The sequence below is a fragment of the Euphorbia lathyris genome, chromosome 3 (genome assembly GCF_963576675.1).
Source record: "Euphorbia lathyris chromosome 3, ddEupLath1.1, whole genome shotgun sequence".
In the NCBI taxonomy this organism is placed as follows: Eukaryota; Viridiplantae; Streptophyta; class Magnoliopsida; order Malpighiales; family Euphorbiaceae; genus Euphorbia; species Euphorbia lathyris.
Window position 1 is genome coordinate 27,630,639 of NC_088912.1, and position 144,179 is coordinate 27,774,817.

Here is a 144,179-nt window from a genome sequence, read left to right on the forward strand (position 1 = left end):
ATTTTATCCAATGTGCTAGTTCAATGAACTGAATCTGCTATTGCCATATATTGGATGCATTTTAGGCTACGTATGTGATGCTCTATCGGTGAATCCTCAATCTCGATGCTGTCCTCAGAAAGGAGAGAAATACTCTTGTCAGTGAGTTTTTCCTAAGCAGATCTCTGAGGTTCTGACTTTTTACCAATGAGAAAACTGATGAGGATTTTATTCTTGTTCGCAGTGGATGCAACCTTCTTTCGCAGTGTTGCAATTCCTATGAATTTTGTGTTTCATGCTGCCTCAATCCTGCAAGGGTATTTTTTGATTGCCTGTCTTTCCGCTTTTGTTGGATTTTTACTCATGCAGTCTGCAAAATGGAACTCATTGCTTAGATTTATTTTGCAGATAAAAAAGGAAGAAATAACTAAACTGAGGATAGCCAAGCCAGCAACTGCAGGTTTTCACCTTCTCTTTTTACTGTTTCCGCTGGGTCATATGCTAGAAAAGATTTAAAACTAACAAATTCCAATGTACAAGAAGATGCATAACAAGCTATTTTAGTTTTTATGTTTTTTTGGGGTGGGTAGGAGGAGGTGCAGTCTGGGCCTTCTGTGACTTGTGAGATCTTATGCAGCAAACTTTTAAATTAAATTTCAACTAAAATCAGACGATTTGTATGTAACTGATAACTGAACATTTGAGGGCTGATTGAGCCTGAATATTTAAATGCTGATTCTGACATGTTGCTGCATAAGTGTTCTGATTGTTTTCGTGCCATTTCAAGGGGACGAAATAAAGGAATTCTGAATTCCTCTTCAATTATGTTATTATCACATAATGCCATTTCTAGGAGATAACTGACATCCATATTTCTTTTCTCCCAGGGACATATGCAAGTACGTTTGATTTCTGTGCTGGGAGGTGCCGCCATAATTCTGAGAGTGTGGTATTTTCTTTCCTTATTTAGATGTATTGAGAATTGTATTAGTCTTCTATGTAGATGTTTGATCAGAGGTGACTGGAGCATTTTTATCTGCAACTTAGATCAGAGTTAATAGTTTATTTATGGGCATGAACCCTTATTATCACAAGTTTTTTTCTTTAGTTTTGGATGAATATGAAAGTGAAGGCCATCAAGGTGTTCCTGTGACCTTCCTAGATTTAGTCAGAGGATCATTTACAGAGGCTTTACCTTTGCATCGTTTCTGTGGATATAATCTAATAGGAAACAGCAGCAAATAGTTAAATGTTAAATGTGAATTATTTTAAAATACATTATGACTCTTAGGGAATTATTTACTTCATTCTTGGATTCATAGGAACCTTGGACTAAGGATCTAAATTTTGTTATAAATCTTGGATTGTGATCATGTTATGGTCCTTGTACCCTAAAATCGCTTGCTTCTTACTTCTTAGGGTATTCGTTCCTCTACCTATTTTGCCAGGAACTAATCAGAACTCAACTGAATTCCCTTCTTTGCTTATCCATGAACTGTTACGAACAAAATAACAATGATGAATATGATTTCAGAGAATATCAGTAAGGACAATAATGATGGGAGTCATGATAATTGAAACCTTGTGATGTTAGTTTTTTGAATAATTAGAGTCTTACGTGTTAAGAACATTTTTTTTTTTGCTCCGATTTATTCACATATAAATCTTACATGAAAAGGAATTATTTATTGATTTATTTAAGTTTGTTAAGATTTGATAGAGGTGATATTCCATCTGAAACAAGTACTAATATTGCAGGTTCATGAAAATGCTTATCTTAGTGATTTTCATCATTGCTTTACTCCGCCTTCAAATTCTTCAGGTGCTTGTAGCTGGCTTTTTCTCTTTTCTTCTGCTCTCTCTTCCTTCTGTTGCCTTGCTTTTCAGCCTCAAACCTTTTGTCATATTTTAGGAACAGGATATATAAGTTAATTTTGGCCAAATATGTCATTTTGCACTAAATTGCCGCCAACTACAAGTTTAGAGGCTTTGGACCTTTAGCCGTTTAAGCTCTGAAAAGTGGAAGCTAATTGTTATTATAAATTATATTGACATCGTTTCTTAATCCATTGAATTTTAATTACAGCAAGTGCCAATTCCACTCAGCTAGAAGCAAGACTTGTTGGCATCAATGTTGTAATTGGAAGGTAGGTTTGTGGTGGAAGTTGCCTTTGTTTTTCCTTACAAATTGAAACTTCTTTTAATGTACATTCTCTTGTTGATAGGGAAGGTGAGTCTTGTGACTTAGCATGCCAGTCAAATGGACAATCATGTGTCTTAAATAAGCTTCTGGTGCTTAATCAATGTGACATGTAAGTAATATTATATTTAATTTTTCAATTTAGTTTTGTATGATTCATTCATTTTATTCATTTTTCTATTTATTTTTGTACGATCAAATTCTATCGAGTTCCACTCATAGTGATTATTTGTCAAAGAATTGCTGGTTATTTTCTAACCGTAAATTTAATATTGTGGTCTAAATCATCATACTTAACAGCATGCAGAAATATATGGGTTGCAAAGGAGGATGTTTAGCAAGCACCGGGGCCGATCAGCCTGCTGAAGTTGTTGATAATGCTTCTCAAGACTTGGTATTTTAATTTTCTGCTTTAAGTATCTGGAAATTTTGGACCAATGCTTCTAAATATCTCACATTTAATCTTAAAACCCATCTTAGCATCAGTTAAAGGCATCATTATAAAGTTCTGTTTAAGTAGTCTGTTATTAGTTTGTAATTTGTTTATGATGCTAAAACTAATTGTTTGTGGCCTGTTACTCGGTCATGGTATTGATAGATTCAACCTTAGATTGGACATATGCTTGCACATTAGGTGAAAAAGTATGTTCCACGGAAACTTTGATTTTAAAGCATTTCACGTTTCAGATACTGAAACTCTTGGAAACTTGTTTGAAACATTTTGGTTCATGTTTCCGTAATTTCCTCTATTATACGAGTATGTTTTTTTTCTTCTTTTTTGAGAATTTGAGGCCTTTGAATTTCAGACTCACGATAGAAGTTATTTGGAACTTGTTTTAATTAATCTTTGAGCTCCTAAATTCCTTGGAACTCTTGGTCGCATATATAATAATGTATATCTTCTTGATTTACAGCACCCAGGAGCATGCTTGTATACTGAAACACAAGCGATGCTTTCCTGCGATGGTTCACATCAGCATACAAGGAGACTTTGTCCGTGTGCATAGTGTCTTCTGCTTGGTAAGTTTTGATTCCATCAGTGTTGCAGCTGCTGTTAATAGAGTTTCATTTTCATGTCTGATAAAAAAGAAAAATCTGTGGGCATAATCATTAAATTTCGTATATTGAATCAGACAGAGTACTTTGCATTCATCACTGGACACATTGTTGTATTTGTCATAATATGCTACAAATATTTGATTATTAGTTGTTAAAGGCACGCCTAAGGCTCACAAGGCACTAGACAGAGCGCCTTAGCACCACCAAAGACGTGCTCTGTCACCAAGCAACAGCAAGGCACGTCTTTGTGCGCCTCGCTGTGGTTATAAGAGGCACTCCTATATCTCACATATCTAGCAGATACACAACGGGAAACTGAGTTTGTCGATGAATATGATGAGGATGAAGAAAATCAGATCTTTGAAGAAGAATTTGATGATGATTGATGATTTAGTATTTATTGCATATATATATTTTTATTCTTTTATTGTGCCTTGTTTTGCTCAGTCACGTGCCTTGCGAGCCTATTTTCTTCTGCTTTTGAAAAAGAAGAATAAATTGATATCTTCACAATCTTTAATCTGCTTGTTAATCTTTTGATTTATTTGCAGGAAATTTTAATGACAGCACTTAATATGAAGCTTGGTGTTCAGAATGTTACTACTACTTATAAGGTAGTGGTATTTAAGTTCATAAAAAGAAAGTTTTTGTAGAGAAATAGAAATAGGAAATGTTTTGGGGTTATAAATAGATTAGATGAAAGAGAAGAAAAAAAACTTAAATCATATTTACTGCTAACTTTGTTGATTAGATATGTTGCTTATTGTAATTATGTTACATTACCACTGATTATAATTTTGTAACAACTTCCAGACTTTGAATATTTTATTACTGTTAACTTTAGCCAAATCAGTACTGAGATATAACTAAAATGTTGTTTTGAAAAGAATTCTTTTAATTCTTTTTAGGTAGATTTTTTTAATCAACTTTTTGAAATTAATAGAAATTTGTTATTTCATTTCGGCTTAAAGCACTATTTGTTCTCTTACCTATCCAAAATTGTGTCATTTGGTCCCTTACCTATTATTTGGTCACATTTGGCCCTTGACCTATCCCATTTAGTGAAATTTCACTCAATTTGTAGGACTATTTAACGGAATCGTTATTTCATTGATAAGTAACGATATTTTGACACTTAAACTTGAAACATGATATTTCTTAAAGTTTTTTTTCCACATTATGTGGAAATAATTAATTAGACTAAAAAAAACAAAAAAACAAAAAGCAAATCCTAAACTAAAATCTATTAAGTTCCAATGAGATAATGATTCGGTTATTTTTGAATTTAAATTGGGTGAAAGTTTACCAATTTGGGATAGATCAGGGGTCAAATGTGACCAAATAATAGGTCATGAGCCAAATTTTGGATAGATTAAGGGCCAAATAGTGCTTTAAGCCTTTCATTTTCTCCTCACGTTAACATTTTCATATTAAAAAAAAGCAGATAATTCTTGTTTTTCCAACAGCAAACTGTGATATCAAACAATATGTAAACCAAACGGGTATCGGGAAAGAAGTGACTAACAATTAATTATAGAATTAAACTTAGTGTCACTTGTGGAAGCCAAACAACTGTGTATCATTCAAGGAAATTAGGGGGGCTTAAGCCAAACATTGCTGAACCCTGCAACAATTAAGGCCCTAGCTTTAACTTTGTCATGTAACACGTCCATAGAAACATAAATTGTTTGCCGAGAGGAGATAACACCATCCTTCCACAATTTGTCATTCTTTTGACGCCAAAGGCTCCAAAGGAACATTAGAACTTCGCTCGAGATGGCCTTGGTTGTGCTTGATAGCTATGTTGCACGGAAATGAAAACGGAAAATAAAACGGCAACAGATATCAGGAAACGTTATTTTTAAGAAAAATCAGTTAGGAAACGGTAATGGAAATGGAAAAGAAACGAAAACAGAAACGGATACGAAACGCGAAAAGTGCAAACATAGCTTGACAGTAGTCTCCATGCGAAATAACGGGATTCATAGGGAATATCAGCTTTCCAAATTCTATTCCAATCCCTAAATTTCTTGTATTTGGGTTACAATCCAATTTATTAAAAAAAATCTTTGGTTGTTAAAATCAATCCACCCATTAAATATTGAACTTGAATAGATTGAGTTGGGTTGGATTGATTATTAATTCAAATTATTTCCAATATAAATTTATAGCTATTCAACATTGGACTAAATTAATGAACTTACAAATATTTGAGTTAATTTAAAAAAAAACTCCTGTGCTTTTACGTTTTCGTAGATGGGTACATGTGGGTTTTTTTTGAGGATATATAATTTAATTTTTCATGGAATTAGATAATATTATTTTTTGTTTTAGATATTTTATATGAAAAATAAAAATATGGATTAGGCTATGCTTACTTTGTTTTTTACAAAGTAAGCCTTACTTTGTTTTTACCACCATTAAATAAGTGTCCGGTATAGTTATTTTATTAAAGTCCACCATCATCCGATGGTGAAAAGAAAAACAAAATAAGCTTTATGTCCCGACATTTCCAGCTCAAAACCCTCATTTTTCGAGGTAGGCTCGAGATCCAGTCCTTTATTTACTCCAGTTTTTGGATCGGACTCCATTAAAGAAGAACTAGACTAGTCGCTAGATATCGTACCTCTTTCACTAATAAGGCTGGAATTTTGGGTCAGCCCACTATAATCCACAATTACCGGACTATCAATTTCCATGTTATATTAATGAGGCCTAAGTTGATATCTCAACCACACTACAATGGTCCACAATTTTTGCACCTCGCGTTCTTTTACCCCCCTCATTTATTTCCAAACTAGTGTCCTAAAAAATTAACATCCTACATCTACATTTGTAGTAGGTGTTGAACCAGTTTTGATCGCATGCATCTTAATGAACATATAGAATTTGCTCATTTACCATTAGATCTAGACTTATTAGGATCTTAAAGTGGAGATTCAAAATATCCTGAAGCTTAGATTTAATAAGTCTATATCTAACGATGAATGAGCAAATTTACTTGTTCATTAAGGTGCATGTAAACATTTTTGGGTGTTGAACACAATTTATCTTCTAAAAACTCATACTCTACATCAAGAGTATATTTAAGGTAATAAAGAAAAATTCATTCTTTAGTCCTCAAAATTTCAAAACTTAACATAAACTTTTAATTTTCCCCAGATCCTTTATACTGAAGCAAATTCAAGAGATAATCAAATTTTTAGACAAATTTACAAAACTATGTATTAAGGGGTAAATTACACCCATGGTCACTGAACTTTGCCCATTTTATTATTGTAGCCACTGAATTTCAATTCTTAACGGTATGGCCACTAAACTTTACACTTTTTAACACCGGTAGCCACTCAACTTTAACCAAGTACTCAAAATGACCGTTAACGATCTCAAAATGAAAATATTCAAGAATTAAAGTTGTTCAGAATGACATTTATCATGAAACCACGTTTTTTATTTTCCAAAATCATCTTTTTTTTAGCTTTCTTTCTCTAAAAATTCACTCTCTCATAACCAAACAACACCTAAATGACGTCAAAACAAAAATTTACAAGAATTAAAGTTCCTTAGAGTATCATTAACTCTTCGATCTTTTATTTTCAGACCATCAGCGGTTGTTTTGAGGCGTTGAGTGACCACCGGTGTTAAAAAGTATAAAGTTCAGTGGTCATATTGTTAAAAATTAAAGTTCAGTGGCTACAATATTAAATGAGTAAAGTTCAGTGGCCATGGGTGTAATTTACCCATGTATTAAGCCTATGTAATATTAGAAGAACCAGTGTTACAAGTGTATCCTTATTTTATTTTTTATTTTATTTTTGTAAGAATATTTTTTTGTCCTTGTTAATTCCACCTAATAAAACAGTCAAGCAGGCTTATTAATACATCATTTTCATCCTGAACTTTGAACTTATTAAAAGAAGTTGATTGGTTTATTCAACTTTTAAAATATTTCGATAGAATTGGGTATTGCTATATACCGTAATTTTTTTCCACCCACCGCACTCTTTTGACATTTATGCCATTGTCATAATTTTTTATCAAAAACAAAAACTTTTTTTTCCTCTCTTTCTCTTCCAAACCTAAAAACTCTAATTGGACGAAAATGGACCCGAGCATTCCCGAAGACCATGATTTCGTACACGAGGTAATCCTACGATATAAATTTAAATTAAAATTTCGTTTATTAAATTTTGAATTTTTTTTTAAATGGATTTGGCCTAAACGGCCAGCACGCACGGTGGAACGGATGCGCCGCTCGTTCCACCGTACGGTGGAACGAACGGCGCGTGCCGTTTCCACCACGGGTGGAACGGGCAGTTTGTCCGTTCCACCCGTGGTGGAAACGGCACGGCCCGTCCATTTAGGCTAAATTCATACGGGTTCCGCCTCCGATTCGGAGGTGGAACCCGTGATTTCGGAGTAATTTTTTTAAAAAAATACCTTACCGGAGCATTCATGACCCGCTCCTGCCTTTGACGGCATGTCGTTTTAGGTCGGGTTTTTTGAAAATCCAAAAAGCTAGAGAAGATTTGAGAGTTTTGAGTTTTTGAGTTTGAATTATGAGGAAGGCAAAATTGTCAAAAAAAAGTGCGGTAGAAAGTATAACCATGGCGGTATATAGCAGCCCACATATTGTACAAAATATACACTTAATTTTCTGAATTTATGTTAATCAATTAATAAGTTAGATGTAGAATATATGTTGTATATATTTTAAAAAAGTAAAACCACGTGCGATTCTAATATTAGAAAAAAAAATGTTTTAGGATTGACTAGTAAGAACTTCTTTTTCTTTTTAATATGTTTTAATCTATTTTATAAATTATGTAATAACATTATAAAGTAAATGCAATATATCTTCCTTATTTAATTTATTTTTTTACAACCGAATAATTAATTGATTATATTTTACGTAAATTCAGAAAACTAACTGAACATTTTATACAAGTTCAGACGTCGGAATATTTAAAAAGTTCAGAAGGTCAATCAAGCTTTTTAGACAAATTCAGGTGCAAAACGAGGATAAGCCAATTTTCTCCCTAAGCATGATTAATTAAATATTAATTTTTACTCAAATGTACATTCCACAAAGGCCAAAGAAACAAACAAAAAAGATAAAAAGTAAGAATATATCATATTAAAAAAACAAAAAAAAAATTACAATAATCAACAACTTCCACTACATATAATAGTAATCTTTTTTTAATTAATTAACCTGTTGTTGTGTACTGAAAATATCAATTCATGAAAAATCTTACAACTTAAATCAAAACCCATAATCTGTATTAAAAACTTTCTTGCTTAATAGCCTTGAACTAGCCCTCAATCCTCCATCACCATCTCCACCTCCAGCTCCTTCATCTTCATCTTCTTCTTCAATTTCATCCTCAAAAGCAGGATGATTAAAGATACATTTAAGAAGTTGTGTACCTCTAAGAGCATTCGTCAATGGCAGATGACCTTCTGGTGTATCATCATTAAGTTCCCAAATAAACTCATTAGGAAAAGCTCTGTAATTGAATTGCTCAATTTCAGTATCAAGTTTCTTCATCCACCCAACTTTAATGAAGAAATTACTGAAATCTTTCTTAGCTTTACTCATCCAAATCCTCTTCTGAACACTGTAACCAAACTTATTCTCACTGTACTTCCTCCAAAGTTCATCAATGGCTTTCAGGTCTTCTTCTGAGATAAATTTCACTTCAGAGAAGAAAACATACCCACGTTTCACCGCAGCTTCACCGGCAAGAACTATGAGAAGACGCCGGGTTTCTTCGTCGGCTTGCCGGAAGTTTTGGGCGGAGAGATGTTGCTGGAGGAGGCCAAGGGTGAAGGTTGTGGAAGTGGAAGGAGTGGTGGATGTGGTGGAAGAAGAGGAGGAGGAAATGGAGAGGGAGAGGGAAGAGAGGGAAGAAGTTGGGGGTGGTTTGAGGAAGATAGAGGAGGAAATTGAGTTAGAAGAGTCTAAAGGTTGAAACTTTATGAGGTGGTGGTGGCGGAGGCGGCGGTGGTGGTGGAGGGAGTGGAGGTGGTGGTGGTGGGTGGCCATTTTTGGGGAGGAGAGTGAGAGATGGGGAGAGGGTAATGTAGTAGAGAGAAAATGGTGGAAGGTTTTGATAATGAAGGAGGGACATAAGGAATCTGTGAAGTGGGAGGTGAAGAGATAATATAATGCTGGATTTTGATTGGATAGAAGTGGGTGAGGTTAGATCCTCTCTCTCTTTACTTTAAATCATAAAGATAAAACCATTCACAAACACAAACAATCAAAATTAAGGATTAAAATGTTTTCATTTATAGTTGATTAACGACCGTTTGTTTTATCTACTGTTTACTGGTGATTATGGTTTGTTGTTATAATTTGTTGTTTGATATTGGAAAAAACTATTTTTCTAAAAAGCAATGATTTCTTCTTTTTGTAAAATGCTACTTTTCAGATGTAAAGTCAAATATGAAATTACTAATCAATAGTTTGATTGAAAAAAAACAACTGCTTTTATATGTATAAAAGATGAACAATAGTTTTATAATCAAAAATTTAAAACTCTTCGTGTTAATATGAAAATGCAATAATAGTGAAAAATAGAGTAAATAAACATTCACTGAAGTCCGTTTAGTTTATCTCTTGTTTGCAGTTGGAAAATAGGGATTTCATGCTTTTGGAAAAAAAACTAATTTTCATATATAAATGCATAACAATAGTTTTTGTTTTTTTTTTTTGGTAAATTGGAGGGGCCATACCTCGAGAACAGAAAGCCAAATAACTAGTTTCGAGTCGTCCAGGGAAGACACGAACCACTAATATCATAAAACATAATATCCATGATGCCTATAGGAGGCTTATCACATTTATGAAGATCCAAAGGACAATCGGTATACATAGTTTTCCATCCAATCTGTCAAATCCGACCCTAGCTAGCATCGGGTACGACGATTAAACAAAACAACAAACGTTAATGGGTCTAATTACGATTCTAATTTCTAATAAAATGGCTTCTAACTTATATCATAAGAATGTATCAACTTAATCACCATTAATTTAACATAATTACTGATTCGGCTTGGACTTGATAATATTATAATATCAAGCTTCCTACGTATCTCAATAATTCTAAATTGATCAAAGCCACATAGTTCTAAATACATATTCTCATTTCTCCTTATCGCTTATTAATTGAACAATATAGATGGTTTGTTTTACCTTTAAACCTTTCATATATACACTATACATTTATCAAATAATTTATATGCATAATCATAATCATAATCATGCACGGAATAAGTTTTGTATAATATGATTAGCATGTATTTTATTATTTATTTATTTATTTAATTATAGTGGTTACTAATTTCAAACAATTAACCGAACTCCTATTATAAATCCAACATCAAATTATCAAAATTTAAAAATTTTGGACACGGACGTGACACAATCCGCTACACGGTTCCTATATTTTTCTAACCAAACATTTAAAGCTCTCATTTTTAATATAAAAACGCAAACAAAAATAGAAAATGGAATAAACAAAAACCCTTAATATTTTAGGGTTAAGTTTTTGACTTAGGGCCCGTTTGTTTTACCTACTGTTTGCTGTTACGATTTGTTGTTGCTGTTACGGTTTGCTGTTGGAAAATGCTGCTTTTTCAAAAAGTAGAGATTCTCTGCTTTTGTAAAAGGATGCTTTTCGGGTGTAAAGGGCGAACAGAAGATCACTAACCAAACATCTAATGCTGCTTTTCATATGTAAAAGGCAAACAGGAGACCACTAACCAAACACCTAAAACTCTCCCTTTTAAAGTGAAATGAAAAAAGAGCATGAAAATGAGCAACCAAATAAATTTCTGACAAATTAGTTGAAATACAATCCTTTTTTTTTGTATTTGATAATTTGAATTAAGTTGGATTAAATTGATTTTGGGAATTATTTTAACTTTGAATTCAAAACAATAAGCTTTTTTCTTTTTTCTTTTTTTTTTTTTTTTTGATAAAAAAAACAATAAGCTTTTGTTTCTTCTTCTTCAAAAAAAAAGGACAATGTATGACATGTGATTGACATTAAATAGTATGTACTATCATTTCTATGGCATTGGTATGTGGTAGTATTTACCAAAATTTGATAATGTATGGCATTGGGTAAGCACACGACTCTTTTTTTATGTCAAATATATATTTGAGTACTACAATATATAGACTAATTTGTTACTTAATTAAAATGTCTGAAGATTTTCTAAAAAAATAATGTTTGAAGATTATTTTGTTAATTTTTACAAATTATGTTTTTGGTTGAAAAAAAGTTAAGGAATAGGGGTAGAGTTGTTCATAGTCTAAGTCGGGTTGGGTTTGGGTTTAATGCTTAACTATCGTGTTATAATCTTGTCCAATCTGTATTATATTCAAATTGGGATTGTATCAAACTGAACCAGATAAAAGGGATCAATTTCCAAACCCGTTCCATCCAGACTTCCAAATAATGTGTATTTGTATTGAAAAGGTAAATTAAAATTCAACTACAATTATAATGACAAATTCAACTAATATAAATTTAAATAAGAAAAAAAACATTTAACAAAATAATTACTAAAAATCGCATCTAGGTAAGAATATATATATATAATTATAAGGATAGGTCGAGCTAGTCTCGAGTTTTTGACACAAATTTTAAACCCAAATTATTTATGTATGAGTTTGAATGGATCCAGACTGATTCAATTATCAAATATGACTATTCAAATCAAACTTTTTATTTTTTATTTTTTAGTAAAATTAAATCTAATGGTTTTGACAGTTTAATAGTAATAGATTTCACATGAAATATTTCTCATTGATTACAATATATAATGTAAAATACAAGCTTATTATAAATAAGATAAAATAATTATTTAATAATTAGAAAAAGTCTTTCTTAATTACAACACAATTTATTGTTTTCCAAGAATTTCATAAATTTAAATTAGAATTTTTTTCCTAATCTTAATATAGGAAAATTTCTCTAATATTAAATAGAAATTTCTTTAAAACTATTTTGATTAAATTTAAAAATTAGAAGATAATTTGTTTTATTTGTATAATTATGAACAATTTTGTATTTTCATATATGAAAATAAATCAAAAGACTCTTAAGATAAAACCTAAAAACCTTATAATAACGTGATGGATTAATGAATTAAATAAAAACACAGGATCTTATAAAAACACAATCTATATATAATATAAAACAGTAACGATGGAGCTGAGGTGTCACTTCCTCTTTTTTTACTGATAAAAAATATAATAAAAAATATAATATATTAACTTTAGTTATATTATATTTATTTATAAAAAGATTATTTTATCCGTACTATATCTAAGAGTTCTACAGAATTTAAATTAATCCCTAAAATCTCTCTAATTCTCTGCATATCTATATCTAAAAGTTCTACATAATTTAAATTAGTCCCTAAAATCTCTCTAATTCTCTGCATATCTATATATAATATAAAACAGTAACGATGGAGCTGAGGTGTCACTTTCTCTTTTTTTACTGATAAAAAATATAATATAAAATATAATATATTAACTTTAGTTATATTATTATATTTGTTTATAAAAAGATTATTTTATCCGTACTATATCTAAGAGATCTACAAAATTTAAATTAATCCCTAAAATCTCTCTAATTCTCTGCATATCTATATCTAAAAGTTCTACATAATTTAAACTAATCCCTAAAATATCTCTAAGTCTCTGCATATCTATATCTAAAAGTTCTACATAATTTAAATTAATCCATAAAATCCCTATAATTCTCTGCATATCTATATTATATAATATAAAACAGTAACGATGGAGCCGAGGTGTCACTTCCTCATTTTTTACTGATAAAAAATATAATAAAAAATATAATATATTAACTTTAATTATATTATTATATTTATTTATAAAAAGATTATTTTATCCGTACTATATCTAAGAGTTCTACAGAATTTAAATTAATCTCTAAAATCTCTCTAATTCTCTGCATATCTATATTTAAAAGTTCTACATAATTTAAATTAGTCCCTAAAATCTCTCTATTTCTTTGCATATCTATATATAATATAAAACAGTAATGATGGAGCTGAGGTGCCACTTCCTCCTTTTTTATATCATTAATTGTAATTATTAATTATATTTTTGTTAATATTTATATATTAAGATGAATCCGTGCATCGCACGGGTCAAAAACTAGTTTGCACTTAATTTCATCCATTACATATTTCAAATTTGACGTGAGGAGGGGTTGAGTCAGCAACATAAATTAGCAATAAATCTATATATCTTAATTATAGCATTAAATCAAATTAATGGACTTAAAATCATATTTTAAAATCATCACCGTAGAATTGAACTTAATTAAGGCCACTTCTATTTCATTTCTCTCTCGGTAATTTCAATACAAATAAATTTTTTTAATACGTAATTAAGGTATTTATTTTCATTCAATCTAAAATTTTAATTAAAAGTTCGATATGTATTTTTTTGATAATTGAAATCATTATGATAGGGTTCGAGTTCAATGAACATGATATTTTGTTATTGAGTATATCATCCAAATATTTATGTTAATTATTTATAAATCATAATATTAGTATGTTCATAAAATATGTTAATAACAAAAATCATGTTAATTAATTAAATGAAAAAGTTAAAAAGAAAAAGAAAAAAAAAACTCTTTTTTTGTAACATAAAAAGAAAACACACAAAAAAACTAAGGCAGAATCATTTGGAAAGCTAACATCCAAGTTATCTAACAGCAACCTTTCTTAACACTTATGTGAAAGGAAAATGAATCATTTCATTGATGTAGATCTTGAAGAAGTGTTACAGAAAAAAGAAAGAGATGAAAACTCTTGAGTTCTTCATCTAGCTTCTCGAATACAGAGAGAAGAGGGAAAAAAGTAATTAAAACTAATCTATACTTACCTATTTATACTAACAACCCTTACATTACAAGTGGGCTGTGCACAAAGCTTTTACAATAAAGTCCCTACACTATTGTACTTATAACCATAAATGTAGAATCAGTTACAACCAATTAAACCAAAATATATATTAAGAACATAAGAGAAAATAATCACAATACTATAATTAATCAGTAATTAATTATGTATGTTAACATCTCCCCTCAAGCTGGAAGGTAAACGTTAATGACCCCTAACCTTTGTAACTGAAATTTAAAAGCAGGTGTATGAAGCGGTTTGGTAAAAAAATCAGCTAGTTGTTCATTAGATCTAACTGGAAGCAAGTGGACCTTTCTAGCTTGAACCTGTTGTCTAACGTAGTGGCAGTCCAGTTCTATATGTTTCGTCCTCTCATGGAACACGCTATTTTTAGGAATGTGAATAGCAGAAATATTGTCACAGTATAGAGTCGGAGGATGCGATTCTATCATATGCAGGTCGTTAAGTAAGTATTGAAGCCATTGGACTTCGCCACAAGTGAGGGACATAGCCCTGTATTCGGCTTCCGAAGAAGACTTGCTAATAGTTTGTTGCTTTTTTGATTTCCACGATATAAGTGACTGTCCTATGAACGTGCAGAAACCCGTGATTGATTTCCTGGTTTCCGTGCAATTGGCCCAGTCAGAATCAGTATATGCTTTGATATGAATATCAGAATTAGCATACAGCATAATGCCTTGTGCAGGGTTGCCTTTTAAGTATCTAAGAACTCTATGTGTCGCGGCAAGGTGTAACTCAGTGGGTTTATCCAGGTTTTGAGAGAGTTGCTGGACAGCATAACTAAGGTCAGGTCTGGTATTAGTGAGATACAATAACTTGCCTACTAATCTCCTGTACGAAGTAATGTCCTCTAGTAAAGGTGAACTAGTATAATCAATTCTAGTCAACATAGGCGTAGAACATGATTTGCATTCTAAAAATCCAAACTCCGCAAGCATGTCAAGAACATACTTCCTTTGACACAAATGTATCCCATTAGAAGTCCTAGATACCTCAATTCCTAAAATGAACTTGAGCTTTCCTAGGCCTTTAATAGTAAATTCCCTGTTTAAGAATGCTTTCACCTCTTTTATGTCATCATGACTATCACTCGCAAGGATTAAATCATCTACATAAACAGTGATAGCAATAAACCTGTTATTTTTCTTTCTAATAAAAAGAGAAGGATCAGCAAGAGATTTGGTAAACCCTATGGATTGCAAAGCAGTAGCAAGCTTAATGTTCCATTGCCTACTGGCTTGTTTAAGCCCATATAAGGACCTGGTCAGCCTACAACTAGGATTAGGGACATCAGTACTTACACCAGGGGGTAATTTCATATAAATTTCCTCCTCAAGGTCCCCGTGCAAAAACGCGTTGTTAACATCAAGTTGTTCTAAGTGCCATCCTTTGATGGCAGCACAAGCAAGAAGAACCCTTACAGTGGTTAACTTCGCAACAGGGGAAAACGTATCAAGAAAATCCACTCCCTCCTGTTGAGTAAAGCCCTTGGCTACTAACCTAGCTTTATACCTATCTATTGTCCCATCACTCCTTCTTTTTATTCTAAAAGTCCACTTACAATCCACCTCCCTTTTATCCTCAGGTTTAGAGCATATCACCCAGGTCTTATTTTTACTTAAGGCTTCTAATTCTTCCTGCATAGCTTCCTGCCATTCAGGATGACCAGCGGCTTGCTTATAAGTCTTAGGTTCCTGGTCAATCATAAGAGCTACGGAGTAGTTCTTTTGCGACCGAGAGAGTTTATCATAGGAAATAACTTTGGACAGCGGATGGTAAATGGCACTTTCAATGGGTGTGATAGAATGACCCTGAGCAACAGCACAATGGTAATCCCTTAAGTATTCAGGCTGCTTAAAAGTTCTGTTCGACCTCCTAGTTCTAGGATTAAAGGATACATTGGCAGGGGAAACCTCAATATCCCTATTGAGAGTCTCTTGAGAGATGGGGACAACATAGTTATCAGTATCTCTATCAATCAGTTCTTGGTATGGAAAGATATTTTCATAATAAACTACATTTCTAGTGACAGAGATCTTGTAAGACTCTAAATTGAGGACTCTATATCCCTTGGTGCCTGAATGATATCCTAGGAACACACATTTCTCAGCCCTGGCATCAAATTTTTTCCTATCTCTATGCAGAGTGGAAGTATAACAAAGACAGCCAAATGATCTTAGATCATTGTAATCAGGAATAGAGTTGTTAAGCAGCTCATAAGGTGAAGCAAAGTTAATGACCTTGGACGGCAGCCTATTAATTATGAAAACAGCATGAGATATAAAATAGGTCCAATAAGTGATTGGTAATTTACTCTGAAATTGCAATGCTCTGGCAACATTTAGAATGTGCTGGTGTTTTCTTTCTACAAGACCATTTTGTTGCGGAGTTTCAACGCAACTGGTCTGATGTATAATACCTTTGTCGGCATAAAAGCTATCTAGTCTGAATTCAGGGCCATTGTCAGTCCTAACAATTTTTACTGTCTTGCTAAACTGAGTTTCTACCATGGATATAAACCGTTGAACCAAAACGGATATAACAGACTTAACCTGAACAAAGAAAACCCAAGTGTGCCTAGAGTAATCGCCAACCACAGTGAGGAAGTATTTGTTTCCATTAACACTGGTGTTAGTCGGACCCCATATATCCATATGAACCATATCAAAACAACTGCTAGTTTTAGAATTACTGATAGGAAATGCAGGCCTCTTTTGTCTAGCTAGATGACATACATCACAAACAAAATTACCAATGCTCAAATTTCCAATATGCTTGTTAATGTGTGCAAAGCTAGATTTTCCTATATGTCCAAGACGATTATGCCACATCAAAGTATTGCTATTATTATCACAACTACTCAAGGAACCATCATACAATTGATCAACAGAACCATTGTTCACAACATTCACATTATTTATAACATGCTTATTAAAGAAAATATCAGCATTCAGGCATGGTCTGTGCAATTGATAAAGCCCATCATTGGATTTAGCTATACCAATCGTCTTCCTCGTCTGTGTATGTTGTATAAAGCAGTCACTATTAGTGAATTTAAGCTCACAATTCAAGGTGCTTGTAAGCTTGGAAACCGAAATTAGATTATAGGAAAAATTAGGAACAAACAGAGTGTCATGTAGAATGAAGTCTTCAGTGAATCTAATTGTGCCTATGTGCGATGCATAAATTTCAGTTTTATTAGGCAAAAGATCCTTCCAATTATTCATAGGTCTTAGTTCAGAAAACATCTCTTTAATACTTGATATGTGGCAACTTGCCCCCGTATCAACTATCCAAGAGATTTTCTGAGTTCTTGCAATAAGAGACGTATGTGACATACCTTCGGTGACATTAGTCACGGGGCAAATGGACGCTGTGGCGCAATTAATGTGTGATGCATTGCTTGTCGATGGAAGGAGCTTCAACAGCTGTTGAACTTGTTCACTCGAAAGCTGATGTGCGTTTGCACTAACAGGAGCTGCTCCCAAAATACCGCTCTCGTTGATTTCTGTTTGATCTTCCGCATTGACGAAATTAACTCTGTTATTTCTGTTCTTGAACTTGTAGCCCGGTGGATAGCCGTGTTTCTTGTAGCAACTATCCACGGTGTGATTCTTGAAGCCACAATGAGTGCATTTTTTACCATTCGAACCGAACTTCTTGTTTCCCTTGGAGTTCTGAACAAGAGCTATGAGTTCTTGAAGATCTTAAGTCTGACCTTTGGGGTTCTGAACTAGAGCAAGCAAATCTTGACCAATATTGGCCGCATCGAGAGCTTGGTTTTGACATTCATGTTGAATTATCAGGGAGAACACCTTGTTGATGTTAGGAATGGGATCTGTGACCATTATTTGAGATCGGACAGTAGCGAAAGTGTCGTTGAGCCCCTTCAAGAAACATACCACCTGATCTGCATCTCTATTTCTCCTGACCGTATTCAGTGCGTTACACACGCATCCTTCACAAACACAATTCGGAATATCCCTGATTGAAATATACTCATCCCAAAGCATCTGTAGTCGCGTGAAATAATCTGAAACCGATTTATTGCCCTGCTTTAACGTGTAGATCTCTCCTTGAAGAGCCGCTAGACGAAAGATGTTTGACTGTGCAAATCTTTCTTTGAGATTGACCTAGACTCTTCTTGCATCTCCCATCCATAACATGCTTTGAGCGATGGAAGCAGATAATGACCTAACTATCCATGAAAGAACCAGATTGTTGCACCTTTTCCAGCTAATGAATTGAGATGAACTGCTCGCCGGCGCCTCAATCGTGCCGTCGATAAAATCCAGCTTGTTTTTGGATAGCAACGCCATTTTCATGTTCTGGCTCCATGAATGGTAGTCATTGGTTCCAGATAGTGGTGGATTGACAAGAATGAGAGAGGGGTTTTCACTTGAGTGAATGAAAAAGGGGCTAGACTCATCAATTCTGTTTACCATAGTGAAGAATTAATAGAAAAACAGACAAGAAGAGGAAGGAAGAACTTCCAGAAAAGAAGAGACCCGAAGATCAGGAATGAAACAGAAGAAAGATCGAGAAAAAACCCTAAAATTGAGGGAAGAAGGCAAGAAGCCTAAAATTGAGGATCAATCAATGACCGATCGTTGTAAATCTGGTGCGAAAAAGAAAAGCATATTGCTCTGATACCATCTTAACACTTATGTGAAAGGAAAATGAATCATTTCATTGATGTAGATCTTGAAGAAGTGTTACAGAAAAAAGAAAGAGATGAAAACTCTTGAGTTCTTCATCTAGCTTCTCGAATACAGAGAGAAGAGGGAAAAAAGTAATTAAAACTAACCTATACTTACCTATTTATACTAACAACCCTTACATTACAAGTGGGCTGTGTACAAAGCTTTTACAATAAAGTCCCTACACTATTGTACTTATAACCATAAATGTAGAATCAGTTACAACCAATTAAACCAAAATATATATTAAGAACATAAGAGAAAATAATCACAATACTATAATTAATCAGTAATTAATCATGTATGTTAACAGCCTTCGAACCTCCTGTGGCAGAGAAGAAAAAACAAAGACTCCAAAGTCAAAATCATGAGTCATACCAGCCAAAAAATTAATAACCCGATTTTGCTCCCGAAAAACATGACGAAACCGAACACACTCAAAATTCCTGATAAGATGCTTAATACCTTTAAAGAGATTTCGACCAATATAACCAGCAACGCCATTTCCATTAAGAGCATCCATAATCTCGGAATTATCCGATTCTTAGAAAAAAACTCTTATAGTTTCATCGATTTCCAAGTAAAGGAATGAAATATATTTTTATAAAAAAACAATAACCGGACCGCACAACAAATCAGATTTGTAGCTAGATCAAAAGTTACTTGGTCAGTACATAATAAATAAATAAATAATATTTATATATATTATATATATATAATTAATTTAAAATTATTTTTTATAAATTATATATATATATAAATTAAGTGAATAGCCACTGCTGTCGGCGGTGAATACACTTACGAACAAAAAAAAAGGCACATTTACACAGAAATTTAAATTTGTAAAATTATCTACATTTAAGTCAAACAATTATTTAAATTATATCAATGAAGGATAATTCCTTTTTAATTTGGCAATTACTATGGCAATTCCTTTTATTAGGTCTCTTAAGAATCACAGGATAACTTAACATTTCACATAATAAATTCATCATATTTGATAAATAGTAGATAATTTTTTTAAATATGACTGATTTGTATTTATTTAACCATTTATAAATTTTATGTAAATAGCCTTAAAAAAATTAATAAACAAAAAAATCAATTCAATGTGACTTTCACGCTCATTATTTTCAAATTAAAAAATAAACAGAAATAAATAAAAAAGAGAAACTCAACTAACAAGCAAATGTATGTTGAAAAGTATTAAAATAACAATTTTGGTTTTTTTTTTTTGTCAACTTCAAATTTAAATATATAACGGATAAATGAAGTTTAAATAATTTGAAATATATAAACGTATTTTATGTCATGAAATCTTTTTAAGAGTATATTATAAACTCAAAATAGACAAGTGATGTTGTATTTATATTTTGATAAAAAAATGTATAAATTCAGTTGAATTGATGTCGGGGGAGTGATTTAGCATCCACGTTACCACGTATGTGTTTAGGAAAAAAAAAATACAAACATGTTATAGTTGTTTGTTGTAAGTTTGATGAATGTAATTTCAAAATAAGGACGTTGAAGGTGAGAAATGTTAGATATGTAATTATCTTATTTAGGAATTATTATTTGATTGATTTTCAATTATCACATTACCATAATTATAGGCATAATTATAGAGTGCTTTTTATGGTTACTTTGTTTTTGACAAAGTACCATTATTTGGTGTGTTTTCACCATTGGATGATGGATTAAAAAATTAATCCAATGGTGAAAACACACAAAGTAACACTTACTTTGTTAAAAACAAAGTAAATATAACATTTACCATAATTATAGTAATGTGATAATACCATAATCAAAGACATAATTATAGGGATTGTTTTTTGTAAACTCTTGGGTATTTATACTCTTGTTAATCAATAAAAATCCTCAAAGGTTCTACTTCTATTTATTATCACATTACTATAATTATGCTATAATTATGGTAATGTGATAATTGAAAATCAATCAAATAATAATTCCTAACTAAGATAATTGCATATCTAATAAGAAAGAGCTTTACTACGTTGTAAGTTTGACATATATAGACAGATAGAAAATAACAGAGTAGTATGTTTATTTTGTATCGTACTATGGCTATCTTGAAAGCTAAGATATAATCGGTTAAAAATTTAAAAAATATAAAAAGAAGGACCACATGGTTAATATTAATAAAAGATATGGATCTTATAATGTGTTTTTTAAAATAGGAGACTAAATAGTGTGTTAGTTAAAAATGAAAGGACTAATAAATTATTTAACCTAAAAAAATGCTTTCTTTTTCTTTTAACTTCAGAACGTGAACAAGAACAACGCCCAGAAGGAAAGAACGAGAGCGGGCGAGGAAGAAGAAACTGCTGCTGCCGTGCCGGCCGCCGCCGCCGCCAGGAAATTCCTCTGCCGTTTCCGCTGCCTGGGGAAGAGACAGGAGAGAGATAGAGAGGTAAGTTTTTAATTTAAGGTTTTAAATTATTTAGGGATTTTGATTAAATTAAATTGATAATGTGATAGTTAGGGTTTCTATTTGAATTGATAATATTTACTGGGTGTTTGTTAGAATGGATTTAGGATATGGAATCGGGATAAAAAAAATACAAGATAAGTTATCCTTTGTTTGGGAGATAGAAGGGAGATAGAAGAGTGAGACACCCGATCCTCAAATCCTGTACCCAATAGAGTGTTGCATAAGGAAGTGGGATAAACTAAAATAGGATGGAAAGTCCATCTTATCCCTCAATTTAGTATTATGTAGTTTAAATAATGTTAAAATAGTAAAATGTATTATTTTATCCCTATTCCTATCCTACATACCAAACATTGAATAATAATTGTCGACTATCATATTTTTATTACTATCCCAACCATTTATCCTTATCCCAATCTTTATCCTTATCTTTATCCTTATCCTAATAAAATACCAAACGCCCCGTTAGGGTTTTGATTTTAGGGTTCATTGAATTGAATGTGATATTTTGAGGGTTCAATTGAATTTATGATATTTAGTTAAGGGATTTTGATGAAATTGATAATAGGTTAGATTAACTTGCCACTTGTTAGGCATTCGTTTTCTTAGTATGGGTAAAAACAACTAGGTACTCACATTTTATGATACAATTTGCATTTTGCAATGTCTTTTACTTTTATAAACATGTTTAAGTAGCATTTAAATTGTTTTTCTTACACAAGCCACCCGGGTTTGGGTCCTGGCCAATACTTAGATTTGAAGTGTTTAAGATATTAGAATTATTATTGGTTGAACTGCTAAATAGATTTGAATATGGACATACAAAGTCTCTGCTTTTGTTTGTGCATTGTCTGGTTCAACATCCTACTGGTAATAGATTGTAGGGAAGGACATGAAATTATGGATACAGACCAGGAAAAATGAAAAATAAGAAAAAACATGTGGCAAGAAGTTCATTTTGTAGTGAACTTTGTGAAGATTCTGAATCTTTATCATACAATTTTCTGCTGTCAAGCATAGTTATTAAAGGCGCATGGCGCACTAAGGCGCAAGGGGTCCTGGAGCCATGGCGCATAAAAAATTTAAAAATATAAAACTGACATAAAACAAAATCATGGAAATATCTTAAGCATAAATAAATTTTAAAATGCAAAATAAACCTCATATTAGAAAACTTTAAAGTTGAATACTAATTCCTAAGTTCAACTCCTAATCAAAACTCTCCAAATCCATCACTCCTCATCATCACTATCACACTCCTCATCTAAGGCGTCATCAAACTATTGATCATCAAACTGTTGAAGTTGAATTCCCTTTGGCTTCTTTGTTTCTGTTGTTTGAATCTGTTTGATGTGTTTTCTTTCTACTAAACTTCTTCCTCTTTTAATGACTCTGTCTCTTACTCTTGTCTCTTCCTCTTCAAAGAGTCTCTTCGTCTTCTAATTAGTTTAAAACCTATAAAATGGCGCACCAGGCGCGCGCCATGGCGATTGCGCCTCGCCATGGGGCTGCCATGGCGCTAAGGCCTGCGCCTGGTGCGCCATGCGCCATAGGCGCACCTTTAATAACTATGCTGTCAAGTATATTGTCTATATAGTTTTTGATTATGAATGTGATATAATGGAAATATGGCAAATTCTTTCATCAAAGAGATATGCGATCTTCCTAAGTTTTTGGCTAGATATAATAAAAGAAAAAATAAGGGTGATTAGAGAACCTATAATTGCTTATTTGGCTAACTTTTGTTTTGCCCTTTGTTAGGTAGGTATATTACCAAATGGAGTCTACAGATGAACATACAGAGTATGCTAAATTTGAAGAAAAAACAAGTCGGACTATTTATATTGACAACCTCACACCGCTTGCAACTGAAGTTGTCTTGAAAACTGCTATAGATCAGTTTGGAACTGTCAAGAGTATCCAGTTTATTCCGAATTATTTAGAACCTAAGAATACGGCTCGATGTGCTCTGGTGGAGATGGATAGCGCTGAAATAGCGAAAAAAGTCATTGCAGAGATCGCCCAATATCCTTTTATGGTGTGTGGGATGCCAAGGCCTGTGCGGGCACGACATGCTGAACCTGAGATGTTTGAGGATCATCCAAAGAAGCCTGCTAGAAGGATAGTGTGTCGTTGGGTAGAACCAACTGACCCTGATTTTCAGGTGGCTAATGAACTGAAGCTTCTTGCTAAAAAACATGCTGGGGAAGCTTCCTTTTTGCTGACGGTAAGTTTATGCATTCTGAGATTTCGTTAAAGTTTTTTCCTCCTTAATCTAGTTGTTAATGTTGTTCCATGCTTGGCTCAAAGTATTATTTAGCCCCTGACCCATAAAAAATGTTTGTATTTGCCTCATAACCTATTATTTTGTGACATTGATCCCTTGACGTATAACAATCAATCACATTTGGTGCCTAACGAATGAGAATCAATCACATCCAGTCCAAGTTAGACGGAAATTAACGAATACATAAAGAGACCCGTTAAATCGTGTGTTAGATGATTACTTATCAGGTGGAGAAGAATTGATGTTCTCCAAAGTTGTAGAAGCGGAGAACAAGTGGTTTTCGGGTGTGAAATATTATATGAAAATGCACCAACGAAGTAGATTGGTGAATTATTATAATGGTTGTGTTACAATTAGCATCAAAACATCTAACGACTCTTCTTACATACGAGTTAGTTTCCGTCTAAATTGGACCAAATGCAAACACGCCTTTTGAGCCTTATGGTATTCTAAATGCTGATTCTTTTCTTGTAGCAACAAGTGGACAGAGAAGAGAAGCTACATAAACAGCAAATGGAGTCACTGAAAGCAAATTATAAAAAGTTTGAGATGATTGATGGTGTCTTGGGTGACAGAACTGCTCAGAGATTGGCAGAATATTATAAAATTGGACTTACAGAAGATTTATAGCTTCAGTTTAATGCTTTTCTATAGTAAGATCTTATTGTAAGCATCTTGTAGTTGAATGCTTCTTCTAGTTTTTGTATTTATTCTTTCAATCATCTGTTTCCAGTTTTTCTCTATTTTGAATGCTGGTATTATCCAGTTTTTCACTGTTGATGTTTTTTTTAACAGAATCGAATTGTTATGTTGACTTAGATGGGTATAATTCTAGAGATTTTTAAATCCTCATTATTACTGAATATGTTAGAGATTCTTGAATCGGATAGAATATTCGGATAGAAAGATTCAGAATCAGATTGAATCATTGATTTTTTTTTCTTCGTTTTAAGTTCGAGCCCAATTGTATCGTTGATTCAATAAGAAATAATTATGGAGATGGTCAATATTACTCCTAGTATTATCAACAGAAAAAGGGAGCAAGTTAAAGGATTGGATTCCTAATTCTAAGTTGATGCTGAAATGAAGTACCGATTCAGTAGTTTGAACTCTGGAAACAGGGTTTCTCCTCAAGGCAAAGTTAGTGTTCGATACGATAGAACGAGCTGTTCAATAGATATGTATGCATTTAGTTATGTATGCATTTAGTCATTACATAATTGCATGATATAAATGTAATAAAAATAATAGTTGTATTGTATTACAATCACAAAATGAAGTAGGAAAAAAAGGAAAATTGCGATAATGTGGTAACTAGGGTTAAGTGTAGATTTTGGAGATTCTTGAACCAGATCAATATCTGAATAAAAAGATCCATAACTAAATTGAATCGTTGAGTTTTTCGTTAAAACCGAATTGAATTGTATTATTGATTTGATTAAGTACAATTCTGGAGATTTTAATTTCTAATATTATTAAGTAAATGTGTTTGAGATTTTGGAACTAGACTCGATGCCTGAAAAAAGATCCAAAACCTGATTAAAGTTTTGACTTTTTTTTTTAGGACAGACATTTTCAAATCCTCGAAGCGGATATTTGTTTGGGTTAAAACACACTATGAAATAGGAATGAAAATGAGATAATCTCATTTCTAATATTTGGTTTTCTAATTTGAATCATGGAATCACTCCCCCTGATATTCAAACTAATTCCTACATTTATTTACATTTTGTTTGTTTTCAAGCTTTTTTCCACGTTTTAGCAATCAGATTTCTTTAATTTTTTTTTGTTCTTTTTTCTTTTTATCTACCTATGTTAATGTGTTTTTTTGAACACCTACCTATGTTAATGTTAGCTGATATTAATAATATATTTTTAATTAACTTTTTATAATAGGAATTTTTAATGGTGTATATGATTACCATAACTTTTATTTTTGGTTTCTATTTAGATGGTATTTCTAAATTTTTATCTATTAAATATATTATTATTATTATTATTATCTAATAAATTTTAATTTCGAAATTTGAACCAAACGTTTCTGATAGTTAGATTCCGATCCGGATTAAACCAAACAAAATAAATAAATATTTATTCCGATTTCTATTCCGTAACATTATGATTCCGATTCCAACATTTAAACCAAACGTCTCCTAATTATACCGAACCATACTCACTCCTAGTGACAACTATGTTCACTTTTACCGCAGAAATTGCAATCACAAAGAAAGAAGACTGTTGGTTTGAATTAGACTTGTTTATGGATTGGACTGGTTCTGGTCGGGTCTAACTAGGTTTTACACTAAACTACTTTGTTCAAGTCCAACTCAGTTCACTTATATTTATATTGGACGGTGGGTCTAGTTGGACCAAGATAATTAAGAAAGCTGATTCACAAACCCAATCCAGCCCGTCCAATTATATATTTATATTAAAAAATTAATTAAAACTTATATTAGATTATAAATGTGAACAATAAAAATATAAGAAATTGAAAGTTTAGTTAATTAATTCAATAAAACACAATAAAGATAAGTTTATGCAATAAAAATATATTTAATAAAGTAATAAAAATCAATTAGAGATAATAAAAACATATATAAAAGGTATATATATAAAGGCGGAGCGGGTTGAGTTTGAGCTTTTAATATAGATTTCAAGCTCAATCCATTCTATATGTTGGCTTTAGCGGGTTCAGACGGTCCAATTTTCGAATATGTACATGGTTAAGTCCAATTCATGAGAGTAGGGTTTAAATGGGCTGGTCGGACCAAAGAGCTCATAAACAGGTCTAGTTCGAACTTAAAAGGTCATTATAGATCCGGGCTTTGTAGAAAATAATCCATAAGGTATGACTTTGCAATTAACTAATCCATAAGTATTGCTTAACCGAAAAATCTACTCACAGATCCTTTAACTACAAATTTTATAAACCTTAGACCCTTTGATGAGGGCATCCAGTTAAATAAATGTGAGGTGACGGATAGTAAAAGAAGTCGAACCAAAATGCAACACGTCTAAGAAAAGAGATAACAAGATGTGTGAAAATAAGAGGCTCACAAGACGTGTCAAGTAGCCACACGACGTGTGGCCAGAAAATGAAGCTCCTAAATTTTTCTGATACGGTATGTGACTTTCTCACACGACGCGTGTCCTTACTTAATCAGCAAGCTCTTATTATACACTAGAAAAACTAAACCCTAAACTCGTAAACCCTATACCTTAAACGTGTTGCGAATTCATATTAAAACTTACATTCTTTCCGACATTGCCATTGAATTTTATACAAATATCCATCCAACACCGCAGTGCAGTTGTTCACACAAATTATGTTCCCCAGCATACAATGAGTTGATATTAACGGGGTGTTTGTTAGAGGGGATAAAAGCACAGGGATGGAGATAAAAAAAATTGAGACGACTTATCCCATGTTTGTTTTAGAGATAAGTTAGAAAGATAAGAGAGGGATATGAGTCTTATCCCTCAAATCCTATACCCAGGAGGGGGGTGGTATAAGGAGGTGGGATAAGCTCCTGCGATTTTAATAGGATGGAAAAGTTCATCTTATCCCTCAAATTAATGTTATGTAGTTTAAATAAGGTTAAAATAGTAAAATGTATTATTTTATCCATATCCCTATCCCACATACCAAACATTGAATAATAATTATCGACTATCATATTTTTATCCTTATCCCAACTATTTATCTTTATCCCTATCCCAACATTTATCCTTATCCCTATCCCAATAGAATACCAAACGCCCCGTAAGTTAAAGGTATTTCCGAAAAGTTAACTTTAAAAATATGTAGTTTGATAACAAGTGTTGTAATGAGTATAAATATATAAGGGTGTTGTTAAACCCAGCCCCAAATTCCCACCCCTAGCCCCATGAAAGGACGAAAATGCCCTTTCATGGGTTTTGGGGAGGAAAAAGCTATTTTTTTTGCCAATCCGACACGCGGGCGTGTGGATACCACGCCTCACCGCGTGGTCGGGCGTGATAGCCATACGCCTCACCGCGTGGTCGGACGTGATAGCCACACGCCTCACCGCAAGGGCGGGCGTGTGAGCATCACGTCCGACCACGCGGTGAGGCGTGTGGCTATCACGCCCGACCACGCGGTGAGGCGTGATATCCACACGCCCGCGTGTCGGATTGGCAAAAAAAATAGCTTTTTAAACCCGTAAATTGGCCGTTAAACCCGTAACTACATAATTGTACTTAAAACCTAAAAATACCATACAATTTTAACTAAAATCAGTAACAATAATATAAGTTAATGAATAAATATTATTAATTACAACATATAAAACTAATATAATCTAGTCCAAGCCTCTCTCCTTTCAGCGTATAGATTGTCCAAGTGACGAACACTCGGATGATGAAATATACGCCATTGGGTGGAAATGGGAGCCACTGAAAATATAGGATGTAAATAAAGACGTATGTAGTGATGATAACTCCCCAAATGACAAATCACAATCTCTCGCTCTGGTGGTCTTCCATCGTCCGAACGCATCGGCAGTATAGTGCAACATCCTAACTGTGATGTAGTAAAATAAAATATATATTAATAAAATAAAATATACCCGACATCTCGTTGTTATGCACAGATGAGGATGAGGAACGACCTCGACTACGACTACTCCTCGAACGTGAGGACCGTGCTCGACATCGTGGTGCCTGACTGTACTCCCATGCACTCGGATTTCGTTTCGTTGATGAATTCCCCTTTGGTCTACCCCTAACAGTGTCTTTGACCTTAGGTTCTTTGAAGCCACTTTGTTCCGGGTTTATCTGATCATGAATCATCATCGATATGCTACGCACCATTGAAGGATCTAATTTTTCAACCTTTTCCACAAGAGAGTGAAAAAACCAGTGATCCTCAGACCCGTCAGCATATACGGGAGCACTAACTGGTATGTCACTCAAACCTTCAAACGCAAGAGATCTCCAAAAAGGATGGATTCGGCCAGCACGGACCGATGTGTCCATGTCAATATACGTTTTAAGCTCACATGCACACGGAATGCCATGAGTCATGGGCAACACGCATCCGCATTCACTTACCACATCCATACTCAATCTGTGCATACGCTTGAGCTCAGCATTTAGTACACGCAAGCAGTAATGTGAAACGTGTAAGTCGAGATACTTGAAAGGTGCTCCACGGTGAGCCACCGCAGATCTTCTTCTCGAGTCCTCGAGTGAGTATCTGATTATATACCGTAAAGGATTACAAAACTAATGTATTACACTTTAAAAGATTAAAGCAAATAACAGAATAAATGTCTTACTTGATTGCCTCAATCTGAGCCTCAATGTCCTTGTGCACCTTCGCCCACACTATATCGAGTGCACCAGTAGATGAATTCAACCACTGTTTCAACTGTGCATGTGAACTCTCCACTCGACAGGTTGTGGTGTTTCCTAAGTGCAGCACCTTGTTCGTCCATGCTCGACAAAACTTCTCTTTATGCACTAGCCATGTGGTCTCCACGTACTCTATCACACGAGGCCAGTTGGCAGTAGTATCCTTCATGGCATACACTGCCGCCTCATATTCGGCTACTGTCGGGGCTTCAATTATACGTTTCCATTTGGAATTCTTAAAAATTTCACCAAAACTCTTCACTCCACACAACTTGCCTACTCTATCCTCCACATCTTTATTAATATGCCATGTGCACAATAAATGATGACTATGAGGAAATGCCTCACGAACCGGCCTCATCAGTCCTAACTCCCGGTCTGTAGCAATGGCTGTTGGATGCACATCAGGTTGGAGCAAGGATGCACATCAGGTTGGAGCAAAAGCTTCAATTTTTGTAACACCCACATATAACTTCCCTCAGTTTCATCCTTCATGATTGCATAGGCGATCAAGAAGTTTTTGTTTGAAGGCGTCATTCCAATGATCTCAAAGAATGACATCTTATACTTGTTTGTTTTATATGTTGAATCCATACCAACAAACAAGTAATAAGATCGGAACAGTGTGATCGATGTAGGATGTGCCATAAATGAGTCACAACATTACTGCCCGACACCGCTTGCGTCCAATGTACATATTCCTTATCTATATCAAGCCGATAAAACTGACTGATTACATCCTGACCCTCAAAGCTCTCAGTCCTGATTTTCTCCCTGTAGTTATAGATATGTCTTTGTGTCGGGCAATCCTCCAGATGTTTTTCTTTGATTGCAGCAAAAATAGCACAAGGCTTAGCTTGAGCTGAACTCATTTCACGAACAAGTTTTTTGGAACCCGGGCTTAGTCCGCTCATCTGTCTGTAGCCCTGACGATATACAGCCAACTGATGACAGTGATGTCCTCTATCTCCAGCAATCCCATTCACCACCCAACCGCCTAATTCAGCGATTTCCAGAACCTTTATCTGGAATTTGCAACCACAGTACTTTGTTTTTGTATCCCTCCATAGTATAACATCCGTATCCATATCCCTTTTCCTTCTATAATTCTTAATACCACGAGCACATTTAACCAATATCCACTTTGACTTGCCCCCTGTCTTGTGCGACGTTGTGGTTAACTCGAAGCTGATCCCGATTGTCGTCTGTTTTGCCCAGTTAACAGCTTCATGATATGTTTGAAACGTTTGTTTGGGAAAAAACTGCGAACTGTAATCAATGCCGTTTCCGCCAAATTCTTCCCACGAAACCTCCTGCAAATGATAAATAACGAACATTAAATTCCAACACGCGACATTTCTACAGCTTTTCGGTGTCTAAACCCGAAAAGCAGCCACAAATATGTTCGGGCGTGTGAGCATCACGCCCTACCATGTGGTGGGGCGTGTGACCATCACGCTCCACCATGAGGTGGGGCGTATGAACATCACGTCCCACCTCATGGTGGGGCATGTGGCTATCACGCCCCACCACATGGTGGGGCGTGATGTTCAAACGCCCCACCACATGGTGGGGTGTGATGCTCACACGCCCGAGGGCCGAACCAGCGATTTTTTTTAAAAAAATTTGACGGAAATCAAAGGAAGTTCAATCGGAAAAATACCTCAACTTCAGACACAGCATCACTCCCATCTCTTCCCGGTGATAACGGATTGCTCTCCATCAAACGTGTTGTCTTTGATTTCGGATCAAAAATGTATTTGGGAGAGTTTGAGAGAGTTTGGGAAGGTTTGAAATTTTCAATTTTTGGTTAAAGGGCGGTTACGTCTTTTTTCGGGGCTGGAAGTGTTAAATTGGGGCTGGGTATAGTAATCCACATATATAAAGGGACATCTTTGGACTAATTTTGTAAATAACCCTAAATTAAAAATAAATAATTAATTAATTTAAATTTTTTAATATTGGGGGTATTATAAAATTACTTGTCTTTACTATCTCACTATATAATCTTAATTTGAAAACCACTGCCAAAGTATGACTTTGCATTTTCATTTGAACAATCAAATTTCTCCTAACGTCTAGTTGTGTTGAGTTTGCAGTGAAGGTCCGTTGATTTCTACGCATTTTCTTTTTATTGTTAGCTTTGAATTCCTATCAACCATAAAATCCTAATTTTTTTTTTTTGTATTGTAGCGTAATTGGCTTTGTTTTGCAGGTTAGTCATTCAATATAGAAAATTTGTGGGTTTAGTTCTCCGGCGCAATTGAAGAAATTGGTGAAGAATGGGACATAGTTCAAAGAAGAAAAAGAAAGGAGGAGGAGGGAGCGGGAGAAGGAGCAAAGGAAAAACTCCGTTCAAGGATCATGCTTCTAGTGGTGTCGATGATAATGAACTTCTTGCTGAGGAAATCACCGCCTTGTAAGTTGTTTTGGGTCTAAAGTGATATTGTTATTCATGTACGATTAACTTTTGTTCGCATTAGTATTTTTAAATTACTCAAGTTAGTAACTCTTGTATTGAAATGGACGAAAGTTAGCCATGATTGGTTCCTAATTGGAGATAATGCGGTCGAAAATTTCTCTGCTTATCTTGTTAATCTGTCTGCATTACAATTGGATTAAGTTTAAGTGGGTTTAAGCTAGTGGTATTGTTTTAAGTAACCAAATTCAAACAATTTTTTTAATGAATAGTGCAATACTTGGATGGGAACTAAGATTTAACTTTATACCATTGGCCTAATTTTGGGTTCGAGAAGTTTTGTTGGTCAGGTAGAAGCTTTAGAAAGGATTATGGGTATGATGCAGCAGTACTACAATTTGCAGTTTTAGCATGCTATTTACTTGACAATGTTGTAATAAGATAGTGGTTATTTGGATTTATCACTGCCATTACTCGATAGTATGTCTCTTCATAACGGATAACTACTGCTTAGCTTGCAACGAGGGATCATATGATGGAGCTGAAGCACTCACTTGGTATAATTGGCATTACAAAAAAAAACTGAATTCTGAAACACTACGTTAGCTAGATGGTTAATTTGGAATTATTGTATGTAAATTAGCAGTGGAAGAGTTTGGAATAGACATTTCATTCTTGCGTGTTGTCTGAATTCTTAAGTTAATAATAAAAGTCCGGGGAAATACTTTCTAATATCCTGTGGGTAATATCATAGGCATATTTAGGTTTATGGTTTACAATATAAATGTTGAATATGAATTTGACAAATTGTACTCTAGGTTAATATTGGTTATGGAGATCCCTTGAAAACCATTAGTGCTTCAATTGGTATTCAGGTTTAGTGAAGTAAAATTTTGGCTTTGGTTGAACTGTCCAAACCTAGAATGGTCAGATGGTACCACCTGAAGTTTTGGTGGTTGCCCTGGTAACCGTGCCAATCCCACGAACCATTCAGATAGTTGCAGTTGCTGGATTTTGAACATTGTTTAATATTTTATTTTACACATTTGCTTACTTGTTTTTGGAGTGTAAGCTGGAGTATAGGTCTATCATATCTGATTAAAGGTTTCATTTATTCTTTAGGATCATGCCTGGATTGCATATATATATATATATACGAGTTCTGGAAGGTCTTATTCTTCATTACTTCATTTTGTAATTTGTTCTGTTTACTTGCTTCTTTAGGTGTGCAATATTTCAAGAAGACTGCAAGATGGTTTCGGATTCGCCGCCTCAGATTGTTATCAAGCTTAGGTTATTGTTAGTTTAATGTTACCTCAAGTTTGATGTGAAATATGGTATCTCTTTTATAATTTTCTGTTATATTTAAGCAGGCCTTACTCCAAGGATATGGGCTATGATGATCTGGATATTTCAGCTCTACTTTCTGTCAGGTTGGTGATTCAGCAGCTCCTCTTGTGTCTACTTCAGCTGCCGCTTATCTGTCCTAATGGCTTTTCTCCTTCTATTGTTTATCAGGTGCTTACCTGGATATCCTTACAAGTGCCCAAGATTACAGATTACTCCAGAAAAGGGTTTGACAAAAGCTGATGTGGATAACCTTCTATCTCTTCTCCATGATCAGGTAAAGAGAGATGATTCTGTAGGTCCATTTTTTTTTTGTCTCCAAGTCTCTTGGAGCTAATTTTCTATGAAGTAAAAAATTTAACCAATCAGCTAATTCGCTGACAGGTGCATTCTATGTTTACTTTCTTTCTCACATACTTGGTTTCATAGTAGATCAAAATTGTTCTGGTCATCCAAGGATAGTTTTCGACAAAGTTAGGTTTACTTCGTTTGAAACAAAGTAACTTAGAATTTACCTAGCTAGCTAACAACTCTTTGAGAAGTAAAAAATCCAGATTGAAGAGTGTCTTTCAGAACTACTAAAATTTTCATTTAGTTTATTATTTGTTTCGATTATGAATCTGCTTTCAAGATCACTTGGCTTGCTTCTGTTTTCATTTTCATATTAGGCGAATTCCAATGCGCGGGAAGGACGAGTGATGATTTTCAATCTGGTAGAGGCTGCTCAAGAGTTCTTGTCAGAAGTAGTTCCGATGGGCCTGGCACCTAAATCCGTAAGCTTTGCTATTTAACCGTTATCTACTATTTACAATCTTCATCAACATGTTTTTTTTTCCTTACCAAGGTTTTGTTTATTTCTTTAGTTTCATTCCCTAAGCAATGTATTTTAGTTAATTATTTTGGTGGTTTTGCATATCCTTGTTACCAGAAATATAATATTTCTTATCTATTCATTTTAAAGTTATAAAGTGTCAATTTAAGATAATCTTAGCATAATCCCTAATATTTTCTCCCCTTTTGGCTGTCATATAAGCAGTTATGTTTTGACATATGTACTTTTTCTGGTAGGTTTTACATTCAACTATTAATAGCAGTGACCAAATGCTTGAGGACATTACAATTTCAAGTAACAAGAAATGTTCTTCTGGTGGACCATTTGTTTATGGTTTCGTAGACCTATTTAGTGGTTCTGGAGAGTCATGGAATTGGGGTCTTCCTTTGGATGATAATAGGGGAGTAAACTCTTCTATAAAATCTAATGTGGATGGTTCAAAAGTTGGACGTGAGGTACAGGAAAATAAACTTGATAAGGTCACAAAACCATTGACAGTGCAAGACTCAAAACAAATTCCACTGCTTGCTCCCATTGCCAAGTTACATACTGTTGATGAAGAGAGTGAAGATGAGAATAAGAGCATATCAACTTATTCAAGTAGGTCTTTGACAGGGGAATCGATGGGAAATTATATGGAAGGCAAGGAGGTAAGTTAAATTGGCATATGCTTTTTAATTACATGCTTTGCTTTGGATGAAATCCTTGCTTTAATTATGATTCTCATTATTTCATGTAGAATTTAGTTTTTCCTATACTCATGATACTCTTTGGTGATAAAATTTGTGACAATTTATTTTATCTTATGTATGTCATTCTTGCTTGAAAAAATGAGAGTTTTGGTAACCTATGGCAATTACATGCTGCTGATGCTATGGATTTTTTTTCTTTTATTACTATTATTATAGTTTGCTGATTAGGAGCCTATATCTTATTGGCTTCCTTTGCTCTTGATTCAGAATGTACATTAACATTACTATAAAGATAAATGAAAAGAAGTTGAAATAGATTAATGAATCATATATATCTTTTTTCAGCCTTGTGAATTTTATTATACTGAAACACATAGTGAAGTGCTTATCTGAAGGAATGTACCACCTATCTTATAGATGTTTTCATTACTGTGGAAATAGTGGGGCTATGAGTATATTTAAGAAGCTTTGATTTAAATTTCTAATCAGTATAATTCATAGCCCTACTATTTCCACAGTAATGAAAACATCTATAAGATAGGTGGTACATTCCTTCAGATAAGTACTTCACATTATGTTTTCTTTATTTCCACAGTAATGAAAACATAATACTCATAGCCCCAGTAATAATCGTGACAGGACATTGCTTCTTGATGATTGTGCTATATGCTTGGGATCCTGTAGATAGCAACTATGTTTCTTCTTGTTGTGGTTACAATTCACATAAGAACTGCTGGAATAGTGAATTATTTAGAGTATCTGGGGAACTTTGTATTGAATAGAACAGTTGGTTCATGTACAAGTAGGTGAAAATCCCCATCCCCCACCCACACACACGCACCCAAAAAAATGTTAAATCAAAGATTAATAGTCTATGAAATTAAGGCTCAAAATAGGGTTTGAGTCTCTTTTTTTTATAGAATGTATCCCAGTTAAGGACAGTTTACATACCTCCTATTACCACCAATAGACTACAAAATAAAGTTGTGGAATTGGAATTGAAAATTAATTATCCAAAAGTGATGAGATGGTACCAGTTCTTTTTCAGTTACCATTACATGTATGAAATCCTTTAATTGATTAAATTATTATTAGTCTGGTTAGAAATGGGCCAAAAATAGAAAGAATATATTTTATACTGCATTGACAATTTTCTGTCTAGACAAGCACTGGTTGCAACCTGCAAGTCTAGGCTAAATAAGTTGAAGCTTTTGATAATATGGATATATCTGGTATAGTGCAGCTATTTACAGCTGCTTAAAAAAGATGGGAAAAATAATGGGAATTTGACTCAGTTCTATTAAATACTTGGATTGCAAATTAGCCTGAAAGAATCATGGGTTTGTATGTATTATAATCGATTGAATTACTATGGAATGGTAAAACTAGTCCATAGAGTGATTGTGCATCATTCATAATATTTCATGATTTTGGATGTGTTGGTCAAGTTCATATTTCCTTGAAATTTTTGTTAATGCAATCATAATGAATGCTTCCAAAGGATTTTTTTCCAGAGGAGCATGAAGCTGAAGATGATGATGGCAATTCTGAAAGTAAGCCTTGGGATTTGCTATCTCCAACATCCTTAGGTCATGATCAAGCAACCCAAAACATCGATAAGGATCTCATTATGGTACCGTTTCATATTATGTCTTTCTTCTTTCTTTTTCTTATTTAGAGATCTTGATCCCAGAATATGAGCTAGTTACGATTTCACTTTAGGTGCATATGCTTCGCCTTGCCTGTGCTTCTAAAGGAGAGTTGGCTGATTCTTTACCTCAAATATCCACAGAACTGTGCAATTTAGGTGTACGTTCTACTACTCTTGGGGATAAAGAAATTAATTATTTTCATGAAGTTGCTTAACTTTCACATTCTCTTTTCTCATTGTGTATGGTTTTGTTCAGGTATTTTCAGAGTGGGCACGAGACTTAGCTTCTAAACCATCTTCAATCTTTAACAAGACCTTTGATCATGTCTTTCATCAACACATGGTTTGTAATTAGTAATAACTTCTTATAATCTTTTATTTGGTAACAAGAAACTGATTTGGGTACCATTTGTTGTTCTTTTTCTTAAAATCTGTAGGTTTCATCTAGAGTATCTCAGTTTTGGAGACCTATATCTGATCTAGGAGAGCCTAGTACATCTGTTCTAAACTCTCGATATCTAAATGACTTTGAAGAGCTTCAACCGCTTGGTATATTATCTTGAGCTGCTTTTCTTTATATGCATGTGGATGCTCATGTTTATTTGCTGTTATTGATTGCTTAAGTTTGTTTATTTTTATGCATGCATCTATGCAAAATCTGTATGTTTGTGCAAATATATGCAGTTAGTAGGTCCAATGTTATTACATTATGAAGGAGGCTATCGTCTTTTAAACTTAAACTATTATTATTATTATTTATTTATTTTTGTTGATGTCTTCTCTATTCAATCAAATGTTTTTGATCTAAGTGGTAAGAGTTTTCACTGAACTGTGATATTGCATTTGTTGAGCCCTTTTGGGCCATTTTAGAGTTAAAGCCTTCCTATTCTTGGAACCACAATTCTGTATAGAGTTTTGTAATTAGTGTTTTTTTTTTTTTATTTGAAATTGTCAGGCCATGGTGGTTTCGGCCATGTTGTATTGTGCAAAAATAAGCTAGACGGAAGACAGTATGCAGTGAAGAAAATCCGCCTTAAGGATAAAAGCTTACCTGTTAATGACCGCATTTTGAGGTATGCTTATTTGATAGTCTAAAAGATGCATTGGAAGTAATCAACTTAAAAACATTAGATGTTACTTGTGATGTCTAATTGCTGAGATTTGTTCTTTTTGACTCTTTTCCACCTTTGCTTACTACAAAAATGCAACAGTTCTCAGCAGTTCTTTATCTTTCTTTTACAAAAAACTTTAGCTGGCATTATATTGTAGTGTCTTATTTTAATTGTTACCCTTCAATGCTCCAATTATGAATATATGTTCTTATTTCCATTGAATTACAGCATTCATGGTTGAATAGTTTTACATAGATAGGTTTTAGATGATGAAACGCTGATGTAAGACTCGAAAGAGTCACTGGAATACTAGTTTGAACCTGATGAACATAGAGCTTTATTAAACTAATTTGACGGGGTTAATTTGGAGTTGATTACGAGTGGATTGTTTAGTTGTAAATTTGATTTGTTCTTTTCCTTGGTGGAATTGTTAAATGGTCAATGTGGGTCTTGCAGCTTTTGCTAAAAACATATGCCTATTCTTACATCTATCTATTTTAGCCGTTCATTTCTTGATCATTAACACTCTGTTATCTTAGGTAGCAGGTTTATCACTTTTTAGAGCCAAAGTTTCTTGTTTCTGAGATTAGGGAACAATGCTAGTGGCTGGGTTTATTTATCCTCCTTTTTCCCCTCCAAATTAATGTGCAAAGCTGACATGCATAATTACTTCGATCCATAGTTGTTGGGTTTGAACCTAGGTACATTTTTCTTGGTTTGCTTACTTAGATCATTGTCCTTGCTGGGAAAGTGAGTCAACACTTGTATGTTCTGATATTCTAAATTTGAAGCTTACAACATCTTTTGTTTTTTTGTTTTCCCTCTTTGATGTCTGATATGTAATCTATATTTGTGTGACAACTGTACTTAGGGAAGTAGCCACACTTTCACGTTTGCAACATCAGCATGTTGTCCGATACTATCAGGTATTGTCTTTCTTTTCCATGTGGTTTGCTGATTTATAAAGTAGTTGTTACTGCGTAAAAGCAGAAGTTAAGATATGAATACAATTCATGGCTGCATATGGAGTGATAATAGTTTATTACTTTACAAATTTTATTCTACGATTTATTAGTAGCATTAACTTGCTATGCTGATCGTGTTTCTTTATAAAAAAGATGCATCATTTCTGAAAGTGAATTACCTTTACTTTTGTGTTGCTTTAAAATAGAAAGGAAAGCTCTTTGTTCATCCAGAATTGGGAATACTACACCACCGTTCAATTGTAGAGCCTCTTTGATGGTTATAATATTTGTAAAAACTTCCAGGCATGGTTTGAAACAGGAGTTATTGATTCTTTTGGTGACTCCACTGGGGATTCTAGTACAGCTGCTAGCTCCACATTCAGCTGTCGTGGTGCAAGCTCAGCCGATATGGGACAAGACAGCAAGCTTGATTCAACCTATTTATATATTCAAATGGAGTATTGTCCCCGGTGAGAATAATTGCTTCTCTTTATTTTTTATAGACAGCCCAGAATATTCTTTTATCATAACGAATGATGTCTATCTGTTTTATTATCGATTAATTCTCCCTTGTTTGAATCATGAGAAATTGAGATAAACTTGATCAATGAACTGCAAAACCATTTGTTTTACATATACTTTGTTTGAAAATTGATTAAAAAGGCTGTATTGTGTAGTGACTCATGACATTATTGTTTTTCTTTTCCTTTGCTAATTAAAATGATGCCAGTGATAAATCTAGTAATTTTTTTCTCTGGGAGGATGTTCAGGAAGGATATGTCCATTTGTAGTTTTCTCTGGTCTTTTTTACAATTTCCCCGTTTTCGTAATGCATCCATTTGCAAATTTTTTTTTTTTATCATCATTGATGGGGATTCGAGTCTTAGGAGCGGCCTCTTGCCAAATAAATTGGCAGGGGAAGGCTTGCCCCCAGTACACCCTTATGATGGGACCCCTCCCCGGACACTCGCTCAGCGGTGACGCGTATTGCGACCAGGCCTGTCACGTCCGGGTCTAAATTTCTAAAATTTATACCTTGATAGTAATATATATTATAATTATTGGATGTGTGAAGTTAAATCGGTGCTATAGGAAATGTTTGGAGTTAATTTGATGGTTTTAGGTGTAAATTAAAAGTTTAGAATAATTTTTAAAGATTATAGAAAGATGAAGGATCAAAAATGATGTTTGCCAAGTTTGAGATATGCATCTCAAATCCGTAGGCGGTGATGTTTGATAATATATATTCTTTTCTTTTCTTTTCAAATTCATCAATTTTCTCTGAACCGTTTCTCCACTGTTTCTTTGATTTACGGAGATTCGACCGTCCTAATCACTTGAAATTGGAACCATAGCATCCTTAGGTATAGATCTAAGTCCTAATCGAAGAGTTTTTGAGTTTCGGAAGTGTTTGGAGGGGAAACGTCTTAGACAGAATTTAGCGGCTTATCGATCGGATGTATTTTGTTCCATTAGTAGCCAAGGTAAGTAACTATCAACTATATTTTGAGTTTTACGTATATAGATATATATATAATCAAAGAATTTTTAGAAATTGATATTTCAGGGTTTATACGGATATTTTGTAAAATTTAGGTTTTTCACGATTTTGCTTTTTATTGTGAAATTCTAGTTCAAATGAAGCTATTGATTATGCTTCTATGTGAATTTCAGATTTTACTTGATTATGTTGATTTAAGGCTTAATTTGATTTGAAGCTTAATGATTTATGGTTATGAAATAGTTTGGAAGTTGATTATGAAAGGAAATTAAAGCATATGATGATTTTATGATTTTATATCCATCGAGAGTTCTCCGGATCGGTGGTTTTATATTTGAAGACCATGTTCAGTGAGGGACATGGCCTGTGTACACAGTCTGAAGACCTATTGGGTATGGCAAAGAAGTGTCGGGTAAGACCATATGGATAGGCAATGTTAAGAGACATCTCGACTATATATGTGGTTATGGATTGATACTTAAGGGGAGAAACTCGAGGATGGATACAATGTTTTAAGTTCATTTGGATTATGTTTTCGATTATGATTGATTTTGATATAAGGTTTTACGTTTGATTAACTACGAGTTGGTTTGATAAAACACTTATTTGGTTACAATATTTTATAAGGTTTTGAACTCAAGAATGGATACAAGCTTATATATTTTTATGGTTTTGGTTTACTACATTGACTATATTATGAACTTACGTTTTGAGTATAGTTTATAAGGTTTTTATTAAATCACTTTATAAACATATATATGTAGCTATGTTAAGTAAAGTTGGTTTTTATGGCTGATAGTTTCTTATTGAGATGTTTGTCTCACCTTTTTAAATGTTTTAATGTTTTTAGGTGAGAACGTACAGGATATAGAGAAGCTTACCGATCGATTATGCGAGATTTGGAAGTTGACTGCTTATTATTAGAATTATGGTTAGAACTTTGGTATTTCAATTGTAATATAATAGAGCTGGTAAATATATGTTGAGGTCCTAAGTAGTGATTATTATCTTTCTATTTCACGCCCGATGCCGATTGAGGTCGTTTAGGGTCGGGTGTGACAAGGCCGCCCTTTTTTTTTTTTTTTTTTATCATTGATGGGGATTCAATTAATTAGTTTTTCATATTAACTGAAGGGGAAGCATGGGATCTTGTAACTCTCAAGCTTGCTGTAGTGTTTTCTAGAAAATGGTTTCATAAGCTTGGAGCTTTATGGAATTTGCGGTTTGGAACTCTCAGAGAACAATTAATTTCTTTTGTAAGCTTGGAGCATTTTTTTGGAATAGGCTAACTAGGGGTTTGTCATTGTAGGATAGAGTTTATCTTGAACTGTAGTTTTTGTTTGGGGAAGTGCAACAACTATTTTGGATATGGAGCAGTCGTAGGATAAATTTTGTTTTGACTTTGTTGTGGAGTTCTCATAATGGTTTCTGTTTTCTTTTACCTGTAATTGATGGATTCATTACAAGCTTGACTTCTGTATCTCAAAGGAGTTACTTTGAACTGTTAATAACAAATAATTGTATGTGTTATTTTCTCATAGTTTTTAGTTTCCAGCACTGCCACGCTACTGCCTATTAATCTACTTTAGGTTTGTAATTGAATATATTCTCATTCTTTTTCTTGTTACACATTTTGTTAACTTTTTTCTTTTCTCCTTGTGTTTTGTACTGTTCTTTTATGAAGGGTTCTTCGTCAAGTTTTTGAATCATATACCCATTTTGACAACGAATTAGCATGGCATCTGTCTCGACAAATAGTTGAAGGCTTGGCACACATTCATGGACAGGGAATCATCCATCGGGACTTGACACCTAATAATATCTTTTTTGATGCTCGGAATGATATTAAAATTGGTGATTTTGGTCTTGGTAAGTTCCTGATTTCCTTTCTCCAGAATGAAGTGATTTTTCCTTCTTGCGAGAGGAATTTATTCTATGTTCAGCGATGCAAATTTCAAGATGTGTGTCTTTTTGTTGGCTGATATAATGTATTGAAGAATGGAACTAGATAATAGAGCTAACTAGACCTAACTCAAGGCTTCGGTGCTAAAAATTTGAAGCAAAAATTGTTATGATTTTATTCTGTTTAGATTAGAGGTGGCAAAATGACACACGACCCGATTACACGACACGAACACGACACGGATTTTTAGTGTTAGTGTTGAGCTAAATAGGTAATAGGTCATTTTTGGGTTGACACGAAACTGACACGCTAATTTTTGGGTTGGGTTAGTGTTGATAAGTGAACCCGAAAACGACACGAAATGACACGGATATTGAAAATTATTGTTATATTCTCTAGTGTTTTTTTATGTCACTTTATTAATAAAGATAATAAAATTATAATTATTAATTGCAAATATTGATTTGAATTTCCTAAATTGTTATAAACACATTACATGACCCTCTAACATGATATTATCGAACTTTTCAATAATTATTGTTAATATACTAATCTAAAAATGATATAAAATGTTTAAAAACAGTACCATATCTTCTTATATTTTTAAGAGTTATTATTAATATATATGCATAACAAAATTACATGTAACCCGAAAACACGACACGAAATCGACACTAACCCGAATAGGTTAACACGACTTTGACACGAAAGTTTTTGGGTTGGGTTTGGGTTTACTCTTTTTGACACGAACCCGAAATGACACGACACGAACACGACTCGAACACGATAATTGCCAGGTCTAGTTTAGATCATTTAGTGTATAATTACTGCACTGCACTTAGAATTTCTACATAATGTGCACATTTAGTTCAATTCAAAAATTGGAAAATCCGCATTGTATTTGCAATCAATACCGATCATATAACTTATGCTAAAAATTTCAGATTTTTTTTTATTTTTTACTTAATATCCCTTATTGCATCTTTTCAGTTGCTCAAATGAGCTCTAGATCTTAGGATTCTTAATATCTTTATCCATGCTATTAAGCAGTGCTGGTTTGTTCTTATATGACTCTAGAAACATGTGTTGTCTTTGATGCACGGGTGCATTCCTGTCAGAAATTTTACCAATCAAAGGAGAATTTGGGTCATTTATATTCTTTCCTAAATTGTTGGGAACCTTGCATTATGAAACTAGATGTGGATGTACTACTGCGTTGCATGCATATAGCCGAATTTGTCTACATCCGAATTCAAAGATGATGTAAATTCTCATCTTTAATTTTTCTGGTTTTAGCCAAGTTTTTGAAGTTGGAGCAGCTGGAACATGATACTGCCTTACCTACAGATACAACTGGAGTTTCACTTGACGGAACTGGTCAAGTTGGAACCTACTTTTATACTGCTCCTGAAATTGAGCAAGGATGGCCAAAAATCGATGAAAAGGTGGTGATTATTTGGTAAAGGATTCTATATTCTTTAGCAAGAGTGCATTTTGTTTGTTGAGCTTCAGTCTTTTATTCCTATAGTTTAATTACTTCATGCCTGTAATGTTATGTATCCATTATTTGCAGGCTGACATGTATAGCTTTGGAGTTGTGTTTTTTGAGCTTTGGCACCCTTTTGGAACAGCCATGGAGAGACACATTATTCTATCTGATTTGAAACAGAAAGGAGAGCTTCCTTCTTCATGGGTTGCTCAGTTTCCTGAGCAAGCATCCATGTTGCGACGTTTAATGTCTCCAAGTCCATCTGATCGTCCATCTGCTATAGATCTCTTAAAGCATGTAATTCCCCCGAGAATGGAATCTGAGTTGTTAGACAGTGAGTTAAAAAAAAAAGACCTGTTTCTTATTACTGTTAGTGTATTTGCGCCTTTGAGCTAGCTGGCTGACACAGTACTTTCAATTTCATGTAACTGAACTAACGACTGCATTTTGTATTTTATAATAAATAGGTGGTAAAGCATAAGATGGCAAACATTTATTTTGTTGAAAAAAAGTTTAATGGTCTTCTAAATAAGTGCTTGAATTATGCTGAAACTTGCAATTGAAAGAAATACAGTTAGTTATGCATTCCTTAGCTTTAATGCTCCTTGATCTTGTTGTATGATATCTGAATTTTCTATTGACTACTTTGAAAATTCTTGAAAAATTAATACTTCATGCCTCAGTTTCCAGTTTTAGTTTTAAGTTAAATACCTCAAAAATTACTCTATCCATCAAAGTATCTGAATATGAGAAAACCAGAGTGCAACTAGCAGGAAAAAAATTCTCCTGAAAAAGAGAAAAAAAAGAGAGAGGGAAAAGCTCTCTATAAGGTACAAACAGTTCTGTATCCTGATGTGGAATGGCAATTGTAATCTGCACTTGCATGAAGCTGCATTCTCTTGAACCTCTTGCTTTTGCACTATGTATTGTGAATAGCCTTTAGACGATGTTTTATATCCTTTTCTTGTTACTTGAAGTAATTGTTTTTATAATTTCTACAGCTTGTAAGTTAACTGCTGTCAAAGAACTGCATGCACTATAAACGTCAATGCATAATGTTAAGGACAGATTTTTGCTATTAGTGCTTGTATCTTTCCTACATACTCAGTATTCTGTATCTTTCTGAAATTTTTGGCTACATGTAGAAAATTCAGTGCAGATATCCGTTGATCTCTTTGGCTAAGAGCTTTCTTGCTTCTCATATTTTCAGATATTCTAAAAACAATGCAAACCTCGGAAGACAGGAGTGTGTATGATAAAGTTGTGAATTCTTTCTTTGATGAAGAAATGTTAAGCATGAAAATGCAGCATCATACACTCAGATTAGGGATGGGTGGGGATGATACTTCCTGCATCCAGTATGCAGATTTAGATACTGAGATTCGAGATTATGTCATTGAGGCCACAAGGGAAGTTTTCAAACAACATTGTGCAAAGCACTTGGAAACAGTACCTATGCGCTTATTGGATGATTCTCCACAGTTTTCTAGGTTGGGCTGGTAGCACAAATTATTGTTACTTGTTAGCATTTTTGCATCGTGCTGGGTCTTGTTAACAAGTGGTGGTTTTGCATGATAAGGAGCACTGTCAAACTTCTGACTCATGGAGGAGAATTGCTAGAACTTTGTCCTGAGTTGCGTCTGCCTTTTGTTAGTTGGCTTATTGCAAACCAGGTACTGCATGCAGAAGGCCTATCTTTCTACAGCTGTCAATTGCTTTCTCTAACTTTTGAATGCTCAGATAAATGTGGCCATTTTAATTTTAGTATGGTATTTCAAAAACTAGACCTTCTTTGTTATCTTTCAAAAAATGGGGAAAATACAAAAAGAAATCTAAATATGGTTGGAAAAGAGTTTATTTCATGTCAAGATTATCTTCTTTTCACTCCCTCCCTGCCCCTCTCTCCTTGGATACTGTTAGAGAGCCTTGTGCTGCATGGTGATGACTTGTGATTATTGTGAGCCAAAATAGTGTAAATTGGACTCGAGTGTTTTTTAATGTTCCTGGACATAATTGTAGGATGAAGCTGCCTTAAATAGCTACCATGCTGCATATATATTTTTTCATGAACTGCTCTGCAATTTCAAGTGTTTAGGCATATTAGCTCAATGAAAATGGTCAATTGATTATCACCATTGTTCACTTCAGTGATTCAGTTCACATAAATTTGCTAATTCATTCACGTATTTATTACATGTAGAAATCTTCATTCAAGCGGTATGAAATAGCATCAGTATATAGGAGAGCAATTGGTCGTTCACCACCCAATCGTTATTTGCAGGTATGTCTTTGACATAATCGTTAAGTAAACTAATCCTTTTGATTCATGATTGGATAGCGTCAATTTAATAACCAAGAACTGTTCTTCACCATCATATTGCTTGTGAAGATTGATACTTGATTAATGCAATCCTTTATAAATCCTCTTCAAAACAGGGTGACTTTGACATTATTGGAGGTATCTCAGCATTAATGGAAGCAGAAGTTATCAAGGTCCTGTAATCATATCTTAGTTGCATCTTCATTTCATATGCATGATCTTTGAACTAGCATGTTTAATTTATCTGTTACATTTACTGAGGAAATTTTATGGCGTCTAACACTGTCAAATTCAAGTATAATTTATTGGAGCCAGGAAAAGAAATCTTAAGGCCAGGATTTAAAATTAGGTTGGAAATATAATGAGATTATAACTAGGAAACTTAATAAAGTGAGGATAGGAGTGGGAGGTGGAGAGGGAAAAAGGAGAGAGAAACATTTAATTTTTTATTCAATAACACGTGCTTTCTTTTTTACAAGTTTAAATTATTTCTATTTCTCGTTGTTTGAATTTTGCACACATGGATCACATGATTCTTAGGTTGTGGGTTTCTATCCAAGTACCATGTCAGCTATTAATATGAAGTGGACCTTTAACTATAAGCTTGAGCTGTTGGTTAAAACGGTTTCCATGACATAGTATAGAGCCAGTTTGACCAAGTGGTCTAGGGTTCGATTCCTGGCAGCCCCATTTGTTGAGTTATTTGCAGGACATGGTAATTTGGGCCTGTGTTTGTGCACGCTTCAAGCCCACTGGGCATTTGCGTGTGGGGGGTGTGTCAGCTATTAATATGAAGTGGACCTTAACTATAAGCTTGAGCTGTTGGTTAAAACGGTTTCCATGACAATACAGAATAATAATGAAAACAAAAATGAAATTTAAGCATTACCCCTACTCTAATTCACAATTTCTTTTTTTCTGTATGATGAGTACTTTCCCATACATGACTTAGGTGCTGTTTGATAAAACTGAAAATTAAGTGCTGAAAAAATAAGTACTGAATTTTAAGTGCTGAATATTAGAAGTGCCGAAAATATTGAGTGATATAATTATTATAAAAATATTAGTTGATAATGTTTAACTGAAAAAGTTAAGTTAAATATTTTGACTTGCCAAAATAAGTGCTTTTTAACTTAATTTACTAATTTAAGTGGTGAAAAAATAATCGTTACCAAACGCACTTAAATTAAATAAGTGCTTAATATTTTAATTTAAGTCATTAAGTGGGTTATCAAACAAGGCCTTAGTATTTCCTAGGTGGATGACTTGGTACCACGTAGGTGCAATTAGTTTGACTGTTTTTCGTTTAGAGCAAGGGGGAAAATAAGAAAACAATACATACGCGAAGATAAATTCATTATAAATTTAGGATAGTATTGTGGGGTGTGCTCAGAATCCTTATTGCTTGCTTTAACATCTTTGATAAGTTAAGACTATTTCTGTGGGTGCCAACAAATCATTTATAAAACTTCATTGAGATAGTCCAACAAATATTGTCAGATAGATCCTCAGCAGTGAGTAATTCCTATTGGTGTTACTCCGTACGCACCAATGAATAATCCATACCCAAATCTATTATTTATAAAACCTAGTGCTTGTTGAATTCAGAGTCCTTCCTGCATGTTTATCACTGATGATGAGTTTAGAATATATGACAAAGGATACAAACAAATTGTTGCTTTCTGTAGAAGCTTCATAGAGATCGAGGTAAATACTAATTAGCCCAATAAGTACTGTATCAGATAATTCCCTGGTAGACGAGTCATCATCTAATTTGTGACATGACATCAATATAGACCCATGAATTGTTATTGCTTAGTGCTAATATTGTATTGATAAAAGGCGATACAAATTTTATCAGGACATGTAGCAGTAGCTCTATTCTATAAAACATTGCAAAAAATAATAGGAAATCAACATCTGTAGTTTTTTCATTGTAATGACAAATCCTTCTTCTGTCTTTCTTTCTGATTTAAAATTTTTAGAGTTTGTGATGTTTTTATAATTTTCATATAGAGAATCATGTATTATGTTGAACAACTTGGCTCATTACTAGACTTTGCTACTCTTACCTTCATATAATTTTCTAATTCTTGTCAATTTTCCTAATACATGATAGCTACATAATATTACTAGCTTACTTCAATATATTCATTAAATTGTTATAAAATTGGATGGTAAACAACATATTAATATAGGGAAGGAGTTGATGACAACTATGACAAACTCTACCAAGATACATTTAGATAAAATCACCAGTGTGGTAGATAGAATGCATGCATTGTTGCTATCTATTGATTGCCAAATGATGAATATTTCATGAGTTTTCAACCCTACAGCAGTTAGTTTCTTGGCTCTGGTGAAACTGCTAAAATTTGTTGTACTTATGGCCCATTTTTTAGGTGACAATGGACATTGTAACTCAGTTCTTTGACTCAGATTCTTGTGATATTCATCTAAATCATGCGGACCTACTAGATGCTATTTGGTCATGGGTAGGAATCAAGCCAGAACAAAGGCAAAAAGTAGCAGAGGTATGCTGTTAGTGTGATATCGATGCATTCGATGAGATTGTAAAGCATGAACTCTCACTGATGTCATTTTTTTTCTATTGAAGCTTCTTTCCATGATGGGCTCTGTGCGTCCTCAATCCTCTGAACGAAAGTTAAAATGGGTTGTGATAAGGCGCCAGCTTTTGCAGGTTTGAGCAAACATCATGCAAGACATTGTTTTATGTAATTGTAACGGTTTTAATTTGACACACCAATTTATTCTGTCTTGTTTCTAAATGGGTGTCTTGTGGAATTTCCTACAGTCCCCTAAAGATGGACAATAGATATTTTCTGTTCATTCTTTGCAAATGATCTTCTGAAACTGTGCAATAGACAGACATTTAGTTAGTATGCCAGCTAGCTTATTGCTTGAGCACAAGACATGTAGAGTGCTGTAACTTGCCACTTTCCAACTTTTCGGTGATGAAGCGTTTATGTTTCTTCAATTATCTGATTTGATCATCGAAGCTAATTTGAAATGTAGGTCACAGATTCCATATGCCATTTTCCTAGATCTAACAACTGCAACTTGTTTCTTACTTCATGTCACCAAGTTGTTACCTATGAACATACATTAACCTTCAGAAAACCTTTTATCAACTAATGACCCTGCATAGTCTATATCCATATGGGCTTGTTATCAACTTAATGCTTTTGTTAATTCCCTTTCCTTGTGTGACATGAAGATATTGAGGATCTTAAAAAAAATAATAATATCAGGAGCTCTCCTTTTTGTCATGCATGGAGTTAAGCATTCGAAAAGCATCTGCATAGGCAAATAAGCCTTAACAAAATTCTATAATACCTACATCAATATGTGAAATGTCCTTCATTTCTGACTAGTTTGTGATTCAGGTCAATTGGGATGTTGGATTTACTTTAGAACTTCCTTCATTCAAGCAAACCCAACAGACTTTCATTTGAGTAATCCCTCATTTGGATTAAGCAACTTCAATTGCAAGGAAGTTTCTTAACATCTTGTATTCCAAAATATGCAAATTGCATCTTTGAGCCCTTAAATTGATTGAGTTCCTATAGTTTTATTACTTTTTTCTTTTTTAGCTCTTAAACTTTTATTTTATTTTTAATTAACTCATTATTTATATCAAAAAGCTTGTGTAACCCAAACATTAAAAAAGGTCTGGTGAGTTTTCTCCTAAGATGGATCGTGGATGATTAGCAAATAGATTTTAATATCAAAGACCCTTTTTCTCTTGTTTCCTTTATTCTACTGTTTCTTACTCCATTTCTTGATTTTGTAATGATTCTTGAATAAAATCACACCTTTCTTCTCCCTTGCTTTGTTCTTCCATCTCTTTTGGGCTTGCACTGTTATTTGATTTTCAATAGAAAAATGTGATTCTCAAAGAAACATAGTGGATTCTTGTATAGATACATTATGAAGAGAAAAAAGTGGGTAGTTGTTGGAATCTCCATTAGGACTTTCTCGACAACAGTAGGCACGGAATCCACAGGAAAAGATAGTTCAATGATGATGATGATGATGAGGTAGTGTTATTGGAGTAGCCATGGATGATATTTGCGAGTTTCCACCTATAGGCTCTAAAGGAATTTGGACAAAGGAGGTTATAGTTAGTAGTGAGGGTTTGGTTAGGAATTGGGTTTGGAAGTTGGTTTTGGATTAGGGTGTTAAGCTGGGAGGGAATAGATTGGGGAAGTTTGGAGGTATATAGGGTTTTCATAGAGGAGCTTAGTAAGAGAAGCTTTTTTTAATGAGAGTTTGCTTGATGAGGAAGAAGAAATTGTATAGGATGATTTTTTTTTTTAAATAACTATCCACTGTGGGAGGGCGAGCCTTGGCGCAGCGTCAAACGTTGTTGTCGTGTGACCAAGAGGTCACGGGTTTGAGTCTTAGGAGCGGCCTCTTGCCAAATAAATTGGCAGGGGAAGGCTTGCCCCCAGTACACCCTTGTGGTGGGACCCCTCCCCGGACCCTCGTTCAGCGGGGACGCTTAGTGCACCGGGCCGCCCTTTAACTATCCACTGTGGCATTGCGTGGAGATGGTTTTTATTATTAATTTTTCTTAATTCTGTTTGTATTTATTTTGACTTTTTCAGTTTGACTAAAATAAGGAGTCAACTAAAAATAAAATAAATGTTCAAGGGCTCAATTAAAAAAAAAAAAAGCTTAGGAACTCAATAGTTCTGCTTCTAAGTGAAGTCAAGTAGATTTCTGACTCATGCTATTTGTTGATATAAAAAAACCACCTAACCCAAAAGCTCAGGCTGATAAGTAAGATTTCAAGAATAGTTTTTATTATCTCTAAAGTTGATATCACAAAATTTATGTTTGTCTCATTGTTGAAAAACGTATTGTTTGAGGATATTTTAGTCCTTATAATGACATGCAATTGGTTTTTATCATTTTTCTTTTCCATTTCATTTTATTTCAGGAGCTAAATTTAGCAGAGGCTGTTGTGAATAGGTTGCAGACTGTTGTATTGCGGTTCTGTGGAGCTGCAGATCAGGCCCTTCCTCGATTAAGGGGAGCCCTTCCAGCTGGTACATATTTGATTATTGATTGCTTTCCTAATTTGCAAAGAAGAGTTTTTCTTATCCTTATTGTGACCGAATTGCAGAAAATCCTACCCGGAAGGCTCTTGATGAGTTATCGGAGCTCTTCATCTATTTGAAGGTTTGGAAGATAGAAAACCATGTTTATGTAAATGCTCTAATGCCGCCAACTGAGAGTTATCACAGGAATATGTTTTTCCAGGTATAAAATCCCTCCTAATACTTGCACTGTTCAGCTAATCCAAATTACAGAGCAAGAGCACATACTAAATCATGTATTCTAAATGTTTGCTTTGTCTCTGGGATAGTAACCACTAGCGTAGTGATTATTTCAAAGCTTCATCAATTTGGCGCGCCTAAGGCGCGCCTATGGCGCATGGCGCACCAGGCGCAGGCCTTAGCGCCATGGCAGCCCCATGGCGAGGCGCAATCGCCATGGCGCGCGCCTGGTGCGCCATTTTGTGCCAAATGCAATTGCCAAAGGCGCACCAAGGCGCGCCTTGGCAATTAGAGGCAGTTATGGGCAGTTTTTTTATATATCTGGGATGAAGCACATGTTCTATTAACAAAAAGTATTAAAGAGGAGAGAGATTATACGTTTTAAACTAATTAGAAGAGGAAGAGACAGAGTCATTTGAAGAGTTGAAGATGAACTCGTGTTTGAAAATGATACTCTAACATGGGGTTTAGTTGGTAAGGCTGCTGGAGTTGAAGAGAGTGCATATAACACTAAAAGAGTAGGAAAAAAGGCTAAAGTATCATCTTTCAAGGATCGAGGAAAAGCTCGTGTAGTTGTTCGAGATGAGGAGGAAGAAGAAACTGAGTTTGTTGATGAGAATGAAGAGGATCAGTTTGATGATGATGATGCTTTAGATGAGGAGTGTGATAGTGATGATGAGAAGTGATGGATTTGGAGAGTTTTGATTAGGAGTAGAACTTAGGAATTAGTATTTAACTTTAAAGTTTGCTGATATGGGGTTTATTTTACATTTTAAATTTATTTATGCTTAAGATATTTTCATGATTTAGTATTCATTGCATTTTTATGTTAGTTTTATAGTTTTGTAGTTTTATAATTTTTATTTTTGTAAGTGCGCCTTGTCTCGCTATGGCGCGCGCCATCGCCGTGCGCCATGCGCCAAGGCTCCAGGACCCCTTGCGCCTTAGTGCGCCATGCGCCTTTAATAACTATGTTCCAAATGAGAATACCAGACTTGGAAAAGTGATCCAACTACGCAAGTTTGGGATCAATCTTGCGCTGTTTATTTGTCATGTTAACATATGATATGCTGTAATATGTTTATGTATCCCCAGTTCCACTTTTTCACTTCAACATGTGGATTTTTAGAATTTCCCCTTCAACAGTATTCAACTAGGATGTTTAGAATTTTTCAGTTCGAATGCTCAAAGGATTGAAAGTTTGATCCAAGTGGTGATTTGACTGATCTATTTCTCCATCATGGCTTGTATACTTTTCTTGAAAAACAACGTTTAAAACCTTCATTTTAATCCTTCAAACTTGAAAGGGATCACTACCATGAGGGGTTGGGTGAGAGCGGATGGAGAATACCTTATATTCATGTATTATCCATGTGCTCTTTAAGATACATATTTCTTCTTTATTCTCATTGAATGTTAACTTTTGGAACCCATATATTCTTGCAAACCTATCCAGCTCTTCATGTCATTGAGAAAATAATACCATAAAGTTGAGATTTAGCTGTTACTTTACATATCATATTGTTAGAAAAGTTTTTTTTATCTACCTAACATAAAACATTCTCTTTGATGATATTTTGTGTGATCACATGGTTGTTCTCTTGTCCAGATATATTTGACAAAGGATAACAATCCTGGATCAATTAGTGAAGGCACTTTGCTTGCTTTGGGCGGCCGATATGACTATCTACTTCATCAAATGTGGGCTCATGAATGTGTATGTCACGCTAATATCTGTACCATGCTTTATATTATTTCTATACTCAGCCTGTATAACAAAAACAAAGACCTTTCCTTCTACTGTGGCATGCATAGATACTGTAAATTGCAAATGACAAGTATTTGTATAACTTGGAGATTTTGAAGGAGAATAGTTATTGAGTTCTAGGTAATGTTACTGAAAACTGAAATTAGCACTTAATCCCACTCGAGGCTTGTATTTCCAATGCTTCTTCATAAATAAAACAACAAAAGAATACCACCTTTGTTTCAGCAATCACAAGAACAAACATTCCTTTTAAAGTTAACTAGATATGTGCTTCCCTCTTTTTTCTATATATATAGTCCTATGCATAGGTCCCATGTTCATGCAGTATGTGTCATTTTATCTGCATTATAATTTAATTTCAAACTTTTTCTGGAAATTTTCTTGCAATTTTATCTCCATTACAATTGATTAAAATATGAGCCTGTTAGTTTTGACTGAATGCACTAATTGTTTTGTAGCTTGAAAAGATTAACTAGAAGGAATGTATTTTTGAAAAATATCTCTCATTTAAAAATCACAAAAAAAAAAAAAAACTTGGAACAGTTGAAATAAAATAAAAAAGCCCGAGATTTTTCTTTCAAAAAAGAGAATCTTGAATCTTTTCTAAAATATATACTACTTCGAGTATTTTTAGGATTAGTTATTTATCAGTAATTCTTATGTGAATAAAATATATTATTTTAAATATTGTATTTGTATTGTTTAGGTTTTGTCAATGTTGCTGCGTGAATGTTCTTTTGTTAGCTAACATACGACTTGAATCTAGTTTGGGCTATTTTCATTTGATATATATACACAACTTTCAATTGCGGAAAAGCCTGACCTTCTGCATGTATATTACGAAAAATATATAACGTGGCTGCTGAGATATTTCTTCATATCTGCTGAGATGTTCTTAATAGCTCTGATCCTTTGTCCAGAAAACACATCCTCCTGGTGCTGTTGGTGCTAGCATAGCATTAGAGTCACTTATTCAGCATTCTTCTGTAGATTTCAGACCTGCTAGGTATAGTTTCCTTCTGCTACTCCTTTCTGTTCAGTTTCTGTTCTAATCTTTAACTAAATTCTTAACGGCAGATGTCATAATTCTATTTGTCACTGCAGGAATGAATCTAGCACCAATTTTCTTGTTTGTTCTAGAGGAGGTGGTGGTTTATTGGAAGAGAGAATGGAACTAGTTTCTGAATTGTGGGAAGCAAATATCAAGGTTAGAAATTGAAGTTAAGTTGTGCATTTTCAACCTGCTATAATTGCTCTCTGCTCACCATTATCTTTGAATTCCAGGCTGAGTTTGTCCCTGTACCTGATCCAAGCCTTACTGATCAGTATGAATATGCAAGTGAGCATGATATTAGATGTCTTATCATCATAAAAGATGCAGATCTATCACCATCAAGTTTTGTCAAGGTATTACTTGTGACAACTGACATTGGCATTATTACTATAATTGCTCTTTGAGAAAATGTTCAATAATATCACCATCAAGTCTTTAACTTTTATCTTCTCGCAAGTCTCATGGTCGTATTAGCAACATAACTAAAAAATAAGATCTTGTCTTTCCTTCTTTGAAACATAAGGTATTTGCATTTCATTAAAAGCTTAAGGTGTTATTGAGCCCCTGTCCTATTCAAAATTTTGTCATTTGGTCTCTGATCTATTATTCGATCATATTTGGCCCCTGAACTATTCCAATTGATGAAATTTCACCCAATTTAGATGGAAACTTGACAAAATCGCTCCCCCTCATATGTAATGATATTTTTGACATATGAGCTTGACACGTTACACGTCTTGAAGTTTATTTGTCACATAAACTCTCTTATGTCAAAATAATTAATTAGATTAAAAAAGAAAAACAAATAAAAAAAAATTTCTAAACTAAAATTTATCAAATTTAAATGTCAAAATATCGTCACGTGCTAATAAAATAACAACTATGTCAAGTCTCCATTTAAATTGGGTGAAATTGCACCAATTGGGATAGATCAGTGGCCAAATGTGACCAAATAATAGGTCAGGGACCAAATAACAAAATTTTGGATAGGTCAAGGGCCAAATAGTGGTTTAAACCTTCATTAAATTAAAACTTATGTTATACAATTTTATTAGAAGAATCATGGTATTAAATTGTAGCAATAGTGTTGTCAACGAACATTATTTATTTTTTTGTGATTATTTAGTCGATGTTTGAACATTTTGTCGGCAAATATCAATTTCTTATTTGCTAACGTGTCAAACAACAGATTTCTTTTTTTCAACAAAAAAAATTTCACACATCTCTATATGTAAATGCGCGAAACCACATGGTTATTTTTGTACTTTTCTCTTTTAGGAATGTTGATTTTCTGGTATTTTCAGATAAGGGAGAACCTCTACAAATCTCTATAACATATGATTTAATGTTTCTACAGCAAACTAGTTCTATATGTAAATGCGCCAAACCACATGGTTATTTTTGTACTTTTCTCTTTTAGGAATGTTGATTTTCTGGTATTTTCAGATAAGGGAGAACCTCTGCAAATCTCTATAACATATGATTTAATGTTTCTACAGCAAACTAGTTCAGGCATCTCTTTAGAGAACGTAAAATCCATAATGTTCTGCTACAGCTTTTTTTCACGAATTTAAGCCGTTGTACCCATCTGCTTATTGGATAGATGAAGTGTATTGTTACTCTACAGACTTAAAATAATCAACTCTTTAGTTTATCTTTTGCAGACTGGCTTAGTTCAATCTCTCAAATGGTGCTACTAATTCATTTGTTGACGTTTGGCAGGTTCGACATCTTGAGCTGAAGAGAGAAAAAGAAGTTGAGAAACAAGAGCTTGTGAATTTCCTATTATATGCAATGGCAACACAATTCAGGAACCCCTCAGTTTGGAATTAGGTCGTTACTGCAACAATTGCTTGTTCTTTCTGATCTATCATGACTGGTTTTGAAAAGGGTCTCAAATGGTCTAGCACTTCCCAAAAGTGATATTTTTTTCCTGAAAGAAGAAAATTACTTCAGACGATTGAGTTTGGTTCTCTTTCAGATTTTCTGATGCCAATTTTGATAGGTACATATATGAGTTGTATATATTGTTCAATAGAAAAAAGAGAAGACATTTTATATAACGATCAACCCATTAGCATCTTGAAGTTGCTTAATCCTCCTATGTCCTACGTGAGAAAGATGAGATTTGTACAATTTGAAGTGTAAATATCTTTAGCTGATTGATTGTCGTAGTGTAATGATATTGGTAGCTGTATTGGTATTTTAAATTCTCCAAGTAGAAAACTTAACTATTTCAGCTCACATACAGTTGTAGTCATAGCTCTATATTCTGCCTCTGCAGAAGGACGACTTACTATGGACTGTTTCTTGGATTTCTAGTATACTTTCCTAGCAAGATGCAATATCTTGTAATAGATTTTCTAGTTATTTTGTATCTCTCCCAGTTAGAATCACAATAATTGCTAATTGTCAATTCATTTGTAGGGTAAAACAATCCTAGCTTTAATGTTCCTTTGAGATACTTTAGCACATGTAGTGCTATTTGCATATAAACTTCATTAGGAGCATTTACGAATTGGCTAAGCTGTTGTGTGATAAAAGAGATATTTGGCCTACTTTAGCACATGAGTTTTAGGGTTAATTTCAAATAAAACCTTGTTTTTACACATATTAGTACCTGTGGTTTTTTTTATTACAAAACAAACCATGTGGTTGGCAAATTTTTTTTATTTTATTTTGATTTTGCCAAATTTTGTCCGACCTCAAATTGAAGTTTATAACTTGATAGCCATTGCACATCTCTCTATCTATGCGATCAATTCAGATTATTTGTAGGTACCGAAAGAGAAGAGATGGTTATCTGATAAATGTCGCAAAGAGATAGAATGACCTCTGTAGGTAAAACTAATACTAAAGAAACAATGCAAGAGGTAAGAAAATCAAAATTCGAAAAAGAAAAAGGATGGAAAAAGAAATAGCAAAGCATACCAAGAAAGAGACAAAAGAAGGACATCGATGAGTTGAGGGAGTTGGAAAGTTAATTAGTAGAGATGGTCCGACACAGTTGAAAAAAAGAGTTAAAGAGAAGTAGTTGTAATTGAGAAAGAGCATCGAATAAGAACAATTGAGTGGTAATATCGTAATATGTAAAATGTGAAAAGTATATTAAGATGGAGAAAAAGAAAAAGAATTCACAAAATTTTGTGGTAGCAAGATGTAAGGTTCTTTAAGTATATAGATAGATAGATTCCGGTTGACATGTAGTAATTATTAAAAGTTCTATACTTTGGAAATTGTGCTTTTAAACAAATTATTTAAATAAGCAATCTCACAAACGTCGGGTTACTAATTGATAACAAACAGACATGTGACCATTTTCTAGATGCATCGGTTAATACCATAAAATACTTAAATAGTCCGCGTGATAGATGAATAGGCCCGTAAATATCACCATGAATACGTTCTAAGAATACAGGAGATTCAATTCCAATCTTAATTGTCTAACAATCATTTTTTCTTGAGAACAAGCATAACATAAAAATTCTTTAAATTGAATAATCTTTTAGTTTTTCAATGGATGTGTTTGTGAATTCTTAATAATTTTATGCATCATAACTGAATTAAGTTGACCTAATCACTCATGCCAAACTATAAATATTGTTGGGTCAGTAGACTTGTAATTAGCACACAGAAAACCAAAATGGAAAAAAAAATCTGAAAGCTATAATGTTTGTGAAACAATTATTAGTCACTAAACTTTTATGATTGTCTTAAAATGTATTGTTGGTCACCGAACTTTCATGGTTGTCTTAAAATGGTCACTCAACTTCAATTTGTCTCAATAAAATCATTCAACTTTGTTACAGAATAAGTCAATGTAATAAATGTAAGCATGGCTAAGTCAACTAAAGCATGCCTAAGTCAACTAAAGCATTGTTAGAGGCTGTTGTGGGCTTACTATGACTCCTTGATTGAAGGAGAACTTTGTATATATATTTGTATTGCTTTTAAATAAAATATATCAATGTAGACTCTTAATCTACATGGTATCCCATGTATTCTAGTGTATTACATGGTCTGTTACATGGTATCAGAGCCTTAGGTCTAAGGTTTCTGAATTCTTTTTTCTGGGCAGTATTTCCAGAGTTGTGTTTCTGCAAGGGTTCAATATTTTCTGGATAGTATTTCCCAGGGTTCAATATTTTCTGGGTAGTATTTCCCAGGGTTCCATTTCTGTGAAGAGCTTGGGTCTTTTGAATACTCACTGTTGGGACATCATTTTATCTCACCACCCCTCTGGTTGATCCCTTCCGCCTCCGATCCGCGTTTCCTCACATTCCGACCACCCTGTGTCGTCGTCGCTGTAAGAAAAGTCCTCCTTAAATGGGTATCAAAGCTTTGTTTTGGTCTCTGTTTTGGGTTTCTGGATTGAGATTCCAGAATTTATTTTCGGCTTTATGAGCAGAATTTCTGGGTTACATTTCTGGGCTGTTTCTTTCAGCATTGTTGTCTGCCTTGTGAGCAGACTGTTTGGACCTAGGGTTTCAAGTATGAGTTCTTCCACCGATGTCGCCTCTCTATTTCCAACGTGTCTGTTCGGTCAGTTTTCCGATGAATCTCCTTTTTGTAGACATTGTTGGCAGCCTCTTGCGCGATGTTTATATTGGCATCTGCTTCTCTGTTTCCGACAAGGATTGTTGTTCTGCTGTCGTCTTGTCATCTACCTTCCGCCTATCCTTTTTGTTCTTCTAAGTTGCATCTCCCGGATTATGTTTTATATCTTGAAGTATCTTCAATTTCTTATGTTTTATTTTGTTTTGAGTGTTATTGTCTTAAGACTATGTTATCTCTATATGTAGCAAGCTGAGCATGATTAAAAGACATGCTTCAGCTTGAGGGGGAGTGTTACAGAATAAGTCAATGTAATAAATGTAAGCATGGCTAAGTCAACTAAAGCATGCCTAAGTCAACTAAAGCATTGTTAGAGGCTGCTGTGAGCTTACTATAACTCCTTGATTGAATGAGAACTTTGTATATATATATATGTGTGTATTGCTTTTAAATAAAATATATCAATGTAGACTCTTAATCTACATGGTATCCCATGTATTCTAATGTATTACATGGTCTGTAACAAACTTTAAAGTCTCAATTAAGTCACTTTGGCGATTTCAAGAGCAAAAAAGACACCGAACAAGTAACGTGACTGTCACATCAATAGCAATCAACTTTCACCATAGACCCAAACAACATGTGGCTTCCACCTAATCGAAATGACATGTGTCAGCAAGGTGGAAATCACGTATCATTTTGATAAGCTTATTGGCAGCCACATATCGTTTCAGTCAGTGGTGAAAGTTGACTAGTGTTGACAATGACATTGAAGTTATATTATATTACCGGTGTCTTTTTTCTCTTGAAGTCGTTAGAGTGACTTTATTGAGAAAAAATTAAAAGTTAAATGATTTTACTGAAACAAATTGAAGTTGGATAACCATTTTGAGAAAACCATAAAAGTTCGGTGACCAATGATGCATTTAACCCATTTAAAATGGATAGAGTACAAATTTGCTTTTTTTTTTTTTTTTTCTCTTGAAGTGTAGAATTACATCTAACCTAAGTGTTGGATATTTCATGTAGTTAATTCTTGATGGGACCCAACCTAATCCAATCAATCCATTTATATTAGTATACATGGAGTAGCTGTTGAGTGAAAAGCTGTGAAAGATATATTCTTTCTCCTCTTCAATGTGATAAAAGTGAAACAAAAAAAATATATCTTCTACTCTCAGATTTCTTGTTCGTGATTGCTTAGAAATTTTACAAGAGACATTTTACATAGTTCGTCAATTTATCTTTGATATGATTATATAATTTAATTCATGTTAATGATCGCGGGTATGAATAAATACATTTTAATCATTGCTATATCAACAATACGAAATAGTAAAATTTCATTATTAATGTTTTTAAGCGAGATTAATATTGTTCCAACATAAAATTTGAACATACCGATTTACTGTTATTTATTTGTCACATCAAACTCTCTAAATATCAATTATGTCTAAAATGTTTATTGTATAATTATTAACACAGTTACTAATTATGCCATGACGAAACATTATGACATGCTCTTAGGGATTGCTCTAAAAGTATTGAGGTTTGGAAAAAAAATTCTCCCTCCCCATGTCCTCCCTTCCTTTCTTGCCCATTCTGAAGGCGACTGGTTCTCTGATGGTGTGAGTGGGAAGTTACTGGACTTCATGGAGCATGGTGACATTTTCTTTGCTATCACCTGTCACCAAATTTGGAAGTGGAGGAACGAGGAGATTTTTGAGGGCAATACTGTTTTCATTCCTAACCTTGTTGAGTTCTTCTCCAATAAACTCTCTGTTACCATTGAGAGTTTCAAAGGAGATTCCCTTGCCAGATCTACCCAGAAGAGTGATGTCCACCTCGTTGGTTGGAGTAGGCCAAGTGATGGGGTGGTGAAGCTGAATACGGATGGCTCATGCCTTAGTAATGGGAAGATTGCCGTCGGTGGTGTTATTAGAGATGCGGGGGGAGCTTGGCTGTCTGGTTTCACCCAGAACCTGGGGATGAGCTCTTCCTTTTCTGCTGAACTTTGGGGTATTCCCTCTGGTATTAAGCTTACCAAGAGGCTGGGCATTAAGAGACTATCTGTGGGGTCTGACAACATTGAAGCCATCAAGATGATTTCTGAGGAGCATGCTATTTGTCTTAATAGTCGCAACCTTATCAAAGCCATCAAAAGGCTTGGCTCTTCCTTTGAGTTCCTGAAGTTCAGCCATATTTTCAGAAAGCAAAACCGGGTGGCGGATCGCTTGGCGACGGCTGGGCACGAGGGAATGTTAGGTGTTTCTACCCTTTCTGTCCCTCCTAGTTTTCTTTCTTCTCTTCTTTTAGATGATAGAATTGAGGTTAGCTTTCCTAGGCTGATCCCTGGGTAGGCGTTTGTTGTTTGTTTTCTTTCCTGCTTCTACCAAAAAAAAAAAAATTAACACAGTTACTAATAACGTGTGAAAAAGTTAACAATTAAATATGCTACGTACAAGTTAAAAAAAACAGACTAAGATATTTACTTTTTTTATTAACGTATAGTTATAATATAAATAACATGTTAAAATTAATGAAACGGCTTCAGTTGAAAGTTTTGTTTGAAATATTCGATTTAGTAGTAAAAAAACGAACAAACCAATCCATTCATTTTTTATTAGATAAGGATAAAATTAATTTTAATTGAATAAAATTTTACCAAATATATTTACACTCTAAAAAATAGGAGATTTTCCATCTAAAATTATAAGTTATAAGTTTTATACTTAGCTTAAAAGTAAATTTATGTACACAAATTCTACTAATATAATGCGGGTCCAAATTCTGCTTAGTTTAACTTTTTTTGATACATTAATAGTTCATGCTTGCTTCTCAAAAAAAAAAACAGGTTCATGGTTACTTGTGAAGTCGCTAAACATATTACTTTACTTTATTAAACATAAATCAATCATCAATTAGCCCTTATAGCTCAGTGGTAGAGCGTCAGTCTTGTAAACTGAAGGTCCGTAGTTCGATCCTGCGTGAGGACAATGTTTGGATTTTTTCACTTTAAATTTATTAATACAGCAAACTACTCTTAAAACTTTGATTATATATTTCTCTTCTCACAAAGAATTTTTCCGTTTTTTTCACTTTAAATTTATTAATACAGCAAACTATACTCTTAAAACATAATTTTTTTTTATGTTTTTTTTTTTAAATTTCAAAATAAATTTAGAGATAAATCACGATTTGGATTTTATAGTACAATATAGTTGAATTTTGTTGGTCCTATATCTATATTAGTACAATATAGTTGATTTTTTTTTTGTCCTATAATACAATATAGTTGAATATTTTATGTTTTTTTTAATTTCAAAATAAATTTAGAGATAAATCACGAAATATTTGGATTTTATAGTACAATATAGTTGAATTTTGTTGGTCCTATATCTATATTTATTTTTTTTGGCAGGAAAGGAAAGAAAAAAAAAACAAACAAAAAAAATAACTCAACCCGGGATCAGCCTAGGAAAACTAACCCCCACCACATCCTCCAAGATCAAAGAAGAAATGAAGCCCGGTGGAGAAGAAAATGTAGAAAGACCCAACAAACCAGAGTACCCTTCCATTGCAAGACGGTCCGCGACGCGGTTCTGCTCCCTATAAATATGAACAAACTTAATAGACTCAAAGGAGGACCCAATCCTTTTAATGCCTTTAATAATATTCAAGCTATTCCGACAAACAGACTTGCCCTCAGAAATCATTTTAACCGCTTCTTGGTTATCTGACTCAACCAGAAGCTTCTTCACCCCTAGATCCTTAGCCAGCTTCAGGCCAGAGAGAATCCCCCAAATCTCTGCAGAAAATGAAGAACCAATACCCAAATTCTGAGAGAAGCCAGAAACCCACCTGCCTCCATCGTCTCTAAGGACCCCTCCTGCAGCAATTATCCCGTCTCTCAGACAAGAACCATCAGTGTTGAGCTTAACCACACCTTCACTCGGCCTACACCAGCCTAAAAGATTGACCTCCTTCCTTTGAACCACCCTAGCTAAGGTGTCCTCACCAAAACTCTCAACCCAGGTACTAATCTTCTTAGAAAAGAAATCAAGGACATTTGGCATAGAAACCACTCCTCCTCCAAAGATCTCCTCGTTCCGCCACCTCCAAATCTGATGGCACACCGCCACAAAAAGAAGAACACCTTGATTCCCAGGCAGAAGAATCCCATTAATACCATCAACAAACCAATTATTTTCAGAATGAGCTAAAAAGGAAGGAAGCACATCCCTAGGGAGAATTCTTCTCCAAACCTCTAAACTTTTCTCACAATCCCTGAGAGCATGGCACAACGTCTCCTCAAACCCTCTGCATCTGCCACAGGCTCTAGAATCCACCAGGTGCCTCCTTTTTCTATCCGATTTAGTAAGCAACCTATTCCTAGCCCCAAGCCACAGGAAGCTCCTAATGCGGTATGGTACTTTCAAACCCCAAATCGTCTTCCACACCCCTGGGGAAGAAGAATCCAAACCCTGATAGAATGCCTGAAAAGCATATTTACACGAATAGGCCCCATTGTTTGTCAGCGCCCAACAGTAACTATCCTGATCCTCAATTTGATTACTAATATGAACCCCTCTAATAGAAATGAGCAATTCCAGACTGAGGTATGAATCAAATTTATCCCAAATCCACTCACCCTCAGAATCCACAACATCAGCAATCCTCCAGTCCTAAACGTCCAACGGAGGCAAGGAAGTACAAACCTCCAATAAAGGCTTCTTACCTACCCAAATATCCTTCCAGAAACTGATGGACCTGCCATTACCCACATTCCACCTAATCCCAGAACAAAATTAAGCAAACACAGCACTAATGCCTTTCCAAAAAAAGGAACAATTAACCACTCTCTCCTTAGGCCCCCCCAACACCTTATCCTTCCGGTACTTCCCGCAGAAGAGCTGGACCCAAAGAGCTGTAGGACACTGCCACATTCGCCACAGGAGTTTCATTAATAAGACTTTATTATTATCTTTAGCTTTCCTAATGCCCAGACCTCCTGAATCTTTAGGTTGACAAACCTCACTCCAAGGCACAAGATGGATCTTTCTCCCCTCCTCAGCTTCCCCCCACAGGAACCTACGGTTAATTTTATCAAGATCTTTAAGCACAAGATCCGGAAGATGACAAGCCTGCATAATATGATTGGGAGTCGCACAATTAACAGATTGAATTAATGTAAGGCGGCCAGCGAGAGAGAGAGTCTTGGTTTTCCACGTGGCACACTTCATATTAGCTTTATCCAAAGTATCTTTAAAAGACACCTTAGACACTCTCTCACTGTGGAGGGGAATACCCAGATACTTCCCTAGGGAGCCAGTCAGAGGAATACCCGACAGATCACTTAACCTTTTACAGACTCTCTGGTTCATATTTTTAGAGCACATCATCCTAGACTTCTGGACATTAAGCTTCTGCCCAGAGACCGAACAGAAACAATCAAGAATATCCATAATAACACTCAACTGCTCCTCATTACCTTCCAGGAAGATTAGGACATCATCTGCAAAGAATAAGTGAGTAACCTGGGGACAGAAACTATTGATAGCCACTGGGTGGAAATTCCCATTATCAATAGCATCTTGAATCAGATGAGACAACCTCTCCATAGCAATAACGAAAAGGAAGGGACTCATTGGGTCACCCTGACGGATACCCCGGCCCGGAGAGAATTCCTCCGACATATCACCATTAATCATAACTTGAAAAACAAGAGAAGAGATACAAACCTTAATTAACCTTCTCCAACTGTCAGGGATCCTTGCTCTTTCCAGACTCTCCATCAGGAAACTCCAGTTGATGCGATCATAGGCTTTCTCCAAATCCAACTTAAAAGTCACAATGCCTTTCTTCCCCTTCCTGATCTTCATCGTGTGGACCATCTCTTGGGCAATCACCACATTATCCATCATTTATCTGCCAGGCACAAAACTTCCCTGATTCTATTAGCCACAATCTTTGTAACAGTCTTATAAAGAACATTACAAAGACTGATAGGTCTCATATGCAAAAAGGAAGAAGGCTTCTCAATTTTAGGAATCAGAACCAGAAGGGTTCTATTCACCAGCTCTATATCCTGAGAACCATTAAAAACACCTATGATAAAATTATAGATACCTTCCTTCACAACCTCCCAGTGCTTATGGTAAAAACCAGCAGGCAGACCATCAATCCCAGGAGCTTTAGTAGCCCCAATACTAAAAATGGCTTGGTCTATTTCCTTCAGGGAGATAGGGTGAAAGGCATCCTGAATGCTATCCTCTCCAATCATAGGAAAGGTAGCAACAGAGTGACCCCTCTCCAGATAAACAGGCTCCTCTTTAAATAGATCCTTATAGAATTCCAGGGCCAATCTCCGAATCTCCTCATCTTCATACACCCAATCACCATTAGAGTCCTTAATGGCATCAATTATATTCCTCCGCCTTCTAATAATGGTAGAAAGATGGAAATACCTGGTATTACGATCCCCATCTCTTATCCAGGACTTCCTAGACTTTTGAAACCAAAGAAGCTCCTCCTGCCTGAGCACAGCCTCCAGCTCATTCTGAAGGGTTCTGAGGAGGCCATCCAAACCGTGATCAAACCTCACCTCCAACCTACGCTGAATACCCTCCATCCTATTCAATAACTTATTCTTCCTTCTAATAATGTGCCCAAAGACATTTCTATTCCACCCCAGCACATTATTTCCTGAATCCTTCAGCAGTTTGAAGGACATTCGAGTGAGGTTTCCAATTATCATGAACGAAATCCTTAAACTTAGGATGAGACTCCCAAGCCAATTGATAACGGAACGGTCTCTCACCCCTAGGACGATTGCCTCTCAACAGCCTAAATAAAATAGGACAGTGATCCGAATGGCGGAACGGGAGATTTAACACAGAACTCTCAGGGAAAGAAGTCTGTGCTAAAACATTAGCGTAAACTTTATCCAACCGAACAAAGGTACTGTTGCGCTTCCAAGTGAACTTATGACCGGAGGCCCCAAGATCAGAAAGCCCACATAAATCCATACTATTCTTATGGTGAAGGCAGCGATTAACATAATGATGCGAACCCCCTCTCTGATCACTCATAAAAGCAATATCATTAAAGTCACCCGCCACAAACCAGGGCTCAGATATGCTGACACTCATAGAGTAAAGAACCTCCCAAAGCCGTTTTCGATTGGCTAAAATAGGGTCAGCATACATCAGGGTAATTAAAAAAGAATTATTACCGGAGACACTCACTTTACAGTGAATAAACTGCTTGTCCATGCTAATAATATCGAAATGAACCCGATCTGGCTTCCAGAAAAGCCAAATCCTCTCAGCTCAGCCAGTAGCCTCCGATCTAACACAGTTCCAGCTCCTAAACTTTTTAACCACCTCATCTGTTTTATCTCCACTAATCTTAGTTTCCATTAAAGCAAAACAAGAAGGGTTAAAATGTTTAATTAGATCATTAACATGGATACGGGTAGCCTTGCTAGCCGCACCCCTAACATTCCAACACAACAAATCCATAGAAAGGAGGATAACTGACCGCACCAACACACCTAAGCCATGTATTTATTAGGGGCTCCTGAGAGCCTCGTCGAGGTACCCGCAGGCCCCCTCTTCTCTAGTAAAGCCAAAGTATTCTGGATACTTTTTTGTTTACTCTTTAGATTTTTCAAACTAGTTTTATTAACTCCCATTGACTTCCCAATCCCAGGATCACCACAAAGAATAGGAATACTAACCTCATTTATCTTCTTCATCCTTCGAGCGGCCAGGGCCAGGGTCCTATATCTATATTAGTACAATATAGTTGATTTTTTTTGGTCCTATAATACAATATAATTGAATATTTTATGTTTTTTTTTAAATTTCAAAATAAATTTAGAGATAAATCACGAAATATTTGGAATTTTTAGTACAATATAGTTGAATTTTGTTGGTCCTATATCTATATTAGTACAATATAGTTGATTTTTTTTGGCCCTATAATACAATATAGTTGAATATCTTATGTTTTTTTTTAAATTTCAAAATAAATTTAGAGATAAATCATGAAATATTTGGATTTTTTTAGTACAATATAGTTGAATTTTGTTGGTCCTATCTATATTAGTACAATGTAGTTGATTTTTTGTGGTCCTATAATACAATATAGTTGAATATTTTATGTTTTTTTTTAAATTTCAAATAAATTTAGAGATAAATCACGAAATATTTGGATTTTTTAGTACAATATAGTTGAATTTTGTTGGTCCTATATCTATATTAGTACAATATAGTTGATTTTTTTTTATCCTATAATACAATATAATTGAATATTTTTGGTCCTATACCTGTACAATACTTTTTTTTAAAAAGAAAATTTTCACTTATCATTATGAATATTTTAACTTTATCCGTTAAAGTTGGTAGTTAGTTCAAAATTTTTATTTTATATATGGTTTTATAATTTTCAGAATAAAATTAAAGATGAAATACTATTAAACTCAACGAAATATTCAGATCTTTTTATCCAACATATGCAAAATACAGCAAATTTTTTTAAAAGAAATTTTAATAGAAAGTACATGTATAGTGAAGATAATATGATTAATATGATTGAAAAATGATTTTATTAATGATATAAATTGACTTAACTTTCTAACATTAAAAGTGAAATCGCATAGTTCAGGACATTAGAAAGTAAATTACTCTTGCCTGGCAATTGTACCAATAACTTTTTGTAACTTTACCAATGAAAAACCAAATAATGGTCAGAATTGAATTGAATGCACAATACAGTTACAAACTTACAATACAACCTTGTAAGCCTCACTACAACTTTGAATCCTGAAGATTACATCTTTTTTTTTTCTTCTTTTTATACAATTAGATCCTGCAATAAACAAACTAAATCCAACAACCTTAATCAAAATGTTGTAATCTTTTCAGAAATTATGCTGCAAGAACAAGTTTTGTTGAGGTGATGCAGGTCCAATTTCTTCCTCTAATCTCCTCAAACCATCCCCTACATTTCCAACATACCCTATATTTCTTGCTTCCAAGTTTTTCCCATCAACATCCGCTTCCGATACCGATGATTTCCGTCTCTGCGAAGACGTAACACTCGGAAATGTTATCCACGAAGGTGCTCGAAATTCGATCCTTTGATCCTCACCTTCTACTACTACTACTTCAGTCTCCGAAGCTGATCTATTCGAAGACCTCTGCGAAGATTTCTTGTGCAATCTACTGCTTCCAAGTACCACTTCTGTTGGCAATATCGGTTGCTCGATTGAAGGGCTTCCCATTAGCTGCACGAGAGCTCTTTCTAACGCGGTTGTCACTTTATCCATTGATGGTCTCTCCTTGCCTTTCATTCTCACACACTTGCAAGCTACATTGGCTATTCGTTTAAGTGCTTCCGTATCAGAAGGTGGCTTCAGGACCGGATCCAAGATTTCTGATATATCAGCAGATTTGATCAAAGGAACTGCCCATTCGACTATGTTTCCGTCTTCATACTGCATATCTATAGCCTTTCGTCCGCTGAGGATTTCCAAGAGCAGTACACCGAAGCTGTAGACATCTGATTTTGTGGTAAGGTAGTGAAGTCTGTAGTACTCAGGGTCGAGATAACCGAGAGTGCCTGCAGGTAGTTCAGCTAACGGGGAGCTACTATCGGATGGTCCTAGCAAAGAGAGACCGAAATCAGCTACACGAGCATTGTGTTCTTCGTCGATCAGAATGTTGGAAGACTTGATATCTCGATGAATTACGGGCGGACAAGCATAACCGTGAAGGTATTCGATTCCCCTTGCTGCTTGGACTGCAATGGTGACCCGTCGAACCCAATCCAATTGCTCTTTCAAGGCCTTCTTCCCATGAAGGTGTTGGTGCAAGGAACCATGAGCCATGAACTCATAAACTAGAAGCCTTTCTCCGCCTTCTTCACAATAACCGAGCAAATTGAGCAAATGGGCATGATTTAGCCTCGACAATAGATCAAGTTCGGTGTGGAATTCTTTCGAGTTCCTCTGCTTATCGGAAGAAAATATCGCCTTTTTAACAGCAACAACTGTCCCATTCTTCAAAACCCCTTTATAAACACAAGAAAAACTTCCTCTTCCAACTATAGACTCTTCTTTGAAGCCATTTGTAGCCCTTTCAAGTTCCTCATAACCGAACGTCTGTGCTCTCCGTATCTTAAGTTCATCCAAGTCAGGCCTGATCTTTCCACTGTCTTTAGGGAAAGGAGCAGTACTCCTTTTGTTCTTGGATTTCGATTCCTTCACCGAGCATTGACAATTTCTCAATCTGTACCGAACATAGCAAATCGCAGTTGCACATACAACAATCACAAGAAACAAGGCGAAACCAATCTCCACAATGATCACTGGTATCTGCATTGACCAAAACTTCTCATCCTTCTTTCCTCTAAAAGCATCAGAATAAAGTGCAGAACAATTCGAGAAGCATTCTGCAGCGTAACAACTCGAACAATTGTAATCACACAGGCGGTCTGATTTCGCAGTACATTCCTTTTTCTGATACATTTCAGCAGGACAACCATTACTACAGGGCAAGCAGACATGAGATTTCGGGGACTTGCAAGGTGCATTTTCACTACTAAACTCATATGAACCAGGAGTGCAAGGTGTAGCCTTGCAGAGTCCAGGCGAGACAGCCATAGGGAGAGAGCTAGGGAACCCGAGACCCCAACAAACCGGCAACAGAGATTTTTCAGCAAGAATTCCACATGTGAAGTAATTTCCAGCAGCAACTTCATACACCTTAATGTCACTAGGAGCAGGAGTGCTTGGTTTTACAGTAAAACCCCAACAAATCACACCATGATCATTGCTTTTAATCCCACAAGCATGAAACTTCCCCCCGACAATCGAAAGCATTGAATCACTCGGAGGCAAATCGACATTTCCTTGACCGGAATAAGCCACAGAAATCTCTTCCTCAAGATCCAAACTTCTCCCCCAACAAAAAGCCCTAGCATTTGCCTCTAGAATCCCACAAACATGATACCCCCCTGCCGCAATCCGTTGAAACCTCATATCTTTCGGAGTTAAACTGATTACATGGCTACTAGTCTCATCCCCCCAGCAAAAAACACTCCTGTTCTGAGCAAACAAGCCACAATTAAACTCGGAACCGGCTGAAATTGATTGAATCTGCCCATCAAAAGCATAGTTCTTAGTCATATTATAACCCCAACAATCCACAAGAGAGGTGTTCCTACGCCTGCCAGTTAATGGATTTCTCAGACCACATAAATGGTAATCCCCAGCACTGATTTCCAAATATTCTGCATCTTTAACCATAGGTTGAGGAACACCCATTTGAATATAACCACTATTTCCCCAACAATATGGCTGGTTAGACCCCATTAGAAGACCACAAACAAACCCATCACCAGCAGTTAGGCCTATAAAAGGAAAATGAGCTGGAGTGCCATAGATTATAGCTGAATTTGAACCATAACAAGTCACAAGATGAGACCCATCTGATTTTAAGCCACAAAAAACAGGACCATTCTCTCCATAAGATATTGCAATGGAAGACATTGAACCTAGGCCTGAAACTAAGCACCATAAATCTGATAGAACCACAAGTTGCACAAAAACTCCAGCATTCAAAACCCAGATAAGGAAATCCCTAGATTCTCTACCTAAATTGCTGGAAATCCCCATTGCATAAGAACAACCTCACTATACAAAGATCATATAGAGAGACAAGTACTTAAAATTGCTACTTAGCATGTTAGCCTTTGAAGCCAAGATGAGAACTTTAGTTATATACATATATCAAACCAGCAAGTGAATGAAGCAACAAAAATCAACCAACATTACAGGGTTTTTCAGTAGGAGTATATAAAGGAAACTTCCATGAAAATGCACCTTGTGAGAGAAAACGTTACAGACGAATAAAAATCCCGCCTTTCACCGAATTCAAGCTCAAAATGCTTCCAACTGGCAAAAAACAAACTCATTAACGTAACCCTATTAAAAGAAAACCCAAATGCCTTAATCCATAGAACCCATGAGTGAGAAAGTTGACATTTTTTTTCCTTTCTCCTCGATCTCTTGACTTACCCAGGAACTGGAATAGAGAGGAATGAACAACCTGGAATCAGTGGATGAGAAATGGGGAAGAAAGTTGGAATCTTTTAGTGATCTAGAAGTGGGTTTTCAACGAAATTAAAGAATAAAAGTGTTGTGATTCGTCCATATTTCATCTGATGGGAAAAAAGGGTGAGGAAAGGTAGATTTGATGAGGAAGGTAGAAGTGGAGTATTAGTGTTTGAGAGAGAAAGAGAAATAAATGTCCATAAAAATGGAGCTTCTGAAAATGGGTAAGTGTAGGTGAACACATTAAATGGGCAGTTAATGCAGTTTGATGTTTTCATGCCTGCAATCCTGCTCTTTTTTTTACGCTTTTTCAATTATCAACTTTGAATTTCATGCATTATTATTATTTTATTGTTTTTTCCATAAATATCATTTTTACAGGGTCAATTACACCCATGGCCACTGAACTTTACCATTTTAACATTGTGGTCACTGAACTTCAATTTTTAACGGTATGGCCGCCGAACTTTACACTTTTTAACACCGATGGCCATTCAACACCTCACAACGACCGTTGACGGTCTCAAAATAAAAATTTCGAAGAGTTAATGATATACTAAGAAACTTTAATTCTTAAAAAATTTCGTTTTGAGGTCATTTAGGTGGTGTTTGGTTAAGAGAGAGAAAGTATAAAAAATGTGATTTTGGAAAATAAAAAATGTGATTTCATGGTAAATGTCGTTCTGAACAACTTTAATTCTTAAATATTTTCATTTTGAGGTTGTTAAAAGTCATTTTGAGGAGTTAGTTAAAATTGAGTGGTCACCGATGTTAAAAAGTATAAAGTTTAGTGGTCATACTGTTAAGAATTGAAGTTCAGTGGCCATAATGTTAAAATGGGTAAAGTTCAGTGGCCATGAGTGTAATTTATCCCATTTTTACACTTTCGATAAAATATTAATAAGATACATTTAATTAATTAAATTTTTTTAGTTGATTATTTAAATAAAATTTTATACTTTAAAATAAAATATAAATTTAATATCCTAAATACACTGTTCAAAATCAAGGTTGTCTAAAGTAACGAGAATTCGTTTCGATTTTTTTCGGTTAGTCTCTCTAGACGTTTTTTTAGACCCTAGTCGATTTTTTACCGTCTAGATTCTGCTTAGACCACTTCGATACCGTCTAAGCGATAATGAATAATTTTTTATTATAATTCATTTTTAAGTTGTTTCAATAAGATTGTTATTGAAATGTTATCGTTATCGAAATTAATAAAATGGATAAATTAATAAGCTCATAAATTATAATTGGTCAATGAAATTTAATTGGTGAATGATATAATTTATATGGAAAGAAAATTAGTGAATCTAATTATGTTATATTTCCAAAATATGAAAGGAAGTTTAAATTAAAATATAGATTAAAGGAGTATTTTATTTGGCAATAATTGGTCCTATGATAACAAATATAGTTAGCTACTTACACAGCATTGTGACCTCACCCTACCCTTCTATAACTACACCTTCAGTCTTCATAAACCAACAAAAATCAGAAACAAACATCCAATTTTTATTTTATTTTAATTCAATTAAAATATATTTAAGTTTTTTTCCAATCAATAATTAGGGGAGGGAGATTATAGAAGCTAGTTTTTTTTTTTTATATCTTAATAGAAGCTAGTTTTCTAATTCAATATATACCTTAAAAATTAATATTTGAAGATATAAGAATCTCACATTTTTGTTAACTTTCTCTTTTTCTTGTTAACTTGATTCAACACTTTCTATATACCATATTTGGTTGTATCTCACCCAATTATCTTCATAATTTTAATATATAATTTATGGTTTTCATTTTCTTTATACTTGTTATTATATATTTTTGCTTTGATTCTCATACTTGGTTATCGTATAAGTTAATTACAAGCTTCGAAATTCATTAAGATTCATATAGGTGTTGCCTTACTAGAATTAACAACCCAAAAACCATAGAAATTGACAAGTCACAAAACTTACGGGTCCTAGTTTCTGAATCGATTAGAATTAGTATTGCCTTTTGAAGGAATCGCGATCTAAAGAACTTAGTGGAATTGGTTGGTTTATTCATAACCGTTTTTGCAGGATTAAATATTACTTATTGTACAATCTGTCTGAAATATTGTCCTTTATATATTTTAACTTACCACAATTTGTTTTATCCCATAAGGTCTTTAAAGCAGAAAACTGTCTCACATGTAGTTATGAGTGGTGAAATAGGTAAAACAACTCAAAGTTATTTACCGCTTAGATAACGTTGTAAAACCGAGAAGTTTGATACTTGTGGACGTAAATTCCATGGATTCAGTACATGGACTTAAACCAAATTTATTGCTTGATAACGACGAGGTATATTTATCCCTTAGTTGAGCCTCTCGAGATATAGCTCAGGATTACTCTGATCAGGTATCAGAGTAGGGTCGTCGGTCGATGCCCCCGTCTTGATCGTTTTTCTAGCTTACCTCAGGCATAGAAGGGATTATCATCGTCATTGGAGCACTACAACACAAATTCAGTCATATCAAATAGATGACCTTGGCTCATCAAGAAAACTTAACATGTGTATCATCCTCGCGGCGTACCCAGGAACCCATAGCACTATTTGACACTAGTGGTAATCCATTGGGTCTCCTCTAAATCTCCACTGACCTTACTAAACGTATCGAGGAATGCTTAGGGTCCCTCAACCCTTCCGATGGGGAATTCATAGAGCATATAAGCAAGCAACTTCTTTACAACGTTAGCACTGTGCAATATGCCACTAAAATGAACACAACCGCGATGGCTAAATTATAAGAAAATTTTGACATTCCTGAGGAAACTATTAGGTTGGAAAAAATACAAGACTCCATCGCTTGCTCTATGAGGCAACACATTGTCTGTATCTGTCCCTGTAGGAGGAATATGTCGGTAGAATACTGATAGGAGTCTTAAAAGGAAGCCCTCAGGGTATAGAATGTCAGCAGAAACTTTCTTCGGTCCTAGCCAGAACCATTATTGTCATCTACTTTTTATTGTTATTGTTAGTTTAATTTAAGATCATTTTTATTTTAATTACTTCATTGCTGTGGTTTTTAGATATGTTTTATTTATATTTTGATGTTTTTAGTACTTAAGTGTGTGTTTTAATTGTTTCTAGGTGTTTGTATCGTGATTTTGGTGAAAAAGTTGAAGTACGGGTGAGACAAGACGTGAAATGGGGAGGCGAAAATCATTTTTTAGAGGATATCAGGTCTAACTCATCGAGATGGATGTCATCTCATCGAGTTGATTGGAGGACAGATTGTTATCATTCCTGGCAGATTTGATATGTTTTTGTATTTTGCCCATAACTTTCTAAAACGAGCTTATATTGAGGTGATTCAAAACAATATAGAAAGCTACGACATAGAAGAACAACTTAGTAAGAATGATAATTTCCAAATTTGATCTATAATAGGCTCAAATTATTGTCACAAGTTCATACATTGTTGAAGTCTAAGATTCCTTTTCCACTTTCACACATTTTTAACTCCCAAATTGTCAAAGTTTGGTTCCAATTTTTAAAGCTTAATTTGGAAGATTTAGGGGGTTGGGGGACATTAGAAGACTTGGTTTTTGGTTTCATATGTGAATTCTACCTATAAAATAGACATTGTTTATGCATGGAAAAATCATTCTTACACACAATCTACACACCAAACTTAGGCTTATCTTCTCCATCCTTTGTTGTTATATTTAGTTAGCTTTTTCGATTCTTTCATAAAGTATCTAAAGTTATTATTGATATTGTTCTAGCTTGTGTGTGTAATTCAAGTTTATTTCAAAGTTCATGCAATAAAATTAAGTTTCCATCCAACATACATAAAGTTATATTCGTCGACGTCACTATGATTTCTTCTAATCATTAATCTTATTTTATTATTATGAACCTCATTATCTATCACTCTAAGACGAGTTTTAATATAATTATGGGATAAAATCATCTTAACTAGAGATATAGTGAACCTTAACCTAAATTATGTACTAATTATCTTTTAACCTAATTAAGTTTCTTTTATCCACTTTGAAAACTAATTTATGTTTCTCAATGATTGTTGGGGATGGACCAAGTCCCAACTTGAATATAATTAATCATTTATATTGATTGTGACTAAATTGATTAATCGAAAATTCATAAATTAGACCTACTGATCATTTAGTGTGACATATTGGTTTTCCAAGATTTTTCATAAAACATAATGCTTATTTTGGTTAATTATTTTAGCTGGACCAAGTAAAATATTAGTTTGGATGAGAAAAATCGCCATCTCAAGTAGGCAAAAGAACTTAGAAAGGGTTAAGTGTTTTTACTAAATAAAAGGTTAAGTGAAACTAAAGGGTCTAGTTTCTCATCTCATGGTAATTTCTCTCTCCATCACTTGTGTAATTTTTATTCTAAACTGTTAATTAAACTTCATTGATTACTCCACAACTTCACCAATTGATTGTTTAAATAATAGTAAGTTCGTAAAAATAATAGTGATTACAATCACCATCCTTGTGCGAATGACATTCTACTTTTACTTTATTACTTGATACACGATAAGAATGCACTTTCTCTCAAGCACGTATACGTAAAATACCCAAATCTTAGAGAATGATATTCTACTTTCACTTTCTACCTTGTTGGATATGAAGGCGGACCTCCGGTTCCCTAAGGTCTGACCTTCCATGTGTAGTAATAGACTTTTTCCCCCTTTCTCCTCGTGGGTTTCCAGAATTCATGAACAATTGCACCATTTGGCATCAAACCAAAATGAGAACATGATTTGTTCAGAGCAAGCAATTCCATCAAGCAATTCCATCCAACCATTAGGTGACAACTAGCAAGGGCAAAAGTGAAAGTCGTGTAAAAACCAAAACGACAGGGCCAGAGAGGGGGAACTTCATACCATAAGTCATCATTTGAATATAAACTCCGACGAAGTACTCCTCGTCCTTCCTAAGTCCATCATCGATGCATTGGCCGAGGTCAGGCAAGTGCATCTCCGTATGGTCAAGTTCCGAATATTTGTAGGAGAAATCTATCGGTTGGGACACTGTCAAAATGGAACCTTATGCTTAGACTTTAGGATTGTGCTTCTTTTTTGTCATCATTTTCTTGCCTTATTAGAGCATTTTTTAGTTTGTTTTCGGGAGACCTGATTTCAGAGTCACTAGAAGAAGATGTATCAATCATGACGTGCATAATTGGGTTGCCAGAGTTCTTTCTTCTAAAAGCTTCCATACAATAAAACAAAAACTAGAAAAAAAAGAAACTTATAGATTTCTAGAGAGTTGGAAGAAATGCAAGATTCGGGAAGAAATGCAAGCGCCAGAAAAGGGAAAGATGTTGTCTTGATTCTCCTTTTATAGAGTTCGCTAAAGGAAGGATGAAACGTCGCCTTCAATTAAGGATCCATGGTGTCGGCGCTCCTTGAAAATCACAACTCTTTTTCGCTTATTTATGTCTAGGCTAAACCCCTAGGGGTATATGTCGCTCATCCCATAGAGTTAAGTAACAGTATAAATGATGCCTACAATGAAGACTCCACGCCCGAATAGTGGTGATTTTACTCTAAGGCAACACGACGCAATAACGTCTCACCTATTCAGAAGGTAAAAAAGATCAGGTACAACGTAGTGAATTATGAGCCCTTTCAAGAAGGATGTCTAGGTGGTTAAGCATCTGCGAAATGTCGAACCATTCATAAAAAATTACAACAAAGGAATATGACAACTGAAGCCCTAAAAAACTTTAAGAATCGAAGTGGGGACATCACACCCGATCCAAAACACCTTTAATCGATATCAAATATGATATTTGATATAATTTATTTATTTAAAAAAAACATCTATAATATAAACTATAACCTGATATCATAAAAACAAAACTGATTTAGAATATTGATGGAAATATTAATTTAGAATCTCTATATTTTTCTCATATTTTTACTTTTCAACAACTTTTCTATAATTGTACTGTGAATAAATCAATTAAAAATGATTTATTTTCCTTTAAAAAAATGATTTATTTTCTGACAAATGGGTCTAATAATGTGGGAGTACGAAGGCAAAAGATCCTATAAATGAGTCTACTGACAAAATAAAGTATGCTTTTTTTAGGGCAAAACATATAATTTTATTGTTGTGTATTTCATACAATATACTTTGCTTCATATGTTTTGATTCTGACAAAACAAAATTTGTAATTTTTTCAAATTTTAATGTGTAATTATCTCATAAAGGTAGGGTCGGGTGGCGATTTTTAACACAACAATATTATTTATATAAATAATCCGAGCGATAGAACTGGTTTGACAAAGTAAATCTTACTTTGTGTGTTTTCACCATTGGATGAATTTTATACTCCATCATCCAATGGTGAAAATAACCAAGTAAGGTTTACTTTGTCAAAAACAAAGTAACCATAGCCTTTACCTCTTTTATAATTTTACATTTTATATAATTTTATATATATATAATACTATCTCCGTTTCATATTACATGTTTTTCTAGAGATTTTTTTTGTTTCATATTACATGTCATTTTATATGATCAGTATACGTTAAGCCATCTTTTTTTCTGCTATAAAACGCGGGATTACGGAAATTAATTAGAATAATGGACTTATTATAGAATAAATAAATATTAGAACCAATCAATAAGGGATAACAATGTCTTTTTTGCATATCCTTAATTTCTATATAATTCTTTAAAAAGACATGTAATATAAAACGAATGGAGTATTAACTTAAATTAAATTGTTATATCCTAATGTAAAACGGTTTTATAATTATTATTTTTTATACTTTTACATTTTATATAATAATATAAAATATATAAATAATATAATATAAATAATCATAGCGAACACCCATAGTTGCTACCATAATTTTATGATATGGATTAACTTGAATTATCATATTCTAATATAAAATGTGATGCAGAGCATCTCCTTTAAGGGTTGAATCCGGATGAGGAAAGTCAGAAGAAGAATGAAGCACGGAAGTTCAAGGGAGAAAATGGGCAAAACAGCTCCTCACGATGTGCCAAACATTCCACACGCCGTGTGGAGTATGATCTGATCCAGGGGAGTGGCATGAAGAAAATACATTCATGGAGTCAGAAACTGACCACACGGCATGCCACTTAAGTGACAAAGCGTGTGGGGCTGCTCTTGTCCAAAATGGCTGAGTTCTGAGCTCTCTGAGTTATGGCTCTATCTTTCGCGACGTTGCGATTCTTTTCGGCGACAGAATGTTCATTTTCAACGATAAAATATTAACCTTTAGCGACGATGAATCAGCTTTTCATCCAACAAGAAAAAGACACACACGGTTAGAGGACAAGGGGACCAAGACTACCAATTACTTACATCCCTTAATTACAACTATATCATTTAACCTTTTCGTTTATAGATTTATTTTCCTAAATGCCGTTTTGGCATTTCCCTTCCTTCCCTTTCTTAGTAAATTGTAACCCTAGTTAGGTTTTTTAGCCTTTTAACATCTATTTGATGACCTATATAAGCTCTTATTATTGTAAAGATATTCAACTTTTATCAAATCAATTTTATCATCTTCTTCTTGAAGCTTGTTAAGGTTTCTAACTTTTAATAATAGGGGAATCTTTGATTTTCCTACGGATTTAGACCGTAAATCCAGGATTCACTCCTAGTTTAGCAGAAAATAACATTTTTGTTAATTTAGGATTAAAACTAACACGTTCCGATTTAATCTGCATCAAAGTTACTGTATGAACAACATATCACTATTTTATTATTAAAAAGCTTATGGTTAAATTTCTCAAAAAAAAAAATCGTTATGGTTCAACAGTATTATACAATTAATCCTGCCACACAAAGGTTAAAACATACTAAAAAAACAAAAAAAAAATTTATAAAAGTTGCGCAATGCGCTAAAATTATAAAAAAGAAAGAAAAATTCCCATTAGATCCGGATGTGATTCGAACCCATAACCTCCTAAAATATAGGTAAGCTCTCAACCACTAGGCTAGGAGCTTCACAAAAATTAAAATATAAAGATATTTAAATAATAACTTGTGTGATGTTAAAGTATATAGTGGTGAATTATTATAATGTTTTTCTTATTTAATTTTGCATGCAATTTTATTAATTTTCATCCCTTCTAATTTTAGGTGTATCCACACAAAAACAACTGGTTGTTTATCTTGTTTTTCTCTCATGAAGAAAATTTTAATTTCATATGGATGAGTACATTGCTATTAAATGTGATAGAATAGAAACGACTACTAAAATAAAATAAAATATATTGTTATTATGCCATAATTTGCCGACAATACCTTTTGTTATTATTAAAACATGGGAATCCATTAATTAGATATACCAATTAAACTATACCCATTTGATCAAATCCACTTATATTTATATTGTAACGATTAAAAAAAAACAAATAAATTATAGACAATATAAAGAATTATCGGCCAATTTGTCTATACGTCCATAAAAAAAAAAAGAAAAAAGTTTTATTGAAGCAATTAAGAGAAACGACAATTTACACGAGAATTATGAAAACTTCACTAATCCAAAAAGTTTCTTAGAAAATATGTGGCAAAATGTTTCTCAAACTCTTATTTTTACCCTCTATAAATTTTTCAGACAACAAATTCATCTTATGTCGTAAGCAACAATTGAGAACTCCATATACTTCTCCCAATATAACTTGGTGAGTGATCCAGAACAGCACTTGGAAAATCCCCTTGTGGGAGATATTTAGCTTTGCATATGCGATTGACTAGAGAAGAAGGATCTGTAATTAACGTCCAGCTCTGTTTTCCCAACATTACTAAGTTAAAGGCTGTGAAATTTCGAAAATCCAATCCACACCATCATGTCTAGAGAAACACACAGTTTATCCTAGGACATCCAATTTAAACTCTTATCCCCTAACTTGTTATTACCCCCACCAAAAAGAGTTAAGAATCTTCTGAAGCTTGTCAGCAGTAGAGATATGTAGTAAAATAACACTCATAAAATAAATCGGAATAGCCTGACCTGCTCATCTAATCAATGTTTCCTTTCCTGCTTTCGAGAGGGGTTTACTGCGCTAGACCTGAATTTTCTGCCAAAGCCTATCCCTGAAGTGTGAGAAGATAGCTTTCTTCTTTCGACCTACAAGTGAGGGAAGGCCCAAGTATCTACCAGTGTTTAGAGAATTTGTTACTCCAAAAATATATGAGATAGCGTCTGAAAATTCGGGGGACACGTTGCTACTGCACATCAACCCCAATTTTTCAAAATCGATCGCTTGACTCGACGCTTACTCATACTCCAGTAGGATTTTTTTAATAACCCGACTCTCTACTATATCTGTCTGAAAAAACAAGAATGCATCATCAGCAAACAGAAGATGGGATACAAAAGGTGCACCTCTTGCCACATGACACCCGTGTATATGCCCCTTGCCCTTTGCATCCTGTAGAATCAAAGAGAGACCCTCCAGGAACATGTAGATGGATAGAGGGTGTCCCTACCACAGGCCTCGTTGTGGGATAATCAGCCATACAAACTGATTATTAATCTTCACGGAATATGTACCATGGTAACACATAGCATAATTACACGGACCCATTGTTCTGTGAATCCCATTTGTAGCAATATAGCCTTGAGATAGTTCTAATCCACCCTGTCATAAGCTTTACCAATGTTTATTTACAAAACTGCAGTACCCTTGTTTTTATTAACATTTTATTTTATGTTATGAATGTCCTCAAATGCTATCAGGACATTATCATGAATGGAGCGTCCTTTGATAAAGGCTGACTAAGTTTCCGAGATGATACCTGGTATTACCCGTCTTAACCGATTAGCAACAGATTTGGATATGATTTTATACACCATGTTATATAGTGAAATGGGACGGAGATCTTTCATGTTAACGAATCAGAGCACTTCGGATAAGAGCAATAATCATATCATTGAGGGATGGTGGAAACTCCCCACTATAAATCCAAGTAGTTGCCGCCATAAAGAGGTCATCGCATAGAATGTCCTAAAAATACTGAAAAAACCCTGGGTTGAAGCCATCAAGATCGGGCACCTTGTCTGGTGCATGTCAAAAAGAGCTTCCCTGAACCCTTCCTTCAAATATGATGCAAGCAGGCCATCATTATCCACTTGCAGGAGAATAATTCAGTGAAATAAGAAAAAGTAGTTTGACCGAGATCCTCCTCAGTCATGGTCCAATCCCTATTCCAACTTTGCAGCCTTGAGATAAAGTTAAACTTCCGCCATCCTATTACAAAGTGGTGGAAAAACCGGGTGTTCATGTCACCTTCTTGAAGCCACACTGTCTTTGCCTGTTGCCGCCAATGGTCCTCTTCTTTCAATAAAAGCAAAACTAATTATGATATTACCTCCTCATATTTCGTTGCATCGGCAGAAGATGAATTGTGCCTCAGTTGGTATAGACATGTGTTACAGGCCCTATATCCCGCTTGAAATTCTCCCAAATACTGCGACTCCATCTGGAAAGTTTCCTGGATAATGAAGAAAAACTACCAAGAAACGACTCAAAAAAGCTATTCTGCCATGAGTTACAATCTCTGACCGTAAACTGGCTTCTCGTAACCATTTATTCTCCAACCGAAAATGTCTGGGTGGAGCAACCTCTTCCTGGATGATGGTTTGCAGAAAAATGGATGAGTGTGAAACAGTGGGGGAAACGGGACAGCCAAGCATCCGTAGCAAAACACATATCCAATCTTTCATGTACTTCATTTGGTCTTCCTCGATGATGAATCCACATGAATGGGTAGCCTAGGAGTGGGAGAGCGATTAATCCACAATCAGTAATAGCTTCCTAAACACTTTTAGACACTAATCGGGATGATCAGTGAGACCTTTTTTTTATCGTTGTGTGCCAGAAGATCATTAAGATCGCCTACAATAGCCCACTGTAAAGATCATGCACTTACAATATGCTACAACCATAAAACCATGTAAGTCACCAGTTACCGTTTATGCTATCCTGAACCTCCAGATCAATATGGCTAATAGAAAATGACAACAACGAGCAGCTACTAACATTTTTCCACATCACACAAACACCACCACTAGGAGTCACACAATCCACCGAATAACAACCTTCAAACACTTTATTATGAATAAAATCAATTGGGGACTTACAAACAAGAGTCTTAAATAACAAAAAAACATCAGGCTTGTGAACTCGTAACATTTCACACAAAACTGGAACTGCCTTGGCATTGCCTAATCCACGACAGTTTCAACTCGTAATTTTCATAATTCTGGGTAGACCCTTGCTCCTGGGCCTGCATGTGCTCCATTTTTTTAACAGACTCCATAGATATCATCATCGCACTGGTCATCTCACATTCATCCCACGCAGCCGTTGTACTCGATCTTACTGCAGAACTCGGGTTTTCTGATGGTTGCTTACAGTTGTGGTCGTCGACCTCCATGTCTCTGATTTGAACTGCATTGACATGCTCTATAAGGTTCTGTTGTGGCTGGATTTCTCCCCGATAATGCTTCCTTTCTTCCATAATCTCTAATCCTGACTCATCCGATGGAGTAGCCATTACTTCATCAGACGAAGTTCATCCCTTCTCGAAGATACTATCCCCAACTGAAGTAGAAGGATGGAACTCGTTCATATTGAAAGATGCACGCAACCCAATCTCCTCACTGTTGAAACACCTTTCCACATGATTTTGATTTGACAAAATTATTTAAGTTAATCCATGATTAAGGGACAATTAAAGTTAAGTGCTTTGATTTAATTGTACTAATATATTTGTTCAATGTTGAGTATAAATATATATATCAAAAAGTAAGACAGGACAAAGACATCATGATATCATAGCACAAGCTGAGTAGAGTGTAACTCAGCACAATAGAAGAAAAGTAATCTTCAGGAGAAATACACGAAGAGGAAGCTCAGTGAAACGCAACTCAGTATCAAAATAAGAAAAGTCTTCTAAAAGCTTGCAGTCGAAGCTAACCACGGAAGCTGAGTAAAGAACGCAACTCAGGAATAAAGAACTAAAAGCAACGACAAAGCAGTCAAACTGAGTGTTCATCGGGACAGCACGAAAGATCTGTTCGCTAGAAGACAAGATCCGACAACTGTCTGCACCAATAATAGGAACCTCGAAATTACGCACAGAGATGATTTCGAGATGCATGGGTCAAATGACCATTAGCTAAAAGACGAATTGCACTAGAAGACGAACCTGCAGGAAAAAGACAACCCTGACGACTGTGAATTTCAGACGACAGGCTTGACCTGCAAAACTGAAGCTGACCAGAACTTGCCTCAAGAAGGAGCCGTTTGGATCAACGGACAAATCCAAGATTCAAATCATTTCTGCTTCAGACCTCAACTATAAAAGGACATGATCATTCTTGGATCATTAGCTGAATACAACAAGAAAGAAAGAGCATACATACAAAAGCACACAAAAACCAAAAGAGATCTTACACCAAACTTCTATTCTTGTGTAAAAGCTAGATTGATTTTCTGTAATCATCTAAAGTGTTCTTCATCCGAAAAGAACAATTTGTATCAATTGTAAATTGAGAGTGTTGTGCTGAGTACTTAGTGTTAAGTGCTCAGTGGTAGAGAAATCTAGGTGTTCGGTTATAGCACTTAGTAGGAGTTGAGTAGATGAATAGAGAATGGTACTCTTGCATATTCAACTGCCTTGTAAACGGTTTGTGCTCTACCTTTAAAGAGCTCAGTATTGGATTTAAAAATCCCGGAGGGATTCTGGGGACTGGACATAGGCGGAGAGGCCGAACCAGGATAAGTCGTACTGAGTAATCTCCAACTCTCTCTCCCAATATATATATATATATATATATATATATATATATATATATATATATATATATATATATTTCTGTATGTGTTGCTTGTCATATTTACTCGGCATATAAATTGTTTAAACTGACACTGAGTAAATAAAAGTGCTGAGTTGGAAGCTGACCACAAAAGTGTCAATTCCCAACTCATATGTAAAATAGCTCTAGTCAACTTCTGACTAAAGCTGTCTTATGCTACAATCGGCCGTGCTGGCCAAAGCTGAGTTAACAAATTCAAGAAACTATATTAAGTCAGCTTAATTAAAAAGAAAAAGTTATATTAGTTCCTAACCCCCCCCCCTTGGAACTAATCACACGAGACCAACAAGTGGTATCAGAGCCTAATAGCTCACTACTCAAAGATATAACTATCTTGAGCTGATCTCGATAAATGGCTGAGAACATCACTCGTTTCCTTCCAGGGAACCAAACAACACAGATACTCCCTGAGGGACTGTCAATTAGTCAGCCTCCCCTATTCTTTGGATCTAATTATACGTTCTGGAAGAATAGGATGAAGAACTTTATTCAAGCCACAAACATGAGTGCATGGCTTGCAATAGTTCAAGGCCCATATGTGCCTTATAAAACTGTTGACAATGAGAAAATTGTCAAGAGTGAAACTGAGTGGTCAGAAGATGACCTTAAAAAATTACAAAACAATGTTTCGGCTATCAATATGCTTCACTGTGCGCTAGATGCTGCAGAATACAATAAGATTTCAGGTTGCGAGTCAGCACATGAGATTTGGAAAAAGCTTGAAGTAACCTACGAAGGTACAAGCAAGGTTAAGGAATCAAAGGTGAACCAACATATGAGATTATACGAGCTATTCGAGATGAACGACAATGAGGACATCTCTGGAATGAACGCTAGATTCACCAACATCATAAATGAGCTGAAGAGACTTGGCAAGAACTTCATTGAAGAAGAACAGGTGAAGAAAATCTTGAGAAGCTTACCCAAGAGCTGGCAAGCTAAGAAAATGGCTGTGGAGGAAGCTCAAGACTTGACCACATACAAATACGACGAGCTGATCGGATCTCTGCTGACTCATGAGATCTCTATGAAAAACTTCGAAGCAAAATAAAAGTCAGAAGACAAGAAACAAAAATCACTTGTCATGAAAGCTGACTCAACCGAAGCTGACTCATCAGATGATGAGGAAATGGCCATGTTCACAAGAAAGATGAAGAATCTGTTCAGAAAGAATGAAAAGAACAGCAAGAGGCCATTCAGAAGAGGCGACGGATACAAAGCTGAGTCCAGTGACAAATACAAAAAGGACAGCTCCAAGTCTGTCACATGCTTTGAGTGCCATCAAACTGGGCACATTAAGTCAAGCTGCCCTAATCTGAAGAAAGAAAAGAAGGGAAGCAAAAAGGCAATGGTGGCCACATGGAGTGACAGCGATGAATCAACATCATCTGAAGCTGATGCCACTGAGTCAGCAAACATATGCTTCATGGTCGATGACGCTGCTGACCACACTCGATCTGAGCAAGCTGGCCTCTTTGAAGAATCTGAACAGGATGAGTACTCAAATGAGGTAACATCCTTACACTTGCTTAGAAATGAAATGATTAACGCCCTGAGTGATTTATATACACTGACTAAAAAGTGTAACAAGAAAATAAAGGCACTCAGCAGGCGATGTGACGAGATCGAAGAGGTCAAACTCAGTGACCTTCGATATCTTCTCCAAGACAACTCAACTTTTCATAGTAACATGGAAATTATGCACAAGTTTGTCTCGGAGGTCCAATCAGATTCAAAAAAACTGAGATAGGATGTCACAAACCTACAGAACCAAATAAAAGGTTCAACCAAACCCCATGCTGAGTACTCAGGTACTGGTCAGCATAGACAGTTCACTCAGTGTGACTGTTGTGGGAAAAAGGGACACACAACAGATGTGTGTTGGTATAACAAGCGGATTGTCCAATGTGACTTATGCGGAAAGAAAGGACATACCACTAAGGTATGTTGGCATGCTCAGCACAATGGTGCTGACCAAAAACAAAGTCACCCTAAAAGGGTAAATCATTGTGACTTCTGTGGTAAAGCTAGCCACACAATAAAAGTACGTCGTCACAAATTAAAACATGACTTTGCACCTGTCTATGCTAACCCACGAGGACCCAAAAAGAATTGGGTACCTAAAGATGAGTGATTTAAAATGCAGGTGAGCCTGAGATGCGTGGAAAAATCGAAACTATGGTATATTGATAGCGCATGCTCGAGGCACATGACTGGTGATGAAACTCAGTTCATCACACTTGAGCTTAAACGAGGTGGAAACGTAAGCTTTGGAGACAATAAGAAGGGTAAGATAATAGGATCAGGTACTATCGGAGGTAACCCCACCATTGACTCAGTCTCCTGAGTTAAGGGTCTCAAATATAACCTATTGAGCGTAGCTCAGCTTTGTGATAGCGGTAGACAGGTTATATTTGATGCTACTCAGTGTCGAATACTCGATGGAAAAACAAATAATTTGATTTTAACTGCCCCTCGTGTTGACAACGTATATATGTTGAGTTTAGAAAAACAGTTTTCCAAAAATATATGCTTAGTATCTAAAGAGGATAACTCCTGGCTATGGCATAGGAGACTTGGTCATGTATGCATGGACCTCCTTGCCAAATTAGCTAGAAAGCAACTAGTTGAGGGATTGCCCAAATTGAAATTTGAAAAAGATCAATTATGTAATGCTTGTCAGCAAGGTAACCAAACGAAAAAGTCTTTTCAAAGTAAAAACATTATCTCAACCAAGAGACCATTGGAATTGCTACATTTGGACCTTTTTGGACCTGTCCAGCCACTCAGCTTGAGCGGTAAGAAATTCTCCTTAGTCATTGTAGACGATTTCTCTCGGTATACTCGGATCATCTTGCTGAGTAGCAAGGATGAAACTTTTGAGATGTTCACAACATTGATTAAAAAGCTTGAAAATGACAAAGACCTAAAAGTAGCTCATATTAGAAGTGACAATGGCGGAGAATTCAAAAACCAACAGTTTGACGAATTCTGTGAAGCCGGTGGTATTGACCACAATTTCTCTGCTCCTAGGACGCCTCAACAAAATGGGGTGGTTGAAAGGAAGAACAGAACAATTGTCGAAATTGCTAGGACAATGCTGAGCGAAAATAGGCTTCCAAAGTATTTCTAGGGTGAAGCTGTCCACACAGCATGCTACATACTCAATAGGGCTTTAGTTAGACCTATTCTTAAGAAAACCCCATACGAACTTTGGACAGGACGAAATCCCAACATTGGCTACTTTCGTGCCTTTGGGTGTAAATGTTTTATACTCAATACAAAAGATAACCTTGCAAAATTTGATGCTAAAGCTGACGAAGCGATCTTTTTAGGGTACTCAACTAACAGTAAAGCATATAGGGTGTATAATAAACGAACTCAAGTTGTTGAAGAGTCTGTCCATATAGAGTTCGATGAAACTGACCCTGCAGGAAAGACAACTCAGTCCGCCGAAGATGAACCAAGCTCAGCTTCCGCTGACCAAACAGGAGCCACTGAGTCATCAGTACAAGGGCTGACCAAAGGTAAACACGAACCTGAAATTACCTTTGCTGACCAATCTATTCCTGCAGATATTGTAGAAACACCTATTCCAGACAACTCAACATTACCTAAAGAAATAAAAATTCCAAGAGGACATTCAGAGAAGTCCATTCTTGATGCCGCTGACAACAAGCTGATGACAAGAGATCAGCTTATAAAGTATCTCGGGAATGTTGCATTCGTCTCAGTAAATGAGCCAAAGAACTTCGCCGATGCTGAGCACGATGAATATTGGATCAATGCTATGCAAGAAGAGCTTGATCAATTCACAAGAAATGAGGTATGTGATTTAGTACCAAAACCCAGGAATCAAAAGACCATAGGAACTAAGTGGGTCTTTAGAAATAAACTAGATGAGAAAGGCAATGTGGTCAGAAACAAAGCCCGACTTGTAGCCCAAGGCTATAGTCAGCAAGAGGGCATTGACTATGGTGAGACCTTTGCTCCTGTTGCTAGGTTAGAGGCTATATGTATATTGTGTGCATATGCTAGCTATATGAACTTTAAATTATATCAAATGGATGTTAAAAGTGCCTTTCTTAATGGCTTTATAAACGAAGAGGTATATGTTAGTCAGCCTCTAGGGTTTGAAGATCCAAAACTCCCAAACCATGTTTATAAACTCAAGAAGGCCTTATATGGCCTAAAACAAGCTCCAAGAGCTTGGTATGAGAGGTTGGCCAACTTCCTGCTGACCAGGAATTATGTCAGAGGCAAAGCTGACACAACCTTGTTCATTAAGAAAAAGGGTAAACATACCCTGCTGGCACAAATTTACGTAGACGATATAATCTTTGGTGCTACTGACGAATCCTTGTGCAAAGAGTTTAGTAAATAGATGCAAACTGAGTTTGAGATGTCTATGATGGGCGAACTCAACTTCTTCCTTGGACTTCAAATCAAGCAAGCTAAGAACGACATCTTCATTAGTCAGTCCAAGTACGCCAAAGAAATGCTAAAGAAATTCGATATGGAAGATTGTAAACCCATATCAACCCCAATGGGTACTGACACTGTCCTATGCAAAGATGAGAAAGGTAAATCTGTAGATAGCAAGCTATATCGAGGTATGATTGGCTCTCTACTTTACCTTACCGCTAGTAGACCTGATATTCAGTACTCAGTATGTTATTGTGCAAGATATCAAGCTGACCCCAGGGAATCTCACCTTATAGCTGTAAAAAGAATCTTTAGATATTTGTAGAGCTCAGTTAATGCAGGTTTATGGTATCCAACCTCAAATGACTTCACACTCATTGGATACACTGATGCTGACTATGGACGAGATAAGCTAGAGCGTAAAAGTACTTCGGGAGGATGTCACTTCCTTGGAAGCTGTGTAGTATCTTGGTTCAGCAAGAAGCAGTCATCAGTTGCCCTGTCTACAACTGAAGCTGAGTACGTAGCTGCTGGAAGCTGTGTTGCACAAGTACTATGGATTAAGCAACAACTTGAGGATTACGGAGTTAAAACAGAAACAATTGAAGTCAAATGCGACAACAAAAGCGCCATTGACCTATCTAAAAATCCAATCCAACACAGCAGGATGAAGCATATCAGCATAAGGCATCACTTCATCAGAGATCATGTACTCAAGGGTGAGATCAAGCTGACCTACGTTCCAACAGATGAATAGCTTGCGGATATCTTCACCAAGCCTTTGGCTCATGAGCAATTCAACATACTAAGGGAAGCAATCGGTATGTCTAATCCTCTTCAATAAAATTCTATGCTTAAATTGAACATTGAATGATTACCATGCTGAGTGAATTGTGCTAATTGAGTAACTATTGCATGCTGAGTCAAAAATGATATGAAATCACCCCATGCTGAGTAGATATACACACTGAGTGATTATCTTAAGCTAAGTTACTAAGCACCCGAATAATTCACTACGTAAAACTGACTACTCAGAACTCCAAACGTTTAGAATTCTTAACGCTGAGTAAAGATCCGTTGCAAAATTAATGCTGGCACGCGTATTAAATAGCCACCTAGGATAACGTAAGCGCAATAATTAGAAAACACACGCGCCAATTGTGTCATAAATACCAGAATCATTGTCGGTTGATTATCTCAAGGTCAAACCGCCACCTCAACGCTTCAGATCAACTCGACATCCCTATAAATCGTGGACGAATTCCCACTTGTATCTCTTTACGCTTAAGATTTCTGGCATTCAATCTTCTTCTCTATCTAAAATTCCTAAACCTCTCAAAAATCTCTGAGAAAATCATGTCGGACTCTCAGAATATCTCCGGTGGTGATTACGACAGAAATCGCTCCAATGAAAACCCTAAATCTCCTCCTCATCAGGAATATAGCGAGACTCCCACCAAGTCTCAAGGACAAGGTCAGCATGACCAAACTCCAAGCAAGAGCCCTCAAGCTGACCTCGCAACCTCTTCGAAAAAGAAGAAGAAAAATAAGGACAAGCACCCAATGAAAAGATATTCCTTAAAGTCTATAAAAGTGTTAAGAACCATGAGGTACTTCGCTGTCGGTGGTTCTCTCCAAGCTTCGTAACGGCTGAGCAACCGTTCTGTGAGTGGATCTCGAAAAATGGATGGTGACTCTTCTCCCTTCCTGGTAAAACCTACCCTAGGTTGGTAAGGGAATTCTACTCCAACCTCTGTGTTGACGAAGAAGATGCTGACCATCTGGTAACCCATGTCAAAAGCCAAAAAATAACGATTACCCCATCTTATCTAGCAACCTTGCTAAAACTGCCCGCCAAAGGGAAAGAATTCAGGACTACAAAGGAGAAACTTGACCACACCGTGACGTTCTGTAAGCCGGAGTATCACAAAGGGGAAATAGCTAGTACATGTATGGGTCAGAATCAAAAGATGGCTCACTACATCCTGACTAACTTTATCTTCCCTAAAATCAACTCAGCATCATCAGCTTCAAACTTCGAGCAGTGCTTCATCTGGCACATGCTGACCTATCAACCACTCAACATGCCGGTGTTTCTTATCGGTGCACTTCAACGAAGTACTGGGAAACTCAGGATGGGGTCCCTCATTACAAGAATCCTTGAAGATCATCAAATAGACATGGTTAATGAAACTGAGACTTGGGGAACTGAAATCACAGCTGCTCTGCTGTTTGGGTTAGTATACAACCAACCCCTTAAGTCTAAGAAGGGAAAAAGGGTCATTGAGGAAAATGAGGAAGAAGTCGATGCTGTACAGGATGTGCAACCCAATGAAGGGAAGATCGCCATGGCTAAACCTGCTGACCAAGCTAAGTTAGATAAAAAGAGAAAAGCTGACCAGTCAGCTAGGAACATTAACACTGCTCCGAAGAAGCTGAAAATTATGTCAAGGGGAAAGAAACCTGATGCTGAGCCAAGTCAGGTTGAACCTAAGTCAGTAGAAAACCTCAAAAGGCAAGCTGAGCCTGAGGATGAAGAAAAAGAGGATACTCCCGAACAACCTCTGAGAAAGAAGAAGAAGATCTCTTCTGGGATGAGTCCTATTGATGCACCCCCACTTGACGTCGTCATCTCTGAAGACTCACAATTTATGAGAAGTCAAGGCATTGATCTTGAGAAAACCCCCACTGACCAAGATGAAGAAGAGTTGGGTAATCTCGGAGGCCAGTTTGATGCTGAGGAGACAGCAGATGTTGAGCAACATGAGTCAGTTGACACTAAGCAGGTTGAAGAACAAACTGAGCCAACTGCAAAGGATCACACTGACCTAGGGGTAAATTCACCTTCTGAATCTCTTGATTCTATTCAAGCTGACCCCTCTCCTCCAAGGGCTAAGAAATTAAGGCGACTTAAGAAAAAGGCTCATAAATCTCCAGTTATTGACCTTCTGGATGATTCTCCTCTACGGGATCCCATTACTGATCTTTCTGACATGCAATTCAAATTCTTCTCCAATCCCACCGAGCCTTCTCCAAGGGAACTCGAAAAAAAGCAAGCCTATGTTACTCATGCTGAGCAACAAGCCACGACTCCTGAAAATCCAATCTCTGCCGAGCAAGAGCTCGAAGATCAAGCTGCTCAAGAGGACGAGCAAACAAAGAAAAATCCTGCTCATGATCATCCTGAGTTGCCTCCTCCTACACCAACTCCACTTCAATCCAATAATGAGCAGGTTAACATCTCTGCTGATCCACCTCTTCCTAACCCAAGTACACAGAATGCTGCACAGTCAGTTCCTGCCACTGACCTAAACAAAAGCCCAGCTGTTGACCAAGTTGGCCCATCTGGTTCTAGAAAGCAACCTACTCCTCCACCATCTGCTTCTACTAGAATTCCGGCCACTGAGCCCAATCCTGAGGCAACATATGCTTACTTTAATGCTATTGAGTCTGGGCGTCGCATCATTGACTCAGCTCAAACTCTTCTCCATGATCTGAATTCCTCTAATGTCGATGTCGCTGGGTCTGTTCATGTTGAGCCAACTCAACTTTCTTCTGTCACTCAGCTTCTAACCGAAATCAAAGGTCTTAAGGATGTTCTGAGTGTCATGACATCTCTTCAATCTCAACAGCCCAAGCAGGAATCTATAGTAAAGCTGGTTGAACTCCAGCTGACAATGGTAAACCATATGAACTCTCTCCAGGGTCAACTCAACAACTTGTCAGCTGTGAACTCAATATATGCAACCTCCGCTGAGGTTCATCAACTTTTCGCCCAGCTACATACTGAGCAGACAAGAACTCGTGAGTTAATCTCTTCTTCGTCTCAGTGTTCCATTGAGAAAAAAAGTGAGGCAGTCCGCCTACTCAACCTAAGTAAGGAAGAAATGGAGACTGATCAACTCAAAACGAATGAACTTTTGCAATACTCCCGAGCCACCTACAAACATGCGCCACACAAATGTTCAACGTCAGTTCTATGATTCGGCTTTGCTTAAGATGTATCATCAAGCTTATGCCATGCTGACTGACACTATCATATGGGTAGGAAAATCCCAAGAATATATATTGAGTATGCTCAGTGCTTCTATCAGAATTCTCGGTTCTACCTTGGACGATGGTGTTCCAGTCTTTGATGGTCTAAGGGAAAGCACGAAAAGTCTTAAGGCGTATTCCGTTCGATTAACTCGTGCTGCTCTCAATGACACCTTCGTTCCTCCTCCGCCCGATGCTGGCAAAACGGGGGAGAAAGAACAAGCTGACAGAACTCGGCACACAGGAGAAGCATCTGGTAGTCAGCAGCAACAAAAGGGAAAAGGCAAAGTCAATCCTGCCCAAGTCAATAGGAAGAAATAGTCTGGCTAGATTTGCTAGTTTTTACTCTTGACTTGTATTTTTTTGTGTTTTCCTTATCTGACGTATTTTTGTCTTGCTGACTATCTATAAAATTACGCATCTCTTATTGAAAATTGATTAATCTTATGTGATGCTTACTGTGCTTAATGCTGATCTGTCTTAATTGAACAAACAAACAAAAGAAAAAGGAATATACTCAGTACACATTAGACTTGATACATCTACTCTGTATGTTTTCCCATAACTCTGATGTCGAACTAACCATGTATCAAAACCGAGTAAAAATATATTCCACACATTGACCTCTTCTGAAAGCTGACCTAGGCTCATCTGAATTAGATCTTGGAAGGTCTAGAATTGAACTAAGTCAGTATAAGCATACCCTAATTCTACTCAATTAAATCTTAGAAGGTTTAGAGTTAAGTTAAGTCAATATATGCAACCCTTACGTGGGAGTAATTTCAGAAGCATAAAAAAAATTTCAATCATGGGGAATCTCAATACTGAGTTCTATCAATTAAATATTTTGCCAACATCAAAATGGGGGAGTTTGTTGAAACACCTTTCCACATGATTTTGATTTGATAAAATTATTTAAGTTAATCCATGATTAAGGGACAATTAAAGTTAAGTACTTTTATTTAATTGTACTAATATGTTTGTTCAATGTTGAGTATAAATATATATCAAAAAGTAAGACAGGACAAAGACAGCATGATATCATAGCACAAGCTGAGTAGAGTGTAACTTAGCACAATAGAAGAAAAGTAATCTTCAGGAGAAATACACGAAGAGGAAGCTGAGTGAAACGCAACTCAGTATCAAAATAAGAAAAGTCTTCTAAAAGCTTGCAGTTGAAGCTAACCACGGAAGCTGAGTAAAGAACGCAACTCAGGAATAAAGAACTAAAAGCAACGACAAAGCAGTCAAGCTGAGTGTTCGTTGGGACAGCACGAAAGATCCGTTCGCTAGAAGACAAGATCCGACAACTGTCTGCACCAATAATAGGAACCTCGAAATTATGCACAGAGATGATTTCGAGATGCATGGGTCAAATGACCATTAGCTAAAAGACGAATTGCACTAGAAGATGAACCTGCAGGAAAAAGACAACCCTGACGACTGTGAATTTCAGACGACAGGCTTGACCTGCAAAACTGAAGCTGACCAGAACTTGTCTAAAAAAGGAGCCGTTTGGATCAACGGACAAATCCAAGATTCAAATCATTTCTGCTTCAGACCTCAACTATAAAAGGACATGATCATTCTTGGAACATTAGCTGAATACAAAAAGAAAGAAAGAGCATACATACAAAAGCACACAAAAACCAAAAGAGATCTTACACCAAACTTCTATTCTTGTGTAAAAGCTAGATTGATTTTCTGTAATCATCTAAAGTGTTCTTCATCCGAAAAGAACAATTTGTATCAATTGTAAATTGAGAGTGTTGTGCTGAGTACTTGGTGTTAAGTGCTCAGTGGTAGAGAAATCTAGGTGTTCGGTTATAGCACTTAGTAGGAGTTGAGTAGACGAATAGAGAACGGTACTCTTGCATATTCAACTGCCTTGTAAACGGTTTGTGCTCTACCTTTAAAGAGCTCAGTATTGGATTTAAAAAGTCCGAAGGGATTCTGGGGACTGGACGTAGGTGGAGAGGCCGAACCAGGATAAGTCGTACTGAGTAATCTCTAACTCTCTCTCTCAATATATATATATATATATATATATATATATATATATATATATATATATATATATATATATATTTCTGTATGTGTTGCTTGTCATATTTACTCGGCATATAAATTGTTTAAACTGACACTGAGTAAATAAAAGTGTTGAGTTGGAAGCTGACCACAAAAGTGTCAATTCCCAACTCATATGTAAAATAGCTCTAGTCAACTTCTGACTAAAGCTGTCTTATGCTACAATCGACCGTGCTGACCAAAGCTGAGTTAACAAATTCAAGAAACTATATTAAGTCAGCTTAATTAAAAAGAAAAAGTTATATTAGTTCCTAACCCCCCCCCCCCCTCCCCTTGGAACTAATCACACGGGACCAACACTCACGATCTACGGATTTTCTTCTCCCTTTTTAAAGGCTGCTTGATGTCTAGCTTTACCATGAGTCGCATATAGTTCCTCTCCATGGACCATTTGTTTTTGGGATCGCACGTTATATATGTTCCAACATAATTGGCTAATGTAGCGCCTACTGTCTTTGAGAAGAAAATTGCCAGTAAATTATGGACCTAAACCTAGATAAAAGTGAAGTGCAATGGCACTTGCGATGGAATTTCATTCTCCTTCAGTTTATGGAGCACGAGTAGGTTGTTGTCGAAAGTCCAAGGACCCCCATCTATCACCCATATGAGATCGTGCCAGTGATAAAAAACGGAATAACATCAAATTGCCTTCTATCTTCGATGTGGTGAGTCCTCGGTCGGGGCACCAGATACTTGCCTTGAAGTTAAGATTGCGGTTTATCACAAGCATGCCAACTAGACAAAAAAAAAAACACAGGACTCAATTTCCCCTTCCTCGATTGTTTCCTTGAATTCGAACCCATCATCAACGATCGACAGATTACCTAATTGTTCTTCTATGGTATCGTAATAAAGCCCTAGTCGGAGAGAACCGCTCTCAACAGGAGCACTTAATTCTTTTCATTCCAATGATTTATTTATATGGTAAATAATTTATTAGTCTCCTAATAATCAACTAATATTTGTGCTTGAGTAAATGGGTAATCTAGTTATAATAGGTATTTTTATAAAATAATTGTTAAGTGAGAGATCATATTTAGTTTTAAACTTGGTCAAAGCAATAAAAAGAATGTAACAAGGTACACTCAAAAATAATAATAATCAGATTGTTAAAGAATTAATACATAGGTTACATAAACAAATCTTGAGCCCCACAAACCTACATAGAATAGAATAATTGAGATAGATCACAATCTAGTAATTAAAACAAACAAAAAATCCCATTATTCATTCTGGATTTAATTTTTATTTTCTAATTCAGATGTCTTGATAATAATCTTCTGATATATACAGTGACATGTAGAAAGAATTTTAAAAATAAAAATGATAAATTACATTTATGGTCACTCAACTTTGTCTTTATTAACATTACAGGTATGTCTGATATAAACACAAAAGTTACCCAACCTTAGACAATCTCCAACTAAATTCTCATTTCGAATACGATTTTTCTCCCACAAATTTGATATTGCATCGAAAAAAATTGATGCAACATCAAATAATATCTTCTTATTATTATCTTTGTACTTTTTTATTTGTTTATATATATAGTATTATATATTTTATTATATAAATATTATTATTTGAAAGGAAACTTTTTGTCTGAAGAGATAAAATGGTGAAATGGGTTGAAGCAAAAACAAAATTGATAGAAAACGAAGAAAATACAATTTGATATAGCAAAAATAATGAAATGGGTTGGAGATTGTCTTAACCGCTCTAATAATAGGTGACCTTTCATAGTATAACTTGTGGACTTGATATTTAAACAACTTTAAATCTTGAACTTTTTGGTTTTATTGTTATTGAGGTGTTATTTGGTTATAAGAGATAAGTGATTGTTTAGTGATTTAAAAATAAAAAAACGTGGTTCCGTAGTAAATGTGATTCTAAAAAAATTTAATTCTTAAATTTTTCTATTTTGAGACTGTCAATATTTATTTTGAAGTCGTTTACTTTTATAAGGGGTTACAATGCTAATAAAAAAGTAAAATTGAGTGATTTTTTTGTTAGGTTTTAAAATTGAGTGACTATAATATTAGTAAAAATAAAGTTGAGTGGCCATAGGGGCAATTTAACCAAATTAAAAAATATTTGATTTGTTTTGTAAGGTAATTTGATTATGGAAACAAAATCATGGAAATCCTGAATGATTAGGACATAATAACTAATTAATGCTAAATTGTGAAACACCATCCATGATTTTCTACAAAGATGTTTTATTTCTATTTTAAAAATAATGGAAATGGATGCATCCTAATAATATTCAACTTTAACAGATCTGTTGCACACTTGATAATTAACAAATTCTGCCAATTTGAGAATCTGGTCGATGACAAGGTTGTATCTTGTTATTACTTAGGAAGACAACATGTTGAGTCTCCGCGTATTGAAACAAAGAAAACTCGTGTTTGTTTGGAAGATAGAAGAGTGAAACAGGGGAGAGATAAATCTGTTATCACACTAAAATTATACTTAGAGAGTGGATGATGATAACTTATTTAGATGGAAAAGTCTAGTATGTCCAAGTTAATACAATGTTCCAAGTATTTCTGAAGTTATTCTATTTTCTTATTTTGAAAATTTAATATAGTGTTCCAAGTATTTCTGAAGTTAATTAATTCTAGTCCACGTTGATACTACAATAATATATACTTTCTATTTAAATTTGGATAGGGGTAATATAGTAAAATGAATCATTTTATCCCTATATGATAAACTCTCCTATCTTATTTTTATCCTTATCCCAATCTTTTATCATTATCCATATCTTAACCTTTATCCATATTCCTATCTCATAGAATACCAAACGTCTCGTTAGGTCCTGTCTTTTTTTTTCAACATCAGTAATTTCAGTTCAGTAGTATTCAGTTCAGTAATTTATCATTATTTATTATAACTATATATATTTATTTATAATTTAGTATAATTGATATATAATTCATCACTATTTATTATAACTATAATTATTTATATATGATTTATAATTTATTATATATAATTTATCATTTTTTATTATAGTTATAATTTTTTTATATATATAATGTATAATTTTTTATTATTTATTATAATCACAATTATTTATATATAAAATTTATCATTATTTATTATAATTATAATTATTGGGTGTAACTTGTTTGTAAATTTTGCAAAAAGTAAATAAATATTATATCAATATGTGTATGTTACAATGTTCTATAAAATTAATTGTCTCAACTACATTTTAATTTTTTTAATCATCTTCTTCAACTTCATCATCATCGTCATCTTCATTCTCCGCTCGCACGTCATTCTCCACTAACCGTGGTTGTCAAATTTGTTGTGCTATACCATTCTGCACTGCTAACATGGCGTCTTTACGATTTATATTAAACATATTTGGATCTACCATTCCATTAAATTGTATGTAAATTTGTATTTGTATGTAATTTGTATTTTTAATTTAAATTAGACTTATTTTTATTTAATATTGGAGATATTAAATTAAAGGCTTTATTATTATTACTATTACTATTATTATTAGGGAAAAGTACAAAAATAAACCATGTGGTTTAGTCCATTTTCAAACATAAAGTATGTGGTTTAAAAATTGACAAATAGGTACATTGTGGTTGATTCTGTTAGCAAACACAGTCCAAACTGACTAACGGTGTTAAAAAAAAGTCAGATAACAGTCAAAATCAAAAGGTAAAGAGTTATTTTAGTTCTTATATTTATTTATTTTATAAATTAACCTCTTATTATCTAATTATCACCATCAAATTTCAAAATAAAAACCAACATTCAAACTCACCATCTTTTACTCCTTTAAGATCTCTCAATGTTGTCTTCAAAGGTCGGTTACAGATTATCAGAGATTTTCTAAGAATGTCAGACCCGATCCTAAATAGGAGTGTTCAAAATTGGTTGGGTTATTATAACCCACCAAATTTCAACCCATCTAACCCATGAAAGGTAGAATTAAGTGGGTAACAATGGGTTAGAAGGGTTGAATGGGTTATAAATCTTATTTTTTATGGTTTATCATAACTCATCTAACAACTCGTCTAACCCACTCAACCCATATAATTCTCTATATTCTCATTTTGTCTTTTATTTGTCTCATTTCAATTTAAAAAAAATGTGGTTATTAATAATATGATATTTTTTTAAAAAAATTGAAAAAATAAAAATTGTAAAACTAGACAATTGAGAAAACAAATAAAAAAATCTAAAAAGGAAAAAAAGTGTACATGAATCGGACATGACGCCCGAATCGGTGGTGAATCGAACAAATACACCGATTCTGGCGATTCATGTACTCCATTAAAAAAAATGTGTTTAACATTTTAAATGGATAAAAAACAATGCTGACCTGAGCAAAATTAATATTGCTTAGAATCGTTAGAGATAAAATTATATTATTTCGTATATTAGAATCAAATCTACACTTTTCTGTAAACGATGAGGTCAAATTTAATCTATATCCTTATATTTTATTATTATTTATTATTATTTGAGATTTGTAGCTCGATAAAAGTAAAACAACAACAAAAAAAATAAAAATAAAAAGAACAAAAATATACTTCAAAACACAAAATATCAATTTAACTTTTTTAGCATTTAACCTACACTATTTGAGATAAAAAAAAATAGTAAAGAAACAAAATAAGTTTGAACCTACTATAACCCACCCAACCCATATAACCCAACCCACCCAAACCATCTAAAAAAAATTATTCCAACCCATATAACCCACTATAACCCATCCAACAATATGAAATAGTATTCTTACAAATTTGAACACTCCTCGTGGTCGCCGTCCATGTGAGTGTCACCTTCAGTGTGTGAGTGTTGAGTGTATACAATTAGCTTTGTTTTCTTCTATTTTCTGAAAGTTTTATTCACCTATCCTAGAAACCAAACGTCGAGCTTCTGTATTGCCATGGAAACGACTTGGCAGCCCTGAAAATCCATGGGGGAACTTGACAGCATCAATTTGGGTCCAATGCAATGGATCGAGACTTCTAAAGGCAACGGTCTGAAGTTCATAGGTCGGTTTGTGGTGGACAGAGCAGGTAATGAAGAATAAGATTGTAGGTCTGTGGGGCCTAGGAAAGGAATAGATATTTCTGAAATCGCCCCAAATTTTTATTCCTTTGAATTTTTACATGAGGTGGACAGGAACAGAGTTCTATCGGGAGGCCTTGGTCTTTTGATAATTATCTGCTAGCCATGGCTGAATGGAGACCAGGGAGCATTCCAGAGTCAATGGAGTTAGATCACTGGGAGATATGGGTCCAAGTCCATGACCAGCCGAATGGAGCAATGTTAGAAAATGTGGGAAAACAGCTGGCCAACTTCATCGGGGAGTTCCGTGAATATGATACTAATAACAGTGCGGGCATCCGACAGAGGTTTATGTGGATCCGGGTACTTATTAACGTCAGACAACCTTTGAAGAGATTTAAAAAAGTAAGAAAATCACAATCTGAGTGGATTTTTGTTACATTACAATATGAGAGGCTTGACATTTTCTGCTATTTGTGTGAACTGTTGGGACACTCAGATCATTTCTCCCCAAGGTTATTTGATGAACAGCCAACTGAATTGAAAAGGGACTGGGGGAATGGTTAAAACTCTGGTACAACATGGGGGATATCAAAGCGGAACAAAATGGCTACCGGAGGCTGGCATGGAAAATGCAAAAAATTATACACTAGGGGGGAGCTCTAAACTAAAAAAACCCGTTCATACCGGAATTGCAAAATCCAAATATGCGTGATATTATTCCTGGAAGCAGCAGACAAGACTCAGCAAGTCCAACTACAGCTGAGAACACGCCCACAAGGGTACAGAGTTTGTGCAGCATGAAGGGAGTGCAGTCAACTGGTGAGGATAGCTTCGATGAGGGAATGGATATGGAGGGGGAAGGGTTGGAGCTCCAGGAAGACCGAAAAGAGAGACGAGAAGGTTTTGCTGGGGTCTGGGGGAAAATGTAGCACATGTGATGTCCAGCAATCCAATTTTAACGGCTGCTGGGATACAAAACGGACATCAGGAGGGTGGAGCTATTTCCGATAAGGATAAGGAATCATCTAGCAACACTGATTCGGTGAGGCCTGCGGAGTAGGTCTGTCAAGCGCAATGAATTGTCTAAGCTGGAACTGTAAGGGGTTAGGAAATTCCCGTGTAGTTCGGTCGTTGGATGAGTTAGTAAAATCTTACAAATCCGATATTATTTTCCTCATGGGGTCATTAGTAGATGAAGCAAAAATTCAGTTTTTTCGGCAACAATTAAAGATGGATGGTAGTTTTGCAGCGAGTGGGCGAGGAAAAAGTGGCCGACTTGCTATGCTTTAGAAGGGTGGATTGGATATAACAAATCTACCTCATGATGATTGGAGATTTTAACTATATTTTAGACAATGCGGACAATAAAGGAGGGGCACCCTACCCGAGTTACCTCATACAGGATTTTCAAGTAGAAAATAAAATAAGTAGATTTTAAAAATGATAACGTAGGAAGTGAAAAATCTAAATGAATCTATAAATCAATGTTTCACTGCAAAGAAAAAAAAATCGAAATTATATTTGAGAATGACAAATACACTAATATGTAGTCATAGGTAAATCATTTGTTTGACAATTGACAGCCACAGGAATGGGGAACAAGAACTTTTAAGTAGTTGAACAGCTTGGATTGGAAATAGAACACCATTAATATGTCAACATATACTGTTCATCAACGAATGCAGAACCTGCAATTTGGGATATTATAATTGTCATGCTTGGTTTTAACTAAAAGCTGAAGCTGATGGTTAAGGCCCAATCATAGATCTTATATTAATCTTTGACACACCCTCACACGCAAATAATCCTTGTATTTCAACTGTTTTGATATTAGCAAATTACTATTTTAATAACCCTTCCCCTGCCAATTTATTTGGCAAGAGGCCGCTCCTAAGACTCGAACCCGTGACCTCTTGGTCACACGACAACAACGTTTACCGTTGCGCCAAGAAGCTGGTGAGACTAATGAAGGAAAAATTACTAATAGTAAAACAAATCACAAGAGAGCTTGATAAAACACAACTACAATATGTCAATAAAACACAATAAAGGAGGGCCGAATATGTGCTTTATCATTATTTTTTGTTCACTTCACAATTAAAGCAACATTTAATCCATAGCTCTATATAAAATCTCAACTGAACTACCAAACTTTTCTAGTCTTATAATGTGGTCTAATTCTGAAAACATTGATGCGTTCAACTTGCATCAAGCTCTAAATTTTTAGATTGCTGTGGTTCTCTACATGCTAAACATGACCTAAGCATTCATCAATAATAGCCATCTGAACTGTTCATAGTTCCCTAACTTATTCTCAGAACATCCCAAAAGAACAAAATTTATGCATAGTCTGTGGTTTTACAGCAATGGACTTTAAAGAGAAACTGTATTTACTACATCCGTACCTTGTATCCAGCAATCGGTCATGAATAAAGCCACACTAATCAGTTCTTGTATTGAAGCAGGCATTTACAACCATCAACTCACTGGAAGGAGAAAAATGAAACATTGATCACTTGACACATTATGAACAATAAAACAAAAACAACTTGAGCCATGACAAAAAAAACAGCAACTAATGACAAAACGAGGCTTAAGTCATAGCGCAAAACGTGTTAGGCTTTGGAGACTTATAGATCTACCTCAGCAAAAAAAATTTGGGCGATTAGGGTTTCTTGAAGAGTATAAATATAGCATCTCTCTTTGTAATCTGCATCTCTAAAAATTATAGTAAAATATCCTGGCTTGGTAGTGCCCCAGACGTAGTCATTCAAATTGAGTGGCGAACTGGGTAAACAATTCTTGTATGTTTGTTTGTGTTTCGTTTATCGTAATTGCATTAGTTCCAAACAAAACGAGGCTTAAGTCATAGCGACAAAAAAGGCATATCTTCAAGCAAAAGTGCAAAGTAATTCATGTTTTCCAATTTTAACTTCAGCATATGTCTTGATTGTAATTTGTATGCTTGGCAAAAACATAGTGCCTTCATCAGCTCATTTTGTCTTCAGATGCGAATTGATATTTGCTATAGACTTATAAGCACTGTTCAAAACGATGGCTGCAATGGACTTGTAAGCACTGTTCAAAACGATGGCTGCAAGAACTGCCTAGACGCTTAAAATTGAGAATCCGTTCTGATTTTTTCTGATTAGACCACCTAGGCGTTTTTCACTGCCTGCTTCCGCTAGGTCAGGCAGTGCCTAGATGGCGCCTACCTCGTCTGGGCAGTGCCTACAGACCTCCTGCCGAGACTGTTTACTTGTGTTTTCAACTTGTTTTCATTATATGGTTTAAGACTCTAAGGACATTGTTTCCTAGTTTTTGGTGATTGTATTACTTACGACTAGCGCCTAGCGTCTTTTACAACCTTGCTTATAAGGTTGCGAGAAATTAACATGGTATATCAACCGCCTTTAGACTAGTGCTAATATAAAATTCTTCATGTTGATTCAAAACATTGAAATCAAAGCAATTATCCAAATATTGGGAAATAAAAAAAAAACCTTCAATCTAAACATTTGGTAGTGAAAAAGAATATTAATATGAAGTGGAACTTTAACTATCAGCTTGAGCTTTTAGCTAAAACGGTTTCATGACATGGTATCAGAGCCAGTATGACCAAGTGTGTTGTCACGCTTCAAGTCCAAGTGTGCTTTCGCGTGTGGGGGTGTGTCAGCTATTAATATGAAGTGGACCTTTAACTATCAGCTTGAGCTTTTAGCTATAACGGTTTCATGAAATTTGTGATGCATGACAAAGCAAGCAACAATACAGATATTGCGTACCAACAAGCTCAAGCAATAATTAATTATATGACCAAAATAATGTGTCAAAAAGCACCTTGGTGACAAGCCGCCTGGATCTTCTGGGAAGAACTTCAGCAGAATGCTTCATACTTCTTAAAAATTTAGTCTCTCGCTTGCCCCAGCCATTTTGAACCTCATTGTCTATTACTGGCCTCTTTTTTTGAAGTTCTCCCTTTAATTCCAGATTACCAGACCTCAAACAAGTCTTCCCAACCGAATCATCAACCTGCGAGCATCTGATAGAAATATAGTTGTATGTCATCACATCACACCCCAAAAAATTACAACACAACATTCAAAATAGAAAAGAAATTACACTGAACTCTCTCTCCCAAAATTAATATTGCTGCATTCCTGCAAAGAGTACAGAACCATAATTCAGTAGCGTCGGTAGAACTACTATAAATTACCAAAATTATACATTACGTGAGTAGTGGTACCATTATAGAAATTAGTTTTCTTATGCTTGCTGAGCAGGCATGGACTATGGCAGTTAGGGTTCTCTCCCAAATAAACCAGCTCATTAGCGAGTAATTCAGAATTATATACATCATTTTAGATTCGCTAACTCATAATATATTAACAAGTCTTCCTCATCAACAAAATGAGAGACAGAAAATAAAAACATATTGCCTAATAAAGTGCCAAACTCATGCAAACCATGCATGCTACAATAAATAAAAAATAATAATATAGTAATATTATTAGTGGAAAGAACGTTATTAGTGGTGAAGCTCTTAGCCTAGTGGTTGAGAGCTTACCTATGCCTTGGGAGGTCATGGGTTCGAATCACATCCGGGTCTGGTGGGGATTTTTCTTTCTTCTTTAATGTAAGCGCATTGCGCAAATTTTTAGAAAAAAAAAAAAGTAAAGAACATTATTAAAATTTACTCGAGAATTTATAAGAATCCATGAAGCACGGACACGCCATAGACCCAACGTATCGCGTGTCGGATACGTATCCGATACCGAAACGCCAGGGACACGGTGTCGGGGCCGTTTCCGTAATATCGGAAAGTTGGACACGCGTATCAGTGAAGGATACGCGTGTCCCAGAAAGAAAAAGAAAAAAAAACAAACGATTCTTCAAATGTGAAAAAACAGCCGTTCAACTTCAATCATTGATCGATCGTCGTTATTCCAAATAGATTTGGAGAGCCAGAAACTCCAAAGGACAGGGGGAATTAATGCCAGAAACTCCTAATTAATACAAAAACTCCATAGGTTTTTAGTGTTAAGGAGGAAAGCTTTTATTATGTTTAGTTAAGAGTTTTATAATTTCGTTTATATGTATTTATTTAGTTATATTACAAAAAATCATATATAAAAATATATTTTAATATTTATAAATGTGCCCCAATATTTTTAATATTTACATGTGTCCCCCACGTATCCGTGTCCAGTGTTTTATAGAAATGACGTTTCCCGTATCCGTGTCCGTGTCCGTGTCGGATACCGTATCGGTATCCGTGTCCGGGCAACATAGATAAGAATAAATGAGAAATAATAATCCATATAGTCAGACCGCAACAAATTGGGAATGAGGCTTGGTTGTTTTTGTTATTAACTTAGTAAGTATGAAAACTTTGCATAACCTCATTCAAAAAAACCTCTCACTGAATAATCTCTATGAAATGAATTTATGAAATGACATTACTTAAAAAATGTAGCCTATGTTCTCCCAATACCTGAACTGAAAGATGAGTAAACTGATTACAGAGCAATGGAAACTTTAAAGGAATAGTAGATATGAACAACTAAAATCCATAATGTAGCCCAAAATACAACTAAAATCCATAATGTAGCCCGAAATAAACTATGGGTCTTATTGCCAATATTGTAGTTATTCATGGACATTTTATCATTTCTACTATCACTAACATTGACATGAGAACTTAAGATCTTTTCACTGATCAAAATTGAGATTATTGAACCAAACACCAACATTATTAGTTTAAAGTAAGAATTGATCGCTGGAACAAGAGAGTGTCACCATTTCAAGGGATAAAGACCAAATTTAACCCTAACTTTTTAAGCCAAGTTCAGATTTAGCCCTAACGTATGAAATGGTGCAAATTTAACCCTAGCCTTTACAAGCAAGATAGAGATTGTCTGGAACCACATCTGATTCTTAAATTCATCCTTCTGAAACAGGAAATCCATAAACATGACTTGTTACAAATCTACTTTTTGTTCTTATTTATCTAGACCTCCCCTTCTTCAAATCCAATTTTTCCCAAGAAATTCACTGTGGGATAAGTGAAGACAACCCAGGTAATTTCCTAATGAAACAATAGTTAGCTTAATAGTTTAAGTGAGAATCAATTTATACATACTAGAGTGAATTTCAAATATAGCAGACCACCCGGCAGCCAGTGGGTATCTGGTTTCAACATGAACCTAGGATACATTCACAAGGCTCTTACAGAAATCTATATATATATATATACACACACACACATATATCATCCTTGCTCGCATTTTCATGTAAAAGTCGAGTAGAAGAGGTAATACCTGATCTTCAGTGTATGCTGCCAAATGGCTCCCGCTATGATCATTCTCACTTGAGGTGGTTAATACAGCTTGCTCAGTTACTACATTATGCCTTGAATCATCCTGATCCAATAATTCACCATTTTTATTAGGTGAGGATGATTCTCCTTTATGGTGATTTCCAGTCTCAGACAACTGCATTTCTGTTGAACTGGTCAAGAATCCAGGAGCAACACAATTATTCTCATGATTACTGTTGTTTTGTAAGATCGAATTCTCATGAACTTCATCTTCATACTTTGACTTCTCATTTTCAATGGGAATAACATCAACTGAACCATCAGATATGGAGTTAATAACAAAATTACAGGCTGTCTTTTCTGTTGGAGTATCAGTGATATCTGACACAGCAGTAGCACTAGAGCCATTTTTATCACAGGATTCCATATTAGAAATTATTTGGATCTGCACATCAGAACTAGGTTTAGATGAGATAGGTCCCAGATCTTCCCTTAAGCAGTCTGAATCCTCCATAAGAACTTCACTACAAGGTCTTGAAGGCAAAGGCATCAATACTTTATTGATTCCTTCTGGATGATCAACCCCTGTATTATTTTCTTCCATATCCAAACTGGGAGAAGGTTCAGCTTCTGTATGGCCATCACTGATTTTTTCAGCAGAATCCCCAGCCTGAGGGAAGGAGCTTTTCATTTGTTTATTATTTTCTCCAATGCGTCCAAGTTCTTGCTGAAGACTTCCAGACTTGGCATTGTCAGCATTCTTACAGAAAGAAACCTGATTTTTGTATTGCTTGATCCAATCTAAGGGGCTTGAACTCAGATCAACACAGAGCTTGATTCCTTCTTCTGAACTTGCATAAAATTTAAAAGAGGCAGGATCCTTTGTATATGATCTTATTGAAGAAATGTTCTCTTTTAAACAAACACTTTCATTTACACATCTACGTTGACATTGGGATGTATGTTCCGTCCTGCCACAGCAGGGCTGCTTATGGATGACACCACTCTGAGCACCTTGAAAAACAAACTGAGATTGGGATGCACCCTGAAAATAATGAATTGAACCCACCAAAGAATTACTGCACTGGCACGGATGAATTTCAATATGAAATTTGAGGCAATCAGCTATAATGACTGAAAAGCATAGTTGTCAAATCGAGATTCCACTCGTGAATCGAAATCCTCATTTTGTGAATAGTGACTCGTGAATCGAATTTAATCGTAAGATTCAGTTCAAATTCATAATATTATAAAAAAATAAAATATTTACCATGTTGAACTTAAAACAAAGTACTTAATTCAAATCTAATGCAAATGCAATCCTAATAAAACTATTTCACAAATCATTCTTCATCATCATCTTCTTATTAGTAGTTAGTGTTGTTGAAGTTTTTGATGAATGGTAATTAAGATATTTGCTTCTGACCATCTGTTGTTGTACCACGACAAAGCAAAGTGCCAAAGACGTTTTCTGAATGGGATGGGACTTGCGTATTGACTTGAAATTGGACAGTTATATATGTTATGTGTTCTGATGTGTTAAGGATTGATTATAATTAATTTTATTTCTTGTTATTTAAATTTCTGGTTGGTTCTTTTCCACTAATTTTATTTCCTTCCTTCATTAGAGACTTCTAGTTTTCCTAAACTACAATTTAAAATCTGCTGCAGTAGTTATTATCACTGGTTTTTAGCATATTTCCTGAATCGGTGGAACCGGTCGACGCCGATTCACCACCGATTCCAATGATTCCCATCCGATTCTGTTATAATTTCGATTCTCCCTATAGATCCGGCTCGAAATAGAGCTGAATCGAATCGTACGATTCCAATCGCAAATCATACAATTCTGATAACAGTGCTGAAAAGTAAGAGACTCTTTTGAAAGAAATAATGGCAAGCAGACTATTTCCACGGATTTTTTTCATTTTGTTAAATTTAACAAGACCTTACAAGTCAGTAAAGCCATTTTACATCTCCATTATTATTAAGTTGCACTTGAATAAAATTTCACAAGTGTAAATAAGGATTTGATCTGGAATAAAACACATCAGAAAGGGAAAAAAATTAAAAAATCAAAATCAAACCTTATCATAAGCTCTAAGTTCCATGCAGCTTTCCGATTCATTGCATGTAATTCGTCTATTTCCTTTGTTACCTTCTTCTCTAGGATAAGATCTCAGTTGACAGCTATCTGTAAGCAATCATTAAATAAATTGTTTTCATAATTTAAATTAGTATTCTAAGAAGAGAGATATCCAGTAAACTAATTCATCTAATTACAAACTTAAAAGCATAATACTTTTGTAATGTGCAACCTTTTATTAAATGTCCTGTCGAAGATGGAGGAAGTAAAACGTCTTGAATCCCACCAGTGCTCTTCCTTGAGCATCCAACACTTAAATTCTTCTTCTGCAAATTTTCCAGAAACCAATTTGAATGCATTAAAAAGCACATTCTAACTATCTCAGGAAGAAAGTATGAACTCCAAAAATGCAAAGGTAAATAATCTACCAAAAAAAAATCAAATGGTATACAATTGCATGGACTTCCATTTCAGTAAAAAAAAGGACGGCCCGGTCGTCCCCGCTGAGCGAGGGTCCGGGGAGGGGTATGGACTTCCATTTCAGTATTTATAAAAATTCGTGACTTCAAGTAAACACCTCATCATTATAAAGGAATATGCTATGGGTAGCAAACCCATCAAATTAACATGTATTAAATATTAATGATAAGATATGGAGGAAGAAAAAGAACAAAGGAGGCTTCGTAAAAGTTATTCTCCCGAGAACTTTCTAATAATGAAGACAAAAAAGTAACATGTTGTATCTAAGTTCAAAAGCTAATAGAATCATGGTAAAAAAGCACTGAGAGCTTTCAAGTGATTCGGATTGTATTTATTTATAAAGTCTTAAGGCTAATTTCCAAATATGGTGGATCTTTCATGTCATTCAGATTGTACTTATTTTTTAACTCTCAAGGCTAATTTTCAAATGTGGTGATCCAATATGATGCTTGTTGACATATAAACAAAGGAAGCATAGCTCAAAGACAATGTTTTTCGAAACACAGGAATAGTTACCTATTTGTTATAAAATGGGCTATATAAAACAGAGTTCAAACTTGATCCGGAATTGTTAAGGGTTTGTTCAGCATTTTTGTTAAACTATTGTTCAGAAAATATCAATGTTATTGTAAAGGTACTTCAAATTAATTCTTTGACAAAAAATCGGCATGCAGTCATAAAGGTTCCAAGCGTGTGAGCATCAATTTTAATTACTTTTTGTGACAATATAATAAAGGTATCATTCTTTCAGAAAGGTAATTGTTTCAGACAGAACGCCAGAAAAAGAAAAAAAAAATCAACATGTATCTGATGCAGAGATTTTTCAACCATGAACCAACAGCTCCTTCAACATTTCCATTCATACCACCAATTGTAAGTAGAAAATGGTACTTTATATTTCGTACATATTTCTAAGTATTAGTCCAGAAACCAGCAAACCACTAGAGCAAGATTTATAGAGCAGTAACCACAAGAAATAATTATAAGCTCGGGCTCAATGGGATGACCTCCTTCCTTGTCAAGCTAATTGAAACTTATGGTACTGGTAAGGCATTTTGAACAGGCAAAAAAAATGTACAGTTAATATAAGATATATGATTGGGCCTTAACTATATGCTTGAGTTTTTAGTTCAATTGGTTCCATGACATGGTATCAGAGCCGCTTGGACCAAACGGTTGAGGGTTCGAGTCCTGGCAACCTCCCCAAGGGGCATTTGCGTGTGGGGTGTGTCAGAGATTAATATAAGATATATGATTGGGCCTTAACTATCAGCTTCAGCTTTTAGTTCAATTGGTTCCATGACAGTAACTAGCAAGGGAAGATCCCCTCCATTACTGGTACTATGTCAACATGGAGGCAATCTTCCTAGATCAATCAATAAAAATGGCCCAGTGATATACTAAAACTTCCAAAACAAAGCCATGGCAATATGTAATCGGATGCAAGCAGAGATAGCCAATCAAAAATGTCATTCACTTCAACTCATGTTTCATACATATTTTTGTCTTCCTTTTGCCACAAAACTCATGCCCTCCACCCCCAATCTGTTTTTCTTTCACTCAGACTCGCCATTTTCACTACTTAAGCTAAAACCGGCTGAGATAAGTGAACTTTCAGCAGCACTAAGTTATTCCATTGTCGGAAAGGTCCTAAGACATCAAGCATTATAAGGTAAATGTTGGCCTCCTTTCCAGTTTTTGGCAAAACTGTGAAACAGATTTACCTGTTAAAGAAGCTGAGCATTAAGGATATTCCTATTTATATAACACCCAGGAAAGTTTTTTCTTCCTTTTCACATTACTAAATTACATCTTTTATTTAATTAGAAGCTGAGGCAGTGAGAAACTAATAAGCGTGAAAATCCCAACTAAGTTGGCACTTCCGGGAGCGAATTATCAACTCCGAGGCTCGAATTTTACTAAAATAAAAGAATATTACAAGGAAAGAAACGAAATCAACGAAAACGAAACTGTTCCTTCCAGGAAAAGTCATCCGAAATGAAGGAATTACAAAAACTAGGGTGTGAATGCCACCACAGAAAAGAAGAACTATGTTGACCGAATTTTGTCAAGGCATCCGCTGCTCCATTGCTCTCCCGGTAGATATGAGAAACGTTGAAGTTTATAGACGCAATCCAACGTAAACATTGTAACCACTCCGTGCGGATAACCCACGGAACCTCCAAGATACGATTTCGAAAAAGCTCCACCACATATAAAGAATCACATTCTAACCAAAAATTCCTCCAATTACTATCCCAAGCAATTTGACCTGCAATCATTGCAGTCCTCAACTCAACAAAATGCGCAAAAGCGTTAGGGACACGGAACCCGAAAGCACCATGCGGAAATCCTCTAGAATTTCTGAAAATACCACCCGCACCTCCAGTGCCCGGGGAGCATTACTAAATTACATCTAACTGCTAGAATTCAACTAATATGTTGATGAGCTACGATGCATTACTTTCAATAAATTCCCACACATATCGGTTCAAAGTTCAAAGGAAACCTATATTCTATACTAATTTATTTAATTATAGTAATTATTATGGCATTGCAGACTATATTTAGAATTTTCATCAGAAATTGAATATAAAATGATGCATTTAAGGGAAAATACCTAAAACTTATAAATAATACAAAGAAAAAAAGACGAGAGGAGGTTAACACATGACACTATTATCAACAACCATCACAGCTAAGCTAGAAACCATTATGTCATTATTATTGAAAGACCTGATATGCATAAGTATAATAACATCAATTTGCACAACCACAAGCATATGGTCAAACAATCAACTAGGCCAAATACCCTTGCCTGAAAGTAAGAGAATAATGATTCAGCCATTTCGGAACTTGACTTTCTGGCTGGCAAGCCATAGTTTTTGCACAAACTTTGAAGCTCTTTCCTTGGAAGACTGCGGTAGAAATCTTCACCTTCCTTATTTGACATCTTTCAAAATCAAAGTAGTATCAAATAAACTGCAATGAGATTTGTGCACCTAGCATAAACATGACATACATAGCATCATTAAATACTATTACGTGACAAAATTCTCATATCAGATGCCAATTTAAAACAAGGCATCAGGACTATAAATCACTCCTTAAACTCAACATTAAGGACAGCTCGCTCATATACTAAATTTTACCAATTAAAGAGAATCTAAAAATACAATCAGTATATAAAACACGGGAAAGAAAGCACAATAAAGTATAAGATCGCCTCCAAAACCTCAAACAAATCACAAGTTTCTATCATCAAGTAAAAGAAGTTCGAACACCAAACGTTGAATCTAGTTTTCAGAATTAATCTCCGTTTCCTCATACACTATAAGCGAACAACACAAAAACAGCAATAATCGCAACCGTTCCCAGCAGACCAAATCAAACAAAGCATAATTGAACTCTTTGCTATAATAACGAAGATAAACAAAACGCAGATGATTTAACCTAAACAGAACACTAAAGAGGTATTTTTACACACTTCACTTCTCAATAACAAAACACAATCTAAACAAAGCTCTCTCATTTCAATTCTTTGATTTCTAAGTAGCTGCTGAAGAGAAAGGAAAAGAACGAGAAAGAAATTGAAAGAAAGTTTCCCGCTCCTTACCCGATTTGAAATTTTCCGGGAAAATCTCCGAGAAAATGAAGAAGAATGCGAGAAAAATTACGTTTATTTCGCACTAAATAGTCGGCCACTGGATGCGACGGGCTTCAAAATCTAGACTTGGTGTTCTCCAGCTACTAAAAATAGAAAATAAAAATAAAAAACGAAAATGGAAGAAAATGGCATTTCCGTTAATAACAAGAACTATGGAAAACTTTTGGTAAATACAAGGAGTACCGGAGAGATACTTGTCTGTTATGAGATGTAGAGTAAAAGATAGTAGTATGATCAATGTATGGATGCGAATTAGGACGGAGATTAATGCAGTGTTTGACGACCAACATTGAACTGTTATTGGTGAGCTACATAGGAGTATGGTAGAAACGAGAGCAGGTGATAGTATCCGCGATAAAGGCGCTAGGACAGAGTGGATTTAAAGTCTTTAAAGATCAGCTGCAGTTCCATTGTTTTTGGACGAACGAAATTGGAACTTGGGAAGGTTCTATAATACCGTACATGTTTAGTTCTCAATTTTTCATTTTCAATTATTCCTTTTAAATTCCATAATAGAAATTTGGCTTAACCCGTAAATGTATCCGTTATTTAAATTAAAGATCTTGAATTGCTGACTAAAATAAATATTAAATTTTAATTAGAAAAACAATTACAATCAAACTTTCATAAATTAATACTCGATAATAAATTTTTAAAATAATAATTTCTTCTGTTTCCGATTTGGGTTAGGTCAAAAAATGATCAATTTTAATAAATTAATAAGATAATAATTTTTTGAAACAACCCTATATAAATACATTGTATTATTACCTCTATAGATTAATAGTTTGTTAAATAGATATGCGAAGTATATATAGATATACATACTTAGGATAATTTAGCAAAATATGAATCTATAGTATTTTTTTTTTGCTTGAAATTTAAATCTAGTTGAATTTCATCTCTAACAATTCTCGGTGCATTCAAAAGTTCTGGTGTATCTTTGTCAAATTGTAACAAAAATTTTTTTAAAGAGTGAATATGCTATAATTGCTTCATTTCTTGTGACGGGTTTCAAAGGTACCGAATCATCTTCAACTCTATCCTCAATTGAATTTTGCATAACATTTACCACAATTTCTTCTAAACTTTGAACTTATTGACTTGATCGGTCATGGTTGACTTGTTGACACTTTTTAGATGAGAAGTCATTTTTTATATGATTTGAAAGAACACTCCGTATAAATTTATATAGTAATTCATTAAATGTGATACATTGAATATTTTTAACATAAATACAATGAACTTTCAAGTTCAATTAACTTATATAATGCACATTTAATTTTATTACGTAAAAATATGATGAATATACATAGTTCATTGATTTTAGACAATAACTTTATTTGTCCATTGATTTTAGACAACAGATATGGTTTTCAAATGGAAGATTTCCAAAATTATTAATAATTATGAATCAAAAGGACATCAGTAATAAAAAGATTTTAAATTATTAAACTTTAGTTTCATAAAAGGAAGGTTCTAAGCAAATGAATCCAGGCCTTCCCAAGAATTCATGCACCATCTTTCTTTTCAAGCCTCTATTTCCGATTTTTGTTTTTTTTAAATTATCCCTTAAGAAAATATAAGTGACATTAACTGAGATATTCAGTTACAAATTGACATTTTGAAAATTATATTTTAGAGTTTGAGAGACTTGTAAAATTTTAAATGAATTAAGACTAAGGTTAGTTACAGGAATCTCAAAAATGGATAAAATATTATAATTATCTATTACTTGGAAAAGAATTTCTGATTTTGTCAAATTTAACAGGTTAAAACCGTTTTTTATCACATGGAATGATATATCCCATTGTAGTTGTTTCTTCTTCGTTCTTTTTTTCCTGCTCTATTTCTTCTTTGTTGTGTTTCTTTCCTGCTGTCTTATTTTCTCATGTTGCTTTGTTTTTTCTGTCTTTTCTACAAATTTCTTTATACAAAAGATGAAACATCCCAATAATATAGGTAAATGGATAACCTTTAAATTTTTTAAGATGAAAAAAATCCGGTTCATATATCAAAACCATTCCTTTAAATATAGATTTCTATCCAGAATTTAAATAATAAGATTCTTTCTTTTTTGTTCTGTGTTCAGTGAATTTCCAATAAGAAAATCCAGATGAAAGAGAAAACTAGATGAAAACCAGACATGAAAAAAAAGTCTATATGAAAGAAAAAGTTGTATAAGAAAAGTATGGAAAATGAAAAGCTTGACTGCAATTACATTTGATCAATGAAAGTTGAGTTTAGAAATGGAAACTATGGATGAAGGAGAAGAAAGTGGAATTGGAAGAAAAAAAACATGAAAATGGCAAAACAGCAATGGAAATTAGAGCAGTGATAATGTGAAAGAACGAATATTAGTTAAGAAACAATAAATAATTAATTAATTAATATAAAAGTAATTAAAAACCTTTAATTGTTAGTTTGACAAAAGTAGAATAAAAGTTAGAGTTTTATGACAAATTAATTAAAGAAAATAATGAATTGATAAATTGGCGAGATAAACACTATTTAAGTGTAAAATAAATTTAAAATTTGATTTTTAATGTAATTTCCTCTTAAGACTATTGTGTAACTTACCCTTTTAAATAGGACCAACCTTTATGGGCTTCTAATGGGCTAAAATAGTTAATGCGGAATTCTAATGGACTCAAATACAAAACCAGTTCAAGGCCTAATCAGGAAGTCAGTCTTCTAATGGGCTCAATCCATTGATCTATTAATTCAAAATAAAATTACAAAAATTAAAAAAAAAAAAAGTACTATGTTTTATAACTCTATTTCACTCAATACTATTTAATTTGATTGCATATTTTATAATACATGGGCTGAAATTTATTATTTCTAAAATACCAATGTTCTTTCAAAAATACTTACTTTTTTGGCCTAATATATCCTAACCCTTAAGTTGTCGAAAAATTACAACAGACCTCCAAACTTTAAAACATTACAACTAAACCCTCAAGTTATTTATTTGAAACAAATAGTCCCTCAAATACCATGTGACATGGTGTGATTGGAACTTCAAAACATTACAAATAACCCCCTACAATCACGCGTTGCCACGTGATATTTGAGGGGCTATTTGTTCCAAATAAGCAAGGTGAGAGGTTAGTTGAAATATTTTGAAATTCAGAGGCCAGTTGCAGTTTTTGGACAACTTGAAGACTAATGATGTATTATTCCTACTTTTTATATTTGGTTATTTAAATTGTTGTTTTTATTGTTTTTGTATGAATTTTGTCCATACTAAAGCCGGGTTCGGGTAGAATCCTAATTAGATTCTGATATTTGTCTAATTAAGAAACTAGATAATTAAGAATCCTAGTTAAATTAATTTTCGCTAATTAATTGATGAATTAATTAAGAATACTAATCTAATCAAGTAAGTCTCAAACTCATATTTGATTCCATTTAATTGTTTGGGTAATAAAATTTTTCATTGGTATCAGAACCTAGGACATGTGTTCTAGTTAATTAATTCAGGATTAATAGCCGAAACGATAAATATATTTATATAAAAATTAATTAATATACATTAAATGTTTATATGATTAGAACATATTTTTTAAACATATTTTACGTTAAAATAGACTGAAAATCACAGTATGCAGTATTATGTTTTTTCTGCTTTAAAACACTATTTAATCTAGCATGTAATGTCTATATCTAAAATTGGCATGTCGTTTTGAAAATTTAACCTCATCAACGTGATCAGAGCCCCAAAAACCCTAGAACGGAACAAACTCGCAAATGAATCGGAGTCGGAAAAGCGGCGTGTAAGCCACACGCGCCACCTCACTGCCCACGTGCGTGTGAAATGGGGTCAAATTGGTTTTAAAATAATTTAATTTGTTTATGTTTCCTATGTTACTTTTTTGAATTTTTTTAAGGTGTATTACAAATTTTTAATGATTTATCATTTGTTTTAATGTATTTAATTATGATTTACGCAAATTTCATTTACTTTCATCGAATTTATTTTACTTTCATTAAATTTATATAATGGTAAAATTCAATGAAAATGAATGAAATTGATGTTTAGTTATTTTCATTTATTTGATTATTGAAGTTATTTTTGTTTTTAGTTATTTTTATATATTTTGAATTCGTTTTTAGATGTTTATTTGAATGAGAATTATGATGATGTTGTAGTGGATGTTAATTGTTGTTTGTTGTATTGATTGTCTTTTTTCTTTTCAAATCAAAAGGGAAACACAATGAAGAAGTTGTGATCGGAATTCAGTGATCGGTTTTGGAATAGAAGATCGACATTTAGTGGTTACTTCTTTATTACTTTTTATCGAGAGTTTGAATAACAATAGTAGTTTAATATTGAAGGAAACTAATTTTTTTTTTTTTAAATAAGGTAAACTTTATTAACTAAGATCAGAAGCGAGAATGTCAAAAATAATCGGTGGTGGACAGGCCCACTCACCACGAACAGATCTAGATGTAACAGCCTTAGCTAAGCTATGAGCTGCTAAATTCGCTGAACGTTTTACATATGAGACTGAACATGAGTTCAAGGCTCTTAACAAATCACAACAATCATTCACTACATCCGATAAATAAGATAATTGACGTTTTTGCTGATGTATGGAACTAATAACCACGAGACAATCTGATTGGACCTCCACATGACTGAGGTTAAAATCCTTAATCCAGGACAGAGCCTCTCTTAACGCCATTGCCTCTGCCAATGGGGGATCTGTGACATCCGCAAGGTGCCTCATTTTAGCAGCAAAACATCAACCCTGATGATCCCTCAGCAGACACCCATAAAAGCTGAATTTATTCTGGTCATCCACACCTGCGTCAATATTGCACATATAGCTTCCTTCCGACGGTTTCTTCCATTTTGCGATTACGACCGACTGTGGTTGGGGGTGTTTTAGATTGACGATTTGAGCTTCTCTCCAGTCGCGCAATTCCGATAAGGCCATACGGTGGATTTCCTCTAGTGTCTGTTCCCTGTTATTCCAAACCTTATCGTTCTGCGCTTTCCAAATACTCCAGCAAAGCATCGCTACTTCATTTCCCGTCCCTAACGCCCCTTCAAATTCAATTTGAAAGCCAGAAGATGAGATTTGTGACCGTCGATACCCTATTGTCCTGAAAGAAGATTTGCCACACTCGGTAGGCTCGCAGACAGCTGATAAACACATGAAGATCGTCTTCCCCATAAGCGTTGCATATTGGACAACAGTTTGGGAGGGAGCTTCGTTGGGATGCCAGGTTACTCATAGTCGGTAAGCAGCTTGTGCAGATCCTCCATAAACAGTTTTTAACTTTTGGGGCCACCTGTAAGTTCCAGATTAAGTTCCAGTTAATCATAAAGAGATTTGTCGTGTTAAAAGGGCGGGATCCAAGTGCTTTGAGATAACCACTCTTTACTGAGTAATTATCGGACTTTTCGTCAGGCCAGAACCAGTCATCCTCACGCTGCCTCCTTCGCGCCGGAATTGAACAGATCAATTGGACATCCCTTCTATTAAAGATTCTACTGATGAGATCAAGGTTCCAAGTGTCATTTTCATTTAGCAGATCCTTCACCAGACCAGTAGGCAGTGTGGTATCGAGAGGGCTGGTAGGGAGAGGGAGGGAATCATCAAGAAGCCACGGGGAGCTCTTCCCAATTTTCCTTCGGAGACCCATCACAAGCAATTCACGTCCCGCCAGGATGCTCCTCCACACAAAGGAAGGGTTATGACCCAAAGGAGCCTGTAAAAAATCAGAGTTAGGAAAATACCGAGCCTTAAGTATTTGAGTCACCAGTGAATCTGGATTCTGCAATATCCTCCTACTTTGTTTTACAAGTAAGGCAAGGTTGAATATGTGGGTATTTCTGAACCCGAGTCCTCCGCTTGATTTAGGCCAGCAAAGGTTCTCCCAAGATTTCCAATGAAGCCCAGAAGATGATGATCCTGATGAGTTCCACCAAAACCTGTTCAGCATTTTATTGAAGTCGTCACAGAATTCCTTTGGCATGAGGAAGATGCTCATCAGATAGGTTGGGATCGATTGAATAACACAGATTTGATGAGGACTTCCTTTCCGACACGTGACATGTATTTCTCTTTCCAATTATTAATGCGTTTCCATGCTCTATCTTTTAAGAAGCCAAATGTTTGCATTTTGCTTCTTCCTACTACAATCGGTGCTCCTAGATAAAAGCCCATGTCATTGACTTCAGAGACTCCAAGTTCATTACACACCGCTGATCTAGCATCAATCTTCGTATTGCCACTAAAAAATACGTAGGATTTCTGAAAGTTGACACACTGATCTGATGCCTGTTCGTAACATTGTAGACAGGCTTGAACCTCTTTTGCCTCATTCGCATTAGCCCGGAAGAATAAATAACTATCATCGGCGAAGAAGAGGTGTGACACCTTAGGAGCATTACGTGATACCTGAGAGCTATGAATTAGACCTGCTTGCTCCTTTGCAGCTAGCAATGCCGAAAGCCCCTCAGCACAGATCAGAAATAGGAACAGGGAGATGGGATCTCCTTGTCTCAGACCTCTCTTTGGAATTATCGGACCAATTTCTCTACCATGTTGAACTACCATATAGGACATAGTAGACACCAACAACATTATCCATTGAATCCATCTGTCTCAAACCTCATTCGATTCTATCGTAGGCTTTACTCATATCTAGTTTTAGGGCAGCCGTACCATGTTTACCATATTTTAGTCTGCGGAGTTTATGAATTGTCTCATAAGCCACAATAATGTTATCAGAAATCAATCTTCCTTTAATAAACGCACTTTGTGTACTTGAGATAATGGATGGAAGGATTGCTTTAAGACGATTCGCCAACATTGTTAAGAGGATTTTGAGTAGGACATTGCATAGTGCTATAGGCCGTAAATCTGAAACTTGTTCAGGATTACTAATCTTCGGAATAAGAACGATCAGGGTATCATTCCACTTTTATGGGAGTTTTCCAGTCCCGAGAATAGAGAAACATACCTCGCACACATCATCCCCTACTATGTTCCAAAAATGTTGATAAAATGCCGGATTCAGCCCGTCAAGACCCGAACTTTTATCCAGATGCATGGAAAACAAGCCTCTTTTACTTCCTCCTTAGAAAACCTTTGAGATAGCTGATCATTCTGCTCTCTTGTTACTCTTACTTGTATAAATGGGAACAGAGCTGCATCATTGTTTCCTTGGCTTGTAAAAATATCGCTGAAATAATCTACTAACAGATCGTCCAGCCCGTTGCCCTTCGTTCGCCAATTTCCATCCGAATCTCTAAGTTGTGAGAAACTGTTCTTTTTCCTCCTATCCGCAGCATATGCGTGGAAATATTTAGAATTAGAATCTCCATCTTCTAACCACAACAATTTGACCCGTTGTTTCTGTTGAAACACCTTTCCACAAGATTTTGATTTGACAAAATCATTTAAGTTTAATCCATGATTAAGAGACAATTAAATTTAAGTGCTTTGATTTAATTGTACTAATTCGTTTGTTCAATATTGAGTATAAATGCAAAAGGAAATAAAAATTAAAACAGGACAAAGTCAGCATGACACAAGCTGGGTGAAGAGCAACTCAGCACAAGAGAAGATAAGTCATCTTCAAAACAACAGCTTAAGAATGAAGCTGAAGCTGAGTGGAACGAAGCTCAGCATAAAAGAAGTCTGCTTCAGAACTAGATCTTGCAGAACGAAGCTGACCTTGGAAGCTGAGTGAAAAAGAACTCAGTATGAGATTTGGTGACAATCAAAGACAATGACTATCGAAGTGAAGCTGAGTGATCTTCAGGACAGTATGAATGATCCGTTAGCTAAAAGACAAATCCGACAACTGTTTGCACCAATAATTGAAGCCTTGGAATTACGCAAAATCCAAATTCCGAGATACATGGGTCAACTGTTCGTTGCTAAAAGACAAACTGTCACAAGAAGACAAAGCCTGTAGGAAGAAGACAAGCCTGACATCTGAAGAAATCAGAAAACAAGATTGGCCTGCACATCTGATGCTGACTAGAAGGTTGTCCCCCAAAAGAGCCGTTTTGGATTCAACGGCCAAATCAAATTCAAATCATTTGATCCTCAAAATACAACTATAAAAGGACAAGCAATTCTCTTGGATCATTGCCGAATTTACAGAATATACAAGAAAGAAAAATCCAAGCTCAAAGCACTCAAATACAAGAAAAGAATCTTACACCAACTTTCTATTCCTTGTGTAAATGCTAGATTGATTGTTTAGTAATCATCTAAAGTGTTCTTTATCTGAAAAAGAGCAAATTGTATCAATTGTGAATTGAGAGTGTTGTGCTGAGTATTTGGTTGTAAATACTCAGTGGTAGAGAAATCTAGGTGCTGGGTTGTAGCACTTAGTAGGAGTTAAGTAGACGAATAGAGGAATGTACTCTTGCATATTCAACTGCCTTGTAACCGGTTTGTGCTTTACCCTTAAAGAGCTCAGTATTGGATTCTAAAAGCCCGGAGGAGTCTGGGGACTGGACGTAGGCGGAGAGGCCGAACCAGGATAAGTGATACTGAGTAATTTCTAACTCTCTTAAAATATATATATGTGCATGTGTTGCTTGTTACATTTACTCAGCATATAAATTGTTTAAAGCTGACACTGAGTAAATTAGAGTGCTGAGTTGGAAGCTGACCACAAAAGTGTCAATTCCCAACTCACAAGTGAAACAGTCTTAGTCAACATCTGACTAAAGCTGTCTTACACTAAGATCGGCCAAGCTGACCAAAGCTGAAGTTAATAAACTCACCAAAATTATCAAGTCAGCAAGATTAATTAGCAAAAAAGTTACATTAGTTCCTAACCCCCCCTTAGAACTAATCACACGAGACCAACAAGTGGTAAATACAAAAAGAAAAGTCAGAAGACAAGAAACAAAAATCACTTGTCATGAAAGCTGACTCAACCGAAGATGACTCATCGGACGATGAGGAAATGGCCATGTTCACAAGGAAGATGAAGAAGTTGTTCAAAAAGAATGAAAAGAACAGCAAGAGGCCATTTAGAAGAGGCGACAGGTACAAAGCTGAGTCCAGTGATAAATACAAAAAGGACAGCTCCAAATCTGTCACATGCTTTGAGTGTCATCAAACTGGGCACATTAAGTCAAGCTGCCCTAGTCTGAAGAAGGACAAGAAGGGAAGCAAGAAGGAAATGGTGGCCACATGGAGTGATAGTGATGAGTCAACCTCATCTGAAGCTGATGCAAATGAAACGGCAAATATATGCTTCATGGCCGACGATGCTGACTGCACTTACTCTGAGCAAGCTGACCTCTCTGATGAAACTGACCAGGAGGAACACAATAATGAGGTAACATCCTTACTTGTGCTTAGAACTGAGATGATAAATGCCCTGAGTGACTTATATGTGCTAACTAAAAAGTGCAATAAGAAAGTAAAGGCACTCAGCAGGCGATGTGATGAGATTGAAATGGTCAAGCTGAGTGACCTCTGATATCTCCTCCAAGACAACTCAACTTTGCATAGTAACATAGAACTTATGCATAAGTTTGTCTCGGAGGTCCAATCAGATTCAAAGAGACTGAAAAAGGATGTCACAACCGTATAGAGCCAAATAAGAGGTGTTGAAACACCTTTCCACATGATTTTGATTTGACAAAATTATTTAAGTAATTGATAAAAAAATATTCTAACACATTAAATTTAAATGCTTTGATTTATTCACAACTAATGTGTTTGTTCAATGTTGAGTTTATTGATTTATAAGACATTAAGATAAAAAGTCTAAAGGCCCATAAGTGGAAGTCAAACCCAAGTCAACAGAGCAAGACCTCACGGCCCAAGAAGCTAAAACGCAGTCGTATCAAGTTGATGACTCGTGGACAATTTCCGATGAACTTCCGTCTCTATGGGGGCGTCGTTGGGTTCGACGGGGGGAAGCTCCGATGCCAAAGTCAGTAAGGAAGAATAGGAGAGCAAACTGAATTGACAAAGGGTAAGTGGATGTGTACCTTGATAGCCGGAGACATAGGCTATATATAGTCATGAAGTTGTAATTTCCAGTAACTAGAAAGTCTCCATTAATGTCCCATTAATGGCGGTTACATGTTACCTTTAAGTTGGCGGTTAGCTAATTGATAGCTTATTAATAGACTTTATTGCCGGATCGGCCCAGTCGTTCTTAATGGCGGATTGAGTGTTTATGGAGATTCGCCTCACAGGTTCGCCCGCGGGTCTCTTTTGGTGAGTCCTTGGTGATCCGCCCGTCGGATCTCTTTGTTTCAATACGCCGTGGTATTCCCGTATCAGGTGACCAACACGTGGCGTTCTTAGACAAATATCTCTTTTGATCCTTGGGATAATATCACCATGTTATCGGAAGCCCCCCCAAAGTTCCCTTAAAGTCCTTTATGGCTTTTGAGTTTCTTTGCGCGCCGTCATGATTACCTGCATTAATGATCACTTTGTTCGATGCCAATCGTGGAGTGACACGTGTGGTAGGTGCACCGCCCAAGGAAAGAGAAGACGCCTTCTTCATTTTTCCTTTTCTCTTTCTTCTTCATTCGTGGCAGAGCTTCTTCGGAGTTTCAGAATCCTTTAAGCCTTTATTTTTCATGTAAGTCCATCTTTTCATTTTATATTTTATGAATGTTTAGGAGTTCTTCTTCATCCTCCGGATCGACCTCTGAACTTTTTAATTTGACCTCTCCTTCTGAAATTGTAGTTAGTTGGACCACTTCTTCGTCGAAAAATTCTCTTTCCTCCGAAGGTACGGTTAGCTCCGATTTAGCTGAGTTGCTCGACTCGGTGTGTAATTGCGGTCGGACTCATTTTGGTAGAAGTCAAAACCTTTATATTCCTATCACCGGTATTGCTTCGGCCATAGATTCTAGGCGATTTTCCAGGATGGCGGCCACTTCTTCTGCTCCGCCTAGGAAAAAGGCACCTCGTGCAGAGTCTACCTCCTCTCGCATGAGTGCTGCGGATCTAGCAGATCTGGCGAGTAGATTCCCATGGATAAATAACTATGAGACCCAACTGGCGGATGCTCATCAATGACCCGCCTGTCCGCCAAGAGGATTCTTGTATGTGTACTGTAGTCACGTAGAAAGAGGATTCCGACTGCCTCTTCCAAAGATGATGGCGAACATCCTTGCTTATTTTGACATTACTGCTAGCCAATTACATCCGAATGGCTGGTTAGATATCACTTTAGATTGTTACCTTGCCTCGAACTTAGGGGTAATATACACTCCTCGTATCTTTCGAGCTTTTCATAAACCGTCGAAGCGAAAGTCTGAGTCTTTCCTCACCTTTGCGAAGTTTGGAGTGTATTCGCCGTTTAGCGGCAAAATGTCCAACGTCCATTGTTGGGACGAAAAATTCTTCTATGTAAAGATAAACGAGGGCGAATCTCTAGGCTTTCCAACACTTTGGAATCCCAAACCTTTGCACATGACGGGAGATATGCATATATTGACGGATAGTGACGAGGTAGTGGCGGAGCTCATGAAGAGCGTCAAGACGGATGCTTGGACATACGCTGACGCCTTAGACTTCATAATGAATGATATTCCCCTGATTCGCCAAGAAGGGGACAAGTTTATTTACTCGAAGATTGCCCAATTTGATCAAGGTAACTTTCGTGTTTTCTTTGAACCTTGATTGATTTATTGTTCTCTTTGGCAGGGGTTTATCTAAGGCCAATCACGCTCTTGCAGAGAAGCGCAGGAAGTTGAAGGAAGATGAGGCTCGCAAGAAAGAGCAGGCGGTGGATCCCTAAAAGGGTGCAGGGAAACGCCTAGCGAATGCAACGGCTGATCCGCCCCTAAAAAAGAGGAAGCCTGCAGCTTCTGGCGGTCAAAAGTTTATGGCGGATGCCATGAAATCCGCCGCGTCTTTGGTGGAGGAGGATCAGGCGAGTTGTTTTTACTTTAATCTTTTTGCCATACTTTGGATCTAAGTTTTGACCCTCTCATCTTCATGTAGACGGCAAAGCCTGACCTAGGCGGTTATTGGTTCGCCAAGTATCATTCTAGGGGATCCTTGAGAAATGAATCTGTTATCAATGACCTGGACGAGGCTCTAGGTCAGTTGGGCGAGGTACAAAAGAACCAAAAATCAGATCCCAGGATCAGCCCATGTTCAAATGGGAAAGATTGAGCTTCTAACGGTTAGTTCCTTCTGTCCTTTGGCTATAAGTGATTCCCTTTTGGCAGCTTTTGAATGAATCGTTTCATCTTAACAGATGTATACCTGCTTACGTGCCATGGAAGCGGAGCTCCTTCAAGGTGTAGCGGATAAGGCTACTATAGAAAAGTTGGAGAAAGAAGTTGCTGATGCCAACACGAAAGCCGCGTCCGCCATTGCCCTCAAGGATGACGAAATCCAAAAGCTAAAAGAGAAGATTGAAGCAGATGCTAAGGAGTATGAGGATGCTTTAGGAGATGCAGAGTACACGACTGGGGAGCAAGCTTTCTATTACGGCGAGCTGATCATGGCGTATTTCTAGCTGGCGTATCCCGAGATCGATTTTACAGATCTGCAGTTCGCCGTTCCGGACCCAGAAGATGTTCTCAAATATAACAAAATCCCGGACATCAAGGATCACCTCCGTGATTACGTTCGGAGATGGATGAAGGGACCCGCCGAAGAAAGCAAGCCTTCCGCTAATGTCAAGCTAGTGGACCTCGAGGAAGTACCTCCAAAGGCGGGTGAGGAGCCGATAACCGATGGCACCCTTCTTCCTGAGGGGACACCTTCTGTGGAAAAGGAAGTCTCCTTGGTGGGCGTATCTGGAGCTGTTGAGAAGGAAGCTTCTCAAGCAGGCGCCTCAGGCGAGGAAAATGCTAAGGAGAATGCTCCTGTCAATGTTTAGTCTTGTTGTTTGTAAAACTTAAGTACAATTGTTTAATCCTCATGGTTGTTATTTATTTTACCTTTACGTTTGCGCAAGTAAATATATAAGCTTTTAGGGTGTATTTTGGAGTAGGGGGCCAACCATACTCCATTGCGCGAACCTTTGTGAAGGTTTGAAGCTGTTTTATTCCTTTAGAGGAAGTAAAGCTGCCTTTAGGAATCAACTTGCCACCTATCTTTGAGGTGAAGCGATCCGCCTTTAGGACTTGTGAACCCTTCTTTGGGAAGGGTGCAAGAGAGTGTAAAGACCTTGCATCCAAGGAATGTTTTAACTCTATCTCGAATGGTGATCATCTAAAGATGGATCCGCCCATGAGATTGAGAAAAAGTAGCTATGAGATAACAGTACTTTTAAGTGTGGGAAGCGTTGCATGCCCCCCTCTTTTTGAGACTGAAATATTTATATTGCTGCAAGAAAATACTTAAAAAGAATATGGATAATAGAACAATTGCTTTTTATTAATAGAAGATACGCTTTATTACAGCAAGCGGGTCTCATATGTGAGCCTCATTAAAACCTTTAATAAGAAAAACCTCATGGGAAAAAAGCTTATTAAAGGAAAAAGAGTACTCAAGACCTTGTTTACATTCTATTTTCTGGGGAAGTATTTGTGGAGATTTTGGAGATTCCAAGTACGCGGCAATGTATTTCCTTCCATGTCTTGAATCTTAAATGTGGCGAACCCAATCTTGTCCACTATTCGATATGGACCCGTCCAGGTGAGCCCTAGCTTGCCCTTCCCTTCTCTAGATTGGATTTTGTCGGCCTTGCGGAGCACGAGATCTCCCACATTCAGGTCTACAAGTTTGGTGTTTTTGTCATGATAAGCGGCGATCCGCTGCTTGTATGTCGCCATACGTACATATGCCCTATCTCTTCTATCCTCCACTTGATCAAGACTTTCTTTCAATCTCTGACTGTTTTCATCCTCGCAATAGAATGCAACTCTGTCACTTGGAACCAATATCTCGACTGGGATTACAGCTTCCACGCCATAAGAGAGGGCGAACGGGGTTTTGCCTGTGGCCGTTCGAGGAGTAGTACGATACGCCCATAAGATGCTTGTTAACTGATCCGCCCATTTCTTATCATGCTCACCCAGTCTTTTCTTTATTCCCTTTACGATTGTCCGATTCATGACTTCGGTCATACCGTTGGATTGTGGGTAATATACGGAGGCAAATCTGTTCAGAATGCCCAATTTTTCACAGAAAGTTTTGAACTCACCACAGTTGAATTGCGTTCTGTTATCAGTGATGATCGTGTGGGGAACTCCGTATCTTCCCACAATATTATCTTTGACGAACTCCACCATTCGTTCAGCATTGACGGAGGAGACAGCTTCAGCCTCTACCCATTTAGTGAAATGGTCTACTGCGACCACTATGTACCTCCTCTGTCTACGAGTAGGAGGAAATGGTCCAACAATGTCAATTCCCCAGACAGCAAAGGGTCGACCTTCGATGATGGGCCTCTGGAGATGTTTAGCTGTATGAGATTCATTGGCATGAATCTGACAACTATGGCAGGACTCCACCAGTTTCTGTGCATCAAGTTCCACTGTGGGCCAATAAAATCCTGCTAACCTAGACTTCTTCAAGATGGAAGCGGATGCCTCATGGGCTCCATATGCTGCTTCGTGCAACTCCTTGAGAACCTGTTGTCCATCTTCTGGCAAAATGCACTTTAACCAAGGGTGGCTAAAAGATTTTCTGTAGAGGCAATCATTTATTATGGAGAAATAGGCCGCTTTCCTGACTATCCACCGAGCTTCCTCTTGGTCTGTAGGTAGTGCTCCATCTAACAGATACTGGCGGATTGCCGACCTCCAATCACCTTATACTGTCGTGAGTAGGGATACTTCCTCTGAGGTGAAGGCAAGAGCCGCTTTAACTTCGAATGGACATTGTGGATCCGCCCAGTTCTCCTTGCTGGAAGCTATTTTAGCTAGATGATCTGCTTCAGTGTTGGATCCGCGAGGCACATGGATTAATTCCCATTTAGTTTCTTTGGCTTCAAGGTGATCCAGCAATTTTTTAACTTCAGCAACGTATTTGGCCAAAACATCATCCTTTACCTCGTAACTTTTGATCACTTGGTTGACCATCAACTTGGAGTCACTATAGATCACGATCTGCTCGGGAGTGATTTCTTTCAACAGGCGCAGTCCCAATATTAAGGCCTCGTACTCCGCTGCATTGTTGGTTGCAATAAAATCCAATTTTGCTGCGTACCGTAGTTTTATATATTAGGGACCTGTGATTACGATGCCTATACCAGCTCCTTCTGCCGAGGAGGCTCCATCTGTATACATCGTCCATTCCTCGACTTGAGATTTAGGGAGATTCATCCCTTCTTCAGTGAATTCATTCACAAAGTCTGCCAAGACTTGACTTTTTAAGGCTGACCTGCTCTCGTATCGTACATCGAATTCTCCCAGGCGGATTTCCCACTCCATCAATCTCCCTAAAGTTTCTGGATTTTGCAATACCTTCCTCATTGGTATATTTGTTCGAACTATGATTGTATGAGCCTGGAAGTAAGGCCTAAGGTGGATTGCCGTGGTGACAACGGCCAACGCCATTTTATCAAGCTTGGAATATCTGGTTTCAGCATCCTTTAATACTTTGCTTACATAATAGATTGGATACTGTTGGCCATCCTCTTCCCTTATCATGACCGTGCAAACAGCTTTATCTGTAACCGAGACATACATGTAAAGATTCTCACCTTTCAAGGGTCGGCTCATCAAGGGCGGTTCTGTGAGAAACCGTTTGATTCCCTCGAAGGCTTTTTCACAATCCTCGTTCCATTCAAACGCCTTTTGCTTTTTGATCACCTCATAAAAGGGCTGACATCTACGGGTCGAACATGAGATAAACCTGCCTAAGGCTATGATTCGCCCGTTAAGACGTTGCACTTCCTTGATATTTCGTGGCGCTTGCATCTCCAAAACGGCCTTGATCTTGTCAGGATTTGGGCTCACTCCTTTCTGGCTAATCATGAATCCTAAGAACTTTCCATACGTTGCACCAAAAGTACATTTTTCCGGATTCAGTTTGATGTTGTGACGTCGGAGTATGCCTAGTACCTCCCTTGCATCATCTGCATGCTTTTCCACAGTGGTACTCTTGATGATCATATCATCTACATAGACAGAGTAGTTATCACCTTTGCTTTCCGCGAATATTTTATTCATCATCCGTTGATAGGTGGCACCAGCGTTCTTAAGCCCAAAGGGCATGACTTTAAAGCAATAAGTGGCTTGGTGAGTCACGAATGAGGTTTTGATTCTATCTGAAGGCTCCATTGGGATTTGGTGATAACTCGACTTTACGTCAGTGAAAGAGTACATGGCGTGTCCTGCGGTTCCATCTACGAGGATATCAATACACGGCAAAGGGTAGTTGTCTTTGGGACAAGCTTTGTTGAGATCTGTAAAGTCAATACACATGCGGTATGATCCACCTGCTTTTTTGACTAGAACCACATTCTCTAGCCATTGTGTATAAAGTACCTCTTCGATGGCATCCGCCCGCTAGAGCTTGGTGATTTCCTCCTCTATCACCTTCTACCTTTCAAGACCATGGTTTCTTCGTTTTTTGGCCACCGGAACCGCGTCTTTGTCGATGTTGAGTTTGTGAGTGATCACATCTGGACTAATCCCGGGGAGGATCTCATCTTTCCATGCAAAGACGTCTTCTGCCTCATGGAAAACCTTGGTAATTGCTTTTTTAATTTCTCCCTTGAGCCCTTTAGCCATTTGTACCTGTTTTTCATCCGCCATGAGGTACATTTCTGTTTCGCCCAAGGCCATTGTGACGAGTTCTTCTTCCTCCTCGTCTTTAGACTAGGGGCGGATCATTAAAGATGCCGAATACGTCTCCTGAGCCACATTTTGGCTTCCTTTGATCATTACACCTCCCTTAGCCATGGAGATATAAAGAGTTAAGTGGCGTATGGAGATAAGGGCTGCTGCTTCGGAGATAAAGGGTCGCCCAATGATAATATTGTAAGCTAACTAGCCGTCCAGGATAGAAAATTCCAGATCACCTTTCCAGACTTGATCTTCATCCGTTAACTCACAATCTAGTGTTACCTGGCCTTTTGTTTGGATGGTATGTCCTGTCACTCCCAGGATGTCCACTACGGTGGTTTCCACTTGGATTGGGTCGACCATAAGCTTGGCAAATGCTCCTCTTGTGATGACATTACACGAACTCCCGGTATCGATCATCACTCTTTTCATCTCCTAGCCTTCCACCATCATAGTAATGACCAAGGCATCCGCATGAGGAGAGATCTCTGGGCCAACATCTACAAAAGGGGGATTATGTGATGCCTTGTCAAGAGCAGTGGTTCTTGCCTTTTTCAGTACCGGTTGGTACCCAGGTCCGCCTGCTATGACATTGATGGTCCCTTTTCCTTTCTTCTTCGGATCATCTCTGGATCTATCACCATCTCCCTTCTTGCCATCATTTTGGACGAACTGATCCAATTTGCCTCTCTCGATGAGACGTTCTATTTCTCTGGCTAACTCCCAACATGCGTCTGTGTCATGGCCATTTTTTCTGTGATATTTGCAATAATTTTTAGGATTTTTCCCAGTGTTAGTGTACTCTCCCCCTTTTGGTTCGGGGTTTGAAATGCTCTGTTTGTGCTGGCTGTTCTCTAACCATATTAGCACTTCACTTTTAGAGGCATTAAGAGGTGTGAAGGACGTGACAAATGTCGATTTGTTCTTAGAGCCCCTCCGCCGGTTTCTGGAGGAGGAATACTAGAGCTTGTCTTTCTCCCTATCTCGGTGGCGAGATTCGCCTTTGTCCTTTCTAGGCGGAGATAACGATTCTCGGCGAATGTCGTCTACCTCCATAAAGTCCTTGCATCTTTCGATTAAGTCTGCCATATCTCGGGGCTTTTTTCGAATTAAATCTTCTTGCAAGCTTTTACATGTGGTGTTTTTTGCTAGAGCTTCCGTTGCCATGGAGACATCCACATTGAAAATTCGTATGCACAATTTGTTGAATTTGTCTACATACTCTCGAAGGGTTTCGTTCGCCTTCTGCTTCAATTCGAAAAGCTTTCGTGATTTGACCACTAGAGGAATACATCCGGCGAATTTCGCATAAAACTGCCTACTTAATTGATCCCAGCTATCGATAGATCCAGGAGGTAAAGATTGGAACCAATCATAAGCGGGGCCTTCTAAGGTGGTGATGAACATTCGGCATAAGACCGCCTCACTAGCACGGTTGAGGCTGAGCAACATCCGGTACTTTCTTGCATGGGCCTCCGGGTTGTCCGCCCCTATGTAAAGGGGTATATTTGGTATTTTAAAATGCCTCTCCGTTTCCTCAGCTTCGATCCACGCCGTAAAAGGCGAATCACGGTTGGCGAATGGATTATGGCGGGCATCCTCTTCATTAATGCGGAGCACCGCAGCTCTAACACGATCATCAAAATTCTCCGGCCCTGCCCTGGGGCGTCCTCTTCGTGGCGAACGACTCGGAGGTCTCCTACGGGGAGATCTACTTGGAGAAGATGACGAGCTGGAACCAGATGACGGATCTGATGGCGAACGTCCGCCTCCACCACCGTGTCCGCCACCTCCTTGGCCTCCACCACCTTGCCCGTTACCTCCTTGGCCTCCACCACCTTGACCATTACCTCCTTGGACTCCACCACCTTGGCCACTACTGCCTCCATGGTCTCCAGAAGGAAGGTGCCTATCCTCTCCTTGGTGTGGCGGTGGCGGTGGCCTATCTGAACGAGGCGTCTCTACTGGCCTCTTACTTTGTCTACGACCAGTAGATGGGGGTGACCTACCCCTACGAGAGGATTTTGGTCTCGTGGGCGAAGGTGATTTCGACCGCTGACTTTTCTCTTTTTGACGCTTTTTGTGTCTTCGACCTTCCGATCCGCCCTCAGGGAGACTCGACCGTGGACGACTTGGATTAGCTGATCCGCCCAGATTCATCCTTTGACTACCACCTGCTTCATCAGAAAATAATTGCCGATTGAGTGGCGGGTTAATACCAGCTATGGTAGTAGTCACCATGGAATCCGTAGGTTGAGCTTGGAAGAACGAAGAATCATGGGCGCCAGATCCAACAATGGCCTGCTACCATTGAGATGACATAGGGTTGGTGCGCCGAAGCTCTGGTACTATCATGAACGACCTTAGGCGTCTCTCCATATCAGGACCAAACGCTCTTCCTATGGCTCCCGCACATGTCTCAACAAATGCATCTGGCGATAGACTCCTTCCGTCCTGAGTTGCTGGAGTGCTCCCATCAATGCGCCCAGCGCTTGATTCAGGTTGGCTTGAGGGTGCTGCTGAGGGCGTTTCAACCCCTGAGGAGGGGTTCTATTCTCCATTTGTCATATATTTTCTAAGGTGAATGGAAACCCTTTATTTGATTAAGGGATCCACGCTCACCGCACCAATTGATGACTCGTGGAGAATTTCCGATGAACTTCCGTCTCTGTGGGGGCCTCGTTGGGTTCGACGGGGGGAAGCTCCGATGCCAAAGTCAGTAAGGAAGAACAAGAGAGCAAACTGAATTGACAAAGGGTAAGTGAATGTGTACCTCGATAGCCGGAGACATAGGCTATATTTAGTCATGAAGTTGTAACTTCCAGTAACTAGAAAGTCTCCATTAATGTCCCATTAATGGCGGTTACAGGTTACCTTTAAGTTGGCGGTTAGCTAATTGATAGCTTATTAATAGACTTTATTGCCGGATCGGCCCAGCCGTTCTTAATGGCGGATTGAGTGTTTATGGAGATTCGCCTCACAGGTTCGCCCGCGGGTCTCTTTTGGTGAGTCCTTGGTGATCCGCCCGTCGGATCTCTTTATTTCAATACGTCGTGGTATTCCCGTATCAGGTGACCAACACGTGGTGTTCTTAGGCAAATATCTTTTTTGATTCTTGGGATAATATCACCATGTTATCACAAGTAAAACGATGACTCAGCATGAAGAAGGATCGAGAAGCCTTCTAACAAAAGCTTCACGAGGAAGCTGCTGAGTTGAGCGACAATGCAGTCAGGTCAGTGGCAGAACAGAACCAACTTTTAGATAAAGTATTTCTACTTTGGGTAAAGTTCAGACGACACAGGAACCTGTCTGGAAGACTTTGTCGTAAATGTCGAAACATTCTGTTTATCTGATGAAAAGCTGCTGAGCACTGTCGTAGACAGAAGATGCAAGAATCTCATTGGCCAACGACACTGAGCACGTCCTGAGTGACAACGACAGGAAGCCGTTTGCCTCCAACGGTTATTTCAAAATTCGAAATTACCGGTGCCTCAAGTGTCACTATATAAAGGCCTCTCAATTGCTTCATTCGATGCAGATCTTCAATTAGTCGAAACGCTGTCCAAATTCATACTTGAAGTTCTGTGAGAAAAGCAAAGCAAAATCTTACACCAATTTCCAATCATTGTGTAAAAGTCTAGAGTGATTTCAATCATCTAAAGTGTCTTAGCAATTGTTGTTTAGGACAAACACTTTATCATTTCTAGAAGAATAGAAAGGAGAGGCTGAGTACTCGGTTATAGTACTCAGCGGTAGTTATAGGAGTGAGTAGAGGTATAGAGGAAGGTACTCTTGTATACTCAGCTTCTATTGTAAAAGGTTTCATGCTCTACCTTTAAAGAGCTCAGTAGAGAATTCAAAAAGCTCGGAACGTGTTCCGGGGACTGGACGTAGGCGGAGAGGCCGAACCAGGATATGTCTGCTGAGTAACATATTTCTAACCTTAAACTCCTTTATATTTTGCTTGCTATAAAACTGACTAAGTAACGAACTCACGCTGAGTTGAGTGCACTAAGAAGTTGAGTTCAGGAATAGACTCTAAGTGTTATCTCCTGACTCAAGGAAAGAAACAGACTTAGTCACAAGTTGATTAAGCTTGTGTATTAAAACTACTTAGCGCCGCTGTGTAAACCTTTTCTTAAGAAAAGAAGTCAGCCTTAACGGACAAAATTTTAAATAGTTCATATCCTCCCCCCCTTGGAACTAACCTTGTCACGTTATAAGGGACCAACAAGAGGTTCAAATAAAAATAAATCTCATGCTGAGTACTCAAGTACTAGTCAGCATAAACAGTTCACACAGTGTGACTGTTGCGGGAAAAAGGGGCACACAAGAAAAGTGTGTTGGTATAATAAGCGGATTGTCCAATGTGACTTCTGCGGAGAGAAAGGACATACCACTAAGGTATGTTGGCATGCTCAGCACAATAATACTGACCACACTCAACATCACCCTAAAAGGGTAATTCACTGTGACTTCTGTGGTAAAAGTGGCCACACTATAAAAGTATGTCGTCACAAATTAAAATATGACTTTGCACCTGTTTATGCTAACAAACGAGGACCCAAAAAGAATTGGGTACCTAAAGATGAATAGTCTAAAATGCAGGTGAGCCTGAGATGCGTGAAGAAATCAAAACTGTGGTATATAGATAGCGCATGCTCGAGGCACATGACTGGTGATGAAACTCAATTCATCACACTAGAGCTTAAACGAGGTGGAAGTGTAAGCTTTGGAGACAATAAGAAGGGTAAGATAGTCGGTTCAGGTACTATCGGAGGTAACCCTACTATTGAGTCAGTCTCCTTAGTTAAAGGTCTCAAATACAATCTGCTGAGTGTAGCTCAGCTTTGCAAGAGTGGCAGAAATGTTGTATTTGATGATACTCAGTGTCAAATACTCGAGGGAAAAACAAACGAATTGATTTTAACTGCCCCTCGTGTAGATAATGTATACATGCTGAGTTTAGAAAAACAGTTTTCTAAAAATATATGCTTAGTGTCTAAAGAGGATAACTCCTGGCTATGGCATAGAAGACTTGGTCATGTAAGCATGGACCTTCTTGCCAAATTAGCTAGAAAGCAACTAGTTGAGGGATTGCCCAAACTTAAATTTGAAAAAGATCAATTGTGTAATGCTTGTCAGCAAGGTAAACAAACTAAGAAGTCATTTCATAGTAAAAACATTGTCTCAACCAAGAGACCATTGGAATTACTACACTTGGATCTTTTCGGACCTGTCCAGCCACTCAGTTTGGGAGGTAAGAAATTTTCCTTAGTCATTATAGACGATTTCTCTCGGTACACTTGGATCATCTTGCTGAGTAGCAAGGATGAAACATTTGAGATGTTCACAACATTGATCAAGAAACTTGAAAATGACAAAGACCTAAAAGTAGCTTATATTAGAAGTGACAATGGTGGAGAATTCAAAAACCAACAGTTTGATGAATTCCGTGAAGCCAGTGGTATTGACCACAATTTCTCTGCTCCTAGAACACCTCAACAAAATGGGGTTGTTGAAAGGAAGAACAGAACAATTGTCGAAATAGCTAGGATAATGCTGAGTGAAAATAGGCTTCCAAAGTATTTCTAGGGTGAAGCTGTCCACACAACATGCTACATTCTCAATAGGGCTTTAGTTAGACCTATTCTTAAGAAAACCCCATATGAACTTTGGAAAGGACGAAAGCCCAACATTGGCTACTTTCGTGCCTTTGGGTGTAAATGTTTTATAATCAACACAAAAGATAATCTTGCAAAATTTGATGCTAAAGCTGATGAAGCGATCTTTTTAGGGTACTCAACTAACAGCAAAGCATATAGGGTGTATAATAAACGAACTCAGGTTGTAGAAGAGTCTGTCCATATTGAGTTCGATGAAGCTGACCCTGCAGGAAAGTTAACTCAGCTCAATGAAGATGAACCAAGCTCAACTTCCACTGATCAAAATGGAGCCTCTGAATCATCAATACAAGGGCTGACCAAAGGTAAGCAAGAAATTGAAATAACCTTTGCTGACCAATCTATTCCTGCAGAGATTATAGAAACACCTGTTCCAAACAATTCAACATTGCCCAAAGAAATAAAAATCCCAAGAGGACATTCGGAGAAGTCCATTTTTGATGCTGCTGACAACAAGCTGATGACAAGAGATCAGCTTAGGAAGTATCTCAGCAATGTTGCCTTCATCTCAATACATGAGCCAAAGAATTTCGCTGATGCTGAGCACGATGAATATTGGATCAACGCTATGCAAGAAGAGCTTGATCAGTTCACAAGAAATGAGGTATGGGATTTAGTACCTAAACCTAGGAATCAAAAGACCATAGGAACTAAGTGGGTCTTTAGAAATAAATTAGATGAGCTGGGCAACGTAGTCAGAAATAAAGCCCAACTTGTAGCCCAAGGCTATAGTCAGCAAGAGGGCATCGACTACGGTGAGACATTTGCACCCGTTGCTAGGTTAGAGGCTATACGTATACTATGTGCATATGCTAGCTATATGAATCTTAAGTTATATCAAATGGATGTTAAAAGTGCTTTTCTTAATGGCTTTATAAACGAAGAGGTATATGTCAGTCAGCCTCCAGGGTTTGAAGATCCAAAATTTCCAAACCACGTTTATAAACTCAAAAAGGCCCTATATGGCCTAAAGCAAGCTCCAAGAGCTTGGTATGAAAGGTTGTCCAACTTCGTGCTGACCAGGAATTATGTCAGAGGCAAAGCTGACACAACCTTGTTCATTAAGAAAAAGGGTAAACATACCCTGCTGGCACAAATTTACTTAGACGATATAATCTTTGGTGCTACTGACGATTCTATGTGCAAAGAGGTTAGTAAACAGATGCAAACTGAGTTCGAAATGTCTATGATGGGCGAACTCAACTTCTTCCTTGGACTTCAAATCAAGCAAGGTAAGAATGACATCTTCATTAGTTAGTCTAAGTACGCCAAAGAAATGCTAAAGAAGTTTGATATGGAAGATTGTAAACCCATATCAACCCCAATGGGTACTGATACGGTCCTATGCAAAGCTGAGAAAGGTAAATCTGTAGATAGCAAACTATATCGAGGTATGGTTGGCTCTCTACTTTACCTTACCGCTAGTAGACCTGATATTCAGTACTCAGTATGTTATTGTGCAAGATATCAAGCTGACCCCAGGGAATCTCACTTAATAGCTGTAAAAAGAATTTTCAGATATTTGCAGAGCTCAGTTAATGCAGGTTTATGGTATCCAAATACAAGTGACTTCACACTGATTTATGGGCGAGATAAGCTAGAGCGTAAAAGTACCTCGGAAGGATGTCACTTCCTTGGAAGCTGTGTAGTATCTTGGTTCAGCAAGAAGCAGTCATCAGTTGCCCTATCTACAACTGAAGCTGAGTACGTAGCTGCTGGAAGCTGTGTTGCACAAGTCCTATGGATTAAGCAACAGCTTGAGGATTATGGAGTCAAAACAGAAACAATTGAAGTCAAATGCGATAATAAAAGCGCCATTGACCTATCTAAAAATCCAATCCAACACAGCAGGATGAAGCATGTCAGCATAAGGCATCACTTCATTAGAGACCATGTACTCAAAGGTGAGATCAAGCTGACCTACGTTCCAACAGATGAACAGCTTGCGGATATCTTCACCAAGCCTTTGGCTCGTGAGCAATTTAACATATTAAGGGAAGCTATCAGTATGTCTAATCCTCTTCAATAATTCTATGTGCTTAATTGAATGTTGAGTGATTACCATGCTGAGTAATTTGTGATAAATTAGTAACTGTTGCATGCTGAGTTAAAAATAACATGAAATCACTATATGCTGAGTAGACATACATGCTGAGTGATTATCCTAAGCTGAGTTACTAAGTCCACAAACATCTATCCTACGTAAAACTGACTACTCAAAGTTCCAAAACGTTTGATATTCCATATGCTGAGTAAAGTTTCGTTGCGTAATTAATGCTAGCACGCGTATTGAATAGCCACCTAGGATGACGTAAGCATAATTATTGGAAAAATACATACGCCGTATGTGTCATAAATGTCAGAATAATTGTCGAGTTATCATCTCAAGGAAAAATGGCCAATTCATCGAATCAGATCTCCTCGGTAATAATATAAATAGTGGAAGAATCCCCATTTCCTACTCTTTACGCTCAAAAATCTCTGGCATTCTATTTCCAATTTTCAAATATCCCAGATCCTTCAAGAACTCTTAAGAAAATGTCTGACTCCCAAAATCTCTCCGGAGCTGATTACGATCAGAATCACTCCGATGAAAATCCTTCATCTTCTACTCAGGAGGAATATGAAGAAACATCAACAGAATCCCAAGAAGGTGGTCAGCCTGACCAAACTCAGGTCAGCACCATCGCCAAAAACCCTAAAGCTGACCAAGCTGGCTCGTCGAAGGAGAATCCGAAGGAGAAAGGTAAGAAACCCAGAACCTACTCACTAGTATACAATCACGTTAAGGGGGATAAGATCGATCATTCACGTTGGTTCTCAAAAGGGTTTGTGGAAGCAGAGAAACCCTTCTACGAATGGATATCTAAGAACGGCTGGGAAGGACTATTCTCCATTCGCGAGGCTACCTATCCTGAACTGGTGAAGGAGTTCTACACCAACCTGAAAGTAGCCAACGATAATAGGGATTACTTGGTCACTGAAGTCCAGGGAAAGGATATTTTCATCAGTCCTCCCTATCTGGTAAGATTAAATTCCCAGCTGGATTCTGTAGACCTCCCGGTTACATAGGAGAAGTATCTAGTACTTGCATGGGTCGAGACCAAAAGATGGCCCATTACATCCTGACCAATTTTATCTTTCCAAAAGTCAAATGTGCCTCCTCAGCAACGAATTTCGAGCAGTGCTTCATCTGGCACATGCTGACCTACAAGCCTCTGAACATGCCAGTCTTTCTCATTGGTGGATTTCTGCGAAGTTCTGGTACGCTTAGGTTAGGATCCCTCATCACCAAAATCCTCAAGGATTATCAAGTCAGTTTGGTTGAAGAGATCGAAGTCTGGGGAACTGAGATCACTGCTGGTATCCTATTTGGTTTGGCTTTTGACCAACCAACAAAGTTGAAAAAGGGAAAGAAGGTATCAGGTGAAGCTGAGGAAGACAAGGGTATGCTGACCAGGAAGGGAAAGCAAGTGAAAAAGGCTGATGCTGACCGGAAATGGAAAGCAACCCAAACCAGCTCAAAAGATGTTGATGTTATTCCAAAGAAAATCCGGGTTATCTCAAAGGGGAAGAAAATTGATGTTGAGCAGGGTAAGTCAGCAGAGAAAAGAAAGAGGCAAGATGAGCCTGAAGAACTGGAAAGTGAGGAAACCCCTCTGAAGAAGAAAAAGAAAATTTCTGATCCAAGACCAATTGATGTTGTCCCTCTTGGCTTTGAGGTTCCTGATGATTCTCACTTCGTGAGAAGCCAAGCGATTGACCTTGAGCAGATCCCTGCTGATCAAGAAGAAGAAGAACTAAATGCAGGCCAGTATGATAATGATAAGGATGTTGAGCAACATCAAGAAGCTCATGCTGAGCAGGAACAATACGGGAATATTGAGCAAGAACTAGTCATGGAAGGTCTCAACACTGATCTTGGGGTAGAGTCATCTCTTAATTCCATTCCTGCTGACCCTTCCCCTCCAATGACCAAAAAGTTGAAAAGGCTTAAGAAGAAGGCCTACAAATCTCCAGTCATTGATCTCCTGGATGATTTGCCTCTGATGGATGAAATCACTGACCTCACGGATACTCAATTTAAGTTCTTCTCAAAGCATCCCGAGTCCTCTACACAGGAAAAACAAGCCTCTGTTACTCATACTGAGCAACACGCCAAGACTCCAGAAGATCCAAACCAAACCGAGCAAGAGCTCGAAGTCCTAGCTGCTCAAGGAGACAAGTAAGCTATGGAAAATCCTGCTCAACCTGAGGTGCCTCTTCCTGCACCAACTCAAGTCCATGATGAGCAGGTAACTATCTCTGCAGATCCACCTCCTTCCCATCCCACTTCGCAGAATATTGAGCAGTCAGTTCCTGCTGCTAATCAAAATCAAAGTCCAGTTGCTGACCATACTGGAACTTCCACTCAAGGACAGCACCAAACACCTCCTCCATCTGGTGCTACTAGAATCCCGGCCACTGAGCTAAATCCTGAGGCACAATATGCCTATCTTCATGCAACTGAGTCTGGACGTCGCATCATTGACTCAGCTCAACATCTTCTCTAGGATTTAAACTGCTAATGCTGCTAGGTCATCCAATGCTGAATCACAAGAACTCTTGTCTGTCACTCATCTTCTCAATGAGATCAAAAATCTCAAAGACTTAGTAAGTGTAATGACCACGGTCCAAGCCCAGCAACCCAAGCAAGAATCATTTGTCAAGCTGGCCGAACTACAATTGATGATGGTGAATCATATGAATTCACTTCAGGGACAAATCAACGCTTTACCTACAGTCAACATGGGCTATGCTACATCTGCTGAGTTAAGTCACTATTTTTCCCAGTTATCTTCTGAGCTGACTGGTACTCGTGAACTTCTCTCCTCAACTTCCCAATGTTCGATGGATGAAATTAGCGAAGCTGTCCGCCTTCTGAACCTGAGTAAAGAGGAAATGGAAACTGACTTAGTGAAAACCAATACTATCCTACAAACTACTCAAAGCTTATTCAGACATGTGCGTCACACAAACGCTCAGCGTGAAATCTACGACAAGGCTGTACTGCGAATGTACCATCAATCTTATGCCCAGCTAACTGACGCAATATCATGGCTAACTAAATCACAGGAATACATACTCAGCATGATCAGCGCATCAGTTTGAGTCCTCGGTTCAGTTCTGAATGATGGAGTCCCAGTACTTGATGGGTTATTTGAAAGAACGAAACGTCTCAAGGCGTATTCGATCAAGCTGACTCGTGCTGCTCTTAATGAAACCTTCATCCCTCCTCCGTCTGATGGTGGCAAAACAGGGGAGAAAGCACAAGCTGACGGAACTCAGCCAAAGGCAGGAGAAGCTTCAGGCAGTAAGCAAAAGAGGAAAGACAAAGGCAAAGGGGTAGCTCAAGATTAGCTTTAAGAAATTGCCTTGTGTAATTTGTATGATGGCCATTTATATCATCTTAAGCATCTTTTCATTTAATTTGAGTTGGTTAAATATACTTTTAAGATTTATAATATGGAAAATCGTTAAATCGGATTTGGTTTTTAAATTGCTAGAATGAGAATTAGAATAGAGAATAACAAATGGTAGAAAATACTTCTGATTTAGGAATGAATTTACAAAACAGGATTGTTTAGTTCTTTAGAAAAGTAAACAAAGGTATTCGTTTGCATTAAGCAAAGAAAACAACTTTAAACTTTGTATAAATTATAACGATGAAATAAATGATGGAACCTCTAATTTTTAGGCTTTGAACTGTAGCCAATCCTCCTACGGTCGGGTTAGATCGTTACCTTAACCAAATTAAAACTCTTTCGAGATAATAATTTGTCTAAGTGTTCAATAAAGTTTCCTTGTAAAGATTTTGAATTAAACTACGTTTTAATGAAAACACCGGCAATCCACTTCGGATCCTTTACCAAAGTGCTACATGAAAATCTATCGAATAGAACGAACTTTATTAGATGAAATATAAATTTGATACAAGTTTACAGAGAACAAGGAGCATGAAAACATTCGACGACGTGCAAGTGAACGGATTGTCAATCCTTTCCTTGGGTTTCGTTAGAGTTTGTCAGACTCAGGGGCGGATTCTCTACTCAATCTTCTCGCTGAATCTTCGGAATAGAGACTGGTCTATCTACTACCTAAATGTAAACTAATATAAACAAATCTAAACGCTACTATGTTTGTTATTATTGAATAAACAATGTGTGTACATCATATTGCTTTTTACAGAAATGAAATCTAAATTCTGAATCACTTGACTCAGAATTTCTGCATAAATTCTATACTAATCTCTTTCTTCTATATATTTCCAACTCTCCATCAACTCTTTATTTATAGATGTTGAAGAGTCGTGGTTGAAGAGTCGTGTCCGTTGTGAAGGGACGTCTTTATCCACCCGAACGAATGCGTTTCTTTGAATTAAACATGTGTTCATTGTACTTGGAGGAATTTCTGCACTTACCGAGAATGGAAATTCTCGGCCTAGAATGGGGGAGCATTTATTTGGTCTTCGAACGAAGGGAATGAGCTGCTGAAAAACGCGTGTCGCGACTGAGAATTTGAGATTCTCGGTCGCGGCTTTTGTAAATTCTCTACCGAGAATCTTGTATCCTTTACCGAGAATGTGACATTTTCTTCTGTTTCTGACTTCGTCTTTGTCCTTGTTTAGGTGTAATTGATCTTCATTGTTTTTACCTCCTTTTGTAGGGTTTTTATTCTGTTTTTAAGCTCTTTTCGTTCCTATTTGGATTTTACCAAATATTTACGTACCTTGCAAGAAAGAAACATATTCGAACGTAAAAGTATTCTAAACAGGTATAAATAGCACAAATTCGTAGCAATATTGATGTAATTATTGATGATATATTAGGTATATTTTGGGCTTAACAAATCTCCACACTTAATCTTTTGCTAGTCCCGAGCAAAATTGCACTTAATTTATTCTTTAACTAATCTCGTTATGAAATAAAACATATATCTTTGTATTAGCTTTTAAATTAGTTAAGCCAAAAAGACTAGCTTCGCATGGCATATTTATACGCAAAATATCAAACTAACTTAGTATAAATACGATATATCATTCGTCTTGTATTTTCAATTTTGAATTGAAGTATTCGGGACGATATAAGCACGCATGTTATTGAGTCTTTCGTCTCAAGGCATTTCAAAGCACAAATTTCCTTTCCCAAACCTAAACTAATATATGAAATATATTAAATGAATAAGTACTTGCACTACTAGAAAACAGTCAAATTGTGACGGAAATTTCCGTCAATATACGCCCGAGATAAGGGTGGTCTTGATCGTAACTTTATACGCATTTTTACTTTGTGTTTGCTTAAGAGGTACCGACTATGCCATGGGTGGACGCAATTGTTACTTTAAACTTAAACACGCTTATTTTTTGCTTTTAACGTTCCTTCCATACCTCGATTGTGATAAGGGCGGTCGCAACCGTGGCCAAAAGTAAACGATACTGAATTTTCTTCCCTTTCATACCTCGATTGTGATAAGGTTGGTCTCAATCGTGGTCAAAAGTTAAGAATTCAACTAATTGATTAATTAATATAAAATTTAAAATTTTGAATTGTAAATTGGGAAAAAGAAAGATAGCACATTCATCCTATATTGACTTAAAATTCAACATGTATTATGGCTAAAGTTTCCTTAAAAACTTCAATTGGTGTTAATGTAAGACGAAATCAAACCGTGCTAAAAATTGTTAGTTCAATTTAATGCCTATAAACCTAATTGAAAATTTAAAATAAGATTTATTGTATCATGAATTTCATGATATAAAATAGAGATTGAAAATAAAAAATTTATTTACTTAAATACATTCACTCGAGACGTTTTATTTAAAATCGTATCGGAGATTTATGAAAAATTTAAAAAATAATGTTGCCCATATAGAAATATTATTTATAACGATAATGATAACCTAAAAATAATCATAAGTTAAAATATTTTTTTAAGCATATGAAAATGTAAAGTTATGAAAAATAATGTGAAATAAAATGTGTTGCAATATATGTTGCATTTGCATAAAAATTATTCGTTGCATTTAGTATTTGTGCTAAAGATTAAAATGATATATGTATATCTCCTCCCACACTTAAATTGGACCATGTCCTCATTGGTGCAAAAATCGATAGGTCATAAAAAATAAGCAGGAAATAAAGCATACGAAACAAAGATAGAATTGGAGCAAATAAAAATCATTCAACATAAAATTAAAAATTGTACGAAACATAATAAAAAAGAAATATTGTACCAAACTTAACAAGATAAAAAAAAATAAAAGAGACAACCTAAGCATTAGGCGGGGAATCCGGAGGTGTTGGTGAAGTTTCCACATTACGGCGACGGAAAAATGAAAGCATCCGATGCCAAGTAGACCTATGCTCGCGCCTCAAAGTATTGAGGTTGTCATTCATCACCATATTGTTCTCCACCAAATCATCAATTCGTAAATTCATTTGACGATTATTTGAATTGATTTGGTTCAAAATCCTCCTCAAATCCACCGGATCATCCTCTTGAGGTGCTTGGGGTTGTGGTTGTGCTTGCGGTGCATCTTCCTCGCCCTCCGCCTCGCCTCCTCCTTCGGTACCTACAAATTGAGAACTTGAAGCTCCTCCACCCATAGTGCCACGAAGATGGGCAATACGGGAAGCATATGATATAAAAACAGGAGGAACCGAAGCAAGCAATAAGTGAGCCCGCTCAAGAGCCGAAATGTCCAAAATTGGAACATACCCTTGGTAGGTGGACATGTCATAATCGGCCAATTCACCTCGTGCTCCTAAAACAATAGCCGTGATAAAATTACCGAGAGGTACTTGAATGGTATGAGCCCTTGAAGCACGAAATAAATTGTCAAATAGCATTCCGATGCTATCCACCCTCAAACCCTTAAACAGACTATCCAAAACAAACAAATCCCGAACTTGAATCTTAGAGCTCTCAACACGACCAAACAAGGAAAAACTCAAATATTTGTGAAAGAAGAACACACAATTGTCCTTAATCAACTTGCTTGAAGTGTTTTTGGAGTTAAAATAGTGTTGATCCGAAAGAGTTTGCCAAATAGAGTCATTATCAAAATCCTTAGGCTTGTCATAAAAATCAGTAGTAGGGAAACCAAACATATTTCCCATAGCTTCATAATCAATGGTGTAAGTCACACTATTATTTCTAAAAGAAATTGATGTCTTCTTCTTATTCATGGTCAAAGTGACCAAAAACTCCACCACGTATTCATGAATACGGGGAAAACGCATAGAAATGAACTCTTGCCAACCCAAAGCCTCAATAAAAGCATCAATTCTAGTAGAGAAGTTCAATGCTCTTACCGAATCGAAGTCAAGGAAGTGCATATCCACAAACTCTCGCTTGGAATTGGAAAAGTGAAGAAATCGAGTGGCTTCCTCCTCCGTTTCGATATCAAAATAGGCTCTGCAATGAATACGAAGGCGATTAGCTTCCATAACCGGAGGCTTTTGACCAACAGTCTTTCGTCTAGGCATGGTAATGGTGTTGGCTAGGGTTGTGTAAAGAAGAAGAAGAAGAAGTAGTGAAGAAAAGAGAGAAAAGGAAAGGATGAAGATGAAGTGAGAGATGTAAAATGAGGTAATGAATTGAGAAGAGAGAAGAGATGGTAAAGAATAATTTGGGAAGAGTAAAAGTAATGTATGGGGAAGAGGTTAGGATATGTGATTGGGTGAATTTTGAGGTGATGTGAGGTTTGTGTAAGGAGTAGGTTTATATAGGGTGAAATAGGAAGATGTAGAGGTAGAATAGGAATAGGAATGGGCTTGAAATAGGTCAAAAAATTCGGAATATCTCTGCCTACAGGTCGCGTGTCGCGACCGAGAATGCGGACCCGCGGTCGCGGCACGCGAATTTTAGAGAATAAATCGCTCTGAATTCGGCCTGTTTTTGCTAGACTTACCGAAAATTTTAAATTCTCGGCAGAGAATTGGGCAAAAGTGGCTATTTAGATGCCTTTTGACTTAGTTTGTGCAATTTAATTGGTTAATTGTGTCCTGAACGTAATATTAACTGTACCTGCACTTAAAACTAGAATAAATAACATTAATTGCTAGGAAAACCAAAGGTTTATCCTTATTAATTGGAATTAGAGAGTAATAAATAAATGGCACATTAAGAGTTAATGAAACATTAATGCACATTTATGCATACAAGTTAAAAGAATCATATTAAGTGCATATTAAGTTCACATTAATACATATTAAATGCATGAATTGAATCAATTGAATAAAAGCTTAATGTATTGAACACAATGAATTAAGTTTATGAAGTGGGATTATGTGTTGATTAAGAAACCATACTAGTTTATTCTAAGCATTTTTTTATCGTCATTTAACCAATATATTTAACTATTAGAAAAACGATAAATGAACTAAGATGAATAGAAAATTTGATTTATTAATTTAACACATATGTACAAAATATAAAAATAAAGAATTGAATTACAACAAAATTCATAAATATGTACAAAATAAAATTGAAAAACCTAAACTATTCTATATAATCATCCCTATCAAGCGGGATTTCTGTGGCCCTATAGCGGTCAATTTTCAACTGCACGAAAGCTTGATGTTCCGGTGCAGAAAGAAAATGCGGGCCTGCACGAAAGACAC

The 144,179-nt window shown here is 36.1% G+C and overlaps 6 protein-coding genes and 1 non-coding gene across 16 annotated transcripts in view; 4 read left to right on the plus strand and 3 right to left on the minus strand.

Annotated features, from left to right (window-relative positions):
• LOC136224788 (uncharacterized) overlaps positions 1-4,081 on the plus strand; it is a 7,100-nt gene extending 3,019 nt beyond the window's left edge. The window contains exons 3-12 of one of the 2 annotated variants that reach the window (XM_066013207.1): positions 66-141; positions 224-296; positions 388-439; positions 867-928; positions 1,738-1,801; positions 2,066-2,126; positions 2,205-2,291; positions 2,480-2,573; positions 3,094-3,199; positions 3,790-4,081. In XM_066013207.1, coding sequence (XP_065869279.1) covers positions 66-141; positions 224-296; positions 388-439; positions 867-928; positions 1,738-1,801; positions 2,066-2,126; positions 2,205-2,291; positions 2,480-2,573; positions 3,094-3,186 — 662 coding nt within the window. In that variant the 3' untranslated portion in view covers positions 3,187-3,199; positions 3,790-4,081. The remainder of the gene's footprint in view (positions 1-65; positions 142-223; positions 297-387; positions 440-866; positions 929-1,737; positions 1,802-2,065; positions 2,127-2,204; positions 2,292-2,479; positions 2,574-3,093; positions 3,200-3,789) is intronic. The other variant, XM_066013208.1, reaches the window with a different exon arrangement.
• Positions 4,082-8,350: 4,269 nt separating this feature from the next.
• On the minus strand, positions 8,351-9,337 carry LOC136221933 (tetrapyrrole-binding protein, chloroplastic). Its single transcript, XM_066009412.1, has one exon. It carries the CDS (start codon positions 9,285-9,287, stop codon positions 8,505-8,507), a length of 783 nt encoding a protein of 260 aa, XP_065865484.1. The 5' UTR covers positions 9,288-9,337; the 3' UTR covers positions 8,351-8,504.
• An 11,854-nt stretch (positions 9,338-21,191) lies between these two features.
• On the plus strand, positions 21,192-24,520 carry LOC136221772 (ASI1-immunoprecipitated protein 1). 2 transcript variants are annotated; one of them, XM_066009202.1, is made up of 3 exons: positions 21,192-21,349; positions 23,132-23,597; positions 24,132-24,520. In XM_066009202.1, exons 2-3 carry the CDS (start codon positions 23,148-23,150, stop codon positions 24,285-24,287), a joined length of 606 nt encoding a protein of 201 aa, XP_065865274.1. In that variant the 5' UTR covers positions 21,192-21,349; positions 23,132-23,147; the 3' UTR covers positions 24,288-24,520. The 2 variants fall into 2 exon arrangements, with proteins under 2 accessions (XP_065865274.1, XP_065865275.1); XM_066009203.1 differs by having other exon boundaries at positions 21,194-21,349; positions 23,136-23,597.
• A 6,541-nt stretch (positions 24,521-31,061) lies between these two features.
• Positions 31,062-55,461, plus strand: LOC136222488 (eIF-2-alpha kinase GCN2). Of its 3 annotated transcripts, none has more exons than XM_066010265.1 (30): positions 31,062-31,140; positions 31,252-31,455; positions 32,680-32,748; positions 32,829-32,888; positions 32,974-33,079; positions 33,471-33,575; positions 33,871-34,284; positions 35,828-35,959; positions 36,049-36,135; positions 36,234-36,320; positions 36,415-36,526; positions 36,933-37,050; positions 37,961-38,015; positions 38,358-38,524; positions 41,240-41,424; positions 42,755-42,903; positions 43,032-43,281; positions 44,158-44,437; positions 44,527-44,620; positions 45,148-45,228; positions 45,384-45,440; positions 47,670-47,801; positions 47,885-47,968; positions 50,234-50,342; positions 50,420-50,556; positions 52,183-52,290; positions 53,262-53,347; positions 53,446-53,548; positions 53,626-53,748; positions 55,118-55,461. In XM_066010265.1, exons 2-30 carry the CDS (start codon positions 31,319-31,321, stop codon positions 55,226-55,228), a joined length of 3,738 nt encoding a protein of 1,245 aa, XP_065866337.1. In that variant the 5' UTR covers positions 31,062-31,140; positions 31,252-31,318; the 3' UTR covers positions 55,229-55,461. The 3 variants fall into 3 exon arrangements, with proteins under 3 accessions (XP_065866337.1, XP_065866336.1, XP_065866338.1); XM_066010264.1 differs by having other exon boundaries at positions 31,064-31,140; positions 31,230-31,455; XM_066010266.1 differs by lacking the exons at positions 52,183-52,290; positions 53,262-53,347; positions 53,446-53,548; positions 53,626-53,748; positions 55,118-55,461 and having other exon boundaries at positions 31,064-31,140; positions 31,230-31,455; positions 50,266-50,342.
• Positions 55,462-60,873: 5,412 nt separating this feature from the next.
• TRNAT-UGU (transfer RNA threonine (anticodon UGU)) lies at positions 60,874-60,945 on the plus strand. Its single transcript has one exon. It is a non-coding gene; the product is annotated as a tRNA-Thr (tRNA).
• Positions 60,946-66,651: 5,706 nt separating this feature from the next.
• LOC136224769 (serine/threonine-protein kinase-like protein ACR4) lies at positions 66,652-70,341 on the minus strand. Its single transcript, XM_066013188.1, has 2 exons — positions 70,035-70,341; positions 66,652-69,911 (listed from the first exon to the last, which is right to left on the minus strand). The coding sequence occupies exon 2, from the start codon at positions 69,630-69,632 to the stop codon at positions 66,876-66,878; it is 2,757 nt and encodes a 918-aa protein (XP_065869260.1). The 5' UTR covers positions 69,633-69,911; positions 70,035-70,341; the 3' UTR covers positions 66,652-66,875.
• A 27,966-nt stretch (positions 70,342-98,307) lies between these two features.
• Positions 98,308-111,194, minus strand: LOC136222595 (uncharacterized). 6 transcript variants are annotated; one of them, XR_010685679.1, is made up of 9 exons: positions 111,064-111,194; positions 110,266-110,449; positions 107,200-107,293; positions 106,969-107,075; positions 104,883-105,926; positions 102,685-102,722; positions 102,403-102,604; positions 100,968-101,048; positions 98,308-100,250 (listed from the first exon to the last, which is right to left on the minus strand). XR_010685679.1 is itself a non-coding variant. In XM_066010345.1 (8 exons), the coding sequence occupies exons 2-8, from the start codon at positions 110,398-110,400 to the stop codon at positions 101,046-101,048; spliced, it is 1,623 nt and encodes a 540-aa protein (XP_065866417.1). In that variant the 5' UTR covers positions 110,401-110,449; positions 111,064-111,194; the 3' UTR covers positions 100,614-101,045. The 6 variants fall into 6 exon arrangements, 5 of the variants coding, with proteins under 5 accessions (XP_065866417.1, XP_065866418.1, XP_065866419.1 ...); XM_066010345.1 differs by lacking the exon at positions 98,308-100,250 and having other exon boundaries at positions 100,614-101,048; XM_066010346.1 differs by lacking the exon at positions 98,308-100,250 and having other exon boundaries at positions 100,614-101,048; positions 110,266-110,400; positions 111,064-111,192.
• Positions 111,195-144,179: the final 32,985 nt, after the last annotated feature.

Coding starts and splice junctions, on each gene's coding strand:
- LOC136221772 (XM_066009202.1), top strand. CDS start 23,148: ATGGAGTCTACAGATGAACATACAGAGTATGCTAAATTTGAAGAAAAA. Junction 23,598..24,131: donor AAGCTTCCTTTTTGCTGACG/GTAAGTTTATGC, acceptor CTTTTCTTGTAG/CAACAAGTGGACAGAGAAGA.
- LOC136222595 (XM_066010345.1), bottom strand. CDS start 110,400: ATGTCAAATAAGGAAGGTGAAGATTTCTACCGCAGTCTTCCAAGGAAA. Junction 107,294..110,265: donor CATTATTCTCTTACTTTCAG/GCAAGGGTATTT, acceptor GAAAATTTGCAG/AAGAAGAATTTAAGTGTTGG. Junction 102,605..102,684: donor TTTGGGAGAGAGAGTTCAGT/GTAATTTCTTTT, acceptor TATTTCTATCAG/ATGCTCGCAGGTTGATGATT.
- LOC136222488 (XM_066010265.1), top strand. CDS start 31,319: ATGGGACATAGTTCAAAGAAGAAAAAGAAAGGAGGAGGAGGGAGCGGG. Junction 36,136..36,233: donor CAGAACTGTGCAATTTAGGT/GTACGTTCTACT, acceptor GGTTTTGTTCAG/GTATTTTCAGAGTGGGCACG. Junction 53,749..55,117: donor CACCATCAAGTTTTGTCAAG/GTATTACTTGTG, acceptor GACGTTTGGCAG/GTTCGACATCTTGAGCTGAA.
- LOC136221933 (XM_066009412.1), bottom strand. CDS start 9,287: ATGGCCACCCACCACCACCACCTCCACTCCCTCCACCACCACCGCCGC.
- LOC136224769 (XM_066013188.1), bottom strand. CDS start 69,632: ATGGGGATTTCCAGCAATTTAGGTAGAGAATCTAGGGATTTCCTTATC.